This window comes from Hyperolius riggenbachi, chromosome 9, assembly GCF_040937935.1.
Source record: "Hyperolius riggenbachi isolate aHypRig1 chromosome 9, aHypRig1.pri, whole genome shotgun sequence".
NCBI lineage: Eukaryota > Metazoa > Chordata > Amphibia > Anura > Hyperoliidae > Hyperolius > Hyperolius riggenbachi.
In genome coordinates, this window is record NC_090654.1 from 89,939,194 (window position 1) to 90,072,728 (window position 133,535).

At 44.2% G+C, this 133,535-nt stretch overlaps 1 protein-coding gene across 1 annotated transcript; it reads right to left on the reverse strand.

Moving 5' to 3' along the window:
- Positions 1-3,439: 3,439 nt before the first annotated feature.
- On the reverse strand, positions 3,440-72,262 carry LOC137532552 (cytochrome P450 2D17-like). The gene is made up of 9 exons (XM_068253181.1): positions 71,913-72,262; positions 68,356-68,527; positions 64,715-64,867; positions 52,407-52,567; positions 39,705-39,878; positions 34,282-34,423; positions 21,407-21,594; positions 20,350-20,491; positions 3,440-4,456 (listed from the first exon to the last, which is right to left on the reverse strand). Exons 1-9 carry the CDS (start codon positions 72,111-72,113, stop codon positions 4,275-4,277), a joined length of 1,515 nt encoding a protein of 504 aa, XP_068109282.1. The 5' UTR covers positions 72,114-72,262; the 3' UTR covers positions 3,440-4,274.
- Between the last annotated feature and the right edge of the window lie 61,273 nt (positions 72,263-133,535).

Sequence of the window (133,535 nt, forward strand, 5' to 3'; positions counted from 1 at the left end):
GCTATTTGCCTTCAGGATTCCCTCAGGGTCTGAGGCTGAATGGTAAACTGCGGCAAAGGGAACAGGAATTGGAGGGTGACTGCGCATACGTCACATTGTCAGCAGCGGTGCGACCAATCTTTGGCGTCAGTCTGCTCACCAGAATTTTAAACTAAACTTTTAAACTATCGGATGCGACTATTCCCCGAATGGTAACGGTGCCAGATGAGACAGGATTGGCGCGTTGTTGCATTATTACCTGACGACCCAGCAACTGGTATTTTAACGTCAGCTTGCTCACAGTCATACAAGCCATCGGAGGCAATTATTCCCTGATGGTACTGGAGTAAGTTAGACAGGATCGCGGGGCTGGACATCACAGGGACCTTCTTTTGCATGTGCGTTATACATATCTATTGAGAACCAATTTGTGTACTTTTTTGTAAAACATGCATGTACGCATACACAAGGGCTGACAACAAAAAAGACTCGATATTTGTTAAACTAGAGATTGAACAGTGTTAGAGTGCATTTAGCAAGTTTTGTTAGAGTGCATCACCTTTTCTACATTTTATGTTACAGCCTTATTCCAAAATGGATTAAATTTATTTTTTCCTTAGAATCCTACACACAACATCCCATGATGATAATGTGAAAAAAAGTTTACTTGAGATTTTGGCAAAATTTAAAAAAATAAAAAAAATTAGAAAGCACATGTACAGTATTCACAACCATTGCCATGCAGCTCAAAATTGAGTCAGGAGAAAATGGATGTCCACCGAAGTGAGAGTGATATGGATGCTGCTATACTTATTTCCTTTTAAACAATACCGTTGCCTCACAACCTTGCTGATCTACTTGACTGCAGTAGTGTCTGAATTACACCAGAAACAAGCATGCAGCTAACTTTGCCAGATCAGACAATAATGTTAAAAAATACCTGATCTTCTGCTGTTTTGAGTCTATGGCTGAAAGTATTAGAGGCAGAGGATCAGCAGGACAGCCGGGCAACTGGTATTGTTTAAAAGGGAATAAATATGGCAGCCTCCATGTCACTCTCACCTCGGGTTCACTTTAAAGATAATTGTGAAGAGTTTTACATAGCAGCAACACTGCTCATCTGTTAGGTCTCTATGGGGCTAATTCGTGAGATTAACAGGTAAGTAGAGCTAATTCATGATGAGTTAATTCATAAGGTAGCACCCAACAATATTACGGTTGCTACCGGCAGCAGTGTAAAGCGTGTTATGTACATAGCGCAACCCGTGGTACATGGACAACATGAGTGTTGCTATGGTAGCATGCGTTACGCTACTTCACTGGCTACCTATAAAATGGAGGGTCCTATTCAAGATCGGCCTACTGACATTTAAATCACTAAATAATCTGGGCCCTGGATACATGAAAGAAATGTTACAGCTGCGTAGCAATCCCTGCAATCTCAAAACCACAGGTTCTAATAATTTTGTCATACCCAGAGTCCACTTGGAAACTAGTCCCACAGCCTTCTGTCATGCTGCTCCTACGTTTTGGAACTCCTTATCTTTATCCTACTACCAACTACTGAATCTGAGAGTGCCTAAGCGCTTTGAGTCCTATGGGAGAAAAGCGGTATAGAAATATTATTGTATTGTATTGTACTTATATATAGTATCTGGAATGAGCATTGTGCTGTGGCACACAAATATGACATCATTTTATTACATTTAAGACTGTGAATTGTCACTTCAATGTACTGTGTTTAAATATCTTTAGGTGTGCCTACATGTTAACCTGTCCTCAGCATGTGCACTCCTGTGTGTCTTTCCATTGTGATCCAGCTATGCTCATTTGGTGAGTGTTGCAGATTATCTCAGATGCTACAAGCTCTGTGACATAGCAGGTGTACATAATGTAATATGTAATTGTGCTAATAATAATAATCCTATTTTTTTTGTTTGTTTGTTAATTTCAAAAGACCCAGAGCCTGATTTAGTCCATTTTACCACTTTTTTTTTTTGCAGGAGAGGTTTTCACACTTCATCAACAAAATACCTTTCTTGTACACAGCTGGCGAACAAGATCTCAAAATGTGCTTTTCCAAATTTACTTAAAGGGTACCTGAAATGGGCAAAAAGTTTGTAAACCAAACATATCCCTTTGTACTGAGGCTTGTGTACTCACACTGCACACTATTTGTTTCTTCATATGCATGCGTATAGTGGTGTAACCATTACCAGTAAATTACGTGTAAAGTCGGCTGTCAGAGTAGTGAGAAAGCTTATTCTGGATGCATTGGCAGTCTCCGACCACAGTGTGATGTCTTTTTTCATTCCATCTTCTCTCGCCCTTACTTTCAAGGGAGAGGTGAGCAGGGTTTAAAGTCACATTGTGAGCAGAGAGCACTGCATCGGGGTCAAGCTCCATCCAGTTACTTTGACTGCTGACTTTGTATAGTGGAGTAAATCTTACCAGGTTATGAGCAAAGTAGGATGATGGAATGGATACTGCAGTGTAAGTACACAAGTTTGGCCAGCAAAGTTCATGCCTACTTCGGGTTTTCCTTGAAGCTCAGGAGTTTCCCTTGCCAGGGGTTTTCACACACAACTAGTTTCTGGTCTGTTTCCTGTTTATTTGTATTAGATTGTGCACATTTTTCTTTTGTTGGCGTGTAAACAGGAAGTTCATATGTAAACCATTATCAGCCTAGGGGGAAAAAATGTCATTCATAGTTTATAAAAGCAATTTACCTCTATTGATCCTCCCTTCTGTGGTCGGGTGCCATTGACACCCATTGATTGGAGACCAGCCAATCCCAAAGTGCCACAGTGGCTCCACCCCTTATTTTATTTATTTGGCTGCTCTACTACCTTCCACCCCGTCCCACCTGACACTGTTGCCAACCCTCCCATTGGTGAATAGGCTGTGGGTGTAAGTGCCCTCAGCCTATCAGACAGGGGCATGCCATGTGTGATGTCGTCATCATGCAAAGACTGTAGCGTGCCATGTGTGATGTCATTATCAAACACATGCAGGCATATTCACTGGACCTCACTGGGGATGCAGAGAGAGAGGAGGGGGCTGCAGAAGCTCCCTGAAGGCATGTGAATGGGAGAAAGCAGTTAGCAATTGTTCCTTGATTTATATGTGATTATAATGAGGACTTTCAAAATGGCTCTGAATTAGAGTTTATGCTATTGCATTTCTATACTCTAACCCACTGCAAGAACTCACCTATGATAACTCCAGAAAAGCCTTGATAAATTGGTTTTCACCATCGATGTGCACATGAGAGTAGTGAGACACTAACTCACTACCCTTTCAGCAAAGCTGTGAGAGTCTGTAGACAAATCAACAAACAATTCTTCACATCTCTTGTTTTCACTTTAATTATTGTATGTAGAAATTTTACACATCATTGATTTTAGTAATCTCACTTTCAACAAGTAATATAAAAAGATGGCAGAATGGCAACAGAAGACTTTTTCTAATGCAATGCTGTATTATTAAAATGACTGTAAGGCCTCTTCACCCTGAACGCTGAAAAACAGATGCGGTTTAACTGATCAGTTGTTCCATAACTGTGCGTTGTGAATTGTTGTCAGTTAAAATGCATATAATGTGAACTGACCCATAGGGAAACATGGACACTAGGCTGCATGTCCGTTATCCGTCCAACTGAGAGCAACTGTTTCCGTGTGAAAGGACTCTATAAAGGTCCTCACATATCCAGGTAATTTTCAATCCAATGGAACTGCCTTATTTTTTATGATAAAATTACTTAACAGTTTCAAATTGGAACCATTTGTGACTTTCTAGAACTCAAACCCCAAAATGTTCTTCCTCGCATCCATGGACACTGTATTCAGGTTGTAGAACTGGACACCTTGCCATGTGAACATTTAAACCACCTGTCTAATATTGTATTGGTCCCCCTTTTTGGTAGGTACTAACCACTGCATACATTGTAACCCACAAAACCTGCCTTTTTTGGAGATGCTCGGACCCAGTCATCTATCCATTATAATTTGGTTCTTGACAAAGTCACAGATCTTTATTCATGACCATTTTTCTCTGCTTCCAACACATTCAAGATTCCTTCAAGAGCAGGCTGTCCACTTGCTGCTTCATATATTCCTCCCCTCTACAGGTACCATAGTTACAAGATAATCAGTGTCAATCACATCACCTGTGGTTTATTGTTATGGCTGATCCGTGGATGAAGCTGGCATACTGGGGGATGTGTTGGATGGAGGGGAAGTGTTAGAGAAAATCCATAGTAAATAGGATGGAGACGTGTTCCTGGGTCCAGCCTATCATACTCTGGGTACAGCACACATTTGATAGGGATGTGGACTCAATGTAAATGCGTAGATTGGATCATCTCTTGGCCGAGGCTGTTTACTGGGAATCTCAAATGTAAACTGCTGCAACAGTATTGTGAAGAACAGAAACAGCTCCATCCTGGCCAGCTTCTCCCCTAAACACACCCGCCGGCCTGCAAGAGAAGACAGAAGAACATGGATACCTCATCATAACTTAAAGGAATGTGGGAGTAATAGAAATATGGAAACCACCTTATTAAAGGCTTTATTCCTTTTGAAAATGTACTAGTCTGCTAATTCTTTGTCTCTAATACCTTCTAAATTACTGACCCAGAACAAGTATATAGACCACTTAAAAAGTGGGGAGAGAAAACCGAGAGCCCAATATAATGTAGTTGTCGCAGGTATGTAATGAAATATGCAAAAATGTGGGATTCTCTGAGGAGTACAGAGCAATAGACTAAGGTGCTGTGCTACAGACATTCCTGTGAAATATGTTGCAGTTGGAATGTTTTGTCTAAATTAAAGGTGTTTTAAACATGGACTACCTGTGCCATATACCCAGAGTTACCGGTAAGTCCACCGCTACCTCCTTTTTAACCGGATTTTAGTGTATTTTATCTTGCTGTGGCCCCTGTTGACTTTCGTTTCTTTACAAGTATACAGACTAGTATTCAAATTACACTGCTGCACGCTTCTTCCAGGTGTGACTCAGATACTAAGGATTCTGAAATATCAGCATGATAGCCAAGTAACTAAAGTGAATAAAAATAGTGGCCTCCATATTTGTGTTGTGTTAGGTCAAATTAAGGGCCCTTAACACATCAAATGCATCAAGTAGTGTTAAAGTGGACCCAAACTAAAAATACAAGATTTCAGAAATAAAATCAATTTTCTAAATTATAATAATAAATAGCAGCCTTTTTTCAGCTGCATGATGGCAAATATAAAATATTTTACACTTATTGGAGAAACCCCTCCCTTCCTTTCATATTGCCGGCAAATAATCCGGCAAACTGGTGGAGTAGATGGTGTCCAGCAAAGGAGGAATTGCTAATGGCTGCCACCTGTATAACCCTAGTTATGGAAAGAGAAGGGTGAAAAGCATGCACTGAAATGCTCATAGGCTTGAAGGAGTGTTTATGTATATTTGTATGTGTCAGAGTGGTGCAACTAAATAATTTGAATTAAAAAAATGTTTGGTTTGAGTCCGCTTTAAATCACATTGAAACTGATGCACTAATGCAGTGCAACTTTTTTGCCATAGCCATGAAATATTTTTTTCTGCAGCCCACACTTACTGCATTGCATTGCGACAAAACAGTGCATTGCGACCCAATGCACAGTTGCCACGCGTTATGCGTCAAGGTGTGTCGTGACGCACTTCTGTTAAGAAATGGCAACTCAAGTTTGCTTGAAAATAATGTGACTTGTAATCTTGGGCCTTTTGTGAAGCTAGCGCCTTTTTAGGTGCATGTGGGCATATGTATAGGGTATGAAACAGGGATACAGAGGAGCCAGAAGAATAAAAAAAAGTCTAAAAAGTTTAAAATTTGTGGAGGCAGTGGTGGACTTACCTCCTCCAAACAGACACAAGATATGTGTTATGATCACGTCTGCAGCATGTACTGCTGGCTGCAGTTTTATTGAAGACAATCAGTTTTTGATGTCAGTACATGCATTTGCTTGCATAGTTTGGGTTGCACTCAAACTAGTTGCTGATTCCATCTGCAGTGGCTCTGCAGTTCTGGCCAGCTCAGGATTGAATGATTCACCTGTGTGGGAATCTGCATGTCTGCTCCCATTGGATGACCTCAGTATAAAGATCTGCTTCCTGCAGGGCTCCTCGGGCTATCATATCTTCAGCATAAGCCTGTCTTGCTGCTGCTGCTTTGGCCCCAGACCGTGTTCATAGTTCTAATGTTAATTCATGTGGACTGCACTGATCTCCTGCGTAGGAGTCAGTGAGTCCTAGTTCTGTTCTGTTTATCAGTAATTGTTACTTTGCTAGTCTTGCATCATATATTTGTTCATCGCCGATATATATGCATACTAGCGTGTTTGTTATTTTCCTTGTATTCGTGCTACGTTGATACATCAGTGTCGCTGATATATACCTACTCGAACTGTTTATATCCTGTGTTCAGTCAGTCAGTTTCCAGCACGTTTTGGTAGGTTGCGCGTATCGTGATCACCCGTGCTTAGCTAGTTCAGTCCTGTTCCTGTTACCTTGCGTGGATTGCGCTCACTTCTGCATAGAAGTAGCGAATCCTTCCTAGTCCTGCTCCAGTTCTTAGTTAGTGTTCCTTGCTTATCTCATATATTCGGTTTATCGCCGATATATACATATGTCAGTCAGTCGTTTGTAGTTTCATTGATAGCTGTAATCGTAATATGCTAGGAAATCATACCTGTTGTATATTTGTGTGTATTACGTCTGCCTTCTTTGACTCTATTTCCCGACTATTCTGTCCTGTCCTTGTGAGGCACCGCCACCGCTGCAATCGCATTGGCTGCCTCATTCCAGTCTGTCTTGTTATGGACGCTTGCTGTCACTTAAGCAGTGACTAGTTAAGCAAGCGTTCATTCTGTTACCTGTCCTGATCTTCTGAGTTCTGGTTTATGCAGTCAGCGCTACCTTGCACTGAGCCACTATAGTGGAAGGATTGTTTGTGGCTGTTTGAATCTACGCCTGCGCTGAGCGCCACATCTCCTGTTGGAGTCAGTCCTCTCGTCCACTAAACTGGGGATATCCTGGTTCCTTGTGCTAGCGTGTGTACCTCCTTCACGTCAGGATATACACCATGTGCTGACTGTGGAGAATATACCACCAAGTGTAACAATATGCCAACAAAGTTAAGCAGAACAAATTGATTTACAAACTCCAGGGGAAAATGCAACAGGTTTCACAGGTATGACCCCGCTTCATCAGGCAAAAGGTAGGAGTAGGTACAGTGCAGGTCTGTAGCTGAGCCAAGACCTGCACTGTACCTACTACTACCTATTGCCTGATGAAGCGGGGTCATACCTGCAAAACCTGTTGCATTTTCCACTGGAGTTTGTAAATAAATTTGTTTTGCTAAACTTTGTTGGCATGTCGGAGATAGAAAGAGGAGGGCGGAGAGGCCATTTGGTGGGGGGGGGGGGGAGAGAGCCACAGCGGGACACATGGGGGAGACAGAAGGAGACTGGTGGGCAAGACACATGGAGTAACAGGAGGACACATGGGAGTGACAGGAGGACACTTGGGGGTGACAGAAGGAGCCTTAGGGGAGACAGGAGGACACATGGGGGGTGACAGGAGGACACTTGGGGAGACAGGAGGACACTTGGGAGAAACAGGAGGACACATGGGTGTTATAATTTAAGTAGGCCTCAGTTACTTGGCCTGAGTTTTATGTAAAAGGCTTGTCCGCAGTGTATGCCTTTAAAATAAATAGAGGTTTTGTGATGCAGGCAGAGGCATCTCAGGGTCTGAGTGTAGCAGAGGATACACGCAGATACTGAGAACATGTTCCTAAAAGAAGGCCATCGGACTACTCTGACCTCAACCACAGGAACAGAAAACATTGGCCATATTTACTAAACATTCACGGTCCTGCATATAGGCCAAATGCCTCATTGATTATTAATCAAGTAGGTGTGTATGATGACACCACGAGTGGGTCCACCAATAATCTGGTCTAGGGGGTGGCAAAGATGATGTCATATTTAACTCTTTCCTAGTCCGTATTAAAGGCTGAGGGAGCTACGAGAGCTCACTTCTGCTTCTTCCTTCCGCACTAGCTAGCAAGGCTGACTGGGACGACTTCTAAGCATGTTCTTCCTTTCTGTAATCTGATATAATGTATGCTGTACATAGGTAGTTAGTGTAACGTAGTTAGGAAGAAGGTACCTGATAGACTTCAGCAGGGAGTCTCATCACGAGCTTGTAACGCAACATGAAGATTGGCATAGCTAGGATATGATGACTGTATCTATCTGTCTTTCTGTGACTTGAATAAATAACGTAAACATTGAAGAAGCCTGAGAAAGTCTATATCCTGTTTGCGGTGTGGAGAGTCAAGTGATCTCACAGTCTGTGAGACGATGGTGTCGAAGCAAGGTGATAAGAACAGTTTATAACAGTGGTGCTGAAATCCTTCCCTGCCTAGCAATACAGGCAGACGGGGCCGGGGCCGAAGAAAGTGGTTTCAAGATATTCCACAGCAAAACAAGCGGAATAGACGGACACGGACTGTAAAGCTTATCAAGCTGATACTGATAAGCTGGTGTGAGTGTGTGGGAGCCGAGCACACACGGGCTGCAATTCGAGGAAACCAGCGGCGACACTCGTGGATGTTAAACTTTGACTGAAAGTGCACATCAGTCATAGCCTAAACCGGATCGCAGGTGACTGGAACGCTCCGAGGCCGGCTGGCAGCTGCCGCTGGATATCGATCCGCTGAGGCAGTGTGGGTACACAGAGATGACGCTCAGGAGTTCCAGGGATCCACTCAGTGTCGTGAAAAAGTTGCCATAAGCTGGTCGAATTGGCAGGCATGCGAAGTCCTCCGCTTCTCAGGCACGTAAGATTTACGTTGTTATGTTGCATTATCTTTATTGTATGAAGAGGGGATAATGTGTTCTGTGTTTTGTGTTAATTGCAGCGTGGAGGCTGCGGGTTTCTCATTTTGTAAATGCATAGTGCTGTTTTCAGAGGTTATGTGTTTTGATTTTTTTCTTAGGATTCAAAGTTCCTGTGTTGCAGAGGTTTTTTTTTTTTTTCTTTCTCTTCTCTTCTCTTCTCCCCGTCTCTACAGAGGCTGGGAAAAATGTCCAGATAGAGCAGGGGGGGTCCCCCGCAGCAGGAGATAAGCCAGCGGTGCTTCAGTCTGTTGGGGCTGGATGGGGGAGAGAGAGGGGATAGAAGAGGAAAGCGAGTGTCTTTCTGTTTGTGAGATGTTCTGCAAGTTTCTCGCATTTCCAGTCAGAGCTGCTACCATGCTTGTAAATATCTGTATCTGTTATGTTGTTTAGCCAGTTTGTCTGTTGTGCGTTTCAGCAGTACTAGCTGTTAATATGGTTTAGAGTTACGCTGCGCGCTTGAGTAGGTTTGAGTTATGGCAGAGATAAACTGCAGATGATTTGTGAGGAGAGAGAGGTTTCTACGTTCCTGGGTGATGCTAAGAGGTAATATATTTAGCATTGCAGCTGTGACGCGGTTGGTCTCAAGTTTGGCAAGCATCCCAGAGAGTATAGGTAGCGGAAGGCTGACTCTCGGTAAAATGTATCGATGCTGTGTGTAACTATGCATAAAAATGTTTGTTCTGTGTGTATTTTGTTTTCTCTCCTAAGATATAGGAAACGAGAGGCTGCTATGGGAGCAGCCATCTTAGCTGGCAGTCCAGGACTCAAAATGGCGGCAGTGGAGAGAGCCCGCCCCCGAGAGTCATGGCCCCCACACGTCATGGCAGGGGGGAGGAGGGGCTGGGGGATCCACGTCACGTCAGGCTGTGCTCGCGGCTCCGGGCAGAGCAGCTGAAAGGGAGCGGGGTAGAAATACAGAGACATACTACTGTGTGTCTCGGTTCTCGAAGTATTTCCCCAGAGGTTTTCCCTGAGTCCATGGAAAGGAATGCCAGGATACGTGCACCAGGCTATTACGGTAGGATTAGCAGGAGCACGGATAGGAAGAGTGCACCAGCTAGGTGCAGGGACACACGTAGCAGTGCAGGTCAGGAAAGTGTCTGTACTGAGTTGCTTACGGGATTATTCCTGTAAGTGGGGCACCTTAATGGGTGGTGCAGCATGAGTTCCCAATAGAGTATAGGGGGGGACAGTGCATCAGGGGGGTGCCGGAGTTGGAAAAAAGGGAGTTGACCAATCCGGGTTTCCGTCGCCGCTGCTCCAGAGTGGTAGCGATTTTTTCCGGTTTTTGTCGTGGACAGGGCCAGAGCTTGACTGAGAGGTCTATGCTGGGCTGGGGCTGTTTTTTTGTGCGTTTTTTTTCGTCCACTGATTGGTCAAATATGTTTTTTCCAGCTCCTATCAATTGTAGCACAAAGAACAAAAACTGACCGCAGTTCATGGGGCAATTATACAGATGATAGAATTGCCATGTACAGAGTGACAGTGTATCAGTACGCTGTTTGCCATGTGACTACCTTCCATGTGGGAATTCAGGGATCTGCATACAGGCATGTGACGCTGGTATGCTTAGCCCTGCGCCCTGTGTAGTTTAAGTGCAAAGCGCTCCTTCCTACAGGGAGGCAGCCGTTTTTTTTGGTAGTCTAGGGAGTGGCACGGCAAACATTGATCAGAGGGTACAACACACAGAACTTCTAGCAGAGCTGGTATCGCGATGAAGTTCTAGATAAGTAAATGCGATAATGAGTAAGAGCATTGCAGGCTCACCTGCAAAGCAGCAACAGGTGTGGCATCTGGAATCTGTGCATGCGACGGCCGCGCATGGACAGATAGGGGGGGATGTGGAGTGAGCTGCAATGGGGTGAGAGCTTCCAAAGGTGAAGCGAGCTTCCAAAGGTGAAGTCCGCGGGAGCATATTTTAAACAGGTAAGTACTGAGGATAGTACTGAGGTAGGGGGGTGAAGTTTAACTCCAATCTACCAATAAGAGTAAACAGAGTTCATGAGAACCATAAAACAACAAGATCAATTACGGTATATATTGATCATTTTAAAGTGTACAGAGTACAAGCCGCAGGGCGAATCCCAAATCATTAATAAGAATTGATTTGTTTGTATTTCGATTTCAGGTGTTTGGCAATATGGAATTGAGACAGCTGCAGTGCTGGCAGCAAAGATGGAGATGTCAGTCGGATAAGCGAAAGGTTCCAGATGCCAATCTAAGCTTGGAGGAACACGAGATTCCTGAAATCGGAAAGAGACTAAAACACGAGATTCCTGAAATTGGAAAGAGACTAAAAGACGAGATTCCTGAAATTGGAAAGAGACTAAAAACCGAGGTTCCTGAGATCGGAAAACGTCTAAAAAAACTGACTGAGCAAAGCATAGTGCAAATTGCTAATGTTTTTCTTTCCCAAGGTGGTGCTTTTATAATGAAGAGTACCGTGCTGATGGTGATCCTAGGTTGCCATTCCGTCCTAGGAGAACGAAGAGTGGACATTCTCATGTATAATACGGGGGTTAATGAGAATGCAAGGCCCAAGCATGTTAATGTTGGGTGACAAAGGTACTAATCCTTTGACACCTCCCTCCGCTTGGCACAGATGGACCAAGCAGGGATGAAGGGAAAGAGCACTTGTGCCAGGAGAAGACAAATTTCATGGCACAATGTGGGTGAAAGGTCTGAAGGGTCAGGTGTGCGGGCAGTGGGGATTGAATGGCAGTGTAAATCTGCTATTTAATACCACACTCCCAGAATCGATGCACCGATCCAAAGGTTTGTTAAAAAGTACATTGCAGTACAAGGGGTACATGCAAAAGGTGGAGTGTGTGATTCAGGGGTACCTTGTCTTGGTTATGCAGAGTGAGATGGTTCCAGAGTGGAGAGGAACGAGCAGGAGGCGTCAATTCTCTTACCAGAGAGACGCAGGGGACAACATCACACTCTGGAGCTACCAACAGAGAGTGCCTCTGAAACAACTATACACACGTAAAGGCTGGAAAGCCGAGGGTGGGTGGTTCTCGAAACAAGAAGTAAAAATCGAGATCAAGCCACATTTCCAGGTGACAAAGAGGGTGGGGAGAGCGGTCCCGGGGGAGGGAAAACCCACACAGGGAACCCCATTCACACCACACGGGTCACAACAGGGGACGATATTACACAGTCCATATGCAACAGCTTATCCTCATGATAGTTGGGTAAGTGAAGAGGTACTCTTAATCGAACGATTGCAGAGAGTACAGTCTTCCCGACCTCAGGTACATAGTGTGCCTCAGGACATAAGGGGGGAAGAGGTCCAATCAGGACAGCTGGGGACATATTTTGTCAGCGAGAGATTGGACAAGGGGAGGTATATTAATTTTTCTGGAGAAGGATCTTTTGCATGGCAGCTTCGAGATGTTTGGGTGAACAAAGGGAAACGGTGCAAGATTCCTTTAGGCACCGCTACTTCCTTAGTTCCCACCTCAACCCGTGTCTTACACCAGGACCTGAGAGGTCAACCTTTTTTGGTGCTAGACGGGGAGGTGAAGCAAGTAGAGTTGTCCTCATGCGGGCAATTCTTGCAGAAGTACCTGCGTTGGCCGGGGCAAGTCAAATTTAGTGAAGAAGCCTGCAGGCTCAATAACGCAGAATGCGAGGCTACCATTCAAAAGATCCTCCCTGAAGCCCAACCGATAGTTCCGGTGGCGGAAGGAAAGGTTTGGTTTTTTAACATAAGTTCTAATGATACATTCAAGGTATATTCTCATAATTGTTCCGATAAGGGGGAGTTTCCAAGGGAAACATGTTGTGGGAGCGGAGATCCCATATGGATCCAGTCATCCAGGTTGGATGACGTTGTTTCTCAAATTGTTAAGAGAACTCTAAAGGTCAAAGTTTCACGGGTAGTTCCCGTCCTGAAAGAGAACACGACATGGGACAAAGGGGAACAGGTTTTGATCCAAGACGACCACATTTTGTTACAAAGGTTAAACAAACAGTACACTAAGTTAGAGGTAAGATTTCACCATGATACAGGTGATCTTCACGAGGTAGAACACAAAATTGAGCAGGTGAGTTCCAGTCTGACCTGGTGGACAAAGGTTCCGGTGATGTTCCAGGGACACTCGGACTGGGCCTCTGCAGTTCCAAAGTTCTTTCTACACCCACTGGTCATCTGGATGGGGATGACAACGTTAGGCATCATGATCCAGGTGAGGTTGCGTGTTAAAATTACGTAAAACAAATTAACCTGGTCCAGAGATTGGTGCCTCATAAACAATCTCCTGAACCAATAGTTTAAATTAAGGGATATACAGGGTTACGGGTATAGGTTTAGTAGTACCTGTGATGGAGCTGATTGTATAAAGGCGCTCTTTTAGAAGGCACCTGGCACTGCTCCGTTTTGTAACAACCAAACGAGTTTCACTTTTCTGTGGTCATGCAAGTTTGTGAGTGATACGTAAGTGACGCAAATGCTGAGCATGTGGTATAGAGGGACTTAGAAGTAGGGCCTCCCCAGAGAGCCTGGTTACAGGAAGACCAAGAGGTCTTGCTTTCTCTTTCTTCCAGGGGTAATCGCCTAGAGCAGAGAAGTTGTGTGAGCACGAACATCGAAAAGTGAAACATAAAAGAAAAGAAACCAGGTACTGGGAGGTTCAGACGCTGGGATCTGCGGGTCAAGCCGTTTTAGGGGGGATTGTTATAATTTAAGTAGGCCTCAGTTACTTGGCCTGAGTTTTATGTAAAAGGCTTGTCCGCAGTGTATGCCTTTAAAATAAATAGAGGTTTTGTGATGCAGGCAGAGGCATCTCAGGGTCTGCGTGTAGCAGAGGATACACGCAGATACTGAGAACATGTTCCTAAAAGAAGGCCATCGGACTACTCTGACCTCAACCACAGGAACAGAAAACATTGGCCATATTTACTAAACATTCACGGTCCTGCATATAGGCCAAATGCCTCATTGATTATTAATCAAGTAGGTGTGTATGATGACACCACGAGTGGGTCCACCAATAATCTGGTCTAGGGGGTGGCGAAGATGATGTCATATTTAACTCTTTCCTAGTCCGTATTAAAGGCTGAGGGAGCTACGAGAGCTCACTTCTGCTTCTTCCTTCCGCACTAGCTAGCAAGGCTGACTGGGACGACTTCTAAGCATGTTCTTCCTTTCTGTAATCTGATATAATGTATGCTGTACATAGGTAGTTAGTGTAACGTAGTTAGGAAGAAGGTACCTGATAGATTTCAGCAGGGAGTCTCATCACGAGCTTGTAACGCAACATGAAGATTGGCATAGCTAGGATATGATGACTGTATCTATCTGTCTTTCTGTGACTTGAATAAATAACGTAAACATTGAAGAAGCCTGAGAAAGTCTATATCCTGTTTGCGGTGTGGAGAGTCAAGTGATCTCACAGTCTGTGAGACGATGGTGTCGAAGCAAAGTGATAAGAACAGTTTATAACAATGGGGTGACAGGAGGACACTTGGGGGAGACAGGAGGACACTTGAGGGAGTCAGGAGGACACATGGGGGTGACAGGAGGACACATAGGGGTGACAGGAGGATACATGGGGGTGACAGGAGGACACTTGGGGGAGACAGGAGGACACATGGTGACAGGAGGACACATGGGGATGACAGGACACATAGGGGTGACAGGAGGATACATGGGGGTGACAGGAGGACACTTGGGGGAGACAGGAGGACACATGGGGTTGTCAGGAGGACACATGGGGGTGTCAGGAGGACACTTGGGGAGACATGGGGGATACAGAAGGAGACATGAGGACACAGAAGGACACCATTTGGGGGAGGTCATGTACAAGATGCTACTGAAATATGAACGCACCAGGTTTACTTTATACAGTTTTTCCCTGGTTTTTGCCCTCTAAATCTAGGTGCGTCTTATATTCCAGAGCGTCTTATACAGCGAAAAAAACGGTAAGTCCACCACTGCCGCCACAAATTTTAAACTTTTTAGACATTTTTATTCTTCTGGTGCCTCTGTATCCCTGTTACATGTTTCTAAGTTCACCCTTGGTGGAGGAGTGTCGTCCCCTTTTTTCCTGATCTACGTAGAGCGACTTCTTAATCCCAAGTGGGGTCAGGTCTAATCTCCACACCTGCTATTACAGTGGTTGGCTTTGAGGTAACCTTGCTTTGTGAGTATATTTGTATGTACTCTATCAACTTCATCCCATATAGCCAGGACATACTACACTATATTTGGCTCTTGGTGTCCCTAATATATATATATATATATATATATATATATATATATATATATATATATATATATATATATATATATATTATACATAGTAAATTGCCACCCAAAATTGATCAGCTGTGTGTAGTACCACATGCAACTTTTTGGGACTTTTATGTCTCTTGTATGCAATATTGGTCAATGCATGGGCGTCCGCACATATGGCAAAACCGGGCATCTGCCCGAGCCTGGCCGCCTGCTGCCCCCCCCTGGCCGCGTGCCCGCGCAGCCAGCAGGAGGGGACAGCGCAGAGAAGAGAGAGAGCTATGGGCACAGTGGGGAAGGGCGGACGTCTCCCCCCCCCTTCCCTCACCTTAGGGGGCTCTCTCTCCCTCGCTGTCCCCTCCGGAATGAAGTGTGCACTGTGCAGCGGCTGGCAGCGGGCGGAACGTACCTCCTCTCGCTCCTGCGCCGGAAGTTCTGGTGCCGCACTCTGGTCTGGATCAGGCCAGAGTAGCAGCTAATCCATCCGGCGCGTGCGACGAGAGGAGGTAAGTTCCGCCCGCTGCCAGCCGCTGCACACTTCATTCCGGACTCTCGAGGGGACAGCGAGAGAGGGAGGGAGAGCCCCCTAAGGTGAGTGCCCATAGCTCTCCCTCTTCTCTCCGCTGCTCCCCTCCTCCTGCACACAGACATGGCCACTTTTTCTGCGGACATATCCCCCTGGCTACATATACTGGGACATATACCCCTGCCTACATATACTGGGACATATACCCCTGCCTACATATACTGGGACATATACACCTGCCTACATATACTGGGACATATACACCTGCCTACATATACTGGGACATATACACCTGCCTACATATACTGGGACATATACCCCTGCCTACATATACTGGGACATATACCCCTGCCTACATATACTGGGACATATACACCTGCCTACATATACTGGGACATATACCCCTGCCTACATATACTGGGACATATACCCCTGCCTACATATACTGGGACATATACACCTGCCTACATATACTGGGACATATACCCCTGCCTACATATACTGGGACATATACCCCTGGCTACATATACTGGGACATATACCCCTGCCTACATATACTGGGACATATACCCCTACCTACATATACTGGGACATATACCCCTGGCTACATATACTGGGACATATACCCCCTGCCTACATATACTGGGACATATACACCTGCCTACATATCCCCCTGGCTACATATACTGGGACATATACACCTGCCTACATATACTGGGACATATACCCCTGCCTACATATACTGGGACATATACCCCTGCCTACATATACTGGGACATATACCCCTGCCTACATATACTGGGGACATATACCCCTGCCTACATATACTGGGCACATATACCCCTGCCTACATATACTGGGCACATATACCCCTGCCTACATATACTGGGCACATATACCCCTGGCTACCTGTTCTGGGGACATCTCTACCCCTGGCTACCAGTTCTGGGGACATCTATACCGCTGGCCACCTATTCTGGGGACACCTATAGACCTGGGGCTACCTATTTTTGGGGAACCACTGCTGTCAGATTGAGTGTATTTTGGGGAACTGCTGCCAGGTGAGAGGTGTCTACATATTAAGGGGGCATTCTGCCTATTTATGTGAAAAGCTGTCTATTTATGTGCCTCATGACTGCTGAATTTGTCTTGTTGCGGGCCTCATGGTTACTGACTTTGTCTTGTTGGGGGCCTCATGATTTGTTGGGGGCCTCAAGATTGCTGAATTTGTCTTGTTGGGGGCCTCATGATTGCTGAATTTGTCTTGTTGGGGGCCTCATGATTGCTGAATTTGTCTTGTTGGGGGCCTCATGATTGCTGAGTTGGTCATGTTGGGGGCCTCATGATTGCTGAATTTGTCTTGATGGGGGGGGGCCTCATGATTGCTGAATTTGTCTTGTTGGGGGTCACATGATTGCTAACTGCGAGACTATGGAAAAAGCTGAATCATCATCATATGAGACAATAGCATTAAACCTACTTTTTCCGCTTTTTAAAACAGAAAATGAAACTGGGAGGTTCTAAAAAAATGAATAATTTTTTTCAGGAGTACGATGGATGAAATTGTTTATCTTCACAGTTTATTTTCAACTTAATTTTCCATAATGTTCATGTATGAGTTAAAACGTTTGTATTTAGTTTAAATTGCTGTTGGCACTTTGTGATAGTAAAGTGACTTTGCAGTTTGGACACTCGACCTCCAAAAGGTTCGCCACCACAGTCCTAATCTAATGTCCCACCATTGCTTAGTTCATGTAAACTTGTCTCCACCCACGACCACACCCACATTCTGGTTCATGACCACACCCATTTTTCGGTGCGGCGCATGACGTAGCTCCATTTTTTGGCGCGCGACACCAGCCCGGATTTGCCACTTTTTGCTCCCCACTTTTTGCCCCCCCCCCCTGGAAAATTTTCTGCGGACGCCCATGGGTCAATGGATTTGCTTTGAGATCAGAATGCCTGACACTGCAGATTGACTAACGTTGGCAGATCTCTCCATCTTTCCTCCAGTACAGTGAGCCTGAAGTCCATGCATAACGGGCTGATCATTTTGGAACTAAAATCATTCTGATTACTGGATATAATGCAATGATAGTTTTTTCCTGACATGGTGAAAATTTTGTTTCAGTTCCTATCTTGACTGAATATGGACAGTTGCTACTATTTTTCATTGGCTCAGTTTCAACCTGTATGGAATTGTACAATATGCTGAAAAAGTGCAGTTCCTTGATTATCTCTAGTGATAACCAGTAATATGAAGTTATTCATTTTTGTAATTTTATTATACTATGTAAATGGTTTTAACCACTTGAGGACCCACCCTTTACCCCCCCTTAAGGACCAGCGCTGTTTGAAGGGATCTGTGCTGGGTGGGCTCTGCAGCCCCCAGCACAGATCAGAGGGCACGCAGAGCGATCAGATCGCCCCCCTTTTTTCCCCCCTATGGGGATGATGTGCAGGGGGGGTCTGATCGCTCCTGTGTGCAGGCTAGTTGCGGGGGGGGCACCTCAAAGCCCCCCTCCGCGGCGACATTCTCCCCCTCCCTCTCCTACCTCTCCCTCCCGGTGATCCGGGCTGCACAGGACGCTATCCGCAGGCTATTCACGGAGCCCCCCGCCGCGATTTGACAGGAAGCAGCCGCTCGCGCGAGCGGCTGCTTCCTAATTAATCAGCCTGCAGCTGGCGACGCAGTACTGCGTCGCTGGTCCTGCAGCTGCCACTTTGCCGACGCGCGGTATGAGTGCGCGGTCGGCAAGTGGTTAAACTTTGATTCAAGGATCTTCTACTATATATACTCTTTGTTAATTAAAATAAAGACTTAGGGAGCATGTCATTTGTTTTTCATTTGTTTTTTATTTTTTTAACCCTACAAATGATTAAGTACATAAAACATTAAATACCATAAATAAAAGCTGTCTTTGTCTCTCAGAATGTTATGACTGTCACTGGTAAAGGCCTATATACCTAGAGACAGGGTATTCTGGCTATGAAAAGCTGTCTTCCTGTGCCAATGTGAGATACTGCTTACTAGAGAAGACAGCAAGCTAAGTTGTCTAAACACCTCCTTCTATCAAATCATCACATACCTGAAAAAGTTGGATGAACTGGGAGGGAACACCAGCTGATTTTTCTTTCTGAGCACAAAGCTGTCCCTCCTGCCCACCACCTCCCTGTGCTCCATAGAAGTGAGGAGGTGGTCGCTGTTGCTGGGGAAACAACTCCCGTTCTGCTGGCCCAGATCTCCGAGTTGTGTGACTGACTACCTCACTACCTCATGTGGATGATTGTCCTGGGGGAGGAGTTTGGACTGCTATCAGGCTTGTGTTTTCTCAAGTATACAGTAAATGCAGTATATGACATTGGCAAACCAAGATCACTTTGGAAACACAGACAGGCAATTATAAATGAATAATATAAATATGGTTTATTTACACCCACCTCCTCCTCCTCCTTATTTGTTTACTTGACTCCGACTCTTCATCACCATATGAACAGTTGTGGAAAGCAAATTATGATATGTTCCACCCGTAGTGCATGAAAAAGCACCACAAGTCTGAACTAGGGAAGCGGGAAATCCGGATGCCTGGGTGTGCTGGAAGTTTGAGCATCGCACCCGCTATTTATAACCCTATTTTACATTATGGGTGTCTCCAACGCACGATATTTATCGGGCGCCCCAAATTTACCACCATAGCCGGTTATTTCTGTGGGCGCCTATGATGGCGCATGAAATGGGGGGGGGGGGGGGGGAGGTTGAGGTTAGTCATGGGTGGGGATTGTTAAGGTTCGGAATCGGTAGACGGAGGGTCCATTGTGAGAATAGGATTTGGTTTAGCTGTAGTAAAATATCATTAGCCATTACCAATATTTACTATTGTCATTTGCACTGTAAGTGTAGAATATTGGTAAATTTACCGACATTCTGCTATCAGCTTTTCTGGGCGCCCAAATTTCCGGCTGCCCTTTTTTCATGTACGTCTGAACTGGTCCTTAAAACACAGCTGAGAAATGATTTGAAAAATCATGTCCCTTTTTGTCTTATCAAGAAGTTTTAAATCAGGATGATACCATTTATTGGCTAACTACAAATGAATAAGAATAAACAAGCTTTCGGCCTTGCAGCCTTCGTCAGGTTTACATCCTGTTAGTTTGCAAGCTGGTGGTACAGACAGCTTTATACGTGCAACATCAAAAAGGGAAAACAGATATTTTTTTCAAGCATAAATACATCATTAAGATGCCTTAATACAAACAGACCATCTAAATGGGGTAAGATAAGGATCCTTGTTTACTTTATTGCTCACAGACCTGGTATTAGGATTGACCCAGAGGTATTGTAAATTCTTAGTTCACAAGTTCAGCTAGAGTGGCTGAGACAGTTCATATATCATCAATCTCATACCAATATAGAAAGTTGTTGTCCTTATTCAGACCCTTCTGCACAGCTTTGAAACAATTTATAAAATTTTGTTTCTGCTATTAATCGGTCATTTGACGTTTTGAAGCCGCCCTTCAGGGCAGTGACACGAAGATATAAAAGCAAACTAATGCATATGATTTTACTATGGATATACTGTACTATTTTTAATAGTGTGTTAGTGGTGGCAAAACTTTCTATGCCCACAGAAAATAGTTTTGTGGCATAAAGGAGAGTGGAGAGGATTTACCTGCTGAAAATGGGATGAACGCCTCTCTCTTTACAAACTTGCCGTTGTCATCCAGGAAATGTTTTGGGTAAAACTGATGCGGCTTCTCCCAGACCTGCTCATCCTTCAGCACAGAGGAGAGGTTGATGAAAATGGTGATGCCCTTTAAATACATAAACATAGTCATAAATATAGGTTAACCAGCATGGTGTATTCCTGTGCAATGTACTGTATATGTACTCTAAAATTATTTTAGTTTCCAAAATAAAGCTGACTTGTCCAAATGTGCTTTAGCGTACCTCAAGCGGCTCTGTTTGTGCTGTGCGTGGAGAAAATACTTCCTCTGCATCACTCTCGCATTCAGCATCTCCTTGTGTAAAGTTTGCTGAATGGTTGAACGATGCACAGTGACACCATCTGCAGCAAGATGATGTTGTAGGTCTTTGGTGCTGGTCTGTGGGTTGCCTTAACTTGAACTGAGCCTGTGGTCTTCCATTTCCTTAATATGTTCCTAACTCTGGAAACAGACAGCTGAAATCTCTGAGACAGCTTTCTGTACACTAAAACCATGACGCTGAACAATCTTTATCTTCAGGTCATTTGAGAGTGGTTTTGAGACCCCCGTGTTGCTACTCTTTAGAGAAAATTAAAAGATGAGGGAAACTTACAATTGACACCCTTACATACTCTTTCTCATAATTGGATTACCTGTGTATGTAGGTCAAGGGACACTGAGCTTACCAAGCCAATCTGAGTTCCAATAATTAGTTCTAAATGTTTTGGAATCAATAAAATGACAACAGTGCCCAAATTTATGCACCTGCCTAATTTTATTTAAACAATTATTGTGCACTTTCTGTAAATCCAATAAACTTAATTTCACTTCTCAAATATCACTGTGTGCGTCTCCTATATGATATATTTAACTGACATTTTTTATTGTAACAACCAACAATTTATACAGGAAAATTATGATGATTACCAAGGTTGCCCAAACTTTCGCACCCACTGTATTTTGGCAAGGAAAACATATGTATATATTTTTCTGTTGTGATGTTCCCAATACATGGATTATTACCTTTGGTATAAAGTATTCCTGTATTTCCATGTCTCGGTAAGTCATGTGTGGCAGAGTCATTGGACTGATATCCCCACACCTCTGGATTTCATGGATCACAGCATAAGTATATGGCATCTCCTGGATATCAGCCATGGTCGGACTTCTTCCTCTTCCTATCACTCTGTCAATCTCTTCATGGACCTTAGCTGGATCAAAACATACAGAAAGTCAGCCCAGGAGGAAGTGAGTGTAAATCCCCGCAGCATGGACTCAATAATGAAACCTGGCATAAAAGCAAACACACGCTCTTGAATCTTGATTTCAGGGACGTAACAATAGGGGAAGCGACTCCTGCCGCAGCTCAGGGTCTTTTTGGGGGGCAGGAGGGGTCGCAACATTCCCCGCTCCCTCACCTCGGGCTCTCCTCTCAGCGCTCCCCCTCCTGCAATCATTAGTGGCAGCGGCAGACTGAATACCTCCAGAAGTAGCATGAAACTCTTAAGAGCTTCATGACCCCCGACAATAAGGAGGTAAGTGTTCAGCCTGCTGCCACTAATGATTGCAGGAGGGGGAGTGCTGAGAGGAGAGCCCGAGGTGAGGGAGGGGGGGGGGAAATGTCCCCCTCCCTGCTTATCTGAGCCACGCTCTCCTCTTATGTTGCGACCCCTCCTGCCCCCCAAAAAGGCTTGGGGGGGGGTGATTTTAGTTGCTTGGTTTAGTTATTTATTTATTTTTCCTTTTTTGTGTCTTCCAAAACAGTGACAAAAGCAAAATAACTGAGTGTTTCAAGTCCTACCCCATAGAACCACATTAATCCATCCCATGCACTGATGAGGATCAGCCAATCCAAAAACAGTCTATATACATGTTGGATATACATGTTGGATTATTGTGGTTCTGTACAATTAACAAGTTGACACATCATTGTATTCCAGAAGATCTGGAGGTGTGGTTAGCTTACAGGAACGACAAAGGAATATTTGCATATTCAGCAGTGATGCATTGTGGGAGACATGCTCACTCCAACCTGAATATTCACAAATACCTTCTGTTTTAAGAAGGCAAATTTTTGTTTTGCTTAACATTTTAGTAAAAGGGCTTTTTGGCCCTTTGTAGCCCCTTACACACTTTTAGGCGTTTTGGTTCACCATGAGCTTGCTAGGAAGTCTGTACCTCTGGGTATTTCAAGCCCTACTCCATAGAGCCACATTAATCCGTGTCTTGCACTGATGAGGATCAACCAATCCGTAACGGGCTGTATGCATTTTGGATTAGTGTGGCTACAAGCTGACACATCATTGCATTCCAGCATGAAGCTCTTAGAGATCGGAGACCTCCAGCGAGAAGGAGGTATGTGTTCAGCCTGCCGCCGCTGCCCGCCCGCTGCCACTATTGATTGCAGGAGGGGAGCGCTGACAGGGGAGCCCGAGGTGAGGGAGGGGGGGGGGGAATGTCCCCCTCCCCACCGATGTGCGGCCACGCTCTCCTCCTATGTTGCGACCCCTCCTGTCCTCCAAAAAGGCCCTGAGCAGGCGGGGGGAGGGGGCCCGGGTTTTTTTTGCAGGGGGCCCGGGGATTTCTAGTTACGCCCCTGGACAGGCATACACAGAATACAGCCTTTGCTGCCTGAGGGGATAAGCTACAGCCCAGTTGCTTCCAGCTAGGTTAGGTGCATAGCTCCCAACTGTCCCTCTTTTGGAAGGACAGTCCCTCTTTGGGAGCCCTGTCCCTCTTTCCTCCTCATTTGTCCCTCTTTCAGGACTTTGTCCCTCTTTCTATGTAAATATATGTAATTTTCTACTAAAAATGTGTTTGATTGACTCTAAACTTTACTCCCATCCTTGAAATTGATATATTACTAATTGTAAAATGATAATATGAAGGAAAATGAACCAAGGCAGAAAGGACCAGTGTGGTTTGAATTATAAAATACATATTTTTCTTATGAAACCTTTATGGTATGCGTGACTAGGGGTGTGGTCAGGGGTGTGGCAGGGGCATGGCTTAAGTGTCCCTCTTTCTCATCTCCCGTATGTAGGTGAAGGGATCAACTTGTAGAAAAAGTGCAGCTACAAAGAGCATATTAAATAAAGTAAATTGGGCTGGCAAACTTTATCAGCCCCCCCTCCCCCCCAATTAGCTGTATCAGTTGCTGTCTGTATCCCCCAAACCAATTGAACAAGGAGCCACACACCTGCCTTCCATTCAAACTGCGCACAGTATAGCCTTCTCACCTGTCCAGAAGGCGTACTACCATTCTTTATGCTGCGTCCTCCTCTCTCTCTCTCTCTCTCTCTCTCTCTCTCTCTCTCTCTCTCTCTCTCTCTCTCTCTCTCTCTCTCTCTCTCTCTCTCTATATATATATATATATATATATATATATATATATATACAGTGGTGTGAAAAACTATTTGCCCCCTTCCTGATTTCTTATTCTTTTGCATGTTTGTCACACTTAAATGTTTCTGCTCATCAAAAACCGTTAACTATTAGTCAAAGATAACATAATTAAACACAAAATGCAGTTTTAAATGATGTTTTTTATTATTTAGTGAGAAAAAAAACTGAAAACCTACATGGCCCTGTGTGAAAAAGAAATTGCCCCCTGAACCTAATAACTGGTTGGGCCACCCTTAGCAGCAATAACTGCAATCAAGCATTTGCGATAACTTGCAACAAGTCTTTTACAGCGCTCTGGAGGAATTTTGGCCCACTCATCTTTGCAGAATTGTTGTAATTCAGCTTTATTTGAGGGTTTTCTAGCATGAACCGCCTTTTTAAGGTCATGCCACAACATCTCAATAGGATTCAGGTCAGGACTTTGACTAGGCCTCTCCAAAGTCTTTATTTTGTTTTTCTTCAGCCATTCAGAGGTGAATTTGCTGGTGTGTTTTGGGTCATTGTCCTGCTGCAGCACCCAAGATCGCTTCAGCTTGAGTTGACGAACAGATGGCCGGACATTCTCCTTCAGGATTTTTTGGCAAACAGTAGAATTCATGGTTCCATCTATCACAGCATGCCTTCCAGGTCCTGAAGCAGCAAGACAACCCCAAACCATCACACTACCACCACCATATTTTACTGTTGGTATGATGTTCTTCTGCTGAAATGCTGTGTTACTTCTACGCCAGATGTAACGGGACATGCACCTTCCAAAAAGTTCAACTTTTGTCTCGTCTGTCCACAAGGTATTTTCCCAAAAGTCTTGGCAATCATTGAGATTTTTTTTAGCAAAATTGAGACGAGCCTTAATGTTCTTTTTGCTTAAAAGTGGTTTGCGCCTTGGATATCTTCCATGCAGGCCGTTTTTGCCCAGTCTCTTTCTTATGGTGGAGTCGTGAACACTGACCTTAATTGAGGCAAGTGAGGCCTGCAGTTCTTTAGATGTTGTCCTGGGGTCTTTTCTGACCTCTCTGATGAGTTTTCTCTGCGCTCTTGGGGGGCAAACACTGTTCCATGTGTTTGCCATTTGTGGATAATGGCTCTCACTGTGGTTCGCTGGAGTCTCAAAGCTTTAGAAATGGCTTTATAACCTTTACCAGACTGATAGATTTCAATTACAGTACTTTTGTTCTCATTTGTTCCTGAATTTCTTTGGCTCTTGGCATGATGTCTAGCTTTTGAGGTGCTTTTGGTCTACTTCTCTGTGTCAGATAGCTCCTATTTAAGTGATTTCTTGATTGAAACAGGTGTGGCAGTAATCAGGCCTGGGGGTGACTACAGAAATTGAACTCAGGTGTAATAAACCACCTTTAGGTTATTTTTTAACAAGGGGGGCAATCACTTTTTCACACAGGGCCATGTAGATTTGGAGTTTTTTTTTCTCACTAAAGAATAAAAACCATCATTTAAAACTGCATTTTGTGTTCAATTAGGTTATCTTTGACTAATAGTTAACGGTTTTTGATGAGCAGAAACATTTAAGTGTGACAAACATGCAAAAGAATAAGAAATCAGGAAGGGGGCAAATAGTTTTTCACACCACTGTATATATCATTCAGATATTCGAGGGGGGCCCAAATCTGCTACTTTGCTTACGGCCCCATTCGGCCTTTTAGCCGCCTCTGACAGATCCATATATTACTTTGTACACTCTATAAATACAATACGCACATCCATACACAGCTGTCCTAACAAATGGTGTACACAAAACTCTTACGTGAGCTAAAAAAATGATACTAGATACCTCAAGAGAGTGAAGGCTCTTGATTGTCCAGAGACCAGTGGCGTACCTAGGGTATTTGGCACCCGGTGCTGGTTATCCACAGTCACCCCCCCCCCCCCCCCGGGCTGTGGAGTCGGTACAAAAATCTTCCGACTCCTCAGTTTATGAAACCACGACTCCAACTCCGACTCCGGGTACCCAAAATAGCTTCAACTCCGACTCCTTAGTCTTAATACTTAACAGGGCTGTGGATTTTGTACCAAAATCACCCGACTCCTCAGTTTATGAAATCAACGACTCCGACTCCAACTCCAACTCCAGGTGCCCAAAATTGCCCAGACTCCGACTCTTCGACTCAGACTCCACAGCCCTGCCCCCCCGTAATTGGGGCTACGTTGCGCAAAAAATGTGTGTGGTCATATACCAAAATGTGGGTGTGGTCACGGGTGGAGACTAGTTTACATGAACTTAGCAATGGTGGGACATTAGATTAGGACAGTGGTGGCGAAAAGTCACTTATCTATCGCAAAGTGCCAACAGCAATTTAAACTAAATACAAACATTTTAACTCATACATGAACATTATGGAAAATCCAAGTTGAAAATAAACTGTGAAGATAAACAATTTCATCCATCCTACTCCTGAAAAATGTATTTTTTTTTTTTTTAAAACCCCCCCAGTTTTATTTTCTGTTTTAAAAAGCTAAAAAAAAAAAAAAAAAAAAAAAAAAGTAGGTTTAAAGGAGTTATCCGGGCAGTTTTAATAAAATGAACGCCCCAAGCTCCCAGGACCTCCCTCGCCGCATCTCTGCTCTCAGCCGTTCGCCGGAGGCTAAGAACTACTACCACCTGCGCAGTCCGCTCCGGCCCACGTGGCGGTGATTGACAGCGCCGATCGCGCAGGCGCAGTACAGAGCAACCTCCAGGTCGCTCTGACATCATCGCCGGGGACCGGGTCGGAGCTCCGGCGAACGGCTGAGAGCAGAGATGCGGCGAGGGAGGTCCTGGGAGCTTGGGGCTGGAGGAAGCCCCCGGTTAATTTTATTAAAACTGCCCGGATAACTCCTTTAGGGCTGGAACCCACAGGAGCGCTTTTGGCAGCGTTTTGGCAGCACTGCGATACGCTAGCAGTTTGCCAAAACGCTGGGCTAATGTTAATGGATGGGGCAACTTCCACAGGAGCGTTTGCATTTCCCAGAAACGCAAACGCAGGACATGCAGCATTTTGGGAGCGTTAGCGCTTCAATGTAAAGTATTGAACCGCTAGCGGAAACGCTCAGCAAAACCTAAACTGAGCGGTTTTGCTAGCGTTTTGCGGTTCAGCACACTGTAACAAAATGAAAAATAATTCACAGGACCAATCAGGATAAAAACGCAAAACGCTAGGCACCCGCTGGGGAAAAAAATACAATGTTGCAAAACACGACCAAAAACGCGCATGAATCCGCTTGCAAACCGCTCAGACAAAACGCTAGCGGTTGCGTTTTGCGTTTGCGGTTTTCAGTGGGTTCCAGGCCTCAATGCTATTGTCTCATATGAGGTTGATTCCGCTTTTCCCATAGTCTCGCAGTTAGCAATCATGAGGCCCCCAACAAGACAAATTCAGCAATCTTGAGGCCCCCAACAAATCATGAGGCCCCCAACAAGACAAATTCAGCAATCTTGAGGCCCCCAACAAGTCAAATTCAGCAATCATGAGGCCCCCAATAAATTATGAGTCCCCCAACAAGACAAATTCAGCAATCATGAGGCCCCCAGCAAGACAAATTCAGCAATCTTGAGGCCCACAACAAATCATGAGGCCCCCAAAAAGACAAATCCAGTAACCATGAGGCCACCAACAAGACAAATTCAGCAGTCATGAGGCACATAAATAGACAGCATTTCAAATAAATAGGCAAAATGCCCCATTAATATGGTAGACACCTCTCACCTGGCTTCTGAATTCTCCTCTACTGGCTGCTGTGCCTGGCTGGCAATACTATTTTTGTCTGGATTGGCGATGATGTGTGAGCTGAAAGGCCTGGCAGTGATGCTGTGGCCTGACTGGCGGTGATGCTGTGGCTGGGCTGGCTGGTTGAAGTAAATGCTGGCCTGACTGGTGGTGATGCTGTCGCCTTTTTGCCAGTGATTCTGGGCTGGTTGGCTGGTGGTTATGTTGGGCTGGCTGGCCTAGATAGTTTAGGTAGTGAGAGGTGCCCCACAGTTTAGGTAGTGCCAGGAGCCCCCCAGTTTAAGTAGTTACAGGAGCCCCCCAGCTCAATTAGTGACTGGAGCCCCCCAGTTCAGTTAGTGACAGGTACCCCCCAGTTTAGGTAGTGACAGGTACCCCCCAGTTTAGGTAGTGACAGGTGCCCCCCAGTTCAGCTAGTGACAGGTGCCCCCCAGTTCAGCTAGTGACAGGTGCCCCCCAGTTCAGCTAGTGACAGGTGCCCCCCAGTTCAGCTAGTGACAGGTGCCCCCCAGTTTAGCTAGTGACTGGTGCCCCCCAGTTTAGCTAGTGACTGGTGCCCCCCAGTTTAGCTAGTGACTGGTGCCCCCCAGTTCAGCTAGTGACTGGTGCCCCCCAGTTCAGCTAGTGACTGGTGCCCCCCAGTTCAGCTAGTGACTGGTGCCCCCAGTTTAGATAGTGACAGGAACAGGAAAAGTTGTGACTGGGCACACCATCTTAGGTAGGGTGCTTGGTATTGTGGTATAGGCAAACCACCAAAGTATAAGTCCAGAATTCAAATATACCAGCACTCCAGCTTTCTCAAAGAATCACGCTCTTTTATTGAGCTAACATATCCACAGAAATGACCGACAATTGTTTCGGGGCCTCGCAGGGTCCCCCTTTCTCAAGGCGTGTGTGGTTACCAATATCAATAAAAGAGCGTGATTCTTTGAGAAAGCTGGAGTGCTGGTATATTTGAATTCTAGATAGTGACAGGGACCCCCAGTTTAGATAGCGACAGCGACCCCCCAGGTTAGACAGCGACCCCCCCCCAGGTTAGACAGCGACCCCCCCCCAGGTTAGACAGCGACCCCCCCCCAGGTTAGACAGCGACCCCCCCCCCCAGGTTAGACAGCGACCCCCCCCAGGTTAGATAGTGACAGGGACCCCCCAGGTTAGATAGTGACAGGGACCCCCCCAGGTTACATAGTGACCCCCAGGTTAGATAGTGACAGTGACCCCCAGGTTAGATAGTGACAGTGACCCCCAGGTTAGATAGTGACAGTGACCCCCAGGTTAGATAGTGACAGCGACCCCCAGGTTAGATAGTGACAGCGACCCCCAGGTTAGATAGTGACAGGAAACCCCAGGTTAGGTAGTGACAGCGACCCCCCAGGTTAGATAGTGACAGCGACCCCCAGGTTAGATAGTGACAGGGACCCCCCAGGTTAGATAGTGACAGCGACCCCCCAGGTTAGATAGTGACAGCGACCCCCCAGGTTAGATAGTGACAGGGACCCCCCCAGGTTAGATAGTGACAGGGACCCCCCAGGTTAGATAGTGACAGCGACCCCCGGTTAGATAGTGACAGGGACCCCCCAGGTTAGATAGTGACAGGGACCCCCAGGTTAGATAGTGACAGCGACCCTCGGTTAGATAGTGACAGGGACCCCCCAGGTTAGATAGTGACAGCGACCCCCCAGGTTAGATAGTGACAGGGACCCCCCAGGTTAGATAGTGACAGGGACCCCCCAGGTTAGTGACAGCGACCCCCAGGTTAGTGACAGCGACCCCCGGTTAGATAGTGACAGGGACCCCCCAGGTTAGATAGTGACAGGGACCCCCCAGGTTAGATAGTGACAGCAACCCCCAGTTAGATAGTGACAGGGACCCCCAGGTTAGTGACAGCGACCCCAGGTTAGATAGTGACAGGGACCCCCCAGGTTAGATAGTGACAGCGACCCCCGGTTAGATAGTGACAGGGACCCCCCAGGTTAGATAGTGACAGGGACCCCCAGGTTAGATAGTGACAGCGACCCCCGGTTAGATAGTGACAGGGACCCCCCAGGTGAGATAGTGACAGCGACCCCCCAGGTTAGATAGTGACAGGGACCCCCCAGGTTAGATAGTGACAGGGACCCCCCCAGGTTACATAGTGACCCCCAGGTTAGATAGTGACAGTGACCCCCAGGTTAGATAGTGACAGTGACCCCCAGGTTAGATAGTGACAGTGACCCCCAGGTTAGATAGTGACAGCGACCCCCAGGTTAGATAGTGACAGCGACCCCCAGGTTAGATAGTGACAGGAAACCCCAGGTTAGGTAGTGACAGCGACCCCCCAGGTTAGATAGTGACAGCGACCCCCAGGTTAGATAGTGACAGGGACCCCCCAGGTTAGATAGTGACAGCGACCCCCCAGGTTAGATAGTGACAGCGACCCCCCAGGTTAGATAGTGACAGGGACCCCCCCAGGTTAGATAGTGACAGGGACCCCCCAGGTTAGATAGTGACAGCGACCCCCGGTTAGATAGTGACAGGGACCCCCCAGGTTAGATAGTGACAGGGACCCCCAGGTTAGATAGTGACAGCGACCCTCGGTTAGATAGTGACAGGGACCCCCCAGGTTAGATAGTGACAGCGACCCCCCAGGTTAGATAGTGACAGGGACCCCCCAGGTTAGATAGTGACAGGGACCCCCCAGGTTAGTGACAGCGACCCCCAGGTTAGTGACAGCGACCCCCGGTTAGATAGTGACAGGGACCCCCCAGGTTAGATAGTGACAGGGACCCCCCAGGTTAGATAGTGACAGCAACCCCCAGTTAGATAGTGACAGGGACCCCCAGGTTAGTGACAGCGACCCCAGGTTAGATAGTGACAGGGACCCCCCAGGTTAGATAGTGACAGCGACCCCCGGTTAGATAGTGACAGGGACCCCCAGGTTAGATAGTGACAGCGACCCCCGGTTAGATAGTGACAGGGACCCCCCAGGTTAGATAGTGACAGCGACCCCCCAGGTTAGATAGTGACAGGGACCCCCCAGGTTAGATAGTGACAGGGACCCCCAGGTTAGTGACAGCGACCCCCGGTTAGATAGTGACAGGGACCCCCCAGGTTAGATAGTGACAGGGACCCCCCAGGTTAGATAGTGACAGCAACCCCCAGTTAGATAGTGACAGGGACCCCCAGGTTAGTGACAGCGACCCCAGGTTAGATAGTGACAGGGACCCCCCAGGTTAGATAGTGACAGCGACCCCCAGGTTAGTGACAGCAACCCCCGGTTAGGCAGTGACAGGGACCTCCCAGGTTAGGCAGTGACAGGGACCCCCCAGGTTAGGCAGTGACAGGGACCCCCCAGGTTAGGCAGTGACAGGGACCCCCCAGGTTAGGCAGTGACAGGGACCCCCAGGTTAGTGACAGCGACCCCCGTTTAGATAGTGACAGGGACCCCCCAGGTTAGATAGTGACAGCGACCCCCCAGGTTAGTGAAAGGGACCCCCCAGGTTAGATAGTGACAGGGACCCCCCAGGTTAGATAGTGACAGGGACCCCCCAGGTTAGATAGTGACAGCGACCCCCCAGGTTAGATAGTGACAGCGACGGCAACCCCCCAGGTTAGATAGTGACAGCGACCCCCAGGTTAGTTAGTGACAGCGACCCCCAGTTAGATAGTGACAGGGACCCCCCAGGTTAGATAGTGACAGCGACCCCCCAGGTTAGATAGTGACAGCGACCCCCAGGTTAGTTAGTGACTGCAACCCCCGGTTAGTGACAGGGACCCCCCCAGGTTAGATAGTGACAGCGACCCCCAGGTTAGATAGTGACAGCGACCCCCAGGTTAGATAGTGACAGTGACCCCCCAGGTTAGATAGTGACAGCGACCCCCAGGTTAGTTAGTGACTGGGACCCCCCCAGGTTAGATAGTGACAGGGACCCCCCCAGGTTAGAGAGTGACAGGGACCCCCCCAGGTTAGAGAGTGACAGCGACCCCCAGGTTAGTGACAGGGACCCCCCAGGTTAGATAGTGACAGGGACACCCCAGGTTAGATAGTGACAGGGACCCCCCACTGCCCCAGGTAAGATAGTGACAGCGACCCCCAGTTAGTGACAGGGACCCCCTAGGTTAGATAGTAATAGGGATCCCCCCCAGGTTAGATAGTGACAGGTGCCCTTCACTCGTTGTGCAAATTTGGGATTTTACACCCCCCGTGGCCGTCCCCGCTGACAACCTACCCCCCCCCCCCTCACCTCACAGGCCTTCCCCGGTGACAGGCAGGAGCAGCCCAGCTTCAGACCTCAGTATCAGCCGGCGACCAGTATGCGGGCGCACCGAACTCAGTGAACACCACGCAGTATATGCGGAAGTGATGTCACTTCCGCATATCAGTGCGGTGTCCGCTGGGTCCTAGCGCCCGCATACTGGTCGCCGGCTGGTCGGAGGTCTGAAGCTGGGCTGCTCCTGAGTCCTGCCTGTCACCGGGGAAGGCCCCGGGGGGGGGGGACGACACACATAGGTTGTCAGCGGGGACGGCCACGGGGGGGGGGTGTAAAATCCCAAATTTGCACAACATGTGCACGGGCGGCAACACAGGACTCCGGGTGTCACCCCCTAAGCATCAAGACACCCGGTGCGGGCCGCCCCTGCCGCTTGACGGTAGGAACGCCACTGCCAGAGACTTCCCTCATCTTCTTACGCCCCTGCTCTTTAAAGATATTTGACAATATTGTGGACTATGGTGCTCGTGGTTGTGCTCCCCTCAGTGTATGAGCACAGCCACACTGCGTAGGTGCAAAGTACAGCCTGTGCATTAGCACGAACCCGTTTGTGCTCAGCTTTTTCCTTTGTGCAGGAGCAGCTTCATGCTATTGTGTAGTGCAGGTGTGAACCCTGATTACGCTTGTGCAGTGAAGATGGTCCTGGCAGGCTCCTGGCATGTCAGGCTTTCCCAGATGTCAGCTTTATACCCTTAATCTGGTTATGTGCCCCAACTGTGGCTAGATTGGTCAATACCTTCCCTTCAAAAAACTGATGTATGAGCACAAATAAGCTGACTACATATAAAATTTGGGATTGGTGGTCTTATGAATAATGGGTGACTTCTTCTGCACTCTCCAAGCCAGGGCCCCTGGCATTCCGCACCAGTGGTTCCTATAATAATATACTGTGACTGCTGCATTATTCGTAAAAATTATACTAATCCTTCTGTGCTGATTACTATTCTGCCTTTATACTGTAGATGTAATGGTGGAAAATTGTTAACCAAAACTACTTCTGACTTATTGGATGTTAACTTATACACACTTGTAAGGGTTTTGCACTGCTTATATTAATAAACATTGGGTTAAAAAAAGTAGAAGTCAAAACACTACCAATCCATAACTTCATACATTTTCTACATTCCTCCCAAAGTACAATACAACGATGGGCCAAATTTATGAATGCATTATACATACTGTCCAGTACACATGCCAAAACATTCGGTAATGCATCACCCATAAACAGATATGAGCTACATGCCAGTCTCTGCAGATTCTGTTATTTGAACATCAGCATATAGAGAAGACTACGTACATGAACTACAAAGCAAGTCACATCATACAACCCTAGCTAAGAGCATTGTCCCTCTACTTAACCCCCCAACTGAGTGATGTCACTCCCGCGCTGCCCCCGACCAGAACAGAACATGTCTCTAGGCTAGGCTACAGGCTAGTGATGCACTGTACAGCCACGGCCCTGTAATGCCACCCTAAGGATGGTTGACATCCCAGCCAGTTGACATATGCCTCATAGGCTTAAAGCAATACTGAGGTGAAAATTAAATAAAAAAAACATAATTACCTATGCAGAGGGAAGGCTCTGGGTCCTATAGTCCACTTGTTCCGGAGCTTTAACTCCCATTAGAGGCAATTGACTAATGGGTCGAAAACTTCTCTGTAATGCTTCAGGGGCCTGAGTGCTCCCGAAGACGGGTGTCCCTGTATTGCACATGCGTGAGCTCCCAAAGCCTCCCACATGCGTGAGCTCCCAAAGCCTCCCGTGGGGGCAGATTCAAATGGGGGTGGCAGAGCTGGAACGTGGGGACTGTGAGAGGACCGGTAAGGCTCTATAGGACCCAGAGCCTTCCCTCTCCATAGGTAAGTATCGTTTTTTTTAATTTAATTTTAATTTCAGATTTGCTTTAAGGCTAGTATTATATGTACATTTACTTATCACTTTAGATGTGCATGAAATATTTTATGGAAAATAAATCATTAAAATGTGCTTTCAAATTAAAATTCTATCAACTTTACAACATGATTTCTGCAGAAATGTTGACCTTCAGTGGCGTAAATTTGATGCCCCCCCCCCATGTTCACACCCATTCTCTTGGTGCCCTCACGGCCTTGGGACCCATCTCACAAGGGTCATAAAACAAGTGTGTCCATCATGATCTTCATACCCATAACAAGTGTAGCCACAAAAACGCCTGATCTGAATTATCTTTCCTGTCTACAGAGACGACTTCTTACACCTGAGTGGGTTCCAATTCTCCCCACCTGCCTTTCCAGTGGTAGCCTTTGTGGCGACCTCTGTTTGTGAATATAAGCGTTGTTGTTTTATTGCAATCTACAATTGATCTAAATACTACACTATATTGGGTTCTCGGTTTTTTGTTCTTTATTTCAAGCTGATCTGAAGTATAGTCCCCTGTATCAGATGAATAGGAGGTTTGTATTTGGGGCACCCCACATCTCAGGGGGGCTGCTCTCCTATAGTTACGCCCCTGTTAATAAGCCAATAAGATCATATGTCTCTTACACTGGATGTCGGGGTAAAGGATCATGTATAGCAGTGCCCAGCGCAGGGTGGTGCTGGTAGTCTCTGTCCCGGCACCAAACAGATCAAAAACTATAGTGAAAAGATTGTTCTCTGTGAAAATGGTGTCTCCGGTGCCTTTTACCTAAGAGAAAGTAGAGAAGTAAGTAAAAAATTATATTGTCTTATTAACATTTTCCCAAATAATATACTGGTTTATTTTTTGTACTAGCTGTCGCCCGGCGTTGCCCGGGTATGTAATTGGCTAGTGTTAGCTCTGTCCACTTTTTCTAATCCTAACACACAATTACTCAATGAGGACCTAGTTTGTGAGCTTTGCGGTCTTTGGCATCAATAATTGGCATTGAAATGATATAAATATAATTGGCTGTGGCTCCACTCCTTTGAAAATCAATAGGTGAATTTTGATTTAGCTTTTGTAGGCTCCAGCCACTTTTCTGAATATTAATCCCAGTCACCCAGTGACCAACTGTGCAAAGTTTAAGAACCCTGCCATTGACAGACAGTGTAAGAATGGCTGCAGTTTACATTCTGGCAGTAAAATTTGTATTTTTTTCCACCCACTGATGTCCTAATGTTTCCCGGGTATGTATTTGGCTGCTGTTGGCTGTGGCCACTTGTTCTAACCCTAACACACAATTGTCAATAGTCAATGACCAAGTTTGTGAGATTTGTGGTCTTTGGCATGCATAATTTTCATTGAAATGAAACACATCTGATTCGCTGTTTGTGGCCCCACCCCTTTTCTAAATATTTAACCCCAGTCACCCAATGATCAACTGTACCAGGTTTGAGGCTTATGCCATTAACAGTGAAAAAATGGCAGCAATTAAATATTTGCCTTGAAAATCAATAGGTGAATTGTGATTGTTTTTTGTAGGCTCCACCCACTTTTCTGAATATTAATCCCAGCCACCCAGTGACCAACTGTGCAAAGTTTTAGAACCCTACAATTAATAGTGTAAGAATGGCTGCAGTTTAAATTTTCCCAGTAAAATGCGTGTTTGTCTCCGCCCACTGAAGACTCGGCATTGCCCAGGTATGTATTTGGCTGGTGCTGGCTCCGCCCCCTTTTTCTAACCCTAACACAAAATTACTTAATGACCAAGTTTGTGAGCTTTGCGGTCTTTGGCATCAATAATTTGAAATAAAATAAGTCTGATTGGCTCTGGCTCCACCCCTTTTCTGAATTTGAACCCCAATCACCCAATGGCCAACTGTACCAGGTACAGGTGATTAACAGTGCAAGAATGGCATCAATTAAATATTCCCCTTAAAGATTAATAGGTGGATTTTGATTGGCTTTTGTAGGCTCCACCCACTTTTCTGAATATATTAATCTCAGTCACCCAGTGACCAACTGTGCAAAGTTTGAGAACCCTACCATTAATAGTGTAAGAATTGCTGCAGTTTACATTTTCTCAGTGAAATTTGTATTTGTCTCCGCCTACTGATGACCCAGCATTGCCCGAATATGTATTTGGCTGGTGTTGGCTGCACCCACTTTTCCTAACCCTAACACACAATTACTCAATTACTCAATGACCAAGTTTGTGAGCTTTGCGGTATTTGGCATCAATAACCTGCATTAAAATGAAACAAATCAGATTGGTTGTTTGGGGCTCCACCCCCTTATATAAATTTAAACCGCAGTCACGCAATGATCAACTGTATGTACCAGGTTTGAGGCTTGTGCCATTAACAGTGCAAGAATGGCAGCAATGAAATATTTCCCTGAAAAATCAATAGGTAATTTTTAATTGTTTTTTGTAGGCTCCACCCACTTTTCTGAATATTAACCCCAGTCACCCAGTAATCAACTGTGCAAAGTTTGAGAACCCTACCATTAACAGTGTAAGAATGGCTGCTGTTTACATTTTCCCAGTAACATTTGTATTTGTCTCCGCCCACTTATGACCCTGCGTTGCCGGCTTATGTATTTGGCTAGTGTTGGCTGTGCCCATTTTTCTAAACCTAACACACAATTAATCAATTACTCGATTACCAAGTTTGTGAGCTTTGCGGTGTTTGGCAACAATAATTTGCATTGGAATGAAACAAATCTGATTGGCTATTTGTGGCTCCACCCCCTTTCTGAAATTGAACCCCAGTCACCCAATGATCAACTATACCAGGTTTGAGGCTTGTGCCATTAACAGTGCAAGAAAGGCAGAAATGTAAATATTCCCCTTGAAAATCAATAGGTGAATTTTTATTGGCTTTTATAGGCTCCAACCACTTTTCTGAATAATAATCCTAGTCACCCAACGACCAACTGTGCAAAGTTTGAGAACCCTACCATTAACAGTGTAAGAAAAACAAAAGTTTGCTTTCTTAAAACAGAAAGAATTTGCGATAATTCAGGTTGGAGTGAGCTTGAAATGTCTCCCAGGGCATCACTGCTGAATATATGCAAATTAACCATTATTACCCTTAGAAGCTAAAAACACCTCCAGAACCACTGGAATGCAATGATGTGTCAGCTTGTTAATTTGTACAGAGCCATAATAATCCAACATACGTACAGACTGTTTTGGATTGTTTGATCCTCATCAGTGCATGGCATGGATTAATTTGGCTCTATGCAGTAGGGCTTGTAACACCGAGAGGTACAGACTAACCAGCAAGCTCATGGTGACCCAGAACTCATTGGAGTGTGTAAGGGACTACAATGGTCCTAAAAGCCCTCTTACTAAGATGTTAAGAAAAACAAAAGTTTGCTTTCTTAAAACAGAAAGAATTTGCGATAATTCAGGTTGGAGTGAGCTTGAGATGTCTCCCAGTGCATCACTGCTGAATATATGCAAATTAGCCATTCTACCCTTAGAAGCTAAACACACCTCCAGTGTAACAGTGTAAGAATGGGTGCAGTTTACATTTTCCAGTGAAATTTGTATTTGTCTCTTTTATGGGAATAAAAAGTATCCTATACTTTATTCCAGGTAATGTACTATGTGTGTGCCAAATTTCATTCAAATCCGTTCAGCCGTTTTTGCGTGATCGAGTAACAAACATCCAAACAAACATCCAAACATCCGAACGTTCCCATTTATTATATTAGTAGGATTAATAGAGAAAATGTGACAAAAATATAGTGTATTAAGTGATAAAGATGCTAATCCTGCATTCAAAACTTGCAAAACTTTTTCTGCTGTTATGATTTGGAGTTATCACATACTTTAGGAGCACTGGCTCTTTAGTAGTCAGTGCCAAAGAATTGCATGCTGGGGGTTCTTTTTATCTATAATATTCCTCCTCTTCCCTTTATTTCCCTGCCTAGCTGCTTATCTGAAGCTGCTTATCAGCTCACTTATGTTTACAAACAAGGCTGAGGTGACTCAGCGATTGGAGGAGAAAAGAGCAGAAATGACATCAGGATTTAGCCTAAACTGTGGGCAAAAGACATGGGGCTTGATTCACAAAGCCGTGCTAACTGTTTAGCACGAGTGTGCTAAATAGTTAGCACGTGAAGTGCAGTTTGCGGCAATTTGCAAAAGTCGATCGCGCGAATTGTGGCACTTTGTGCGTGCAAAAGTCTGCGAGCGGCACTTCACGTGCTAACTGTTTAGCACACCCGTGCTAAACAGTTAGTATGGCTTTGTGAATCAAGCCCATGGTTCCCACCAGGAACAGAATTCTCTTCATTTACTATGTAACATTCACTGAAATCAAAACATGGACAGTACAATACATGTGTTATTGTAATGTAGATCAAGTATTTATCCACTATATATATATATGTGTTTTTTTCCCTGGCATAGTATGGCTAATCCTACTGCTTTAAAGGAATGTGAATGTGGACGATAAGAGGTTCTACAGAAAAAAGCCCAGCATTTCTCTGTAAAGACCAATTTCAACCTGTTTTGAATGCATATAAGAGTTTATCTGTGTTATATAGCAATACACAGGAAGAGGACAGGTGGGTTCAGGTGATGTGATTTGTGCTGTGGAAGCAACTCCCATTCTGCTGGCAGCCAGGATCTACAGAAGCAAGGCAGGAGCCGTCTGACCAGGTATTTTAACTGTACAGTATTACATATAGACGTGCCGTGCACAAAATGTATATTATTTATTCATGCAAATTTGCTAGCATATTAATTAAAAAAAAATTGGGCTTTAATTTATTAGTTACATTTAAAGTGAACCTAAGATGGCATGTAAGGCTGTATTTATACTTAATAGTATACTGTATGTGTCCCAACCAACATCTAGGTGCTTGGAAAATTAAATATTATTAAACATATTTAACCACTTCAGCCCTCAGTCGTTTTCACTTTATGCATCTGAGAAATGTTCACCTCCCATTCATTAGCCTATAACTTTATCACTACTTATCACAATGAACTGATCTATATCTAATTTTTCCGCCACCAATTAGGCTTTCTTTGGGGGGTACATTTTGCTAAGAGCCACTTTACTTTAAATGCATTTTAACAGGAATAAGAAAAAAATCATTATTTCTCAGTTTTCGGCCATTATAGTTTTAAAATAATACATGCGTCTATAATTAAAACCCACGTATTGTATTTGCCCATTTGTCCCGGTTATTACACCATTTAAATTATGTCCCTATCACAATGTATGGCGACAATATTTTATTTGGAAATAAAAGTGCATTTTTTCCATTTTGCATCCATCACTATTTACAAGCTTATAATAATAATAATAATAATAAAAAAAAAAAAGAAATATTTCATCTTCACATAGATATTTAAAAAGTTTAGACCCTTAGGTAAATATTTATGTGTTTTTTTATTGTAACTTTTTTTTTTTTATTAAACATTTTATGTGGGTATTTTTGGGAGGGTGGGATGGAAATAATATTTTTTTTTGTAAATATATGTGCATTTTTTTTTTTTTACATTTAGATGTAGTTTTGCTTTTTGGCCACAAGATGGCAGCCATGAGTTTGTTTACAATGCCGTCACTCTAAGTGTAACATGTACGCTTAGAGGGACGTAGGAATCAGAAAAAGCAAAGCTTCCGAGAGAAGCTGTCGCTTTTTCTGCGGGGGAGAGGAATCAGTGATCGGGCACCATGGCCCGATTCACAGATTCCCTGGCTAACGAACCGCGGGCTGGGAGCACGCGTGTACACGCATGTGCGGTCGGCCGCGGGAGCGCACATGGCCTCCTGGACTTAGAAGCTACGAAAGTAGTTAACATGACCCAGAGTGGTTTGGTTTTCAAAAAGTAGCTCAAAAGCAGAACAGATCTGCATACCATAAACACTCAATGAGCCATGTAATTGTAAAAATAGAAAACATTTATTTAGAGAAAGTCCCAAGTAAGTATAAATACATCCTTGCACACAATCTCAGATACCCATTAAATTCTGTGTTTTTGGAGAAGTGAATTCACTTCAGAAGACACCGATTCACTGCAAGGATGCCATGTCTGCCTTACCTTCTCCATCTCTAGCAGATAGGCATCGATGAAATCACGAATATCACCACTATTAAAACTTTTCTGATGTTCGATAAGGATTTCCTTCAGGAAAGCGGTGAGCTGATATTGTGGCTTGAGAACGTGGTCTGCCAGCCCAGGAACTTTCAGCAGCCACGGCATTTCATTTAGAAGCTAAGATAATAACAGGAAATCATTACCAGGTTATTAATATAAGTAATGGCATATATGGAGATTGCCATTGCATCTTTACAGTTAATTCCAATTGATAGAATGATATACAGCGTACACCTGTGTATGGTATCGACCAAAAGAGCTTTAAATGAACACCCCCACTGTTGTAATCTGCCCACCCTTGCTCTGCTGTTTGCCCATTTAGGGTCGATAACTTATCAGAAACTGCCATGTAGGAAACTCTGTGCCAGTGCCAGATTTGCTGTCTGATTTTTTATGCTACTTTCTTGTGCCATTGCCCAACCCTGACCTAGCCTGTAAGCCTACACCACACCTACACCCAGCGTTCGTTCTCCTTTCTCTTCCTCCTCTGTCCCCTGACTAGGCACTCTCTCTGCAAGCCAGGGTTCAGCTTTTGAAGGAGTGTGCTCTAACTGTATGCTGACATGCAGAAAAATATGTATATACCATACGTATACCATTATATACTTGACCATATGTCTAGAAATATACGTCTGACTTGTTAAAGAGGAACTCCAGTAAAAATAATTTAATAAAAAAGTGCTTCATTTTTACAATAATTATGTATAAATGATTTAGTCAGTGTTTGCCCATTGTAAAATCTTACCTCTCCCTGATTTACATTCTGACATTTATCACATGGTGACATTTTTACTGCTGGCAGGTGCTGTCAATGGAAGGAGATGCTGCTTGCTTTTTTGGCAGTAGGAAACAGCTGTAAACAGGTGTTATTTCCCACAATGCAACAAGGCTCCCACAGTGTTATGTCAGAACAATGGTCCTGACATCACACTGTGGTAGGGGTTTCACCACAATATCAGCCATAAGAAGCCCCCTGATGATCCATTTGTGAAAAGGAATAGATTTCTCATTGGAAAGGGGGTATCAGCTACTGATAGGGATGAAGTTCAATTCTTGTTTACAATTTCTCTTTAAAGGGAACTTTAACTGAGAAGGATATAGATTTTTCCTTTTAAAATAATAACAGTTGTCTGACTCTCCTGTTGACCCTGTGTCTTTAACCTCTTCCTGACCTCGTCACGCCGATGGGCGTGGCCGCGGCGGCAGCCCCAGGACCGCCTAACGCCGATTGGCGTAAAGTCCTGGGGCCAGCTAATGCAGGAGATTGCGCGCATCTCCTGCTTGGGGGGCGGAGCTCCCCCCTGCCTTCAGTCTCCGCCCTGCCTTCAGGGAGACTGTTAGACGTCGTGATCATCGTTTATTTGCATGTACAGCGCTGCGAGCGGCAGCAGCGCTGTACTGGGGACAGCCGTGTGACACGGCTGTCCCCCTGGGACACTGGAGAGCGATCGGCTCTCATAGGCAGAAGCCTATGACAGCCGACCGCCATAATTGGCTGGCTGTGGGGAGGGAGGGAGGGAACAGATTTAAAGAAACATACTGTTTTTAATAAAAACCAGTAACAAAAAATTAACAATCTGGGGGCAATCAGACCCCACCAACAGAGAGCTCTGTTGGTGGGGAAAAAAGGGGGGGGGGATCACTTGTGTGCTGTGTTGTGCGGCCCTGCAGCTTAGCCTTAAAGCTGCAGTGGCCTATTTTAATAAAAAAAAGGCCTGGTCACTAGGGGGGTTTAGCACTGCAGTCCTCAAGAGGTTAATACTACAGCCCCTCAACAAGCATGCAGGTCAGGTGCTCTGACTGAAGTCCGACTGGATTAAAGGAACCAGAGAGGAATGGAGGGTGAAAAAAGGAAAAGCTTTTATACATACCTGGGGCTTCTTCCAGCCCCATAAGCCTGGATCGCTCCCACGCCGCCATCCTCCGCTTCCTGGATCCGCCGGTACTGGGCCTGTCACTTCCGGCGGACGCGGCCAATTCTCTGCATCACAGGGGCTCCCTCCATACCCTTACCCATGCGGCTGCGCAGTAGGCAGCCGCAAGCGTACGTGTATGGAGGGAGCCCCTGTGATGCGGAGAATTGGCCGCGTCCACCGGCCGACTGGCGGTAATGACGGGACCCGGTACCGGCGGATCCAGGCAGCGGAGGACGGCGGCGTGGGAGCGATCCGTGCGTATGGGGCTGGAGGAAGCCCCAGGTATGTATAAAAGCTTTACTTTTCTCCTCTCTGGTTCTCTTTAACTGCATGCTTGTTTTAGGTCTTTGATCCAGCCACTACTGCAGCCAAAGAGATCAGCAGAACTGTCAGGTAACTGGTATTGTTTAAAAGGAAACATCCATATCCCTCTCAGTTTAGGCTCCCTTTAAAGCAGGGGTCTCAAATAGTGTTGGGCGAACACCTTGATGTTCGGGTTCGCGAACGTTCGCCGAACATCGCCGCGATGTTCGGGTGTTCGACCCGAACTCCGAACATAATGGAAGTCAATGGGGACCCGAACTTTCGTGCTTTGTAAAGCTTCCTTACATGCTACATACCCCAAATTTGCAGGGTATGTGCACCTGGGAGTGGGTACAAGAGGAAAACAAAATTTAGCAAAAAGAGCTTATAGTTTTTGAGAAAATCGATTTTAAAGTTTCAAAGGGAAAACTGTCTTTTAAATGCGGGAAATGTCTGTTTTCTTTGCACATGTAACATGCTTTTTGTCGGCATGCAGTCATAAATGTAATACATATAAGAGGTTCCAGGAAAAGGGACCGGTAACGCTAACCCAGCAGCAGCACACGTGATGGAACAGGAGGAGGGTGGCGCAGGAGGAGAAGGCCACGCTTTGAGACACAACAACCCAGGCCTTGCATGAGGACAAGAAGCGTGCGGATAGCAATTTGCATTTTGTCGCCATGCAGTCATAAATGTAATACAGATGAGAGGTTCAATAAACAGGGACCGGAAACGCTAACCCATCACAGATGTTCATTGTTCATGTTACTTGGTTGGGGTCCGGAAGTGTTGCGTAGTCGTTTCCAATCCAGGATTGATTCATTTTAATTTGAGTCAGACGGTCTGCATTTTCTGTGGAGAGGCGGATACGCCGATCTGTGACGATGCCTCCGGCAGCACTGAAACAGCGTTCCGACATAACGCTGGCTGCCGGGCAAGCCAGCACCTCTACTGCGTACATTGCCAGTTTGTGCCAGGTGTCTAGCTTCGATAGCCAATAGTTGAAGGGTGCAGATGGATTGTTCAACACAGCTATGCCATCTGACATGTAGTCCTTGACCATCTTCTCCAGGCGATCGGTGTTGGAGGTGGATCTGCACGCTTGCTGTTCTGTGTGCTGCTGCATGGGTGTCAGAAAATGTTCCCACTCCAAGGACACTGCCGATACCATTCCCTTTTGGGCACTAGCTGCGGCTTGTGTTGTTTGCTGCCCTCCTGGTCGTCCTGGGTTTGCGGAAGTCAGTCTGTCGGCGTACAACTGGCTAGAGGAGGGGGAGGATGTCAATCTCCTCTCTAAAGTCTCCACAAGGGCCTGCTGGTATTCTTCCATTTTGACCTGTCTGACTCTTTCTTCAAGCAGTTTTGGAACATTGTGTTTGTACCGTGGATCCAGAAGGGTATAAACCCAGTAATTGGTGTTGTCCAGAATGCGCACAATGCGTGGGTCGCGTTCAATGCAGTCCTAGGCCGAAGAGGTCATAGCCTAGGGTCACAAAAATCTGTTTATTTGGGCAATTTCAATGGTAGTGATGCTGACGTACATAAATCTCAGCCATGGCCGTTAGCAACGTCTGAATTTCACGAAATGTCTCATGCAGGTAGAAGACATATTGTTAGACTTGGATTCCAAAGATGGGGTCCCTACATCTCTGCAAACCAGAGTTACAGGGGTCCAAAATTGGTAAAATCCCCCATAGGCTTTCATTGCCTCCCTATTTCACTTTCCAAAATCTCACATCATTTCAAAGGGCAATTGCTCAGCAGTGGCAAATTTTCTAGCATTGTAGGGACCCTTAGGGGGAACATGACTGGTGAGTTTCGGGCCCCTAGGCCGAAGAGGTCATAGCCTAGGATCACAAAAACCTGTTTATTTGGGCAATTTCATTGGTGGCGAGTCTGAAGTACATAAATCGCAGCAATGGCCGTTAGCAACGTCTGAATCTCACGAAATGTCTCATGCAGGTAGAAGACATATTGTTAGACTTGGATTCCAAAGATGGGGTCCCTACATCTCTGCAAACCAGAGTTACAGGGGTCCAAAATTGGTAAAATCCCCCATAGGCTTTTATTGCCTCCCTATTTCACTTTCCAAAATCTCACATCTTTTCAAAGGGCAATTGCTCAGCAGTGGCAAATTTTCTAGCATTGTAGGGACCCTTAGGGGGAACATGACTGGTGAGTTTCGGGCCCCTAGGCCGAAGAGGTCAAAGCCTAGGGTCACAAAAACCTGTTTATTTGGGCTATTTCAATGGTAGTGATGCTGACGTACATAAATCTCAGCCATGGCCGTTAGCAATGTCTGAATTTCATGAAATGTCTCATGCAGGTAGAAGACATATTGTTAGACTTGGATTCCAAAGATGGGGTCCCTACATCTCTGCAAACCAGAGTTACAGGGGTCCAAAATTGGTAAAATCCCCCAGAGGCTTTCATTGCCTCCCTATTTCACTTTCCAAAATCTCACATCTTTTCAAAGGGCAATTGCTCAGCAGTGGCAAATTTTCTAGCATTGTAGGGACCCTTAGGGGGAACATGACTGGTGAGTTTCGGGCCCCTAGGCCGAAGAGGTCATAGCCTAGGGTCACAAAAACCTGTTTATTTGGGCTATTTCAATGGTAGTGATGCTGACGTACATAAATCTCAGCCATGGCCGTTAGCAACGTCTGAATTTCACGAAATGTCTCATGCAGGTAGAAGACATATTGTTAGACTTGGATTCCAAAGATGGGGTCCCTACATCTCTGCAAACCAGAGTTACAGGGGTCCAAAATTGGTAAAATCCCCCATAGGCTTTCATTGCCTCCCTATTTCACTTTCCAAAATCTCACATCTTTTCAAAGGGCAATTGCTCAGCAGTGGCAAATTTTCTAGCATTGTAGGGACCCTTAGGGGGAACATGACTGGTGAGTTTCGGGCCCCTAGGCCGAAGAGGTCATAGCCTAGGGTCACAAAAACCTGTTTATTTGGGCTATTTCAATGGTAGTGATGGTGACGTACATAAATCTCAGCCATGGCCGTTAGCAACGTCTGAACTTCACGAAATGTCTCATGCAGGTAGAAGACATATTGTTAGACTTGGATTCCAAAGATGGGGTCCCTACATCTCTGCAAACCAGAGTTACAGGGGTCCAAAATTGGTAAAATCCCCCATAGGCTTTCATTGCCTCCCTATTTCACTTTCCAAAATCTCACATCTTTTCAAAGGGCAATTGCTCAGCAGTGGCAAATTTCCTAGCATTGTAGGGACCCTTAGGGGGAACATGACTGGTGAGTTTCGGGCCCCTAGGCCGAAGAGGTCATAGCCTAGGGTCACAAAAACCTGTTGATTTGGGCTATTTTAATGGTAGTGATGCTGACGTACATAAATCTCAGCCATGGCCGTTAGCAACGTCTGAATCTCACGAAATGTCTCATGCAGGTAGAAGACATATTGTTAGACTTGGATTCCAAAGATGGGGTCTCTACATCTCTGCAAACCAGAGTTACAGGGCTCCAAAATTGGTAAAATCCCCCATAGGCTTTCATTGGGCCTACTATTTACCGTTCCAAAATCTCACACCATTTCAAAGGGCAATGGCTCAGCAGTGGCAAAACTCACCAGTCATGATCCCCCTAAGAGTCCCTACAATGCTAGAAAATTTGGTACTGCTGAGCCATTGCCCTTTGAAAAGATGTGAGATTTTGGAAAGTGAAATAGGGAGGCAATGAAAGCCTATGGGGGATTTTACCAATTTTGCACCCCTGTAACTCTGGTTTGCAGAGATGTAGGGACCCCATCTTTGGAATCCAAGTCTAACAATATGTCTTCTACCTGCATGAGACATTTCGTGAAATTCAGACGTTGCTAACGGCCATGGCTGAGATTTATGTACGTCAGCATCACTACCATTGAAATTGCCCAAATAAACAGGTTTTTGTGACCCTAGGCTATGACCTCTTTGGCCTAGGGGCCCGAAACTCACCAGTCATGTTCCCCCTAAGGGTCCCAACAATGCTAGAAAATTTGCCACTGCTGAGCAATTGCCCTTTGAAAAGATGTGAGATTTTGGAAAGTGAAATAGGGAGGCAATGAAAGCCTATGGGGGATTTTACCAATTTTGCACCCCTGTAACTCTGGTTTGCAGAGATGTAGGGACCCCATCTTTGGAATCCAAGTCTAACAATATGTCTTCTACCTGCATGAGACATTTCGTGAAATTCAGACGTTGCTAACGGCCATGGCTGAGATTTATGTACGTCACCATCACTACCATTGAAATAGCTCAAATAAACAGGTTTTTGTGACCCTAGGCTATGACCTTTTCGGCCTAGGGGCCCGAAACTCACCAGTCATGTTCCCCCTAAGGGTCCCTACAATGCTAGAAAATTTGCCACTGCTGAGCAATTGCCCTTTGAAAAGATGTGAGATTTTGGAAAGTGAAATAGGGAGGCAATGAAAGCCTATAGGGGATTTTACCAATTTTGCACCCCTGTAACTCTAGTTTGCAGAGATGTAGGGACCCCATCTTTGGAATCCAAGTCTAACAATATGTCTTCTACCTGCATGAGACATTTCGTGAAATTCAGACGTTGCTAACGGCCATGGCTGAGATTTATGTACGTCACCATCACTACCATTGAAATTGCCCAAATAAACAGATTTTTGTGACCCTAGGCTATGACCTCTTCGGCCTAGGGGCCCGAAACTCACCAGTCATGTTCCCCCTAAGGGTCCCTACAATGCTAGAAAATTTGCCACTGCTGAGCAATTGCCCTTTGAAAAGATGTGAGATTTTGGAAAGTGAAATAGGGAGGCAATGAAAGCCTATGGGGGATTTTACCAATTTTGGATTTTGGACCCCTGTAACTCTGGTTTGCAGAGATGTAGGGACCCCATCTTTGGAATCCAAGTCTAACAATATGTCTTCTACCTGCATGAGACATTTCGTGAAATTCAGACGTTGCTAACGGCCATGGCTGAGATTTATGTACGTCAGCATCACTACCATTGAAATTGCCCAAATAAACAGGTTTTTGTGACCCTAGGCTATGACCTCTTCGGCCTAGGACTGCATTGAACGCGACCCACGCATTGTGCGCATTCTGGACAACACCAATTACTGGGTTTATACCCTTCTGGATCCACGGTACAAACACAATGTTCCAAAACTGCTTGAAGAAAGAGTCAGACAGGTCAAAATGGAAGAATACCAGCAGGCCCTTGTGGAGACTTTAGAGAGGAGATTGACATCCTCCCCCTCCTCTAGCCAGTTGTACGCCGACAGACTGACTTCCGCAAACCCAGGACGACCAGGAGGGCAGCAAACAACACAAGCCGCAGCTAGTGCCCAAAAGGGAATGGTATCGGCAGTGTCCTTGGAGTGGGAACATTTTCTGACACCCATGCAGCAGCACACAGAACAGCAAGCGTGCAGATCCACCTCCAACACCGATCGCCTGGAGAAGATGGTCAAGGACTACATGTCAGATGGCATAGCTGTGTTGAACAATCCATCTGCACCCTTTAACTATTGGCTATCGAAGCTAGACACCTGGCACAAACTGGCAATGTATGCAATAGAGGTGCTGGCTTGCCCGGCAGCCAGCGTTATGTCGGAACGCTGTTTCAGTGCTGCCGGAGGCATCGTTACAGATCGGCGTATCCGCCTCTCCACAGAAAATGCAGACCGTCTGACTCAAATTAAAATGAATCAATCCTGGATTGGAAACGACTACGCAACACTCCCGGACCCCAACCAAGTAACATGAACAATGAACATCTGTGATGGGTTAGCGTTTCCGGTCCCTGTTTATTGAACCTCTCATCTGTATTACATTTATGACTGCATGGCGACAAAATGCAAATTGCTATCCGCACGCTTCTTGTCCTCATGCAAGGCCTGGGTTGTTGTGTCTCAAAGCGTGGCCTTCTCCTCCTGCGCCACCCTCCTCCTGTTCCATCACGTGTGCTGCTGCTGGGTTAGCGTTACCGGTCCCTTTTCCTGGAACCTCTTATATGTATTACATTTATGACTGCATGCCGACAAAAAGCATGTTACCTGTGCAAAGAAAACAGACATTTCCCGCATTTAAAAGACAGTTTTCCCTTTGAAACTTTAAAATCGATTTTCTCAAAAACTATAGGCTCTTTTTGCTAAATGTTTTTTTCCTATTGTACCCACTCCCAATGTGCACATACCCTGTAAAATTGGGGTATGTAGCATGTAAGGAGGCTTTACAAAGCACGAAAGTTCGGGTCCCCATTGACTTCTATTATGTTCGGAGTTCGGCTCGAACACCCGAACATCGCGGCCATGTTCGACCCGAACCCGAACATCTAGATGTTCGCCCAACACTACACGTGACCCGTTCGGCCAATCACAGCGCTAGCCGAACGTTCGGGTAACGTTCAGCCATGCACTCTTAGTTCGGCCATATGGCCGAACAGTTTGGCCGAACACCATCAGGTGTTCGGCCGAACTCGAACATCACCCGAACAGGGTGATGTTCTGCAGAACCCGAACAGTGGCGAACACTGTTCGCCCAACACTAGTCTCAAACTCAATTTACCTGGGGGCCGCAGGAGGCAAAGTCAGGATGAGGCTGGGCCGCATAAGGGATTTCACAAAAAAAGTCCTCAAATGTCATTATTAACAGTCTTAATTATTTCTTCTGAACATGAAGTGCTCCCATTACAAGTAATCCGCCGTGTCCCCGCCGCAAAACAAGGCCTGCAGAGCCCCCAAATCGCCCGGGGGGCAATCTGCCGGCATTTCCTGGAAGGGGCAGAGCTTTCAGCTTCAGCTCTGCCCCTCCTGACGTCAATCGCGGCGGATCGCCACCTCTTCCCGCCCCTCTCACTCTTCCTTCACAGAGAGGGGCGGGGAGATGCAGCGATCTGTGCGGCAATTGACGTCAGTAGGGGCAGAGCTACAGCTGGATGCTCTGCCCCTCAGCGCAGTCGTGGATGTTTGCCCGGGGGATTTGGGGGCTCTGCAGCCCTCGTTTAGAGTCGGGAATGCGGCGGATTACTTTGAAGCACTGAAGCGAACTATAAGGTAAAATAGTTCGCTTTCGTGTCTCTTTTGCTTTTGCCAGAGCTGGCCACAAAATATTGTACCGAGGGCCGCAAATAGCCCGCGGGCCGCAAGTTTTAGACCCCTGCTTTAAGGATACCTGAGGTGGCATGTGACATGATGAGATAGACATGGGTATGTACAATGCCTAGCATACAAATAACTGTGCTGTGTTCTTTTTTTTTTTCTTTATCTGCCTGAAAGAGTTAAATATCAGGTATGTAAGTGGCTGACTCAGTCCTGACTCAGACAAGAAGTGACTACTGTGTGACCCTCACTGATAAGAAATTCCAACTATAATACACTTTCCTAGCAGAAAATGGCTTCTGAGAGCAGGAAAGAGATAAAAGGGGTCAATAGTTCACAGATTTTAGCTGTGGCATACTTCAATGAATGTGTTATTGAGCAAAAACAAAAAAAAATATTAAAAACTTAAAAAGTAGATTTACCGTAAACATAAAATAAAACTGTGGAATATCTTAAAAAGCCATTTTTAGGAGAAGGAAGACAGATACAATTGTTTATTTCATTAGTTTATTTTCACCTCAGGTGTCCTTTAAAGTAAATCATAGGGGGCGACTTATATATGAGTCAGACCTACACTTTTTTTTAGACCTGTAAAATGCAGGGTCTTCTATGACAATTTGCACTTCTAAACCCTGTCCTTTCCCTAAGTACTATCTCCTATTAGTGTGTCTACCTGTCACCACTGCTGGTGGCCAAAGCGTCTGACAGCGTCAGCGCAGACAGAGCAGCCTAGGAGGAACCTCCATGTGCTGCTGTATAGAGGTCTGCTCAAACAGTGTTAAAAAGTACAGCTTCAGTTCTCGTAAAGCTATATTACATATACAAAGTGCCACTATTAAAAGTGCAGGGTAAATGCAGGGGATGCTTTAGTCTACAGGTGTAGCTCTATATGTCAGAGCTGTGTTCAGGGTTTTACACACCTTGTAATTGATTGTGTGTCTCTGCATTTAACCTGCATGCACTTTTCATTGCTATTTTGTTCCTCTTTAAAGGGACTCCGAGCTCTAAATAAAAACAAAATTGGTACTCACCTGGGGCTTTTTGCAGCCCACCGTAGGTCGGGAGGTCCCTCGGCATCCATCAGGCTCTTCTCCCAGGGCCTGGTCAGAAATGGCTCCCCGGCGGCTCCCGTCGACACTGGGCCCGAGTGGCGGGCTCCTTCTTCCTGAAACGTCACGACGCCGGCCACCTCGCGTCATCACGGCGGCCGGCATGACAGTACTGCGCATGCACGGTTAAACCGCGCATGCACAGTACTGTCACGCCGGCCGCCGTGAAGACATGAGGCGGCCGGCGTGGTGACGACAGATGTGACGTTTCAGGAAGAAGGAGCCCGACACTTGGCCCAGTGTCGCCGGGAGCCGCCGGGGAGCCATTTCTGACCAGGCCCTAGGAGAAGAGCCAGATGGACACCGAGGGACCTCCCGACCTACACTAGGCTGCAGAAAGCCCCAGGTGAGTACTAATTTTGTTTTTATTTAGAGCTCGGAGTCCCTTTAAGCCATTAATGACACACTTTCCTGAGTCGACTTATAATTGAATCAACAAAAAATTTCAGCTTAAGAGGGACAAATATTTGGGTCGACATATACATGACAACCTAATATCCAAAAATATACAGGATGATATTTAACACTATATTTTAATAGGCAATAAAGCAAAATAAGTTAAAATGAAATAAAAATAATAACAATGTAAAATGGTACATAGGTTATATATGAAAAACTTACCGGTAAGTAATTTAAAAAAAAAAAAGGCACGTTGGCATATCTACCTTTGGGAAACGCTCTTTACGAAAGACTTTTGAGGAATCGCTATTGAGCTTAATTGAAAGTTAAACATAGTAATTTATTTAGGATCATGATTTTCCCTTGTGAGTCCATAGAAGTAAAGCTGGAACATTCCAACAGCTTCCACGGGGGAATAGGGAGATGTGACAGTTTTTATAATACGCTACCCCTACAGCAATGTAATGCCCTAATAGTCTGTCGGTAAGAGTATTTCCTGATGGCTAAAATGCTAACACTATAAGTGGCTGTTTTTTACTTTCATAAGGTGGCCACACAGCATACAATGTTTGAAATATCTGTTCAATTCAAGAATTGCAATCAATTTTTCTGACCGATTGTAACATTTCAAAAATATGACCAATGTGCCACACACATTCCCCAATTATGATAAAAATGATTGGAAACTCCGTGAAAAGTGCTAGGGTGTGTATATTAATAAATTGACAATCTAACACACGCCATACAATCTTTAGAAAAGTTGAAGAAAAATTTCCAGCATTCCTGATCGATAAAAATCGAAAAAACTGGAAATCCTATCATATTTATCGAATTTCTGTAAAATTGGATCATTTTATTGTATTGTGTGTGGCCACCTTTACTGTGATGATTTTTTTATAAACTACCCGAATGTACCATTTTACATTGTTATTTTTAAATTTTTAACACATTTTGCTATTTCATCCTTTAAACAGCTGTAAGGCCAGAAACCCACTAGGAGCTATTTTCTGAGCACTTTGCTATTTGCAAACTCTTGCTAATGTAATGCTATGGTTGTGATCAGTGGCGTAGCTATGGAGCTAGGGGCCCCGGTGCGAGTTTTACATTGGATCCCCCCAAGCACTCTATACGTAACACTTGATACGGCGCAACAAAACCTGCCAAGGTCATCTACAGTATTAGAGGTGCAAGAAGGGGATGGGGAACAGTGTGTTAATGATTACCACCATTCAAAGCATCTATAGAAGTGATTATTACCACCACAGGACCAATAAACAGCTAACACTTTGGTTTAGGAAGGGCCCCTTGGGGCCCCTCTGGCCCAAGGGCCCCGATGCGGTTGCTACCTCTGCAACCCCTATTGCTACGCCCCTGGTTGTGATCCCCCTTGAGCGATGTGATTTTATAAAAATCCCCCATAGCATTGCATTAGCAAGACCTTTTCCAAATCACTAGTGATTAAAAATTATTAAAATATTAAGTTTCTGGCCTAAGATTGGCCATATTGATTTTCCTGGCGGATTTGATCATTTTGATATCTGACAGTGATGTATTACCCCCAATCAGCCTAAACGAAATATTTTTTTAATTGATGGAAATGTTGATTGGATACAGTGGGATACAGCAGGACAATCTTCATCCAGCAGATGGGGAGGAGAGCAGCAGGCTATTGACATTTGTTCTCAACCAGATTGCAGCTAAAATGTACCGGAAATCAAAATGTATTGGACAAGCGGTACAGCAATCATTATTACCGACTGAATTACGATTACAAAGTGACAGATCGCTAGTCTGATCAGGTCATTATCAGCTCGTGTATAAATAAATGGAAAGCACCTGGCCCAAGAATCCTGATGCGGCTCTCAAGGAATCATCAAAAAGATGTAGAAGACGTTGAAACCTTTTATCCTCATAGTCAAACCGGTCACCAAAGGCAAGGGCACAAATCACATTGCTAACAGCATTGTTGATAAGATACCACGCATCAAATGGAAGGCCTGTGAGATTAAAAAAAATGTTTTTCATTTTAGATGCAGCAAAATATATATTCAAAGGAAAGCTCTGAAGTGAACCTTGAAATGACGCCCCTAATGTTTAACTCCACCCACTGGTTCTTTAAAGTGAACCAGAGACGAAACACCCTCATGTATTTTACCATAAATATCAGTCGGAACATTAGAGAAAACACCTATCCTGCTCTCTGCTTCATCCTTCACTGCTCAGCCTGCTTGTTATCAGCCCTGATAAAATCCCCGACTGGGCATTCAGTCTGGCTTTGCTCAGGAATCATTATAGCTGAGTCTGTCTTCTCTGATGTCTTTTCAACCCCAAGCCTGCCCCTTCTGGCTCTGCTATAATGACTCAGCTATAATGATTCCTGAGCAAAGCCAGACTGAATGCTCAGTCAGGGATTTTATCAGGGCTGATAACAGGCAGGCTGAGCAGTGAAGAATAAAACAGAGAGCAGGGTAGGTGTTTTCTCTAATGCTCCCACTGATATAAATTATAAAATACATGAGGGTGCTTCGTCTCTGGTTCACTTTAAGCTGAATACTGACGTAACGATGCAGGTGGATGGATCACAGGGACGTTCCCCGGCGACCAGCGTTCCCCAATCCATCTTTCTACCAGTGAGTATACGCGACAGCACACAAATTAGAGTTCAAGCGATCGCGGTACTTTGTGCAGGAGTTATCGGGGGATCTTAAAGATTCGATCTGCCACGATGGTCGTTGTCGCCGCGCATTGCCAAACGTTGCTTGTGTAATTGCGCGCCTGTACCCACATCAAGAGATCGCGGAAACGATCGATTGTCTCTCAAAAAATCGCCAGTCATCGGAAAAATTGACAGAAAAATCACGTATTTGGTATGAGCCTTTAGCCTGACACCCTAGAAGCAATAGATAGATGTAGAGTAACTATTTGTCAGCCAACAAATGTCTGAAAATGTTTACAGATTAGGAAGTGTACCTACAAACTAGATTTCACTGGTTATCCTTGTCACAGACCGCTAGGCCGGTCTGCGGATGGGGTAAATCGATCAGCGTAAGAAATCCTCTCACACGGTCATTTGTTCATCACGAAGGGTAACCCGCGTTCGCAATTTGATGAACTGACTCGCGAAGGGAGCGTTCTGATACCAACCGATTCACCACACACATACAATTCAAAGATCTGCCACCAAGCGAGTTACACAGCCCGCTACTGTAATTTTACTAGGACTTCGAGAACGCTCTATTAACCATTAGCAGTATGCAAGAATCTGGGTCAGATCGTTATATCTGGGCCGTGTTCTCGCATACGGATTATAAGTGTATACTTCTATTAAACACAGGGTAGCAATTTCAGGAGAATAGGTACGATTGTGTATGTTCAGCAACAGGTCATAACCGCTAAACGATTTTTAAAACGATTAATAACAAAAATGCATTACATACAGTTATATACACCTATTAACATATAAACACAGAGCTTAAAAATAAAAAGGAATAAAATCAGAAAATTCTTACTTAGCTAGCTGAGCAGTCCATTTGAAGAATGAAGAAAAATAGTCCAGTTTAAAGGTAGGCATTCAGGTTAAAAGTCCTTTGTACACAACATGCGCCCGGTTCTCCTTGAGCACATGTCTGGACTTCCCTGGTCGATGGAAATTGAAGAACTGGGGAGGAGTTCCTCACAAACACTTTTTACTGACCTGAGTTTTGGGGCAGTCACTACCTGGAAAGTAGGTGTGTTTAAGGCAGGGTTACCTCCTGGCAGTCAGGTTGCCACCCACAGACTCAGAGCAAGGAATGTACCAATTATTAATAATTTGTGTGACTCGGCCCAAGATTGGTGCATCGCAAATCCGAGACCATATTCATAAGCAGCTTGCGACTTTGTATTAAACGAGGCTATACATGCCTAGTTTAACGAATTCGCTCTATGCATGCCGGATAAAGTGGTTTCTCTATGGATTCCTGATAGCTAGAAAATTATACTTCAGGTGAACGATAGAACTGTTTCCTAGGTATCAGAAAATGTAATTTTTGTCTTGCTGTGCCAAACCTATTTTGAATTATTAATAAAGTAAATGTTCCCTTTGTTTGAAGCTATGAGCTTGGAGGGAAATTTGAATCTCAACCAGTTTGAGCTGGTTTGGTGGAGATGAGCTGAGTAACCAAATGGCTTGTGCCCAGGGAAGCGAGCCACTTGTGAAATTCTTTCCTGACACAGGATGTGGGGGAGGGCTGCTGCTCTCAGTAAGAGAGAGGGAAATTGACATCTATTGTGCATTTACCCAGGACTGACAGGAACTGTGCACGACCATGCGAAAATCGATGGCGATTTTGCGCACAACTTTCCGTAATATTCGTCACAACCCTCCCCTCTAAAAATATGGAAAAAAATTCTCAAGTTCAGCTCTAGATTTGAAATTGTGAGTCCCAGGCGGGGCAATGGCTTCTCCCAAAAATCAACCCCTAGACTGTAATAGGTACATTCGATTTTGAGCCCCTCTGAGCGACATACTATATATAAATGCATCAAATGATAATAACAGGGATTTACCCAAATACAAAAAAAGTATGGAGTATCAGCAAAGCTTCTCACAGACACCACAAAATTCTACAGGGCCATTGAGGGGCTCCAACCGCTTCCACAATATTCTACAGGGCCAATGTGTGGCTCCGCTTCTACAATGTTCTACAGGGCCAATTTGGGACTCTACTTCCACAATGTTCTACCCTCATGGCCCTCATTAGCAACACAGTGACTGTCAGCTTGATGGAAAAGCACCAATAGTTTAGACTTCTAGTTGTTTTGGCACTGCAGTGTTTAGTGATTTGTTGGCCAAAGCTAATAATTCATTTAGCCTTTCTGCCTCCATTTCAGCCATAATACCTTCAAATATAAAAATACTATTCCCCATCCGTGTTGTAGCAACGCAACCTTCTCCGGTGTAAAACATTTTTTCTCTCCATGTCATAGCAAATCCTCAAGTAATGTAAAGGTATGCCGCCACCCCAACACACACAATGCAACCTACATATCCTACACTCCGCTCCATCTCTTACCAACCTTTAACATAAACACCCACCACCACCACCATCATTACCCTGACAAATAAACACATATATACAGTATATAGTATATAAACCCCTTCATAAGTTAAACACTATTCACCCTTCATGTTCTACATCCCTCTAACAAAAATTCCCAACTGACAACCCCTCTCCAATGTCCAAAGCTATTTGGGCTCCTTGTTGTCGTATTCCCCAGCTACCCTAACTGGGGATTACACCACAGTTAAAAAACGTCAACATCACAAGTTAAAAAAAGAACCAGTCCAGCACCAGAATTGCTTGAACCCTGAGCTGAATTCTTCCTGTGCTGAAATTATCCGTGGCAAGATTACTTGCGCTCGTCAGCTTGCTCCCACCCTCTCTTCCATCCTCACGAGGTCCCTCCAGGGAGGCAAAGTACCCGCGTGCTTCAAGAGGTCCACCATTATCCCTGTCCCCAAAAATGAGGAAACCCTTGACCTCAACAACTTCAGGCCCGTGCCACTTACATCCGTGATCATGAAAGCTTTTGAAAGCATGGTGCTTCCCCTCCTTAAGCACTCCACAGAGGGACTGCTAGATCCACACCAGTTCGCGTACAGAGCAAACAGGTCCACTGATGATGCCATTAACATCTGCTTGGAGCTCGTCTATGAACACCTGGATAGACCAGACTCCTACGCCAGGATCCTCCTACTGGACTTCAGCTCTGCATTCAATACCATCAGCCCCAAAATACTGCAAGACAATCTTGCCGCAATAGGAGTCCACCCAACCCTACGCCTGTGGATCACGGACTTCCTCACCAACAGGTCCCAGGTTGTTAGGCTGGGCACCATCTCCTCACAACCTAGGACCACCAACACAGGAGCCCCACAAGGCTGCGCCCTGTCGCCGTTTCTGTTCTCTCTGTATACAAATAACTGCAAATCCACGTCAGACTCGGTAAAAGTAATCAAATTCGCTGACGACACGACCATTGTCGGTCTCATCACCAATAATGATGAGGAAGAGTTCCGCCACCAGGTTGAAGGTGTCTGTCACTGGTGCAGAGAGAACGGATTGGTCCTAAACACAGCGAAAACTGTGGAGATGATTGTTGATTTCAGGAGATGCGCCTCAACCCCGCCCCCAATCTGCATCGATGGCAAGGAGGTGGAAAGAGTCCCCAGCGTCCACCTTCTGGGCACAACCATCTCAAATGACCTGAAGTGGAAGGCCAACACTGCCTCCACACAGAGGAAAGCCCAACAGAGACTTTTCTTTCTCCTCCAACTAAAAAAGTTTGGTATGGCCCAAAAACTTCTGACAAACTTCTACTCCGCTACAATCAAATCTGTTCTATGCTCTTCCATCCTGGTTTGGTATGCCAGCTCCTCTGCCAGCGACAGACTCAAACTGCAGAGGGTCATCAGATCAGCGGAGAGGATCATCGGGAGACCCCTCCCCTCTCTGGACCTCCTTTACCATTCCAGGCTGTTCTCCAGAGCATTAAAGATCACCAACGACCCCTCACACGCCCAGGCCATCGCTTCTTTAGTCAGCTCCCTTCGAGCCGGAGACTCCGGTTCCGGTCCATATTCACCAAAACCTCAAGGCATAAAAACAGCTTCTTTCCCTCGGCTGTCAACCTTCTGAACTGCCCAGCCCCACACCACAACACCATGCCGGCACTTAGGCACTCTACACACAGATAGACGGCGCTCTAGCTCAAGCTGACTTTTTTCTGGCTGTTCTTTTTTGGATGTTTTTTTGTGTTGTAACTTATGCTACATTGTCTCTCTGCAAATGTTGTGTTCCTTTCTAACTGCTTGATTTGTCCTGTATCTGTATCTATATCCTGTATCAGTACCCTGTACGTGCCAAGCCCAATTCCGGGCACGACCCAGTCGTGCTTGGCGATAATAAAGATTCTGATTCTGACATAAATGCTGTCTCGGCACCTGCATGGTTTTGCTAGGAGCTAGATCTTGTGCCAGTGCAATACAGCCCCAGATCAATCTTCCTTTTTAGAGGCCTAGTGCACACCAGAGCGGTTCGGCTGCGGTTTGCGATCCGCTTGTGGCTGCGGATCCGCTTGGGTAATGTATTTCAATGGGGTGGTGCACACCAGAGTGGGAGGTGTTTTGCAGAAACGCATACTCCCGGGTTGCTGCAGATTTTGGATTGCGGCTGCGTTTCTGCCTCAATGTTAAAGAGACTCTGTAACAAATTTTTCAGCCTTAGTTCTTCTATCCTATAAGTTCCTATGCCTGTTCTAATCTGCTCTGGCTTACTGCAGTCTTTCCTAACTGCACTGTCTCTGTAATAAATCAATGTATCTTTCCTCTGTCCTGTTTGTCGGGCTAAAGCTTGATTGTGTGGAATGTGCAGGGCTGCTTGTGATTGGTAGAAGCGATACACACCCTCTGCAGGCCCCCTGCATACTCTCAATGACTCACACACTATGCTTAGCTGAGCCTATTAGAAGCTGGTTAGTTTGTTTGTAAACACTGCCTAAAACTGTTAATTACAAGCCAGGATTGCAGCAGAGAGTGGCAGAAACAGCACAGAGGGGCACAGGAGAAAATAATGAATAGAATGGTATGCTTTTTATTGTAAGAATATTAGAGTACAGATTCTCTTTAAGTATAGGAAAAACGCAAACTGCTCTGAAAAACGGCAGTTCAGAGCGGTTTTGCAGGCATTTTTGTTACAGAAGCTATTCAGTAACAGCTTTACTGTAACAATATATGAAATCTACTACACCAAAAGCGCTTCACAAAACCGCAAAATGCTAGCTGAACCGCTACAGAAAAATAAGAAAAAGCGTTGCTAGCTTGCTGAACTGCTAGCGGTTTTTGGTGTGCACCAGGCCTAAGAGAGGATTTCACCGCCAAACTAGCCTGCCTGGGCCCAACCTAAGCAGATGTCTAATGTGTCACAGTAAAGATTCATCTAGGTATATTTTGACTAGGGATGACTGGAATATCCTGCTAACACACAAATCTCCACTCTACTAGCAAGTGAATGCGATTCTAGTAATTGAAAGCCATTAGTTGGCAATCAATTAGTTGGAAGTAGTGATGGTCGTAATGTGCTAATTGCGATTCAGCCAAATTTCGTATAATTTTCGTAATTACAATTACGATCGTAATGGAAAAATCATAATCATAAAAAATGATGTGACATTTTGCATAATTATTACCATACATAAATTTTTCTTAATTACAATTGTCTTCATAATTACGATCATTTTCGTGATTACATTTTCATACGGTAATTACTAAAATGTTTGTAATTTTGTGTTTTCTTGTTTTACAAGAAATTACAAAATGAGTAACACGAAATTAAACACAAGATTATGATTTTCACAAAATTATGACATGAAATTACAAAATTATGCATTTTCTTATCATAATTACGGAAAAAATGCAAAATTTCAGCTCATCACTAGCTGGAAGCTGTGCTAATGAATCCCTAGTGTTGACCTACCAAGAGATATGGCAGACATGGCAAGTGCCCCAGGCACTATTCATGCCATACTACAAGGGTTAACAGTTGAAAGGATCCGCACCGTCTAAAACGTAGGTATTTTATTAAAGCTCTTTAAAACATCATAGGCAAGATCTGAATGTGTCCCGGATCACCATTGACGCACAGCGTTTCGGATATAATCCTTCCTCAGAATGGTTCCAGTACACACTAACATATTCACACATGCTATGCCCATTAAATACACACGTAGAGGACCTGATAGAAGACTACAACATGTCTTAACAATTTGCATACATGCATATTCATATCAGCACGAGCCAATGGAAAGCAAATCTAATGTTTACAAACATTGCAAAAATCGTTATGCAGGAAGCAACTGAGCAAAAAACTTACATCAGGCTGATCAGACCCCAGAGGGTTCCCCCAAAAGGTTGCCTGCACCAAAGGCACTTCCTCATTTGTCCTAAGACATGTAAAACACATCCAAAGAACTACTTGAGTCATCATGCTATAGATGCCAGACAGTGGTGCCGGCTAATCCCAAGCTCTGCCGGCTAACTACCGCATTACCTTTAGATTGGGACACTCCCCTTCGCCTCTCAGCCTATCAGTAAGTCCCCTATATGTTTTAAAGAGCTTTAATAAAATACCTACGTTTTAGACGGTGCGGATCCTTTCAACTGATATGTATGGTTCCTGTGACTCCAGGGGTGATCACAGCACGTCATATATTCCACCGGTGCAGATGTAATTATACTACTTGATACTACAAGTGGTAAGACATGCAGTACATACCAAGAAGGAGGGGCTATGGTCGTCCTGCTTAGGAACCATGATTTTAAATGGAAAAGCAGGTGCTGAGAAGAGTGGTCAATTTACATACAACATTACATACAATCATTAACTCTTAATGGTTTAGTGCAGAAGGCTTTTTGCATGCAAACTATTCTGGAAGCTAATGTTCCCTTCCTTCAACCGCATAATCTTGCAACCTAGTTGTTTTAATGCGCGTGTATCAAAAAAGGGCGCCTGGAAAAAAGGGCGCTGGGTATAGCTGAAATTGTAAGTTTGAATGCAAAACCATATTTTTCGTTTAAGAGGTTATAAACGATAATTTAGTGCTAAATAGGTTAAATAAACGGGAATGAAATGGCAAAATACCGTCTATAGCAGTAAACGAATTCTGAAAAGAAACGTCAAATAGCGTCTATAGCAAAAACGATATTTACACTTGTATTAAGCATAGTACTAGAATGGTAGGTTTTACAGGTATTTTACTACAATTATACCTAACTTTAGGGTCACAGATATCTCTCCTTATCCATATCACTCACACCTAGACCCCCCCTTTGTGTAAATACACATAATGTAATAAATTGTATATATTACATATATTATACTATAACTATACCTAACCTTACTCTCATACAGAGCCCTCCCTGTACCTATTCCTAACCCCTAGACCCCCCTGGTGGTGTCTAAACCTAAGACTCCCCTGGTGGTGCCTAAACCTAACCACCCCTGGTGGTGTATATTGCACTGTAACTATACCTAACCCTCCCTGTACCTATCCCTAACCCCTAGACCCCCCTGGTGGTGTCTAAACCTAAGACTCCCCTGGTGGTGCCTAAACCTAACCACCCCTGGTGGTGTATATTGCACTGTAACTATACCTAACCCTCCCTGTACCTATCCCTAACCCCTAGACCCCCCTGGTGGTGCCTAAACCTAAGACCCCCCTGTTGGTGCCTAAAACTAACCACCCCACTGTTGGTGCCTAAACCTAAGACCCCCCTGTTGGTGCCTAAACCTAAGACCCCCCTGGTGGTGCCTAAACCTAAGACCCCCCTGGTGGTGCCTAAACCTAAGACCCCCCTGTTGGTGCCTAAACCTAAGACCCCCCTGTTGGTGCCTAAACCTAAGACCCCCCTGTTGGTGCCTAAACCTAAGACCCCCCTGGTGGTGCCTAAACCTAAGACCCCCCTGGTGGTGCCTAAAACTAACCACCCCCCTGGTGGTGCCTAAAACTAACCACCCCCCTGGTGGTGTATATCGCACTGTAACTATACCTAACCCTCCCTATACCTATCCCTAACCCCTAGACCCCCTAGTAATGCCTAAACCTAACCATCCCCACTGCACAAACACGCTAAACACATATAAACAATAATATATTTAATCCTTAAAATACTTCACTCCAAATAACATGAATAAAATAATTTATATATTTGTAATATAATAACTAGCCTTAAAATCACGTATACATTAACCTCCCCGGCGTTCTATTGAGATCGCCAGGGAGGCTGCGGGAGGGTTTTTTTTTAATTAAAAAAAAACTATTTCATGCAGCCAACTGAAAGTTGGCTGCATGAAAGCCCACTAGAGGGCGCTCCGGAGGCGTTCTTCCGATCGCCTCCGGCGCCCAGAATAAACAAGGAAGGCCGCAATGAGCGGCCTTCCTTGTTTTGCTTAGATCGTCGCCATAGCGACGAGCGGAGTGACGTCATGGACGTCAGCCGACGTCCTGACGTCAGCCGCCTCCGATCCAGCCCTTAGCGCTGGCCGGAACTTTTTGTTCCGGCTACGCTGGGCTCAGGCGGCTGGGGGGACCCTCTTTCGCCGCTGCTCGCGGCGGATCGCCGCAGAGCGGCGGCGATCAGGCAGCACACGCGGCTGACAAAGTGCCGGCTGCGTGTGCTGCTTTTTATTTGAAGAAAATCGGCCCAGCAGGGCCTGAGCGGCAGCCTCCGGCGGTGATGGACGAGCTGAGCTCGTCCATACCGCTCAGGAGGTTAATAATATTAGAAGTAGAAAAAGGTATATATATATATACACATACAATACAATAGATAGCCTTACAATCACGTATGCATTAGAAATCTTAAAATAACAGTAATATTTAAAGCGATATTTTAGTAACTATAATCAACGCATTATAAGTGTAAAAACAAAGTTAATACCAAGAGCGATGTATTTCTAATACAATCAGGTTGAGAAACGTTATTTAAGCATTATACATATGAAAACGAATTTAAAATGATAAAAGAAGTGTAAACGAAATTTTAGTTGTTATAGTTTTGTAAGCGCAATTTTAATACGAAAAAACTAGTTAAAACTGATATAAGCGAAATTTACAAACGAAAAAATAAGTATAATACAAAGTCAAAACGAACTTGTAAACGATATTTGTTATAAACTTTACCCTGTAAACGAAAACATTTGTTAACACGATCCCTGTAACCGCTATTTCTCGTGCGCCCTTTTTTCCTGTCGGGCGCCGAATAGCCGATATTTTGCATTGCAGTCTATGGCGGCGCCCTTTTTGTCCACTATGCCTGTGCGCCCTTTTTTACTAGTTACGTTTTAATGCTTCTAGTGTTCCAGCTTGATGCCACGAGTGCAAAGGGTTAATTATTGTTCTAATACTCAAGGGGCGCCGCCGCAGCTGTGACTTATGTTACCAAATGTGATGGGACCTGAGGAGAGGTAGGAGACCACTGTTTGTCATGGGGGTCTAACTGTTATTAGGGTTCAATTTCTTTTATTAGTGGCATTCTGCCATATTGTAATTTTGGGGTACATGCCACCAAATTTTATTTTGGGGACATTCTGCATTGTAGTTATTTGGGGGATCATGTACCTGCTGACCTGATTATGTGTCGCTATATATCCAGGGCCGGTCTGCCCATGATGCCAAGTAAGGCGACTTTCTCAGGCGATAGAAGTCTGGGCACAGCACCAGGCAGAAACAGGAAGTGAACCAACCTGGCCAACCTATACTGGGGGCAACTGTACCTAGCTACCAATACTGGGGGCACCTATACCTGCCAACCTACCTATACTGAGGGTGTTTTTTGGGGGGGTTCACTGCAGCTATAATGTGTCGTGTGCTGTACGATCATTTCAATTGGGGGGGGGGGTCGCATCCTCACAAGTTTGCCTCAGACAGCAAAAAGTCTAGAACCGGTCCTGTATATATCTGAACTATTGCCTACTTTACACCTTCCCGGGATGGTAGTCTCAATGCTTACCACAAGTTCTATTTTTTCTTATAAAAATGCAATATATTTTGACCAGGAATGAGTGGAATATTGCCCTGACATTCAAATATGTCTTATTAAGTATAGTCATTAGCTGCCAATCCATCAGCTGGTGTAACACACTTACCTTCCAGCGGCAGGTCCCGCGACGGCTCTGGCGTAGTCATCCTCCTGCAGCATCCCCAGCTCCCCTTCGGCGTTGTTTTCTGGGTCGCATGCGACCCAAAGGTCGCATCGCACACGCGCGAGCTCCGCCGAGCCTTATAGGCTCAGGAGGAGGATTCAGTAGATGAGGTCATGAGTGACCTCACCAGATAGGAGTGGCTACTGATCAGGGAATCTGGATTTAAAGAGACTCCGTAACAAAAATTGCATTTTGTTTTTTATCATCCTACAAGTTCAAAAAGCTATTCTAATGTGTTCTGGCTAACTGCAGCACTTTCTGCTATCACTGTCTCTGTAATAAATCAACTTATCTCTCTCTTGTCAGACTTGTCGGCCTGTGTCTGGAAGGCTGCCAAGTTCTTCAGTGTTGTGGTTCTGTGATGCATCTCCCCCCTCAAGGCCCCTCTCTGCACACTGCCTGTGTGTTATTTAGGATTAGAGCAGCTTCTCTCTTCTCTCTTATCTTTTACAAGCTGGATAAATCGTCCTCTGAGCTGGCTGGGCTTTCACATACTGAAGAATTATAAACAAGGGCAAAGCTGTTTGCAGGAAGAAACGAGCAGCCTGAAACTTCAGTGCATGAGAACAGAGTGAAAGAAACACACAAATGATCTCTTGAGATTCAAAAGGAAGGCTGTATACAGCCTGCTTGTGTTTGGATGTATTTTCTATGTGTGGACATACTGTACATCAACCTACATCCTGTTTTGGTGGCCATTTTGTTTGTTTATAAACAAACTTTTTAAAACTGTTTTTAACCACTTTTAATGCGGCGAGGAGCGGCGAAATTGTGTCATAGGGTAATAGGAGATGTCCCCTAACGCACTGGTATGTTTACTTTTGTGCGATTTTAACAATACAGATTCTCTTTAAGGTCGGAAGCAGTCAGAGCTCGTCGACCCTGATACTAATCAGTTCGCTGGTTTCTGGTCTAGCTAGCTAGCTTATTGAGTTACATTCATATATTGTGTAGACGCACAATATATATGTACTCTAGTTAGTCAGTCGTTTGATCTGTGATAGCTGTTATTGTAATTGTTCATAATATCCTCCTAATATTATTGATATAACATCTACTGTTGTTTTACCTGTGTACCAACCTTTGCTTGTTTCCTGACCTCGATTTTGCCTAGCTGTTTTGTATCACTGCCATCTGATTTACGTTAACAACTCGGCCTGGTTTCTGACTCTGTTCCTGCCTGATCCTTGCAATACGACTGACATCTGATATACGTGTATGACCCTGCTCGAAATTGACTACGATATAGCTTTACGACTTTGTACCTCGATATCGATACTTGTGCACAGGTTCAGACAGATCTGTGACTATATTGTACTGTATATTTGTCTGTGTATTATGTCGTCACGCACCAGCGTGATAGCTGGAAGCTGCGTTCAGTAATCCCTGATATTGACCAACCTGCATGAGATTTGAACACAGCACATAGACAGTGCGCCTCCTCTGTCACTCTCTCCTCCAGCGACTTCTTCCCCATTCCAAAATTCCTCATTGTAGATAGGGCAAACCTCCTCTGCTCCTTCCAAGCATCGCCATATCTGATCAGCAGCAGCCCTGCATATGATACAAGTTGTCATCATGCCTACTTAAAGTGACACTGGATGAAAAAAACAACAACTTATGAATTGTATGTGTAGTATGGATGAGTAATAGAACATTAGTAGCAAAGAAAAGTCTCATGTTTTTATTTTCAGGTACATTTCTGTGGGGGAAGATTGAAGAAGCGGTTTCAAACGTCTCGACTTAAGAACGGATTCAAGTTTAGAACAAATCTACAGTCCCTATCTGGTTCTTTAACCGGGGACTGCCTGTATAAAGTTGTTTTTTTCATAGCATTGCATCATTCTATCATATTTGCAATTTACAAACCATGCTGTATTTTAAACTATGAAACAGAGCAGAGCTAATATGACCCTCTAAACTTCTCAGCAGTAAAAATGTTATCTGAAGCTGCCTGTCATTGTTTCTTTGAAGCATAATTGCCTCAGAAAACAGCACTGTAGCCGACTAATCTGGTCAGAGAGCTCACAGAAGCTCTTCTGCATAGATAACAAGTGAAGTTTCTTCATTCTTCCTGTACTGGAAACAATATGAGACTGGTTTATGTTCTCATAATGTTCTATTTCTTGGCTGTACTACACATACAATTCCTTATCTCATAAGTTTATTTTCACTTTGATTCCTTTAAAGGACACCCGAGGTGGAAATAAACTAATGAAATAAACAATTGTATCTATCCTCCGTCTCCTAAAAATGACTTTTTAAGATATTCCACAGTTTTATTTTATATTTAAATGTACATTTTAAGTTTTTACTGTTATTGTTTTTACTCAATGACACATTCATTGAAGTATGCCAGAGTTAAAATTGACCCTTTTTATCTTTCTCAGAAGCCATTTTCTGCTAGCAAAGTGTTTTATAGTTGTAATTTCTTATCAGTGAGGGTCACACTGTAGTCTGACTCAGTCCTGACCCAGACAGGAACTGCCACTTATATACCTGATGTTTAACTCTTTCAGGCAGAGAAAGAAAAAAAGGAACACCACATAGTTATTAGTGTACTTGGCACTGTACAGGTCCTTCTCAAAAAATTTGCATATTGTGATAAAGTTCATTATTTTCTGTAATGTGCTGATAAACATTAGACTTTTATATAATTTAGATTCATTACACTACAACTGAAGTAGTTCAAGCCTTTTATTGTTTTAATATTGATGATTTTGGCATACAGCTCATGAAAACCCAAATTTCCTATCTCAAAAAATTAGCATATTTCATCCGACCAATAAAAGAAAAGTGTTTTTAAAACAAAAAAGTCAACCTTCAAATAATTATGTTCAGTTACAGTATGCACTCAATACTTGGTCGGGAATCCTTTTGCAGAAATGACTGCTTCAATGCGGCGTGGCATGGAGGCAATCAGCCTGTGGCATTGCTCAGGTGTTATGGAGGCCCAGGATGCTTCGGTAGCGGCCTTAAGCTCATCCAGAGTGTTGGGTCTTGCGTCTCTCAACTTTCTCTTCACAATATCCCACAGATTCTCTATGGGGTTCAGGTCAGGAGAGTTGGCAGGCCAATTGAGCATAGTAATACCATGGTCAGTAAACCATTTACCAGTGGTTTTGGCACTGTGAGCAGGTGCCAGGTCATGCTTTTCAGCAGATGGAAGCATGAAGTGCTCCAAAATCTCCTGATAGCTAGCTGCATTGACCCTGCCCTTGATAAAACACAGTGGACCAACACCAGCAGCTGACATAGCACCCCAGACCATCACTGACTGTGGGTACTTGACACTGGACTTCAGGCATTTTGGCATTTCCCTCTCCCCAGTCTTCCTGCAGACTCTGGCACCTTGATTTCCGAATGACATGCAAAAGTTGCTTTCATCCGAAAAAAGTACTTTGGACCACTGAGCAACAGTCCAGTGCTGCTTCTCTGTAGCCCAGGTCAGGCGCCCAGGTCAGGCGCTTCTCCCGCTGTGTCTGGTTCAAAAGTGGCTTGACCTGGGGAATGCGGCACCTGTAGCCCATTTCCTGCACACGCCTGTACACAGTGGCTCTGGATGTTTCTACTCCAGACTCAGTCCACTGCTTCCGCAGGTCCCCCAAGGTCTGGAATCGGTCCTTCTCCACAATCTTCCTCAGGGTCCGGTCACCTCTTCTTGTTGTGCAGCGTTTTCTGCCACACTTTTTCCTTCCCACAGACTTCCCACCGAGGTGCCTTGATACAGCACTCTGGGAACAGCCTATTCGTTCAGAAATTTCTTTCTGTGTCTTACCCTCTTGCTTGAGGGTGTCAATGATGGCCTTCTGGACAGCAGTCAGGTCGGCAATCTTACCCATGATTGCGTTTTTGAGTAATGAACCAGGCTGGGAGCTTTTAAAAGCCTCAGGAATCTTTTGCAGGTGTTTAGAGTTAATTAGTTGATTCAGATTATAAGGTTAATAGCTCGTTTAGAGAACCTTTTCATGATATGCTAATTTTTTGAGATAGGAACTTTGGGTTTTCATGAGCTGTATGCCAAAATCATCAATATTAAAACAATAAAAGGCTTGAACTACTTCAGTTTGTGTGTAATGAATCTAATGCTGGGAATACACGTTTCGTTTTTGCCTTCGTTTTAGCCTCCGTTTCGATTGTGCCTTTTGTCCTTTTCGTTCCCGAAATAATCGAACGTACGGTTAATATCACCACCCACGGTTTCGTTTTTTTTTTCGATTCTGATGGTTTCGTTTTTCCAATAATCGAAGGCTGCAAAGAAACGAAACGAAAATCCCTTTTTACAGGGACGGACTAACATAAACGAACATATAATCGATCTGAACAGCCATCAAGCCTACCAATGGCTCGATTAGATGGATAAAGAGAGATAATATCAAACATGTTCGATCACTAGTCGTTCGTTTTTGGGGTCTATTAATCGAAACTATAATGAGATTATGACTATTTTCACATACGTTTTCAACACTCGATTCGTTTACTGAACGAATCGAAGGCTAAAACGAAGGCAAAAACAAAACGTGTATTTCCAGCATAAAATATGTGAAAGTCTAATGTTTATCAGTACATTACAGAAAATAATGAACTTTATCACAATATGCTAATTTTTGGAGAAGGACCTGTACATACATGTCTATCTCATCAAGTCACATGTCACCTCGAGGATCCTTTAAAGAGGAACTTTAACCAAGGATTGAACGTCATCCCAATCAGTAGCTGATACCCCTTTCCCACAAGAAATCTTTAACTATTCTCGAACAGATCATTAGGCGGATCTGTATAGCTGATATTGTGGTGAAACCCCTTCCACAGTGTGATGTCATGGCCATGGTCCAGACAGTTTGCTGTCTGTGAACCTCATTGTATTGTGGGAAATAACAGTACTAATCTACAATGCTCATCGTTATTTATGGAAAGGTTGAAGCATTATTCACATTAAAGATCTTGTGTTCAAATTGCAATGTGTTCAAGCCCTGACAAGTGCTGAAGACCAGCAGCTAATTGTACTGCTTTGACTTCTCAGTAGTCATTGGATAAATTACCTTTAGATTCCCCTTCATACCCTAATTTCTCGCTGAGGGGAAATCGTGGTCGATCAGCAATATCCTCAGATCGGTTGATCAGGGCATCCTTCAACACTTCAAAGCTGTTCAGCACCACAATCTTCTTCCTGAAGAAGTGCAAGCTGTAGACACCTCCAAATTTCTTACTCAGCTGTTGTAAAATACAAAGTGTAAAAAATACTTTCAGGTGAGCCAGGCCAAGCCTGCAGCCGCTTAGGGTAGGACAATGTTGTACCTCAACACAAACCCACTTGTTGCGGCAACAAACTCACACCACCTTTACACTGATACTTTTCACCTATGTGTTCTGCTTAGACTGAGCCATTTTATCTCTTAACCACAACCACTTATAGTTGCAAACACACAAGTTTTTTCTTTTAGCACATTGTGCCCCCCTTATGTTAGGAGTTCACAATTCCTTTATCTACATCCTCTTTTCACTTCACACACCCCATATCTAAATATTATCACTTACTGTGAAGCAGGGCTGTTTTTAGGCATAGGAAACGCAGGCAAATGCCCAGGGTGACACCTGCTGGAGAGGGAGGAGGACCCCACAGAAATATTACTAGCGCACTGTGTTTTATGGAATTCTTATACACAACTTCTAGTGGTGTATATTGAAATTAATAGGCTGCCATCCATTGTATAATTAAAACACTTAAAACGGAACTGTAAATTGCTTAAAAAATAGTTTCACTTACCTGGGGCTTCTGTCAGCCTCCTGCAGCCGACCTGTGCCCTTGCAGTCCTGGACCGATCCTCAGAGCTCGTTTCCACTGTTGCGGTGCGGAATCGCCTGCATTCCACCGCGGACAAAATCGCATGCGGGTGCGATTCCGCATGCGTTTTTTGCCGCGATTTCACATGCGATTCCGCATAGGTAAGGGTATGTGCGAATTTAACCATGTCCCTGCCTGTGTAAATTAACATTATACCGAATTCGCGGCAAAAACCGCATGCTCAACCCGCATGCGGTTTCCCTATTTAAAAGCATTAGCGGCGATTCGCGTGCATTCCTCTCGCACGCAAAATCTGACGGCTTTGCCATGCAGATTTCTGCCGCACAAAAAAACGCTCCCGCAACCGCACAAGTGGAAACAGCCCCATCCACTTGCATTGCCTATGCGAATCCGCATGCGGACACCGCATGCAGATTCGCTATAGTGGAAACGAGCCCTCAGTTCTCCCGCCGAGGCTCACTTTTTTTCCCGTAATGGAGGTCGGCTTGTAATTCGACCTCCATTGGGCCCTGGCCATGTGTATCCTAGTATGCGTTCCTGTAGCCAGGAGCGCTCTGCGCAGACGCAGTATGAGAAAATCTCTACTGCGCACAGCCAGGGCCACGCAGGCGCAGGTCCCCCAAACTGCGCAAAGTGAAAGTGAGCATGGGACCAGAGCATCGGTGAGTGTCTGCGTGGGAACAGATTGGCTGCAGGAGGCTGTCAGAAGCCCTAGGTAAGAGAAAGCTCTCAGCATTCTGTAGTGGGAACAAGGCCTTAAGCCGAGTACACACATATGATGAATGTTGCCTGTCAGGGGTGGCGACAGTTCGGGCCGAGTTGTGTTTCTGTGGAGGGGAGAGCCGATGGAGGAGAGCCGACAGAGCGGGAAAGAACAATACCCTCAGCCAAGTTTATCTGACATGGCGGATCTACCACTGGCGCATTCAGGGTTGTTGTGGGTCGCTGTATACACGCTAGATTATTGTACATACGTGTGTATGCAGCTTTACTCCAGCAGGAATGTGTAATGATGTGAAATTTGCATGTTGTTAGAATATAACCCCACCCTAAACGAAGAACTCTCTTTATTGATAGCTATGGACAGAGGTTCATTCTTTCCCAGTATCCAAACTTGTAATAACATTTGTGTAAAACTTTCCAAATTGCAAAATGCGTGTTTGTCGCAAATGTCATGTATCTCAATGGCCTCGCTGTGTATTTCCGATTTTGTGCGAAAATCCATCTTCAAATTTTCTGCCTATACTATTCGGGTGGCAGGTCTCTTTCTCTCATGTGCAATTTGTGTTTCAAATTATGCAATGAGAACCCAGAGCGTTTACTGTACATAAAAATCCATGCTTTGCATGAAAATTCGAATGCAATTTTGAAGTTAGAAGAAGAATTTGTATGTAAATCAACTTCGTTGGTATTGACAGAAAAATCACAATGCAAAATTTCACATACATGCATAGAAAATCACACAAAATAAAGAAAAATGCAAGAATGTTTATGCAAAAACAACACAAAAATCTCTAAAACAAGTGTGAATAGCACCTTACCAGGGTGTTAAAAATCAATGTAACTTACCTGGTGCTTCTTTCAGCAACCTGGAGTCATCCTGTGCCCGCAGTAACCTTGCGATGTCGGCAGCTACTGTGCATGCACCCTGTTTGCGCTCCCACTGCCAGGAGTGCTCTGCACATGCACAGTAGTGGTTTTCTCGTACTGCGCATGCTCAGAACGCTCCTGGCCGTGGGAGCACTGTGACTAAGCGCGTGACCAGCCAGCTTTGTGGGGGTCACCGCTGCTTGCCAGAGGGATTCGAACAGATGGCATGGGCACAAGATGACTCCTGGGGGCTGCAAGAAGCCCAATGTAAGTTTAACTGATTTTTTTTTTACTTTAGATTTCCTTTAAGGAGTCAACATATTTTTGTACAACAACTATACCAATTATATTCACTTAAAGGCCTGTACACACTTATGACTGATGTCGCCCCGCAGAGACTGGGACCCGATTCCTAGGGCTACATCACTGGGGCGATGATGTACAGACACATAGTCAGCTGCATTCTGTTGCTATGCAGGGAGGCAGAGGGCTGACATCTCATGATGGATGGGGCGAGCGGTGAGAAGAAAGGTATCGGCCATCGCATAAAGAGAACCCGAGGTGGGCAGATGGGACACAGAGGCATGTTCTCAGCCTCATGACATGCCTCTGTGCCCCCCCCCCCACCTCCGCGCTATAGCCCCCTGAGATTAGCAATAGCAACAATATTTGTCGCTATCTCTGAGGTAAACACAGGAAGAGGGATTCCCTGTTCAAAGCACCCAGCAGGGGCATTCCTACAGGGTTTCCAGAGCTGCTGTTGGGCAGCTCTCTCTCCCTGGCCGGCCCCCCTGTCGCTCCCCCGCCTCCTTGCACGCTGCGAGACACACAGTCTCTCCTTACAGTGTCATGACCTATAGGTCACTAAAATAAAAGTGGGCCAGTGCGGCCCACAGGACTGCGGGGAGCTGCGTTTTTTGCGGCTACCTGATCCGCTCTGCCCGCCGGATCAGATAGCCTACTTTTTTTTTGAGCCCACCTCTGGCTCTCTTTAAGCAAGTTGATCTGCCTGTCAGATGGCTTGCCGGGCTGTGGTCAGGGGCCACTGTACACACACCGAATTATTGGCGGGGGTGGTCATTATGGGCCACCTCAGCCGACTTTAATCTAAGTGTATACGGGGCTTTACCCTCTTGAAACACAACTATAGAATACATTGAGAGCTTCCTGTATTTTTACTGTCTGTTTAACCACACAACATACCTGGGTCAAAGCGATGTGCAGATTCCTAAAGTCTATCTGCAGGATATTGCCCAAGAATGGCAGACCTGCAGGTCCCGGAGGGAAACGGGGGTGCTTATTCCTGCTCTTCACAAAGTCCAGGATCAACAGACACAGAAGAAAGGAAATCACCAGTACAAACGCATTAGAGAACAGGCCCGAGAAGACCTCCAGCTTCCACATAATTATACAGCAATGGGAGATTAATCTTCTCTCCTAGAGCAGGTTCTGATGTAGACTGTGTATATCAGTGTTGTCATTTCTTGCTGTGACTCTGATAGTCAAAGCCACACTCAGTCAAAGTGCACATTAAGAGGAGTTCTATTGCAGCACAGCTCCAGGAAACACCTCCCCCAACCCTGCAGCACTGCATAAAGGTTATACAGTAACGCCCATAGAAATACTGTTCACATCTGCCTTTTTCTTATTTCAAGTTCTGCATTATTTTATTTCAGGCTGACTCCAGGGGCCTTGGGCCAGAGGGGCCCCGAAGGGCCCTCCCTCAACTACAGTTTTAGCTCTGTATTGGTCCTGTGCTCATAATAATCACTTCTATACTTTCAACAGTGGTAATCATTAACAAACTGTTCCCCATCCCCTTCTTGCACCTCTGACACTGTAGTTGCCATTGGCAGGATTTGGTGCGCCGTATAAATTATTATGTATAGAGTGCTTGTAAAACTTGCATTGGGGCCCACAGCTCCTTAGCTACGCCACTGGCTGACTCGTTTTGGTAAGGTTAGAGACAGTCAAAAATATTCCCTACATCCTGTGTCATACATGTGCTGAAAAATTATTTTATTGTTAAGATAACAAATCCATAAGGAAAGATAATTCATGAGATTTATTTTCAGCAGGGCCCCTTGATTCCATAGGTTCAAACTGGGCAATTGCCCAGGGCTCCAAGCTCATTAAAGGACAACGGAAGTGAGAGTTATGCTGGGAATACACCATACAATTTTCTGTTAGATTTTTCTGTTAGATTTTATGTTATGCTGGGCATACACGGGTCGATCCGGCGGCCGATTAGCTGCCGGATCAACCCCTGCCGCGTCCCCGCTCGTCCGCGCGTGCGTATCAATCCCCGATCGTCCCCCCGATATTATCAATCGAGCCATCGGGCTCGATTAATAAGGCTGCACAACTCCCGTGTATGCCCAGCATTAGAATGCATAATTAGATTATTTTCTGTAGAGACTGGTCATTATCTCTGGTGCATTGTCTTCTGATTATCTCCTGCTGAGTAGAACAATGCCTAATTGCTAGACAGATAGATGGTTAGATAGATCATTTCCAACATGTTGGAATGTATCTATCTGGCAGGTAAATCTTATGCTCGGTGCACACGTTGCGATTTCCCGCTCGATTTGCGGGATCGATTCGATGATTTCCAACATGTTCGATCGTGTTTCGATGGATACAGCCGTCGTTTTGGCATACTTAATATGCAAAATCGACAGCTGTATTGATTGAAACACGATCGAACATGTTGGAAATAATAGAATTGATCCGATCAATCCCGCAAATCGAGCGGGAAATCGCAACGTGTGTACCCAGCATTACAGAGAATCTTATGGTGAAAATTGTATGGTGTATTCCCAGCATTATATGGAGGCTGCCATATTTATTTCCTTTAATGCTGGGATTACACGATCCGTTTTTTGCGTTCGATTCGGCGCTCGATCTATTAACCATTCGATTTTTTGCTTGATTCTCTTATCTTCCACTCATTTTTCTTATCTTTTTTCCATTGACTTCTATAAGAAATCGAGCGGAAACGAATCGAGCGGAACATCGGACATGTCGGAATTTTATCATTGAAGGCATCTATCGGAACGATTCTTACAAAAAACGTATCGTGTAATCCCAACATTAAACAATACCAGTTGCCTGGCTAGCTTGCTGATCCTCTGCCCCCTCCAATACTTTTAGCCATAGCCCCTGAACAAGCATGCAACAGATCAGGTGTTTCTGACATCATTGCAAGATCTGGCAAGATTAGCTGCATGCTTATTTCTGGTGTTATTCAGGCACTATTTCAGCCAAATAGATCAGCAGGACTGCCAGGCAACTGGTATTGTTTAGAAATAAATAAATATGGCAGCCTCAATATTCTTCTCACTTCAGTTGTCCTTTAGGGACTTCCAAGTCAAGGGACTGTAGAAGTTTACTGTTGAGTGCCTATTTTGCCTCTGAATGCTTCTCTGCCGATATCCAGAGTTTGCCTTGATGAAGCAGAGTGGTCTGTACACGCAGATAGACACCCAGTATAACAGGAAAAACATGCAGAGATAAATCATACACCACCATCAGACCTACCTAAGTACACTTGATTAGTGACATCTTCCCTTTCTCCATAGATATAAGTGGAGATGGCAACATACAGTTACATTCAAAGTACAATGCAGTCGGCATATGCGTACGGGTCAAAGTTATTGGTGGGGAACACATTAAAGCCCCCTGCAAACATCAGATGGAAGTTGTTCAAAACCAACGACTGATCGATTGATTACCGCTAAAGAAAATAGAAGCAAACGACCGGGAAAGACAACGATAAGCGACGGTTCTTGGTCAATTTGGCCGATCCAGGGTGCATAATCAACAGTGTGCACAGGAATCAGTAGATCATAAACCATACATCTGAGAAGTGTAGCTGCATGAAAAGAAGCAGACGTGTGATCCTGTTATTTAAAAGTTAGTAGTACCTAAACTTAGCAGGGATTATTTGTGCACCATTTGTGCATATTTGTTCATTTGTGCATCATTGTGAAGATGCACAAACTTCACAAGAAGTTCACAAGTTGGTAGCTAATGTCTGTAAGTACACGCTTACGGCTGTTTATCAATGCATTTGTATCTTCCTGGATGTTTGACTCTTAAAGTGGAACTTCAGCCTACACAAACATACTGTCATTAAGTTACATTAGTTATGTTAATTAAAATAGATAGGTAATATAATCTCTTACCTACCCTGTTTTAAAAGAACAGGAAAAACAAAAGTTTGCTTTCTTAAAACAGAAAGAATTTGCGATAATTCAGGTTGGAGTGAGCTTTAAGCAGCCCATACACTCAGCCGATTTTCTGGCCGACCGATCGATCCCGATCGATCGATCGATCAATCGATTGCAAATCGGTTGGCCAATCGACCGATCGACGGCCGATTTCGATCGATTTCGATGGATTTCCATCGAACTTGCAGGGTGGTAAATTTAGGTCGATCTGATGAGATTGCTTATCAGTTTGCATTGGCCTTAATGGAAATCTGATGGCAAAAAAATGCCATCAGATCGAATTTCAATAGATTTCAAACTGAAATCTATTGGAATTCTATCCTGGTAAAAAATGTTCTAAAAACGCATCAGATAGATCATCAGATGCATTTCTTATCTATCTGCTGCCAATCTGACGAGTGTATGGGCACCTGTCTCCCAGGGCATCACTGCTGAATATATGCAAAATAACCATTGTACCCTTAGACGCTAAACACACCTCCAGAACCGCTGGAATGCAATGATGTGTCAGCTTGTTAATTTGCCATAATAATCCAACATGCATACAGGCTGTTTCGGATTGTTTGATCCTCATCAGTGCTTGGCATGGATTAATTTGGCTCTATGCAGTAGGGCTTGTAACACCGAGAGATACAGACTAACCAGCAAGCTCATGGTGACCCAGAACTCATTGGAGTGTGTAAGGGACTACAATGGTCCTAAAAGCCCCCTTGCTAAGATGTTAAGAAAAAAAAAGTTTGCTTTCTTAAAACAGAAAGAATTTGCGATAATTCAGGTTGGAGTGAGCTTGAGATGTCTCGCAGGGCATCACTGCTGAATATATGCAAATTAACCATTGTACCCTTAGACGCTAAAATGAGACTTCTATAAGAAAAACAAAAGAACAGGCTTAAAAGAACAGGCAAAGGTTTGTGATTTCATAAGGGCAGACATCTTTTTGGTTAAAAGGAGCTGACAGGGAGCATGAGACACAGTTCCAACTGTCCTGTGTCCTGATCACCCCTCCCAGTTGCTAGGCAACGTGAATAACAACATAGGAAATCCCATCATGCTTTGCACAGCATCAGGGGAAAAAAGCCCGGGCAGTTTTCTTTGATGGGGTGGAGCTTAGCTAAAAATGCAGCTAAAATGAGACTTCTATAAGAAAAACAAAGTTCTAATGCTGTGAAACTGTTAAAGAGAACCCGAGGTGGGTTTGAAGAATATTATCTGCATACAGAGGCTGGATCTGCCTATACAGCCCAGCCTCTGTTGCTATCCCAAACCCCCCTAAGGTCCCCCTGCACTCTGCAATCCCTCATAAATCACAGCCACGCTGCTGACAAACAGCTTGTCAGAGCTGGCTGTGTTTATCTCTCTAGTGTCAGTCTGCTGCTCTCCCCGCCTCCTGCAGAACTCCAGTCCCCGCCTGCATCCCTTCCCTCCCTGCTGATTGGAGGGAAGGGACGGGGGCAGGGACCGGAGCTCTGCAGGAGGCGGGGGAGCAGCTGAGACTGACACTACAGATGTAAACACAGCCTCACAGCATGGCTGTGATTTATGAGGGATTGCAGAGTGCAGGGGGACCTTAGTGGGGTTTGGGATAGCAACAGAGGCTGGGCTGTATAGGCAGATCCAGCCTCTGTATGCAGATAACATTCTTTAAACACACCTCGGGTTCTCTTTAAAGACACACCAAGCCTTTTCAGTGCTGCTGAGTAGATTTTTAGTCTGGAGGTTCACTTTAACTACCGGATGTTTCTTTAACGTCTCTTCTGCCACATTGCATTGCTGGCTGCATACACAAATTATTTGACTCACGCCATCGCTAATAACATGTTGCTCCCGACTTGGTCTTCCATCACTGATTGTTTTTGTCAAACAACTTCCATCTTATGTGTGTACAGAGCTTTAGGACAAGCTGGTCCCCCCAGCTCCATGGCCCCATAGAAGCCACCCTGGCTGCTATCCGTATTGCTACCCCTGCATCCATAGATGATAGCTGTGCAGCAAATAGTAGGATCCTCCTGCTATTTGCTTTAAGAACCCCCCCCCCCCCCCCCCCAGATTCTTCTATGAGTATGTTTCTCTATCTCTTTGTGGTACTTCCCAGCAGTCTTGGACATTAGACTCGATTCACACTTGCGTTGGAGTGGCAAACGGATCTGTGAAAACGGATCTGATCACCGGTCGATCGGATCCGTTTTCTGTTCTGCTGCTTCTGTTCCATTTCCCCACATCCCCCGACCCCCACTCCCAAAGTGTATTTTTCTATGAAGAACGGTCCGTTTCTTCACTAGTGTGAAGAAATGCTCTGTTTTCTCATTGCTCCCACTGCAGTGCTTCAGCTTCCGTTTCCGTTCCACTGGGCTCAGCGGTCCGGAAAACATAGTGCAGCAGGAAACTTGCAATCCGTTCAGCGGATCGTGCGGAATAGATCCATTTGAATGGACGGATGTGAACGATTCCATAGGTTAACATTGGATCCATTCGCGTCTGTTAGGATCTGTTCCCTTCCAATCTGCGAAAGGAACGTTTTTTAATGCCAGTGTGAACCAGGCCTTACTCATACTTCAGGGAGCAAAGCAGAAGACTTGCCGCCTGTTTGCAGGGGTCATTATTAGCGGGCAGTATCGGCGAAGCAGGTGGGTTCGGCGCCGAGCGCCAGCCACGTAGCAGCTGAGTTGAGTGCTGCTAAAGCAGCAATGCTATAGCCCGCTGCCTGCGTTAGGGTAATTCGTGGTTCCGGCCGGACCCTCAAAGTACATCTCCCTCTAAGTTGCTACAATTCGAAGGGGTAATAGTATTTAACGCTGTTTGAACGTCTGTTTTGGGGTAAATCAGCAAATGTGTACCAATAAACATATCAAGCATTAACCCTTCCATCATGCCAAATAACACTATATAAAATAATAACAGAATCCAGTACTGGAGATGGGGCCCCAGGCAAGATAGCAGTTTTTGCCCACTGCTGATAATCACATGGCTTTTTTTTTTTTTGTAAGATTTGGTGGGGGCTATTGTCCATCAGGCCCCTAGACTGTCTTCATGCCCTAGGCAACTGCCTAGATTTGCCTTGTGGATGATCCAGCTCTGGTGTAGAGGCTGATCAAGTTTCAGGAAGGTGACGTTACTCTTTTATTCCCAGTGTTTTGTGCCCACCGGGTGCCTGATGATGGCACAAGATTCAAGAACACTACCTGAATGGCATTTGTGCACACTAATATTATATAACATTGTATCAGGGCAGCAGCCACAGACACATCCGTGCTTGTCTCGTATGACAGAAATCTGCACAGTTCATCTACAGTAAGTTTATTCAGCATTAGTAGAGTTCAGCACAGTGACTGTACACAAGAGGCTATATCAACAAGAGGAACAGAGTTTTCCTGTATTACCTGTGACTCATAAAAATGCTCTAATCTTCATGAATTAACATTTACCGACATGTGTTGAGAAATTTACTGCACAAGTCAAACAAAAGAAAAAACAGGGCACCGAGAGCCCAATAGTGCAATATAGTTTTAACAGAGAAAATCTGTCTAGATAGTTCGTGCAGAATTATACTCACAAAAAAGGGTCACCAGCAGGCAACCACTTGAAAGGCAGGTGGGGAGAATTGGTACCCGACCCCACTCGGGTATAAAAGTCGCTCTCTGTAGATAGGAAAAAAAAGGGGGCGTACCCCTCCACCAAGGGTGGATAAGTAATATGTATCAAACGCAGATAGAACAGAGGCGCCAAAAAGAGAAAAAACACTATTACTTAAAAACAGTAAAAAGAGGGAAGGTAAGGTGGACTTACCTCCCTCTAGCAGTGGACAACAAGACTCTGAGGTAGAGTAGAATGCATTTATTAAACAGTGTAACTCCTAAAGATGCAACACGTTTCGCGGGCCACAGCACCGCTTCCTCAGGCTATACAGGAGTTCAAAAAAGCTGTATCCAATCCAAGTATTGAATGAGCGCCTCTGTCTCATTCAATACTTGGATTGGATACAGCTTTTTTGAACTCCTGTATAGCCTGAGGAAGCGGTGCTGTGGCCCGCGAAACGCGTTGCATCTTTAGGAGTTACACTGTTTAATAAATGCATTCTACTCTACCTCAGAGTCTTGTTGTCCACTGCTAGAGGGAGGTAAGTCCACCTTACCTTCCCTCTTTTTACTGTTTTTAAGTAATAGTGTTTTTACTCTTTTTGGCGCCTCTGTTCTATCTGCGTTTGATACATATTACTGCACAAGTCGGTAATTTACCTCCCTGCTTGCTAATTTCAGCTTGTCATGCGGTAACAGCTTTTATGAATTGTTGTTGAAGAAATACAAGCGCTGATCCAACCAAATAAAGAGGATTTGCATACACCAGCTGCTCAGGTCACGACATCCACAATGTCATCAAAAGTATGTATAAGAATCCTCAGCACTGGATAACACGATGAGTATCTGTAGTATCACCACAGTGCTAAAAACAGCATAGCACAAGTCACCAGGACTAAATCAAGCAAAGGGGTCACTGCTAGCTTCAAGTATAAAAGTCACTTTATTCTGTTAAAAAACATGAGAACACATATACAATGACTTACTTTGAGGCTAGGTTCACAGTGGGACATTACAGGCGCACGTTAGTGCAGCCTGGAACGCAGCCCCACCGCACAGTAATGAAAAATCAATGGGCTGTTCACAGTGCCCACGTTGCGTTACATTGTAACGCTCCACGTCAACAGGAAGTACTGCATGCTGTGCGTTATAGGCGGCTAAGCCGCGTTAGACTGTTTGCACATGCTCAGTCATGTTGGGGAGGAGGGGAGAGCGGCCGGGCACATGGCTAATTAATATTCACTGCACGGTGTGACGTGCAGTGTTTACTTCCTGGAGCACCGCTCTGTGCGGCGATTGGCCGGGCGGGACCACATGATGCCGCATGCGTCCAAGAGTACGCATCACGGCATCACGGACGCCAGAGTGAGCTGCACAACGCGGCTCACTCTGACGTCTACATCAGAGAGCACCAGGCGTTGTGTTAGGGGCACGTTATGTGCCCTATAACGTCCCCTAAACGCAACGCCCCACTGTGAACCTAGCCTCAGGGTCTTTGCGTATTGTGTATTTAATACACAGTAGACACTTCAATATAGGTAAAATGACCAGTCTCCAGTCCCGACCGGTTTCAGCATTCCACCGACACCGGACTAGACTGGTACATTGTATATGTGCTCTTATGTTTTTTAACAGAATAAAGTGACTTTTATACTTGAAGCTAGCAGTAACCCCTTTGCTTGAATTTGTCCAGGTGAGGGTCACTTGTGCTATGGTGTTTTGAGCACTGTGGTGATACTACAGATACTCATCGAGCTTTTATGAATCAACATTTTACTAAATGCTTGGTAAACTCAGCTGTTTTCTGCATTACCGAGTGCAGTAATGCTTTATGAACTGGAGCCATAAAGTCCAGGACCCCATACAAGCCACTATTGTTACCCCTGTATCCATGGATGTTAGCTGTGCAGAAATAATAGGATTACCCTGCTTTAGGACCATGATGTTTTTATGTGTAGGTTTCTAACTTTTTGGCTGACTTCCCAGCAGTCTCTTGGGGAATGAAAGGACAGATGAGAGATGGTGACCCATTCAAAGGATCGCTATCAGAGTAGAGGACCACATTTCATGACACTACTAATAAAATATTCACACTTCAGGGAGCACAGTAGAAAGTTTGTGCCCTATTGGTATGGGGCATGAATAGCCGATAGTCCTGTACTGGGCAATGCAAGAATCAGGTGGTATTATTGGCTTCTTTTAATCCTCCTTTGTTTATAAACTAATTAAATATATTATATGTAAAGAAATGATTAGATTTTTTGTTTTACAAAATATGAAAGTGGGTAGTAGAATCTTCAATGGAGGGACAAGTGTCCCCGCAATTTTCAAGGGAGGTGTACGTGTCTTCCTCTTTCCCTCCCTCCTCTGTGGACATCTATGATTCTGGCTGCACTCTCTCTCTCGCTGGGCTGTTTGGGAAGTCTCTCCCTGTGCCTCACCAACTCAGCAGTCTGTTTTGGGGTAAATCAGTAAATGTGTATCAGTTCTTTAATTGATACCCAAGGCGATATGTGACATGATAAGACATGCTCTAGGTACCTTGTCAGGAACATAGTAAACATCACTGATAAGCGAATTACAGCCATAAAAGTTTTTTCAGGCAGAATACAACTTCTGAGGGCAGGGAGAGATAAAATACATGAACTATTGACTTTTTTTAAAACTCTGGGATTCTTAATAGGCTGCCACTGAATAGAGACTGGGATACTTAACCACTTACGACCAGCCGCCGCCTATCGGCGTTAGGCGGTCGTTAAGTGGTTAAAAAAGTAATTTTTAGGAGTAGGAGGATAAATATAATTGTTTATCTCATCAGTTGATTTTCACCATGGGTTCACTTTAAATAAACATATCAAGAATGAACGAATCCAACACCCCAGATAAAACCTTACAAAATAATACCAAAATCTAGTATTGGGGCGTGAGACCCACAAAACATATCTTCCCAGGCAGTAGGGGAACTGTATACCACCTTGGGTTGAAATTGAGTGATACACACACACACACACATACATACGTTGGATTTTATATATGTAGATTAGATCAGGGCAGAGGCCATAGACACATCCTTGTCTCATATATCTGCACAGTGCATCTGAGTTTCTTCAGCATTAATAGAGTTCAGCAGTAACTGTACACCAGAGGTTGCATCAGCAAGGTGAACTGAGTTTTTATTGTTGCACTTTTGACTCATAAAAATGAGTGGCTCATTTTCCCGTGCTGAAGATACACAGGGATCTCTAGGCTTTACAGTAAAAAAATTAGGCCCCCGGAACTACTGGAAGGCACACTTGAGCAACCATATCTTTCCCTTAAAGACTACTTAAAGAGAGCCAGAGGAGGGCTCAAAAAAATAAAAAAAAACAAGTAGGTTACCTGATCCGCAGGGCTGAGCTGATCAGGTAACCGCAAAAACCGCCACTCCCCACCGCTCCTGTGTGCCGCAATGGCCCACTTTCACTTGTGTGACCCTGTGTCACGACGCTGCACTGAGAGACTTTGTGTCTCTCATAGCATGCAGGGAGGCGGGGGAGCGACAGGAGGCGTGGCCGGGGAGAGAGTGCTGCCCAATGGCAGCTCAGGAAACCCTGTAGGAATGCCCCTGGTGGGCGTTTTAATCAGGGAATTCCCATCCCCTCTGTTTACCTCCTCCGAGTTAGCGACAAATCTTGTCACTAAACTCGGGGGGGGGGGGGGGGGTCTATAGCGCGGCAGTGGGGGGGGGCAGAGAGCGGCAGTTAGGGGACACAGAGCCATGTGATTAGGCAGAGAACATGGCTATGTGTCCCAGCTGCCCCCCGAAGATCCACCTCGGGTTCTCTTTAAAGTGTTGTAGACAGAGCCTGTAATGACAGGTTCTGTCTGCATGACTGAGGATGGGCGGGTTGCAGGGCAAAATACTTACCTGTCCTGACGTCATCCATCCAGGCAAGTGATCGCTCCCCCTCCCTCCCAGAATGGGCCCTGGAGATTAAAAAATAATTGCTGCTAGGGCTCTGTGCATACCCCCCTGCGTAGCAACTGCCTGCCCCCAGCTCGGTAGCCACCAATCAGGACGCGGCTGGCAAGATGGGGGCGGGCTGCGGTGGAGGTTTCCAAAGACCACCGTCAGTCTTCAGAAACATGTCCGCTGTCGCACTGCCAAGGAGGGGGACAGAGCAGCTCTCTCTGCCCGAAGACTTCAGGAGAGGTAATGTAGAGAATGAACAGTGGCGCCAGCAGAGTAAAAATGAATAAACGTTTTAAAAAATAGCTGGGAGGCAGTGGTGGACTTTGTCACAGGACCCCTCGTGGCCAGACCGCAAATTGCCTTCCAATCGGTTTCAGCACACAGACCATGCAAGCTGTGGTTGCATTCGATGCGCAGAAACCATCGGAATTTGGGCAGCAGCCCGACCAGAAGGGAGCCTGTGAGGTTACGGTACTTACAACTTACACCCTATTTCAGGGTATAACTGCCACCACTTCTGCTTTCCTGGGCCAGAAGCACCCACTGACTAGCTATTTCTCGACCTGCAAATAAAACGGTTAAACACACTCTATTCTGTCTAGCTAGCAACAACAGTAGCGTCTCCTCAGAAGTCTGGGTTCAGTTTCTATGTATAGCTGAATAATAGATCTAAGCAACAAAGATGAATCCTAGAAGGACTGCACCACACAAAAATTGTGTATCGTTAGTAAATGAGCTTTATTGTAATATATAGTTACACAAGAAAAATATAAAAACAATTAAAACCATGAAACCCAAGTTGACACATAATATTTCATTAAGCCAATGGCTAAAGTGTTGTATGATAGTCAATTTAAATAGATAAATAAATACAGCCCGACCCTTCACTCAAACCACAATAATCCCTCGGTAGAAAACAAGGATGAGAAAGTGACAAGTGCTAAAGTTCATGAAAAGCCACTCCTGAACATGAATGGACAGGAATGGTAACAAGGTGCTCACAGAGTGATGAAAAATAGCAGCGCTGAAAAAATTGTGCAATTCACCCAAGTAGTACAAGGAGTGAATAAGATAAGAATGAAAGAAAGTGTAAGTGGTCAATCGGACCAAACAGCAAAGTACACCAAAGGAGACTCACCAATGTTAAGGGACTGGAGGAGGAAGGGCTGTGTCAGCCAGGGATATCAGCCTTCGCGATTCGCCGCATTCAGCGGCCTCTACCGGGCATAATGAACGCCTAAGCGTCCCCCATATAAGTAGGAAGTAGGAAGTACGTCACCGGAAGGGGCGGGTCACATCGGTCAAAGCGTACGTGGCCACGTACACTGAGTCGCAAAGGTCGCGCTCACTTGGTGCGCACCTTCCGTCCCATAACAGTAGAGTCACGTCAGGAGGGGGAGGAAAGCGTAGTCCTGGCAACTATAAACAAAATGCTATTAGAAGGCGCTAGTGCGTAGAATACATAAGTGAAAGTGGGGAGACTGGAAAGATAGGAAAGAAATGACCAGCTGTGGCACACAGTAATAATGATCATAAAGAAAAAGTGTATAATATACACATATGATCACAGATATATAATATAATATACTCCAACAAGGTAATATCAAAATGAACAACTGAAAAACAGATATACAGGGATCCATGAATAGTACACTGAGGACATCTAGTGGTGCACTTATACAATAACACAATCAATGGGCAAAATGGTACTTTTTACACCTACAAAAATCCTCCAGGTATATAAATGATCCAAAATATGAACAAATTATTAACTAAATAAAATAGTCCGTCAAGTTCCATGGATTGAATCCAGATGGCTGTAGGGAGAATTCCAACGAACACGCTTCAACCCAGAAATCCAAGTATACTATTGCTTGAAACAAATAAAGAAAAAAAAATGTATTATAAAAAGAAAAAAAGAATTGTTTAAGCCATTAAATGAGTGCTAACAAATAGCACCCTAGACGTCATACAATAAATCTCAGCCTTTAGTATCATATAATGGATCACAACACATGGATCGAAAGTGCCCAATGGAAACACCACAACATAATGCATGCAGTGCACCTGGGGGTCCACTCACCAAGCCCCCAATACGGCACAAATAAATCACCACTACAGTGTCATGCCAAAGACATATGTACATGTAACCACATGGAGGTGTCAACTCACAAAACACATCCATGTGTAATCAGAGCATGCTCCAAAACACACTCAAATACAAAGGGTAAAGGCACAATGTGAAGGGAACTATGGAAGATAAGTACCATAACCCAGTATCAGATCAGAGAGGTCAGGAACAGAAATCACCACACACGCACCGCATATCAGTGAAGATATCCCAGAAATGTAAAATCATCATTTAAACCCACCGGAATTCTGGTGTTCAGTTCATAAATCCACTGGGTCTCCTGTCGAAGCAGTGCCTGGGTAATATCTAGCTTACAATAGAGCACTCAATTCAAACAGAGAAAGTTTATTATATGGCAAGAAGACTGGAGAGCAACAGTATGTGGTAAGATTTTGCTCTCCATACAATAACAGTTGGCAGGGACTACGTTCTATTTTATCCAAACATTGGGCGGTGTTAAAAACGGACCCAATTCTAACACAATAATTTGACTCCCAGGCCTTCGATTACCGCCAAACGGGCAACAAACCTCAAGGACCGTCTATGTAAAAGTCACTTTCAAAGGACTGGCTGGAAAGGACCTGTTGTCTGTGGGAGTTACCCGTGTGGACGTTGTAATATTTGCAGGATGATGCAACCAATGAAATACATTATTGGTCCCCGGAATGGATTCAAGCACCACATCAAGGATTACATCAATTGTCAAACTGCGGGTGTTGTATATTTGTTGAGATGTCCTTGTGAGAAATGGTATGTTGGACAGACCAGAAATGCTCTGAAAACTAGAATACAAAAACACATGTACACCATTCGTCTTGCCCAAAGAGATGCTGCTGATGGCAAGGTACTTACCACGGTGGCAGAGCATGCCCTTAGGGTACATGGGGGAACAACTGAAGGTTGGAGGGTCTGTGGATTAACCCATGTTACTTTATCTTCCAGGGGTAGAGATATTACCCAGGCATTGCTTCGACAGGAGACCCGGTGGATTTATGAACTGAACACCAGAATTCCGGTGGGTTTAAATGATGATTTTACATTTCTGGGATTTTTTCACTGATATGCGGTGCGTGTGTGGTGATTTCTGTTCCTGACCTCTCTGATCTGATACCAGTGCTGCTCGTAATGGAAAAATCTACGCTTACGGATCATTACGCGTAATTTTACGCTATTACGCATTACGCAATTACGGTTACAGCGTAGGAAATTATCTACGGTACATCACTGTAATTACACGTAAACTTACGCAATTACGCGTAAGGATACCGTAATGAAGGCGCTTACACTACGATGTTACGCGTAGTGCCGTAATACCCATTAATGCGTATTTTTTGACGCATGCGGACGATATGTACGCAATAGCCGTCAATGTGACAGTTATTGCGTACATATCATTCGTATGCGTCAAAACGTACGCTTATACTGAAGGGCGGGAAAAGATACTATTGGTTGCTTAGGATGTTGACTGATTGGCTACTCTTAGAAAATGGGAGATTTTACGTTAGTAATTACGCGTAAAATTACGCGTAAGTGTTCGTAAAATTACGCATGCCTAGCAATTACGGTAGACAGTGTAATTACAATACCACTTACGGTCTTACGCGTAAATAATTACGCGTAAGACCGTAAGTTACGCGTAACGCTTACGCGTAAATTTACATTGAATTACGATGCGTAATTACGCTCATGCGTAATTTCGGCCCAGCACTGTCTGATACTGGGTTATGGTACTTATCTTCCATAGTTCCCTTCACATTGTGCCTTTACCCTTTGTATTTGAGTGTGTTTTGGAGCATGCTCTGATTACACATGGATGTGTTTTGTGAGTTGACACCTCCATGTGGTTACATGTACATATGTCTTTGGCATGACACTGTAGTGGTGATTTATTTGTGCCGTATTGGGGGCTTGGTGAGTGGACTCCCAGGTGCACTGCATGCATTATGTTGTGGTGTTTCCATTGGGCACTTTCGATCCATGTGTTGTGATCCATTATATGATACTAAAGGTTGAGATTTATTGTATGACGTCTAGGGTGCTATTTGTTAGCACTCATTTAATGGCTTAAACAATTCTTTACTCCTTTTTATAATAATTTTTTTTTCTTTATTTGTTTCTAGCAATAGTATACTTGGATTTCTGGGTTGAAGAGTGTTCGTTGGAATTCTCTCTACAGCCATCTGGATTCAATCCATGGAACTTGACGGACTATTTTATTTAGTTAATAATTTGTTCATATTTTGGATCATTTATATACCTGGAGAATTTTTGTAGGTGTAAAAAGTACCATTTTGCCCATTGATTGTGTTATTGTATAAGTGAGCCACTAGATGTCCTCAGTGTACTATTCATGGATCCCTGTATATCTGTTTTTCAGTTGTTCATTTTGATATTACCTTGTTGGAGTATATTATATTATATATCTGTGATCATATGTGTATATTATACACTTTTTCTTTTTGATCATTATTACTGTGTGCCACAGTTGGTCATTTCTTTCCTATCTTTCCAGTCTCCCCACTTTCGCTTATGTATTCTACGCACTAGCGCCTTCTAATAGCATTTTGTTTATAGTTGCCATGACTACGCCTTCCTCCCCCTCCTGACGTGACTCTACTGTTATGGGACGGAAGGTGCGCACCAAGTGAGCGCGACCTTTGCGACTCAGTGTACGTGGCCACGTACGCTTTGACCGATGTGACCCGCCCCTTCCGGTGACGTACTTCCTACTTATACGGGGGACGCTTAGGCGTTCATTATGCCCGGTAGAAGCCGATGAATGCGGCGAATCGCGAAGGCTGATATCCCTGGCTGACACAGCCCTTCCTCCTCCAGTCCCTTAACATTGGTGAGTCTCCTTTGGTGTACTTTGCTGTTTGGTCCGATTGACCACTTACACTTTCTTTTATTCTTATCTTATTCACTCCTTGTACTACTTGGGTGATTGCACAATTTTTTCAGCGCTGCTATTTTTTCATCACTCTGTGAGCATCTTGTAACCATTCCTGTCCATTCATGTTCAGGAGTAGCTTTTCATGCACATTAGCACTTGTCACTTTCTCATCCCTGTTTTCTACCGAGGCATTATTGTGGTTTGAGTGAAGGGTTGGGCTGTATTTATTTATTTATTTAAATTGACTATCATACAACACTTTAGCCATTGGCTTAATTAATTATTATGTGTCAACTTGGGTTTCATGGTTTTAATTGTTTTTATATTTTTCTTGTGTAACTATATAGTACAATAAAGCTCATTTACTATTGATACACAATTTTTGTGTGGTGCGGTCCTTCTAGGATTCATCTTTGTTGCTTAGATTGATTTAATGCTTAGAATCCTTTTCTGCACACACAATAGTTGATTAAGTGATACTTTAATGAGCTAACTCATATGTACTGGTGCTGCCCACATGTTTGTGTTATGGAGTAGCTGAATAATAGGGTAGCTGAATAAACAAAGGACGTTTGAACGTTGTTTATTAAATATGCAATATGAATAATTAATATATACAGAAAATTATTAAAATCAACAATTATTGAGACATTAGTAGCGCAGTATGAAAAGAATAGGATAAAATACTTAGGTTCGTGGAAAGATGTCCTTTTGTGGGAAAATCATAAAGTTATTGGTTTCAATTTCAGCAAAGTTCTTTTGTTTCAGATCAGAGCAAAGTCCAAACCTGATGGCCGCTAACCACGTGTCCTCTGGCTAGCAGTAGACAGGCTCTCATACAGATGGAATTTGGAGGACTGAGGTCCGCCTGCTGGCCATGTGCTTTTGATGAAGCTGGTTTGCGGGTGTGGCAATGCCAGTCCTCTCTGCGTTACCAACCAACCATAGTTCACGTCCTTGGGGAGAGATTTAGGCTTAAACTTCTAAAATGCCGTAACTCATAAACGGTACATGTCATATTTAGGTGGATAGCAGATTCCTGATTGTCAGAAAATACCGATTAATATGACATCAGACATGGCTAGGGCATCGGATCCAGTTCTTGAGAAGTTTAATAACTTGGTTGTAGGGGCCCCTGGCTGCTCTCTTGGCTGGTATCAAAAGATGCAGCACGGTTCTGCCAATCCAATGATACCGTTCTCATAACTATCCTATTTAAGGTATTCCGTAAATATGCAAAAGATCAAAACTCTATGTTTTCCTAGGCTGGCTGGATGGCTCCGGCCAGTCTGGCCCCCAACTGTGAGGGCAGCCGTTTTCTGAATAGAGTCACCATTTGCTGACTTGGGACATCTAGCTGAGGTAATTAAAAGTAAACATTCTTCCTGGACACAAGCATTGTCCAAGCTAATTAGCAAATCAAAAGACATCCAGCACCTAAGTTAAGGCCAGTCCTCTGGAAGAGGAGAAAACTTGTATTTAAAAAAAACAGGAATGTCAGTTCTAATCGTTGCAATGACTGGCAAATCTGACCAAGAAATCAGAAAAATCGATTACGTTCCTTCCGGCTGTTCCGTGACAGCTAGGAGAAAGAGAAACTCCAGGTTGCTACAGGTAGCCTCTACACAACCAACCCAGATTCTATTGATCTGAATCGCAATCGATGCAGAGAATCGATTGCAATCGCATGTTCTTCACGGGGGCGGTTCAAGGACGCGGCTGCGGCCCCACAACCGTCCGACACAGACTTACCTCCAGAAAGCAGACATGAAAGACTGTCTGAATTTATACAAACACATTTAATAAAGGTACCCCAAGGGATCAACGCGTTTTGTAGGCACAGCCCGCTTCATCAGGCAAGTAAGTGGGGACAAAACTGTGGACAAGAGACAACAAATATTGCTATAGCGAATTCTGAACAAAACATTTTTTTACACAGAGTGCATGTATGATATGATATGCATCATATGATTGATTTATATTGAAATTTATTTTCAATAAAAACAATGCGTATAGTAAACGTGATGTGTGGCAGAGTCAAAATATTGTAAAAAGGATAATAGCGAGGTATATACAGGGATATTGATATTAGCAGTAATCTTCGTGTTAATGGCCATGCTAGACAGCAAAGTGCAGTGTGCTTGTTCATAATAAGATGAGCAGTGTGACGGTTGGGTTTATAAGCAGAACCACACAATCAGTGCAATCATACAAAAATGCGCACAAAATATGACCTGGAGTACCCCTTTACATTCATTAGCCTGCTTTTAGAAAATGAGTGTTCTTCCATCTCACAACCCCTGCACTGGGGGATGTGAGTGTTTGTTTGTACTTACGGAGAGAAGCCATTTACCCTAAAACCAGATCATCCACACAGAAAAAAAAGTTATCTATCAGGGGGGCAATAAAGCTCTCCAGGAAGTTTCCCCATCCCAGTTTTAAAGATAAGGAGAAGCATGGAGGAGAACAGACCCCCTCATAAACTCATTAGGACCCATACACATTCCTGCATGTAGCCTGAACCAGAGTAGAGAAATGACTTTTGATTCACCTTGATATGAAAGAATAAGTCATTCAGAGATTTTACTAAATGAATCAGTTTTCCATCGATGTTAGCCATTTCAAAATTAGCAGACAATTATTAGAAATGATTTGTGTGTGGTGGAACCACTCAGCATGTTCCTACCACCATCCGAAAGCAAGCAACAGTGTAAAACAACACTGATGGACACAGAGAGGAAGTCTTTTGTCCAACCGTCCGTACCATAAAAGATTGACATTACATTCTATTAACCTCCTGAGCGGTCTGGACGAGCTGAGCTCGTCCAACACCGCCGGAGGTCGCCGCTCAGGCCCTGCTGGGCCGATTTTAATCAAATAAAAAGCAGCACACGCAGCCGGCACTTTGCCAGCCGCGTGTGCTGCCTGATCGCCGCCGCTCTGCGGCGATTCGCCGCGAGCAGCGGCGAAAGAGGGCCCCCCTAGCCGCCTGAGCCCTGCGCAGCCGGAACAAAAAGTTCCGGCCAGCGCTAAGGGCTGGATCGGAGGCGGCTGACGTCAGGACGTCGGCTGACGTCGATGACGTCACTCCGCTCGTCGCTATGGCGACGATATAAGCAAAACAAGGAAGGCCGCTCATTGCGGCCTTCCTTGTTTATTCTGGGCGCCGGAGGCGATCGGAAGATCGCCTCCGGAGCGCCCTCTAGTGGGCTTTCATGCAGCCAACTTTCAGTTGGCTGCATGAAATAGTTTTTTTTTTATTTGAAAAAAACCCTCCCGCAGCCACCCTGGCGATTTAATCAGAACGCCAGGGTGGTTAAAGGACTTATATCCATTCCACAGAACTTTCCAGAATTAGACTTCATATCTTCTGTTGGACTTATTATCGCAAAGGACATAGTAACTTGACAAACTGCTCAGACTGTAATCAGCTATTATTTTCATATGGAACCCTTATTATTTCTGTATCGATTTGTTTCTATTGCTATATTTAGTTCTGCATTATTTAAATAAATGATTAAAAATCGTTTGTCTAAGTGCTGTTCTGAAAAATCACTGCAAAAAGAATTCACATCTTCAAAGAGAGACACGTTACCATAACAGTGTTAATACCATATTAATATTGTATTGTAAACTGAACAGAGGCGCCAAAAGGATAAAAACAATATTTAAAATGTTTAAAAATTGCTTAGGAGGCAGTGGTGGACTTACCTCCCTTAAGCAGACACAAGAAAGCTGTGTAATTCAACATAGGAAAATTTAATGGTACACTCCAAGGGTTTAGTACAACGCGTTTCGCAGGTCTACACCCGCTTCATCAGGCAGTAAAAAGTAGGAGCACACAGCAGCGTAATGTCAGAGTCACACCTGGCGCCTTTCTGACTCTGACATTACGCTGCTGTGTGCTCCTACTTTATACTGAGCCGCCAGGTGTAGGATAGTGGGTGGTGCATCTAAAAGTGCGCACTGCGGGGAATATAATGTATTCATGCGTGCGCCGATAACTGTGCCCCACGTGTGTGGAAGTAGGCGGTGTGCCGAAAAAGGTGCACTAAGGGTGAGGCCGGGTACTGCGCATGCGTCCATACAGACGCATAACGTACAGGGAAGGGGTGGAGGCTACGCAGGCCCCGTGGGAGTAGGAAGTAGCATGAGGGGAGGATAAGGTATGCGCATGTGTGGATGGTAATGTCCGCATTACGGTAGCCATGTTTGTAGTGGGCATGGTAGCCCGATCGAGATGGGTGCATTGAGTGTTGCTGCGCTGTTCTGCACAAGAAAAGGAAAAGATAAACAACATGTATGAACATAAGAAAAACAACATGTAACAGTCATAAAACAAAGCAACCATATAGACACAATAGTTCAGCAAGCATTTAACTATAAAACGTATGTACAGGCAGTTATTAGTAGTCTACTGCCCTCATGTGGTGTATTTAATTATGACAACAGTCCTGTGTTACAGACATATAGTAAGCAGACATAAAAGGCAGTAGAAATTCAAACACATCTGCTGCAATGCCATTAATATTATGTTTATAGCTTGATAATTGTATGGTATATTACAGTCTGTAATGGTAATATAAATGGTATATAAACAGTCTGGTATATATTATCAACATCTGCTGTAATAACAATTGACACTAATAAATCTAATGGATAAAGTGCATAGTTGCTAAAAAGAGTATGATAGAATCACTATAGGACAAAATGAAATCTAATAAAAACTGATTGAAAATAGATAAAAACTGTAATAGGACAGTAAATGTAAAAGATACATTTAAAAATAGGTGAAAATGATAAAAAAAAGATAAAAAAGATCGAGAATGGTAAAAAAAACAGTAAGAGTTGGTTCAATGGATTTTTTCAAGTACTTTCGTTCAATCCCTCTGGAATGAGAGTCTTTAAAATTTGAATCCAGTACATTTGATTCTTTTTAAAGCGATCAAAGGCATCCGGTAATTGTGCATCTACTGAGTAAATCAGTGTAATGTGGAATAGAAAACACACACACAATTCCACTGCGCTCCGACGAGTGTAGAATCCACGGAACAAACAAGTTTTCCACCAGGTGCTGCTCCAAAATACCCTGGGACCAAGGTATGGACACTGGTAGAAATACAGAAATACAAAAAGAGAGAGGAGGAGCGCTCCCTGGTGTATTAACTTTTTTAATGTAGCTTCAATCGCAAGGTAAAGAATAAAACTTACAAAGTGTAAAAGATGGAAAAGCTTATCACACTTATAGTGTATATCACCGTGCCCCAGGAGATGGATGACACCTGCTCGAACAGATCTGACGAAGGCGTGGAACGCCGAAACGCGTAATGACGCACTAAGGCGCAGGACTACTGCAAGCTTGCTTCCGTGTTCCGGGTCCCGCTGGCGCTATCGGATCTCCGAATCCCGCTACTACTGGCCATAGAGCGGAGGCGTTCGAGCAGGTGTCATCTATCTCCTGGGGCACGGTGATATACACTATAAGTGTGATAAGCTTTTCCATCTTTTACACTTTGTAAGTTTTATTCTTTACCTTGCGATTGAAGCTACATTAAAAAAGTTAATACACCAGGGAGCGCTCCTCCTCTCTCTTAATGTGGAATAGATCCGGATTATTGTCGTGATGGGTGCAAAAGTGACGTGATATGCTGTGAAGGGGAAATTTGTTGACAATATTCCTTTTATGTTGGCCAATTCTGCTGCGGGCCGATTGGGTGGTTCGTCCCACGTACTTGAGCTGGCAGGGACATTAGATCAGATAAATGATGTATTTAGATGATATTTTCACATTTGAGGCGTCTTTTTATGGAATACTGTATGTGCATGCTGAAGGAAGTGAAGGTGGAACCAGGCAATATGTATTAACAAGCTGTGCAACGTGGCTTATTACAAAGGAAATAGCAAGGATCATATGGTAGTTCGGTGGTGTGTTGAACACTGGATGGTTTAGAAAGTTTACTAGGTGCTAGGATGGTGCGGAGATTCGGAGGCCAACAATGTGAGCTGTAAAACATAGTTGGTTGGCATCTGCGAATAGAGAGTACTGATCCTTATGGAAACACACACTGAAATTAAACCATCAGCCTGTCGCTCTCCTAAACAGGAGCACCGGACCACAAGGCAGTGAGTATAACAAACATAAAACAAAAAAAGACATCTTCCTCTTCCACAACCTATGGCAGTGATGGATAACCTTGGCACTCCAACTGTCAGAAAACTACAAATCCCATCATGCCTCTGTCACCCCGAGTTTAGAGCTGTCAGAGCATTGCAATGCCTGATAGAACTTGTAATACCACCACAGCTGGAGTACCAAGGTTAGCCATCGTTGACCTACGGCCTCCTCCTCCCCAATAGCCATAGCCATTCCTCTCCTAACTCCATGGTTCTTGCGCACTGTATATAACGCCTTATGGCATCACACGCTAAACGCTAAAAAAAATAAGTAAAATTACACTATCAGCCCGTCGCGCTCCTAGAAAAGGAGCGCCGGACCACAAGATGGTGAGAATGACAAACATATAAAAAAAAGACAAGTCATATAACATGCATAAGACAAACAATCATAGACATACAAATACTTTACACATAAAAAGGCCCACAAAGTGAGCTGTAAAAAATAGTTGGGTGGCGTCTGCAAGTAGAGAGTACCGATCTGTATGGCATCACACACTGAAATTCACTCAGCCCATCAGCCCGTTGCGCTCCTAACCAAAGGGCGCCGGACCACAAGGTGTTGAATATGACAAACATGAAAAAAAAAAGACAAACCATTAACATGCATAAAGACAAACAATGAGAACATACAAATATTTTACATATAACAGGCCAACAATGTGAGCTGTAAAACATACTTAGCAGGCATCTGCGAATAGAGAGTACTGATCCTTATGGAAACACACACTGAAATTAAACCATCAGCCTGTTGCGGCGGTGAATATGACAAACATGAAACACCCCCAAAAAATGTAAACCATTTAACTTGCATAAAGACAAACAATGACAGACATACAAATACTTTACATATCACAGGCCAACAATGTGAGCTGTAAAATATAGTTGGAATCAGAGAATAGAGATTACTGATCTTTATGGAAACACACACTGCAATTAAAATACCAGCCTGTTGCACTCCTAAATAGGAGCACCGGACCACAAGGCAGTGAGTATGAGCAACAGAAAAAAAATACATCTTTTAACGTTTTAAACTTCCTCTTGCGCAACCTATGGCAGTGATGGCTAACCTTGGCACTCCAACTGTCAGAAAACTACAAATCCCATCATACCTCTGCCTCCCCGAGTTATGCTTAGAGCTGTCAGAGCATTGCAATGCCTGATAGGACTTTTAGTTCCACCACAACTGGAATGCCAAGGTTAGCCATCACTGACCTATGGCCTCCTCCTCCCCAATAGCCATAGCCATGCCTCTCCTAAATCCATGGTTCTTGCGCACTGTATGTAACGCCTTATGGCATCACACACTAAAAAAAAACAAGTAAGATTACATTATCAGCCCGTCGAGCTCGTAAAAAAGGAGCACCGGACCACAAGATGGTGAGAATGACAAACCTATAACAAAAAGAAAAACCATATAACATGCATAAGACAAACAATCACAGACATACAAATACTTTACACATAAAAAGGCCCACAAAGTGACCTGTAAAAAGTAGTTGAGTGGCATCTGCGAATAGAGCGTTCCAATCCTTATGGCATCACACACTGAAATTAAATCAGCCCGTTGCGTCCTAATCAAAGGGCGCTGGACCACACGGCGGTGAATATGACAAACATGAAACACCCCAAAAAAATGTTAACCATTTAACTTGCATCAAGACAAACAATGAGAGACATACAAATACTTTACATATCACAGGCCAACAATGTGAGCTGTAAAATATGGTTGGAATCAGCGAATAGAGATTACTGATCCTTATGGAAACACACACTGATATTAAACCATCAGCCCGTCACTCTCCTAAATAAGAGGGCCTGACCACAAAGCACTGAGTATGACCAACATAAAACAAAAAAAGACATCTTTGTGATGAAACGCGGAAAAGCGGCTGCCTCTCAAGGTGAGGCGGCTGTTTCCGCGTCCAGCAGGACGTCACAACGCGGAAAAAACGCCGCATGGGCAGAGCGGCGGAATCCGCATTGGGAACGGCGGAATCCGCATTGGTAACGGCGGAATCCGCATTAGAGGCGGCTCCCGCACTCAGTTCACTGGATACATTGCAAAACAGTACTGGTGTGGCTGGGACTGATAGTCCACCTAGATTCAGAGTGACACGCGCGCGCGCACAGAGGCAGAGCTTAAATAACAGCCAGAAGGGAGTCAGTTGACCAGGCGGGTCAGCTGACATTTTCCACTACTCTCATTGGTCCAGCAATTAGGGAGGTCCTGGAGAGGTCCTTGTGTATATATACTGCTGGCTGTTCACTTGCTCTTTGTCTGGCGTTGCAAACACATACGTGGGAGCACTCAGACCTGTAGTCAGATCCTTAAGTGTGCCGGGACCAGCTGGAGCTGTAATCCTACACTTAGCTAGATTCTGTTGATAGCTTAAAGTACTAGTTTGATTGTGATTATCTGTTATGACTCTTTTCCTGCCTGACTATCCTCCTGAACTCTGATCTTGTACCTTGCCATTCTGATACTCTGTTGCCGAACCCCGGCTCGTCCTTAGACTCTGCTTCTGCCTCCTGATCTTGTACCTCGATATTTCTGATACCCTGTTGCCGAACCCTGCCTGTACCTAGACTCCGCCTCTGCCTTCTGATTCTGTACTTTATCTGTCCGTATGTTACAACCTGGCTTGTCTGACCTCGAGAACCGACCTTACTATTGGAGGCGGTTCCCCGTCCTGTTAGTGACACTACCTCCTGAGTGTTACTTTCAGACTAAACTTCCTACTGTCAGCCTGACTCCTCCTGCCTTGGAGAGTTCAGGCCTTCGGAAGGAAGCCGTGCAGTACTTCTCACTGCACTGAGGCCAGTCCTCTAAGTGTTACTGTTACACCAAACACTACACGCTACTCAGGTGAACAGAGGTTAGCTGGTAATATCGAATTATCGGTGATACTGCAGATCACTTATAATCTGGTATACATCTGTATTCCCAGTGATACTGCAGATCACCGGTAATCAGATCCTCTCTGTGCTTCACCGTTCGTTACAGAACGCCAGACCAAAAGACAGATGGACGCACGCGCTGACCTCCTGAATGTGCTTGCCACTTCGGTGGATAACATCCATCAAGCACTAGGCCAGCACAAAGCCTTAATTGATGCTCTAACAGGCTCTGTGCAAACCCTCCAGACGTCAGTTGATTCGGTGCGATCCCCTCCTAGTGATGACATACGTATGTCCGTACCTGATAAATTTTTATAGAGTTTAGTCATATATATATAGAGTTTTGTCATATTTCGAGTTGAGACCCCGATCCTCGGGAACTGAGACCCTACGGGTCATTTTTATTAAGAATTTGTTGACTGGCGACTCCCAGTCCTGGGCATACAACCTGCCCCCCACAGATACAGCTCTGACCTCAGTAGAGGAATTCTTTAAAGCCATGGCAGTAATATACGACGATCCAGACTTCGCTGCGACCTCTGAGCGGAAGCTCAAGCTTTTGCGGCAAGGCAAGGGATCGGTCGAAGATTACGCGGCAGAATTTCGTAGGTGGTCAGTTACATCCAGGTTTGATACCTATGCTTTGTTAGATTATTTCCTGTCTGGGCTGTCGGATGAGGTCTCCGACCTAATGTTAAGCCAACCCGAGCCCAAAACAGTCGATGAGGCCATCTCATTGGCCATTCGAATCGACCGTAGGCTACGTTATCAAAGACAGACTAGGGGCAGTCATCGTGTCAGGGCAACATCTTATGCAGCTCCTCCCGTAGCACCCCTGGTAACTCCATCTCCAGTCGTGCCTCCACCTGAGCCGATGCAGAGCGGTCGGTCTAAGCTGACCCAAGTGGAGAGAAGACGGAGAATGATTGAACAGTTATGTTTATACTGTGGTGAAGGGGGATATAGGGTACGAAACTGTCCCATTAAGCCGGATAAGAATAAGCCGGGAAACGCTATCGCCTAGGAGTTGTAAGGGGTGACACCCTAGGCGCCCAACTCACGCCCCTAAAAGAAAGACGGTTACTTCTTCCCTGTACAATTTCCTGGGAAGATAAAACCGAGGTCACGGAAGCCTTTATTGATTCAGGCTCCGCGGCAAATTTCATGGATTTCGAGTTCGCTAAGAAATTGGGGGTTCCGCTCACTCCGGTGGATCCACCCGTGCAGGTTACGGCAGTGGATGATTCTCCTCTGCAGAGGAATCATTCCCTGACTCTAACACCAGAGGTCGGAGTTACCATAGGGGTATTACATTGGGAGACGTTACAGTTTTTTGTGTTACATATGACCACCTCCACAATTATACTCGGCATGCCATGGCTACACCTACAATCCCCACACATTGATTGGGCCTCTGGTCAATTAATTTCCTGGTCAGATCGTTGTTTTCAGCACTGTTTAGGGAGGGTGACTTTGGGCCAAACCAGGGTTCAGGTGGAGGGGGTTCCTGAACAGTATATGGAATATGCTGATGTATTGTGCCCCCCCGGGGCCATTTGTACAATTTGTCGGGGCCCGAAAAATTGGCCATGTAAGATTACATTCGTGAGAATTTGGCCAAGGGTTTCATTCGCCCGTCCCGGTCGCCTGCTGGGGCAGGTTTCTTTTTCGTTAATAAAAAGGACGGAGGCCTGCGGCCCTGCATTGATTACCGGGGACTTAATAAGATTACGGTGAAGAATCGCTATCCGCTGCCTCTGATAGACGATTTATTCACACAGATCACTGACGCTAAGATCTTTTCTAAGTTGGATTTGCGGGGCGCGTATAACCTGATACGCATAAGAAAGGGCGATGAGTGGAAAAGAAAACGGCCTTTAATACTCCGGACGGGCATTACGAGTACTTGGTAATGCCCTTCGGGCTGTGTAATACCCCGGCCGTTTTCCAGGAACTCATCAACGAGGTCTTCAGGGAGGTGTTGGGGAGATTTGTTCTAGTCTACTTAGATGATATACTTATTTTCTCCAACAACCTCTCTGAGCATAGGACCCATGTAAAATTTGTTTTGAATAAACTGAGGCAAAACTCGTTGTACGCTAAACTTGAAAAATGTATTTTTGAAGTAACGTCTGTCGCCTTCCTGGGGTACATAATTTCCACCACAGGCCTGTCTATGGACCCTGCCAAGGTCTCCGCTGTTCTGGAATGGCCTCAGCCAGTTGGGCTAAAGTCTCTTCAGCGGTTTCTCGGCTTTGCTAACTATTACAGGCGGTTCATAAAGGGGTACTCCACGGTCATTTCTCCACTAACCAGTCTCACTAAGAAAGGGGCAGATACTACTCACTGGTCTCCTGAGGCTCTACATGCTTTTTCCACCCTGAAGGATCTATTCTGTTCGGCACCCATCCTCAGACATGTGGATACTTCTTTCCCATTTATTGTTGAGGTAGATGCTTCAGAGGTCGGAGTGGGGGCTGTGCTGTCTCAGCGATCAGGCTTGCAGGGTAGAATGCACCCGTGTGCTTACTTCTCTCGTAGATTCTCCCCGGCAGAGAGGAACTACGATATAGGCAACAGGGAGCTCTTGGCCATTAAGTTGGCTTTCGAGGAATGGCGACATTGGTTAGAGGGAGCAGAGCATACGATCACGGTTTACACTGATCACAAGAACTTGGAATACATCGAGGGGGCTAAGAGGTTGAGCCCCCGTCAGGCTCGATGGTCATTATTTTTCTCTAGGTTCAGCTTCATTATTACATACACTCCGGGTAGCAAAAATGGTAAAGCAGATGCTTTATCCAGGTACTTCGAGCCAGAGACAGCACAGCCCTCCATTCCAGAGACCATTGTTCCCCAGAGGTTGGTACTAGCAGCAACTGGAACTTGGGAAGATTTGAAGGAGACTTTGGTTCCCTTCCAACAAGACATCCCGGAAGGGAAGCCTGCAGGGGTTATGTTCATTCCCCTACCTTTTTGTCTCCGGGTTTTAGAGATGTTCCATGCGCACAAGAATGCTGGGCATCCTGGGGCATCTAGAACACAAGATCTGGTAGCCAGATGTGCCTGGTGGCCTTCCTTGGCAGCGGATTGCAAGGAATATGTTAGGGAGTGTGCGATATGTGCGAAAAGCAAACCCTCCCGGCTGGCACCTGTCGGTACCTTGCAGCCTTTGCCCACCCCGAGTGAGCCGTGGACCCACCTGTCCATGGATTTTGTGGGTGAGCTACCCGGATCTGAAGGCATGTCAGTCATTTGGGTGGTGGTCGACCGCTTTAGCAAAATGGCCCACTTTGTGCCCTTAAAAGGACTCCACTCGGCTCAGGAATTGGCCGAATTATTCATTGTTCACGTTTTCCGTTTACACGGCATTCCAGAAAACATAGTTTCAGACAGGGGAGTCCAATTTGTTTCCAGATTTTGGAAGGCTTTTTGCCATCTAATGGGCATGAAGCTGTCATTCTCGTCGGGCTACCACCCACAGACAAATGGCCAGACTGAGAGGATAAATCAGTCCTTAGAACAATTTTTGAGATGTTATGTTGCGGAGGCGCAAGACGACTGGGTCAGATTCTTGCCCTTCGCAGAATTTGCTCAAAATAATTTGAGAAATTCCTCCTCCGGATTTTCTCCTTTTCAGGTGGTGACGGGGAGATCGCCCAAATTCTCTCCCTTGCCAGTTGCCTCTTCTCCGTTTCCAACCCTGGAAGCCTGGCACAGGGCATTTAAAGATATCTGGGGGACGGTGAAGAGTAATCTGGAAAGGGCATTCCAGAGTCAAAAGGGTCAGGCTGACAAAAGATGCTCATTGGAGTGGAAGTTCCAGCCAGGAGACTTGGTCTGGGTGTCCACTCGTCACTTGACCCTGAGACAGCCCTCGGATAAACTGGGCCCCAGGTTTGTGGGTCCATTTTCAGTAGCCAAGAAGATAAACAACGTTACTTACCCTCTTGATCTTCCCGCCAGCATGTGTGGGGTAAGGTCCTTCCACGTATCCCTGCTTAAGCCAGCAGTCCATGTGGGTCCCACTCCTCCTCCTCCCGTGGTGGTAGATGACCAACCTGAGTACGAGGTTGAAAAGATTTTAGATTCACGCTTTGTACAAAACTCGGTACAATATCTCGTACATTGGAAGGGGTACGGCATTGAGGAGAGACAATGGGTACCGGGGAGTCGCATGCATGCGGACGAATTAAGAAAGGAGTTTCATGCCTTACACCCCGAGAAACCCGGTAGGAGTTGTCCGGAGTCCACTCTTCTTTGGGGGGGGGTACTGTGATGAAACGCGGAAAAGCGCTGCCTCTCAAGCAGGGCGTCACAACGCGGAGAAAACGCCGCATGCCGCGTAGGCACAGCGGCGGAATCCGCATTGGGAACGGCAGAATCCGCATTGGTAACGGCGGAATCCGCATTAGAGGCGGCTCCCGCACTCAGTTCACTGGATACATTGCAAAACAGTACTGGTGTGGCTGGGACTGATAGTCCACCTAGATTCAGAGTGACACGCGCGCGCGCACAGAGGCAGAGCTTAAATAACAGCCAGAAGGGAGTCAGCTGACATTTTCCACTACTCTCATTGGTCCAGTAATTAGAGAGGTCCTGGAGAGGTCCTTGTGTATATATACTGCTGGCTGTTCATTTGCTCTTTGTCTGGCGTTGCAAACACATATGTGGGAGCACTCAGACCTGTAGTCAGATCCTTAAGTGTGCCGGGACCAGCTGGAGCTGTAATCCTACACTTAGCTAGATTCTGTTGATAGCTTAAAGTACTAGTTTGATTGTGATTATCTGTTATGACTCTTTTCCTGCCTGACTATCCTCCTGAACTCTGATCTTGTACCTTGCCATTCTGATACTCTGTTGCCGAACCCCGGCTCGTCCTTAGACTCTGCTTCTGCCTCCTGATCTTGTACCTCGATATTTCTGATACCCTGTTGCCGAACCCTGTCTGTACCTAGACTCCGCCTCTGCCTTCTGATTCTGTACTTTATCTGTCCGTGTGTTACAACCTGGCTTGTCCGACCTCGAGAACCGACCCTACAATTGGAGGCGGTTCCCCGTCCTGTTAGTGACACTACCTCCTGAGTGTTACTTTCAGACTAACCTTCCTACTGTCAGCCTGACTCCTCCCGCCTTGGAGAGTTCAGGCCTTCGGAAGGAAGCCGTGCAGTACTCCTCACTGCACTGAGGCCAGTCCTCTAAGTGTTACTGTTACACCAAACACTACACTCTACTCAGGTGAACAGAGGTTAGCTGGTATATCGGATTATCGGTGATACTGCAGATCACTTATAATCTGGTATACATCTGTATTCCCAGTGATACTGCAGATCACCGGTAATCAGATCCCCTCTGTGCTTCACCGTTCGTTACAATCTTCTAAAGTTTTAAACTTTCTCTTCCACAACCTATGGCAGTGATGGCTAACCTTGGCACTCCAACTGTCCAAAAACTACAAATCCCATCATGCCTCTGCCTCCCTGAGTTATGTTTAGAGCTGTAAGAGCATTGCAATGCCTGATGGGACTTGTAGTTCCACCAGAACTTGAATGCCAAGGTTAACCATCACTGACCTATGGCCTCCTCCTCCTCCCCAATAGCCATAGCCATGCCTCTCCTAAATCCATGGTTCTTGCGCACTCTTTGTAACGCCTTATGGCATCACACACTAAACAAAACAAGTAAGATTACATTATCAGCCGTGTCGGGCTCCTAAAAAAAGAGCACTGGACCACAAGATGGTGAGAATGACAAACCTATAACATTCATAAGACAAACAGATGTACAAATACTTTACACATAAAAAGGCCCACAAAGTGAACAGTAAAAAATAGTTGTGTGGCATCTGCGAATAGAGAGTACCAATCCTTATGACATCACACACTGAAATTAAATCAGCACGTTGCGTCCTAATCAAAGGGCGCCGGACTACACGGCGGTGAATATGACAAACATGAAACACCCCCAAAACATGTAAACCATTTAACTTGCATAAAGACAAACAATGAAAGACATACAAATACTTTACATATCACAGGCCAACAATGTGAGCTGTAAAATATAGTTGGAATCAGGGAATAGAGATTACTGATCCTTATGGAAACACACACTGAAATTAAACCATCAGCCCGTTGCTCTTCTACATAGGAGCGCCGGACCACAAGGCAGTGAGTATGAGCAACAGAAAAAAAAGAAAATATCTTTTAAAGTTTTAAACTTCCTCTTCCACAACCTATGGCAGTGATGGATAACCTTGGCACTCCAACTGTCAGAAAACGAAAAATCCCATCATACCTCTACCTCCCCGAGTTATGCTTAGAGCTGTCAGACTCAGAGCATTGCAATGCCTGATGGGACATGTAGTTCCACCACAACTGGAATGCCAAGGTTAGCCATCACTGACCTATGGCCTCCTCCTCCCCAATAGCCATAGCCATGCCTCTCCTAAATCCATGGTTCTTGCGCACTGTATGTAACGCCTTATGGCATCACACACTAAAAAAAACATGTAAGATTACATTATCAGCCCGTCGGGCCCCTAAAAAAGTAGCGCCGGACCACAAGATGGTGAGAATGACAAACCTATAACAGAAAGACAAACCATATAACATGCATAAGACAAACAATCACAGACATACAAATACTTTACATATTACAGGCCAACAATGTGAGCTGTAAAATATAGTTGGAATCATCGAATAAAGATTACTGATCCTCATGGAAACACACACTGAAATTAAACCATCAGCCCGTTGCACTCCTAAATAGGAGCACCGGACCACAAGGCAGTGAATATGAGCAACATAAAACAAAAAAAGACATCTTTTAAAGTTTTAAACTTCCTCTACCACAACCAATGGCAGTGATGGCTAACCTTGGCACTCCAAATGTCAAAAAACTACAAATCCCATCACGCCTCTGCCTCCCCGAGTCATGCTTAGAGCTGTCAGAGCATTGCAATGCCTGATGGGACTTGTAGTTCCACCACAACTGGAATGCCAGGATTAGCCATCACTGACCTATGGCCTCCTCCTCCCCAATAGCCATAGCCATGCCTCTCCTAAATCCATGGTTCTTGTTCACTGTATGTAACGCCTTATGGCATCACACACTAAAAAAAAAAACAAGAAAGATTACATTATCAGCCCGACGGGCTCCGCAAAAAGGAGCGCCGGACCACAAAATGGTGAGAATGACAAACCTATAACATGCATAAGACAAACAATCACAGACGTAGAAATACTTTACACATAAAAAGGCCCACAAAGTGAGCTGTAAAAAATAGTTGGGTGGCATCTGCGAATAGAGAGTACCAATCCTTATGGCATCACACACTGAAATTAAATCAGCCCGTTGCGTCCTACTCAAAGGGCGCCGGACCACACGGCGGTGAATATGACAAACATGAAACACCCCAAAAAAATATAAACCATTTAACTTGCGAAAAGACAAACAATGATAGACATACAAATACTTTACATATCACAGGCCAACAATGTGAGCTGTAAAATATAGTTGGAATCAGCGAATAGAGATTACTGATCCTTGTGGAAACACACACTGATATTAAAGCATTAGCCTGTTGCTCTCCTAAATAGGAGCGCCGGACCACAAGGCAGTGAATATGACCAACATAAAACAAAAAAAGACATCTTTTAACGTTTTAAACTTCCTCTTGCGCAACCTATGGCAGTGATGGCTAACCTTGGCACTCCAACTGTCTGAAAACTACAAATCCCATCATACCTCTGCCTCCCCGAGTTATGCTTAGAGCTGTCAGAGCATTACAATGCCTGATGGGACTTGTAGTTCCACCACAACTGGAATGCCAAGGTTAGCCATCACTGACCTATGGCCTCCTCCTCCCCAATAGCCACAGCCATGCCTCTCCTAAATCCATGGGTCTTGCGCACTTAATGTAAAGCTTTATGGCATCACACACTAAAAAAAACAAGTAAGATTACATTATCAGCCCATTGGGCTCCTAAAAAAGGAGCTCCGGACCACAAGATGGTGAGAATGACAAACCTATAACAAAAAGACAAACCATATAACATGCATAAGACAAACAATCACAGACATACAAATACTTTAAACATAAAAAGGCCCACAAAGTGAGCTGTAAAAAGTAGTTGAGTGGCATCTGCGAATAGAGAGTACCAATCCTTATGGCATCACACACTGAAATTAAATCAGCCCGTTGCGTCCTAATCAGAGGGCGCCGGACCACACGGCGGTGAATATAACAAACATGAAACACCCCAAGAAAATGTAAACTATTTAACATGCATAAAGACAAACAATGACAGACATACAAATACTTTACATATCACAGGCCAACAATGTGAGCTGTAAAATATAGTTGGAATCAGAGAATAGAGATTACTGATCTTTATGGAAACACACACTGCAATTAAAATACCAGCCTGATGCACTCCTAAATAGGAGCACCGGATCACAAGGCAGTGAGTATGAGCAACAGAAAAAAAATACATCTTTTAACGTTTTAAACTTCCTCTTGCGCAACCTATGGCAGTGACGGCTAACCTTGGCACTCCAACTGTCAGAAAACTACAAATCCCATAATACCTCTGCCTCCCCGAGTTATGCTTAGAGCTGTCAGAGCATTGCAATGCCTGATAGGACTTTTAGTTCCACCACAACTGGAATGCCAAGGTTAGCCATCACTGACCTATGGCCTCCTCCTCCCCAATAGCCATAGCCATGCCTCTCCTAAATCCATGGGTCTTGCGCACTGAAGAAAACGCTTTATGGCATCACACACTAAAAAAAAACAAGTAAGATTACATTATCAGCCCGTCGAGCTCGTAAAAAAGGAGCACCGGACCACAAGATGGTGAGAATGACAAACCTATAACAAAAAGAAAAACCATATAACATGCATAAGACAAACAATCACAGACATACAAATACTTTACACATAAAAAGGCCCACAAAGTGACCTGTAAAAAGTAGTTGAGTGGCATCTGCGAATAGAGCGTTCCAATCCTTATGGCATCACACACTGAAATTAAATCAGCCCGTTGCGTCCTAATCAAAGGGCGCCGGACCACACGGCGGTGAATATGACAAACATGAAACACCCCCAAAAAATGTTAACCATTTAACTTGCATAAAGACAAACAATGAGAGACATACAAATACTTTACATATCACAGGCCAACAATGTGAGCTTTAAAATATAGTTGGAATCAGCGAATACAGATTACTGATCCTTATGTAAACACACACTGAAATTAAACCATCAGCCCGTTGCACTCCTAAATAGGAGCGATGGACCACAAGGCAGTGAGTATGGCCAACATAAAACAAAAAAAAGACATCTTTTAAAGTTTGAAACTTCCTCTTGTGCAACCTATGGCAGTGATGGCTAACCTTGGCACTCCAACTGTCAGAAAACTACAAATCCCATCATACCTCTGCCTCCCCGAGTAATGCTTAGAGCTGTCAGAGAATTGCAATGCCTGATGGGACTTGTAGTTCCACCACAACTGGAATGCCAAGTTTAGCCATCACTGACCTATGGCCTCCTCCTCCCCAATAGCCATAGCCATGCCTCTCCTAAATCCATGGGTCTTGCGCACTGAATGTAATGCCTTATAGCATCACACATTAAAAAAAACAAGTAAGATTACATTATCAGCCCGTCGGGCTCCTAAAAAAGGAGCTCCGTATCACAAGATGGTGAGAATGACAACCTATACCAAAAAGAAAAACCATATAACATGCATAAGACAAACAATCATAGACATACAAATACTTTACACATAAAAAGGCCCACAAAGTGACCTGTAAAAAGTAGTTGAGTGGCATCTGCGAATAGAGAGTACCAATCCTTATGGCATCACACACTGAAATTAAATCAGCCCGTTGCGTCCTAATCAAAGGGCGCCGGACCACACGACGGTGAATATGACAAACATGAAACACCCCAAAAAATGTAAACCATTTCACTTACATAAAGACAAACAATGATAGACATACAAATACTTTACATATCACAGGCCAACAATGTGAGCTGTAAAAATATAGTTGGAATCAGCGAATAGAGATTACTGATCCTTATGGAAACACACACTGATATTAAAGCATTAGCCTGTTGCTCTCCTAAATAGGAGCACCGGACCACAAGGCAGTGAGTATGAGCAACAGAAAAAAAAATAGATATTTTAAAGTTTTAAACTTCCTCTTGCGCAACCTATGGCAGTGATGGCTAACCTTGGCACTCCAACTGTCAGAAAACTACAAATCCCATGATACCCCTGCCTCCCCGAGTTATGCTTAGAGCTGTCAGAGCATTGCAATGCCTGATAGGACTTGTAGTTCCACCACAACTGGAATGCCAAGGTTAGCCATCACTGACCTATGGCCTCCTCCTCCCCAATAGCCATAGCCATGCCTCTCCTAAATCCATGGTTCTTGAGCACTGTATGTAACGCCTTATGGCATCACACACTAAAAAAAAATAATTCAGATTACATTATCAGCCGTCGGGCTCCTAAAAAAGAAGCGCCGGACCACAAGATGGTAAGAATGAAAAACCATATAACATGCATAAGACAAACAATCATAGACATACAAATACTTTACACATAAAAAGGCCCACAAAGTGAGCTGTAAAAAGTAGTTGGGTGGCATCTGCGAATAGAGAGTACCAATCCTTATGGCATCACACACTGAAATTAAATCAGCCCGTTGCGTCCTAATTAAAGGGTGCCGGACCACACGGCGATAAATATGACAAACATGAAACACCCCAAAGAAATGTAAACCATTTAACTTGCATAAAGACAAACAATTATAGACATACTAATACTTTACATATCACAGGCCAATAATGTGAGCTGTAAAATATAGTTGGAATCAGCGAATAGAGATTACTGATCCTTATGGAAACACACACTGAAATTAAACCATCAGCCCGTTGCACTCCTAAATAGGAGCGCCGGACCACAAGGCAGTGAATATGACCAACATAAAACAAAAAAGACATCTTTTAAAGTTTTAAACTTCCTCTTGCGCAACCTATGGCAGTGATGGCTAACCTTGGCACTCCAACTGTCAGAAAACTACAAATCCCATCATACCTCTGCCTCCCCGAGTTATGCTTAGAGCTGTCAGAGCATTGCAATGCCTGATGGGACTTGTAGTTCCACCACAACTGGAATGCCAAGGTTAGCCATCACTGACCTATGGCCTCCTCCTCCCCAATAGCCATAGGCATGCCTCTCCTAAATCCATGGGTCTTGCGCACTGAATGTAAAGCTTTATGGCATCACACACTAAAAAAAACAAGTAAGATTACATTATCAGCCCGTTGGGCTCCTAAAAAAGGAGCTCCGGACCACAAGATGGTGAGAATGACAAACCTATAACAAAAAGACAAACCATATAACATGCATAAGACAAACAATCACAGACATACAAATACTTTACACATAAAAAGGCCCACAAAGTGAGCTGTAAAAAGTAGTTGAGTGGCATCTGCAAATAGAGAGTACCAATCCTTATGGCATCACACACTGAAATTAAATCAGCCCGTTGCGTCCTAATCAAAGGGCGCCGGACCACACGGCGGTGAATATGACAAACATGAAACACCTCAAGAAAATGTAAACCATTTAACGTGCATAAAGACAAAAAATGACAGACATACAAATACTTTACATATCACAGGCCAACAATGGGAGCTGTAAAATATAGTTGGAATCAGCGAATAGAGATTACTGACCTTTATGGAAACACACACTGCAATTAAAATACCAGCCTGTTGCGCTCCTAAATAGGAGCACCAGACCACAAGGCAGTGAGTATGAGCAACAGAAAAAAAAGACATCTTTTAAAGTTTTAAACTTCCTCTTGCGCAACCTATGGCAGTGATGGCTAACCTTGGCACTCCAACTGTCAGAAAACTACAAATCCCATGATACCTCTGCCTCCCCGAGTTATGCTTAGAGCTGTCAGAGCATTGCAATGCCTGATGGGACTTGTGGTTCCACCACAACTGGAATGCCAAGGTTAGCCATCACTGACCTATGGCCTCCTCCTCCCCAATAGCCATAGCCATGCCTCTCCTTAATCCATGGTTCTTGCGCACTGTAAGTAATACCTTATGGCATCACACACTAAAAAAAAACAAGTAAGATTACATTATCAGCCCGTCGGGCTCCTAAAAAAGGAGCGCCGGACCACAAGATGGTGAGAATGACAAACTATAACAAAAAGTCAAACCATATAACATGCATAAGACAAATAATCACAGACATACAAATACTTTACACATAAAAAGACCCACAAAGTGAGCTGTAAAAAGTAGTTGGGTGGCATCTGCGAATAGAGAGTACCAAACCTTATGGCATCACACACTGAAATTAAATCAGCCCGTTGCGTCCTAATCAAAGGGCGCCTGACCACACGGCGATGAATATGACAAACATGAAAGACCCTAAAAAAATTCAAACCATTTAACTTGCATAAAGACTAACAATGACAGACATACAAATACTTTACATATTACAGGCCAACAATGTGAGCTGTAAAATATAGTTGGAATCAGCGAATAAAGATTACTGATCCTTATGGAAACACACACTGAAATTAAACCATCAGCCCGTTGCACTCCTAAATAGGAGCGTCGGACCACAAGGCAGTGAGTATGACCAACATAAAACAAAAAAAGACATCTTTTAAAGTTTTAAACTTGCTCTTCCACAACCTATCGCAGTGATGGATAACCTTGGCACTCCAACTGTCAGAAAACTACAAATCCCATCATACCTCTGCCTCCCCGAGTTATGCTTAGAGCTGTCAGAGCATTGCAATGCCTGATGGGACTTGTAGTTCCACCACAACTGGAATGCCAAGGTTAGCCATCACTGACCTATGGCCTCCTCCTCCCCAATAGCCATAGCCATGCCTCTCCTAAATCCATGGTACTTGCGCACTGTATGTAACGCCTTATGGCATCACACACTAAAAAAAAAACAAGTAAGATTACATTATCAGCCCGTCAGGCTCTTAAAAAAGGAGCGCCGGACCACAAGATGGTGAGAATGACAAACCTATAACAAAAAGACAAACCATATAACATGCATAAGACAAACAATCATAGACATACAAATACTTTACACAAAAAAAGGCCCACAAAGTGAGCTGTAAAAAGTAGTTGAGTGGCATCTGCGAATAGAGAGTACCAATCCTTATGGCATCACACACTGAAATTAAATCAGCCCGTTGCGTCCTAATCGAAGGGCGCCGGACCACACGGCGGTGAATATTACAAACATGAAACACCCCAAAAAATGTAAACCATTTCACTTACATAAAGACAAACAATAATAGACATACAAATACTTTACATTTCACAGGCCAACAATGTGAGCTGTAAAATATAGTTGGAATCAGCGAATAGAGATTACTGATCCTTATGGAAACACACACTGAAATTAAACCACCAGCCTGTTGCGCTCCTAAATAGGAGCACCGGACCACAAGGCAGTGAGGTTGAGCAACAGAAAAAAATAAGACATCTTTAAAAGTTTTAAACTTCCTCTTGCGCAACCTATGGCAGTGATGGCTAACCTTGGCAATCCAACTGTCAGAAAACTACAAATCCCATCATACCTCTGCCTCCCCGAGTTTTGCTTAGAGCTGTCAGAGAATTGCAATGCCTGATGGGACTTGTAGTTCCACCACAACTGGAATGCCAAGGTTAGCCATCACTGACCTATGGCCTCCTCCTCCCCAATAGCCATAGCCATGCCTCTCCTAAATCCATGGGTCTTGCGCACTGAATGTAATGCCTTATGGCATCACACACTAAAAAAAAACAAGTAAGATTACATTATCAGCCCGTCGGGCTCCTAAAAAAGGAGCTCCGGACCACAAGATGGTGAGAATGACAAACCTATAACAAAAAGAAAAACCATATAACATGCATAAGACAAACAATCACAGACATACAAATACTTTACACATAAAAAGGCCCACAAAGTGAGCTGTAAAAAGTAGTTGAGTGGCATCTGCGAATACAGCGTTCTAATCCATATGGCATTACACACTGAAATTAAATCAGCCTGTTGCGTCCTAATCAAAGGGCGCCGGACCACACGGCGGTGAATATGACAAACATGAAACACCCCAAAAAAATGTTAACCATTTAACTTGCATAAAGACAAACAATCACAGACATACAAATACTTTACACATAAAAAGGCCCACAAAGTGAGCTGTAAAAAGTAGTTGACTGGCATCTGCGAATAGAGAGTACCAATCCTTATGGCATTACACACTGAAATTAAATCAGCCCGTTGCGTCCTAATCAAAGGGCGCCGGACTACACGGTGGTGAATATGACAAACATGAAACACCCCAAAAAAATGTTAACCATTTAACTTGCATAAAGACAAACAATGAGAGACATACAAATGCTTTACATATCACAGGCCAACAATGTGAGCTGTAAAATATAGTTGGAATCAGCGAATACAGATTACTGATCCTTATGTAAACACACACTGAAATTAAACCATCAGCCCGTTGCACTCCTAAATAGGAGCGATGGACCACAAGGCAGTGAGTATGACCAACATAAAACAAAAAAAAGACATCTTTTAAAGCTTTAAACTTCCTCTTCCACAACCTATGGCAGCGATGGCTAACCTTGGCACTCCAACTGTCAGAAAACTACAAATCCAAACACACCTCTGCCTCCCCGAGTTATGCTTAGAGCTGTCAGAGCATTGCAATGCCTGATGGGACTTGTAGTTCCACCACAAGTGGAATGCCAAGGTTAGCCATCACTGACCTATGGCCTCCTCCTCCCCAATAGCCATAGCCATGCCTCTCCTAAATCCATGGTTCTTGCGCACTGTATGTAACGCCTTATGGCATCACACACTAAAAATAATAAGAATTCAGATTACATTATCAGCCCGTCGGGCTCCTAAAAAAGGAGCGCCGGACCACAAGATGGTGAGAATGACAAACCATATAACATGCATCAGACAAACAATCACAGACATACAAATACTTTACACATAAAAAGGCCCACAAAGTGAGCTGTAAAAAGTAGTTGAGTGGCATCTGCGAATAGAGAGTACCAATCCTTATGGCATCACACACTGAAATTAAATCAGCCCGTTGCGTCCTAATTAAAGGGCGCCGGACCACACGGCGATAAATATGACAAACATGAAACACCCCAAAGAAATGTAAACCATTTAACTTGCATAAAGACAAACAATTATAGACATACTAATACTTTACATATCACAGGCCAACAATGTGAGCTGTAAAATATAGTTGGAATCAGCGAATAGAGATTACTGATCCTTATGGAAACACACACTGAAATTAAACCATCGGCCCGTTGCACTCCTAAATAGGAGCGATGGACCACAAGGCAGTGAGTATGACCAACATAAAACAAAAAAAAGACATCTTTTAAAGCTTTAAACTTCCTCTTCCACAGCCTATGGCAGCGATGGCTAACCTTGGCACTCCAACTGTCAGAAAACTACAAATCCCAACACACCTCTGCCTCCCCGAGTTATGCTTAGAGCTGTCAGAGCATTGCAATGCCTGATGGGACTTGTAGTTCCACCACAAGTGGAATGCCAAGGTTAGCCATCACTGACCTACGGCCTCCTCCTCCCCAATAGCCATAGCCATGCCTCTCCTAAATCCATGGTTCTTGCGCACTGTAAGTAATGCCTTATGGCATCACACACTAAAAAAAACAAGTAAGATTACATTATCAGCCCGTCGGGCTCCTAAAAAAGGAGCTCCGGACCACAAGATGGTGAGAATGACAAACCTATAACAAAAAGTCAAACCATATAACATGCATAAGACAAACAATCACAGACATACAAATACTTTACACATAAAAAGGCCCACAAAGTGAGCTGTAAAAAGTAGATGGGTGGCATCTGCGAATAGAGAGTACCAATCCTTATGGTATCACACACTGAAATTAAATCAGCCCGTAGCGTCCTAATCAGAGGGCGCCGGACCACACGGCGGTGAATATTACAAACATGAAACACCCCAAAAAATGTAAACCATTTCACTTACATAAAGACAAACAATAATAGACATACAAATACTTTACATTTCACAGGCCAACAATGTGAGCTGTAAAAATATAGTTGGAATCAGCGAATAGAGATTACTGATCCTTATGGAAACACACACTGATATTAAAGCATTAGCCTGTTGCTCTCCTAAATAGGAGCACCGGACCACAAGGCAGTGAGTATGAGCAACAGAAAAAAATAGATCTTTTAAAGTTTTAAACTTCCTCTTGCGCAACCTATGGCAGTGATGGCTAACCTTGGCACTCCAACTGTCAGAAAACTACAAATCCCATGATACCCCTGCCTCCCCGAGTTATGCTCAGAGCTGTCAGAGCATTGCAATGCCTGATAGGACTTGTAGTTCCACCACAACTGGAATGCCAAGGTTAGCCATCACTGACCTATGGCCTCCTCCTCCCCAATAGCCATAGCCATGCCTCTCCTAAATCCATGGGTCTTGCGCACTGAATGTAATGCCTTATGGCATCACACACTAAAAAAAAACAAGTAAGATTACATTATCAGCCCGTCGGGCTCCTAAAAAAGGAGCGCCGGACCACAAGATGGTGAGAATGACAAACTATAACAAAAAGTCAAACCATATAACATGCATAAGACAAACAATCACAGACATACAAATACTTTACACATAAAAAGACCCACAAAGTGAGCTGTAAAAAGTAGTTGGGTGGCATCTGCGAATAGAGAGTACCAAACCTTATGGCATCACACACTGAAATTAAATCAGCCCGTTGCATCCTAATCAAAGGGCGCCGGACCACACGGCGGTAAATATGACAAACATGAAAGACCCTAAAAAAATTCAAACCATTTAACTTGCATAAAGACTAACAATGACAGACATACAAATACTTTACATATCACAGGCCAACAATGTGAGCTCAGCTGTAAAATATAGTTGGAATCAGCGAATAGAGATTACTGATCCTTATGGAAACACACACTGAAATTAAACCATCAGCCCGTTGCACTCCTAAATAGGAGCGTCGGACCACAAGGCAGTGAGTATGACCAACATAAAACAAAAAAAGACATCTTTTAAAGTTTTAAACTTGCTCTTCCACAACCTATCGCAGTGATGGATAACCTTGGCACTCCAACTGTCAGAAAACTACAAATCCCATCATACCTCTGCCTCCCCGAGTTATGCTTAGAGCTGTCAGAGCATTGCAATGCCTGATGGGACTTGTAGTTCCACCACAACTGGAATGCCAAGGTTAGCCATCACTGACCTATGGCCTCCTCCTCCCCAATAGCCATAGCCATGCCTCTCCTAAATCCATGGTACTTGCGCACTGTATGTAACGCCTTATGGCATCACACACTAAAAAAAAAACAAGTAAGATTACATTATCAGCCCGTCAGGCTCCTAAAAAAGGAGCGCCGGACCACAAGATGGTGAGAATGACAAACCTATAACAAAAAGACAAACCATATAACATGCATAAGACAAACAATCATAGACATACAAATACTTTACACAAAAAAAGGCCCACAAAGTGAGCTGTAAAAAGTAGTTGAGTGGCATCTGCGAATAGAGAGTACCAATCCTTATGGCATCACACACTGAAATTAAATCAGACAAACAATGAGAGACATACAAATGCTTTACATATCACAGGCCATCACACACTAAAAATAATAATAATTCAGATTACATTATCAGCCCGTCGGGCTCCTAAAAAAGGAGCGCCGGACCACAAGATGGTGAGAATGACAAACCATATAACATGCATCAGACAAACAATCACAGACATACAAATACTTTACACATAAAAAGGCCCACAAAGTGAGCTGTAAAAAGTAGTTGAGTGGCATCTGCGAATAGAGAGTACCAATCCTTATGGCATCACACACTGAAATTAAATCAGCCCGTTGCGTCCTAATTAAAGGGCGCCGGACCACACGGCGATAAATATGACAAACATGAAACACCCCAAAGAAATGTAAACCATTTAACTTGCATAAAGACAAACAATTATAGACATACTAATACTTTACATTTCACAGGCCAACAATGTGAGCTGTAAAATATAGTTGGAATCAGCGAATAGAGATTACTGATCCTTATGGAAACACACACTGAAATTAAACCACCAGCCTGTTGCGCTCCTAAATAGGAGCACCGGACCACAAGGCAGTGAGGTTGAGCAACAGAAAAAAATAAGACATCTTTAAAAGTTTTAAACTTCCTCTTGCGCAACCTATGGCAGTGATGGCTAACCTTGGCAATCCAACTGTCAGAAAACTACAAATCCCATCATACCTCTGCCTCCCCGAGTTTTGCTTAGAGCTGTCAGAGAATTGCAATGCCTGATGGGACTTGTAGTTCCACCACAACTGGAATGCCAAGGTTAGCCATCACTGACCTATGGCCTCCTCCTCCCCAATAGCCATAGCCATGCCTCTCCTAAATCCATGGGTCTTGCGCACTGAATGTAATGCCTTATGGCATCACACACTAAAAAAAAACAAGTAAGATTACATTATCAGCCCGTCGGGCTCCTAAAAAAGGAGCTCCGGACCACAAGATGGTGAGAATGACAAACCTATAACAAAAAGAAAAACCATATAACATGCATAAGACAAACAATCACAGACATACAAATACTTTACACATAAAAAGGCCCACAAAGTGAGCTGTAAAAAGTAGTTGAGTGGCATCTGCGAATAGAGCGTTCTAATCCATATGGCATTACACACTGAAATTAAATCAGCCTGTTGCGTCCTAATCAAAGGGCGCCGGACCACACGGCGGTGAATATGACAAACATGAAACACCCCAAAAAAATGTTAACCATTTAACTTGCATAAAGACAAACAATCACAGACATACAAATACTTTACACATAAAAAGGCCCACAAAGTGAGCTGTAAAAAGTAGTTGACTGGCATCTGCGAATAGAGAGTACCAATCCTTATGGCATTACACACTGAAATTAAATCAGCCCGTTGCGTCCTAATCAAAGGGCGCCGGACTACACGGTGGTGAATATGACAAACATGAAACACCCCAAAAAAATGTTAACCATTTAACTTGCATAAAGACAAACAATGAGAGACATACAAATGCTTTACATATCACAGGCCAACAATGTGAGCTGTAAAATATAGTTGGAATCAGCGAATACAGATTACTGATCCTTATGTAAACACACACTGAAATTAAACCATCAGCCCGTTGCACTCCTAAATAGGAGCGATGGACCACAAGGCAGTGAGTATGACCAACATAAAACAAAAAAAAGACATCTTTTAAAGCTTTAAACTTCCTCTTCCACAACCTATGGCAGCGATGGCTAACCTTGGCACTCCAACTGTCAGAAAACTACAAATCCCAACACACCTCTGCCTCCCCGAGTTATGCTTAGAGCTGTCAGAGCATTGCAATGCCTGATGGGACTTGTAGTTCCACCACAAGTGGAATGCCAAGGTTAGCCATCACTGACCTATGGCCTCCTCCTCCCCAATAGCCATAGCCATGCCTCTCCTAAATCCATGGTTCTTGCGCACTGTATGTAACGCCTTATGGCATCACACACTAAAAATAATAAGAATTCAGATTACATTATCAGCCCGTCGGGCTCCTAAAAAAGGAGCGCCGGACCACAAGATGGTGAGAATGACAAACCATATAACATGCATCAGACAAACAATCACAGACATACAAATACTTTACACATAAAAAGGCCCACAAAGTGAGCTGTAAAAAGTAGTTGAGTGGCATCTGCGAATAGAGAGTACCAATCCTTATGGCATCACACACTGAAATTAAATCAGCCCGTTGCGTCCTAATTAAAGGGCGCCGGACCACACGGCGATAAATATGACAAACATGAAACACCCCAAAGAAATGTAAACCATTTAACTTGCATAAAGACAAACAATTATAGACATACTAATACTTTACATATCACAGGCCAACAATGTGAGCTGTAAAATATAGTTGGAATCAGCGAATAGAGATTACTGATCCTTATGGAAACACACACTGAAATTAAACCATCGGCCCGTTGCACTCCTAAATAGGAGCGATGGACCACAAGGCAGTGAGTATGACCAACATAAAACAAAAAAAAGACATCTTTTAAAGCTTTAAACTTCCTCTTCCACAGCCTATGGCAGCGATGGCTAACCTTGGCACTCCAACTGTCAGAAAACTACAAATCCCAACACACCTCTGCCTCCCCGAGTTATGCTTAGAGCTGTCAGAGCATTGCAATGCCTGATGGGACTTGTAGTTCCACCACAAGTGGAATGCCAAGGTTAGCCATCACTGACCTACGGCCTCCTCCTCCCCAATAGCCATAGCCATGCCTCTCCTAAATCCATGGTTCTTGCGCACTGTAAGTAATGCCTTATGGCATCACACACTAAAAAAAACAAGTAAGATTACATTATCAGCCCGTCGGGCTCCTAAAAAAGGAGCTCCGGACCACAAGATGGTGAGAATGACAAACCTATAACAAAAAGTCAAACCATATAACATGCATAAGACAAACAATCACAGACATACAAATACTTTACACATAAAAAGGCCCACAAAGTGAGCTGTAAAAAGTAGATGGGTGGCATCTGCGAATAGAGAGTACCAATCCTTATGGTATCACACACTGAAATTAAATCAGCCCGTAGCGTCCTAATCAGAGGGCGCCGGACCACACGGCGGTGAATATTACAAACATGAAACACCCCAAAAAATGTAAACCATTTCACTTACATAAAGACAAACAATAATAGACATACAAATACTTTACATTTCACAGGCCAACAATGTGAGCTGTAAAAATATAGTTGGAATCAGCGAATAGAGATTACTGATCCTTATGGAAACACACACTGATATTAAAGCATTAGCCTGTTGCTCTCCTAAATAGGAGCACCGGACCACAAGGCAGTGAGTATGAGCAACAGAAAAAAATAGATCTTTTAAAGTTTTAAACTTCCTCTTGCGCAACCTATGGCAGTGATGGCTAACCTTGGCACTCCAACTGTCAGAAAACTACAAATCCCATGATACCCCTGCCTCCCCGAGTTATGCTCAGAGCTGTCAGAGCATTGCAATGCCTGATAGGACTTGTAGTTCCACCACAACTGGAATGCCAAGGTTAGCCATCACTGACCTATGGCCTCCTCCTCCCCAATAGCCATAGCCATGCCTCTCCTAAATCCATGGGTCTTGCGCACTGAATGTAATGCCTTATGGCATCACACACTAAAAAAAAACAAGTAAGATTACATTATCAGCCCGTCGGGCTCCTAAAAAAGGAGCGGCGGACCACAAGATGGTGAGAATGACAAACTATAACAAAAAGTCAAACCATATAACATGCATAAGACAAACAATCACAGACATACAAATACTTTACACATAAAAAGACCCACAAAGTGAGCTGTAAAAAGTAGTTGGGTGGCATCTGCGAATAGAGAGTACCAAACCTTATGGCATCACACACTGAAATTAAATCAGCCCGTTGCGTCCTAATCAAAGGGCGCCGGACCACACGGCGGTAAATATGACAAACATGAAAGACCCTAAAAAAATTCAAACCATTTAACTTGCATAAAGACTAACAATGACAGACATACAAATACTTTACATATCACAGGCCAACAATGTGAGCTCAGCTGTAAAATATAGTTGGAATCAGCGAATAGAGATTACTGATCCTTATGGAAACACACACTGAAATTAAACCATCAGCCCGTTGCACTCCTAAATAGGAGCGTCGGACCACAAGGCAGTGAGTATGACCAACATAAAACAAAAAAAGACATCTTTTAAAGTTTTAAACTTGCTCTTCCACAACCTATCGCAGTGATGGATAACCTTGGCACTCCAACTGTCAGAAAACTACAAATCCCATCATACCTCTGCCTCCCCGAGTTATGCTTAGAGCTGTCAGAGCATTGCAATGCCTGATGGGACTTGTAGTTCCACCACAACTGGAATGCCAAGGTTAGCCATCACTGACCTATGGCCTCCTCCTCCCCAATAGCCATAGCCATGCCTCTCCTAAATCCATGGTACTTGCGCACTGTATGTAACGCCTTATGGCATCACACACTAAAAAAAAAACAAGTAAGATTACATTATCAGCCCGTCAGGCTCCTAAAAAAGGAGCGCCGGACCACAAGATGGTGAGAATGACAAACCTATAACAAAAAGACAAACCATATAACATGCATAAGACAAACAATCATAGACATACAAATACTTTACACAAAAAAAGGCCCACAAAGTGAGCTGTAAAAAGTAGTTGAGTGGCATCTGCGAATAGAGAGTACCAATCCTTATGGCATCACACACTGAAATTAAATCAGACAAACAATGAGAGACATACAAATGCTTTACATATCACAGGCCATCACACACTAAAAATAATAATAATTCAGATTACATTATCAGCCCGTCGGGCTCCTAAAAAAGGAGCGCCGGACCACAAGATGGTGAGAATGACAAACCATATAACATGCATCAGACAAACAATCACAGACATACAAATACTTTACACATAAAAAGGCCCACAAAGTGAGCTGTAAAAAGTAGTTGAGTGGCATCTGCGAATAGAGAGTACCAATCCTTATGGCATCACACACTGAAATTAAATCAGCCCGTTGCGTCCTAATTAAAGGGCGCCGGACCACACGGCGATAAATATGACAAACATGAAACACCCCAAAGAAATGTAAACCATTTAACTTGCATAAAGACAAACAATTATAGACATACTAATACTTTACATATCACAGGCCAACAATGTGAGCTGTAAAATATAGTTGGAATCAGCGAATAGAGATTACTGATCCTTATGGAAACACACACTGAAATTAAACCATCGGCCCGTTGCACTCCTAAATAGGAGCGCGGGACCACAAGGCAGTGAGGTTGAGCAACAGAAAAAAATAAGACATCTTTAAAAGTTTTAAACTTCCTCTTGCGCAACCTATGGCAGTGATGGCTAACCTTGGCAATCCAACTGTCAGAAAACTACAAATCCCATCATACCTCTGCCTCCCTGAGTTGTGCTTAGAGCTGTCAGAGAATTGCAATGCCTGATGGGACTTGTAGTTCCACCACAACTGGAATGCCAAGGTTAGCCATCACTGACCTATGGCCTCCTCCTCCCCAATAGCCATAGCCATGCCTCTCCTAAATCCATGGGTCTTGCGCACTGAATGTAATGCCTTATGGCATCACACACTAAAAAAAAACAAGTAAGATTACATTATCAGCCCGTCGGGCTCCTAAAAAAGGAGCTCCGGACCACAAGATGGTGAGAATGACAAACCTATAACAAAAAGAAAAACCATATAACATGCATAAGACAAACAATCACAGACATACAAATACTTTACACATAAAAAGGCCCACAAAGTGAGCTGTAAAAAGTAGTTGAGTGGCATCTGCGAATAGAGCGTTCCAATCCATATGGCATTACACACTGAAATTAAATCAGCCTGTTGCGTCCTAATCAAAAGGCGCCGGACCACACGGCGGTGAATATGACAAACATGAAACACCCAAAAAAAATGTTAACCATTTAACTTGCATAAAGACAAACAATCACAGACATACAAATACTTTACACATAAAAAGGCCCACAAAGTGAGCTGTAAAAAGTAGTTGAGTGGCATCTGTGAATAGAGAGTACCAATCCTTATGGCGTTACACACTGAAATTAAATCAGCCCGTTGCGTCCTAACCAAAGGGCGCCGGACTACACGGCGGTGAATATGACAAACATGAAACACCCCAAAAAAATGTTAACCATTTAACTTGCATAAAAACGAACAATGAGAGACATACAAATACTTTACATATCACAGGCCAACAATGTGAGCTGTAAAATATAGTTGGAATCAGCGAATACAGATTACTGATCCTTAGGTAAACACACACTGAAATTAAACCATCAGCCCGTTGCACTCCTAAATAGGAGCGATGGACCACAAGGCAGTGAGTATGACCAACATAAAACAAAAAAAAGACATCTTTTAAAGCTTTAAACTTCCTCTTCCACAACCTATGGCAGCGATGGCTAACCTTGGCACTCCAACTGTCAGAAAACTACAAATCCCAACACACCTCTGCCTCCCCGAGTTATGCTTAGAGCTGTCAGAGCATTGCAATGCCTGATGGGACTTGTAGTTCACCACAAGTGGAATGCCAAGGTTAGCCATCACTGACCTATGGCCTCCTCCTCCCCAATAGCCATAGCCATGCCTCTCCTAAATCCATGGTTCTTGCGCACTGTAAGTAATACCTTATGGCATCACACACTAAAAAAAAACAAGTAAGATTACATTATCAGCCCGTCGGGCTCCTAAAAAAGGAGCGCCGGACCACAAGATGGTGAGAATGACAAACTATAACAAAAAGTCAAACCATATAACATGCATAAGACAAACAATCACAGACATACAAATACTTTACACATAAAAAGACCCACAAAGTGAGCTGTAAAAAGTAGTTGGGTGGCATCTGCGAATAGAGAGTACCAAACCTTATGGCATCACACACTGAAATTAAGTTGCGTCCTAATCAAAGGGCGCCGGACCACACGGCGGTGAATATGACAAACATGAAAGACCCTAAAAAAATTCAAACCATTTAACTTGCATAAAGACTAACAATGACAGACATACAAATACTTTACATATCACAGGCCAACAATGTGAGCTGTAAAATATAGTTGGAATCAGCGAATAGAGATTACTGATCCTTATGGAAACTCACACTGAAATTAAACCATCAGCCCGTTGCACTCCTAAATAGGAGCGTCGGACCACAAGGCAGTGAGTATGACCAACATAAAACAAAAAAAGACATCTTTTAAAGTTTTAAACTTGCTCTTCCACAACCTATCGCAGTGATGGATAACCTTGGCACTCCAACTGTCAGAAAACTACAAATCCCATCATACCTCTGCCTCCCCGAGTTATGCTTAGAGCTGTCAGAGCATTGCAATGCCTGATGGGACTTGTAGTTCCACCACAACTGGAATGCCAAGGTTAGCCATCACTGACCTATGGCCTCCTCCTCCCCAATAGCCATAGCCATGCCTCTCCTAAATCCATGGTACTTGCGCACTGTATGTAACGCCTTATGGCATCACACACTAAAAAAAAAACAAGTAAGATTACATTATCAGCCCGTCAGGCTCCTAAAAAATGAGCTCCGGACCACAAGATGGTGAGAATGACAAACCTATAACAAAAAGACAAACCATATAACATGCATAAGACAAACAATCATAGACATACAAATACTTTACACAAAAAAAGGCCCACAAAGTGAGCTGTAAAAAGTAGTTGAGTGGCATCTGCGAATAGAGAGTACCAATCCTTATGGCATCACACACTGAAATTAAATCAGCCCGTTGCGTCCTAATCGAAGGGCGCCGGACCACACGGCGGTGAATATTACAAACATGAAACACCCCAAAAAATGTAAACCATTTCACTTACATAAAGACAAACAATAATAGACATACAAATACTTTACATTTCACAGGCCAACAATGTGAGCTGTAAAAATATAGTTGGAATCAGCGAATAGAGATTACTGATCCTTATGGAAACACACACTGATATTAAAGCATTAGCCTGTTGCTCTCCTAAATAGGAGCACCGGACCACAAGGCAGTGAGTATGAGCAACAGAAAAAAAATAGATCTTTTAAAGTTTTAAACTTCCTCTTGCGCAACCTATGGCAGTGATGGCTAACCTTGGCACTCCAACTGTCAGAAAACTACAAATCCCATGATACCCCTGCCTCCCCGAGTTATGCTCAGAGCTGTCAGAGCATTGCAATGCCTGATAGGACTTGTAGTTCCACCACAACTGGAATGCCAAGGTTAGCCATCACTGACCTATGGCCTCCTCCTCCCCAATAGCCATAGCCATGCCTCTCCTAAATCCATGGTTCTTGCGCACTGTATGTAACGCCTTATGGCATCACACACTAAAAAAAATAATAATTAAGATTACATTATCAGCCCGTCGGGCTCCTAAAAAAGGAGCGCCGGACCACAAGATGGTGAGAATGACAAACCTATAACAAAAAGACAAACCATATAACATGCATTAGACAAACAGTCATAGACATACAAATACTTTACACATAAAAAGGCCCACAAAGTGAGCTGTAAAAAGTAGTTGAGTGGCATCTGCGAATAGAGAGTACCAATCCTTATGGCATCACACACTGAAATTAAATCAGCCCATTGTGTCCTAATTAAAGGGCGCCGGACCACACGGCGGTGAATATGACAAACATGAAACACCCCAAAAAAATGTTAACCATTTAACTTGCATAAAGACAAACAATCACAGACATACAAATACTTTACACATAAAAAGGCCCACAAAGTGAGCTGTAAAAAGTAGTTGAGTGGCATCTGCGAATAGAGAGTACCAATCCTTATGGCATTACACACTGAAATTAAATCAGCCCGTTGCGTCCTAATCAAAGGGCGCCGGACTACACGATGGTGAATATGACAAACATGAAACACCCCAAAAAAATGTTAACCATTTAACTTGCATAAAGACAAACAATGAGAGACATACAAATGCTTTACATATCACAGGCCAACAATGTGAGCTGTAATATATAGTTGGAATCAGCGAATACAGATTACTGATACTTATGTAAACACCCACTGAAATTAAACCATCAGCCCGTTGCACTCCTAAATAGGAGCGATGGACCACAAGGCAGTGAGTATGACCAACATAAAACAAAAAAAAGACATCTTTTAAAGCTTTAAACTTCCTCTTCCACAACCTATGGCAGCGATGGCTAACCTTGGCACTCCAACTGTCAGAAAACTACAAATCCCAACACACCTCTGCCTCCCCGAGTTATGCTTAGAGCTGTCAGAGCATTGCAATGCCTGATGGGACTTGTAGTTCCACCACAAGTGGAATGCCAAGGTTAGCCATCACTGACCTATGGCCTCCTCCTCCCCAATAGCCATAGCCATGCCTCTCCTAAATCCATGGTTCTTGCGCACTGTATGTAACACCTTATGGCATCACACACTAAAAATAATAATAATTCAGATTACATTATCAGCCCTTCGGGCTCCTAAAAAAGGAGCGCCGGACCACAAGATGGTGAGAATGACAAACCATATAACATGCATCAGACAAACAATCACAGACATACAAATACTTTACACATAAAAAGGCCCACAAAGTGAGCTGTAAAAAGTAGTTGAGTGGCATCTGCGAATAGAGAGTACCAATCCTTATGGCATCACACACTGAAATTAAATCAGCCCGTTGCGTCCTAATTAAAGGGCGCCGGACCACACGGCGATAAATATGACAAACATGAAACACCCCAAAGAAATGTAAACCATTTAACTTGCATAAAGACAAACAATTATAGACATACTAATACTTTACATATCACAGGCCAACAATGTGAGCTGTAAAATATAGTTGGAATCAGCGAATAGAGATTACTGATCCTTATGGAAACACACACTGAAATTAAACCATCGGCCCGTTGCACTCCTAAATAGGAGCGATGGACCACAAGGCAGTGAGTATGACCAACATAAAACAAAAAAAAGACATCTTTTAAAGCTTTAAACTTCCTCTTCCACAACCTATGGCAGCGATAGCTAACCTTGGCACTCCAACTGTCAGAAAACTACAAATCCCAACACACCTCTGCCTCCCCCAGTTATGCTTAGAGCTGTCAGAGCATTGCAATGCCTGATGGGACTTGTAGTTCCACCACAAGTGGAATGCCAAGGTTAGCCATCACTGACCTACGGCCTCCTCCTCCCCAATAGCCATAGCCATGCCTCTCCTAAATCCATGGTTTTTGCGCACTGTAAGTAATGCCTTATGGCATCACACACTAAAAAAAACAAGTAAGATTACATTATCAGCCCGTCGGGCTCCTAAAAAAGGAGCGTGGGACCACAAGATGGTGAGAGTGACAAACTATAACAAAAAGTCAAACCATATAACATGCATAAGACAAACAATCACAGACATACAAATACTTTACACATAAAAAGGCCCACAAAGTGAGCTGTAAAAAGTAGATGGGTGGCATCTGCGAATAGAGAGTACCAATCCTTATGGTATCACACACAGAAATTAAATCAGCCCGTAGTGTCCTAATCAGAGGGCGCCGGACCACACGACGGTGAATATGGCAAACATGAAACACCCCCCAAAAATGTAAACCATTTAACTTGCATAAAGACAAACAATAATAGACATACAAATACTTTACATATCACAGGCCAACAATGTGAGCTGTAAAAATATAGTTGGAATCAGCGAATAGAGATTACTGATCCTTATGGAAACACACACTGAAATTAAACCACCAGCCTGTTGCGCTCCTAAATAGGAGCACCGGACAACAAGGCAGTGAGGTTGAGCAACAGAAAAAAACAAGACATCTTTAAAAGTTTTAAACTTCCTCTTGCGCAACCTATGGCAGTGATGGCTAACCTTGGCAATCCAACTGTCAGAAAACTACAAATCCCATCATACCTCTGCCTCCCCGAGTTTTGCTTAGAGCTGTCAGAGAATTGCAATGCCTGATGGGACTTGTAGTTCCACCACAACTGGAATGCCAAGGTTAGCCATCACTGACCTATGGCCTCCTCCTCCCCAATAGCCATAGCCATGCCTCTCCTAAATCCATGGGTCTTGCGCACTGAATGTAATGCCTTATGGCATCACACACTAAAAAAAAACAAGTAAGATTACATTATCAGCCCGTCGGGCTCCTAAAAAAGGAGCTCCGGACCACAAGATGGTGAGAATGACAAACCTATAACAAAAAGAAAAACCATATAACATGCATAAGACAAACAATCACAGACATACAAATACTTTACACATAAAAAGGCCCACAAAGTGAGCTGTAAAAAGTAGTTGAGTGGCATCTGCGAATAGAGCGTTCCAATCCATATGGCATTACACACTGAAATTAAATCAGCCTGTTGCATCCTAATCAAAGGGCGCTGGACCACACGGCGGTGAATATGACAAACATGAAACACCCCAAAAAAATGTTAACCATTTAACTTGCATAAAGACAAACAATCACAGACATACAAATACTTTACACATAAAAAGGCCCACAAAGTGAGCTGTAAAAAGTAGTTGAGTGGCATCTGCGAATAGAGAGTACCAATCCTTATGGCATTACACACTGAAATTAAATCAGCCCGTTGCGTCCTAATCAAAGGGCGCCGGACTACACGGCGGTGAATATGACAAACATGAAACACCCCAAAAAAATGTTAACCATTTAACTTGCATAAAGACAAACAATGAGAGACATACAAATACTTTACATATCACAGGCCAACAATGTGAGCTGTAAAATATAGTTGGAATCAGCGAATACAGATTACTGATCCTTATGTAAACACACACTGAAATTAAACCATCAGCCCGTTGCACTCCTAAATAGGAGCGATGGACCACAAGGCACTGAGTATGACCAACATAAAACAAAAAAAGACATCTTTTAAAGCTTTAAACTTCCTCTTCCACAACCTATGGCAGCGATGGCTAACCTTGGCACTCCAACTGTCAGAAAACTACAAATCCCAACACACCTCTGCCTCCCCGAGTTATGCTTAGAGCTGTCAGAGCATTGCAATGCCTGATGGGACTTGTAGTTCCACCACAAGTGGAATGCCAAGGTTAGCCATCACTGACCTATGGCCTCCTCCTCCCCAATAGCCATAGCCATGCCTCTCCTAAATCCATGGTTCTTGCGCACTGTAAGTAATACCTTATGGCATCACACACTAAAAAAAAACAACTAAGATTACATTATCAGCCCGTCGGGCTCCTAAAAAAGGAGCGCCGGACCACAAGATGGTGAGAATGACAAACTATAACAAAAAGTCAAACCATATAACATGCATAAGACAAACAATCACAGACATACAAATACTTTACACATAAAAAGACCCACAAAGTGAGCTGTAAAAAGTAGTTGGGTGGCATCTGCGAATAGAGAGTACCAAACCTTATGGCATCACACACTGAAATTAAATCAGCCCGTTGCGTCCTAATCAAAGGGCGCCGGACCACACGGCGGTGAATATGACAAACTTGAAAGACCCTAAAAAAATTCAAACCATTTAACTTGCATAAAGACTAACAATGACAGACATACAAATACTTTACATATCACAGGCCAACAATGTGAGCTGTAAAATATAGTTGGAATCAGCGAATAGAGATTACTGATCCTTATGGAAACACACACTGAAATTAAACCATCAGCCCGTTGCACTCCTAAATAGGAGCGTCGGACCACAAGGCAGTGAGTATGACCAACATAAAACAAAAAAAGACATCTTTTAAAGTTTTAAACTTGCTCTTCCACAACCTATCGCAGTGATGGATAACCTTGGCACTCCAACTGTCAGAAAACTACAAATCCCATCATACCTCTGCCTCCCCGAGTTATGCTTAGAGCTGTCAGAGCATTGCAATGCCTGATGGGACTTGTAGTTCCGCCACAACTGGAATGCCAAGGTTAGCCATCACTGACCTATGGCCTCCTCCTCCCCAATAGCCATAGCCATGCCTCTCCTAAATCCATGGTACTTGCGCACTGTATGTAACGCCTTATGGCATCACACACTAAAAAAAAAACAAGTAAGATTACATTATCAGCCCGTCAGGCTCCTAAAAAAGGAGCGCCGGACCACAAGATGGTGAGAATGACAAACCTATAACAAAAAGACAAACCATATAACATGCATAAGACAAACAATCATAGACATACAAATACTTTACACAAAAAAAGGCCCACAAAGTGAGCTGTAAAATGTAGTTGAGTGGCATCTGCGAATAGAGAGTACCAATCCTTATGGCATCACACACTGAAATTAAATCAGCCCGTTGCGTCCTAATCGAAGGGCGCCGGACCACACGGCGGTGAATATGACAAACATGAAACACCCCAAAAAATGTAAACCATTTCACTTACATAAAGACAAACAATAATAGACATACAAATACTTTACATTTCACAGGCCAACAATGTGAGCTGTAAAAATATAGTTGGAATCAGCGAATAGAGATTACTGATCCTTATGGAAACACACACTGATATTAAAGCATTAGCCTGTTGCTCTCCTAAATAGGAGCACCGGACCACAAGGCAGTGAGTATGAGCAACAGAAAAAAATTAGATCTTTTAAAGTTTTAAACTTCCTCTTGCGCAACCTATGGCAGTGATGGCTAACCCCGGCACTCCAACTGTCAGAAAACTACAAATCCCATGATACCCCTGCCTCCCCGAGTTATGCTTAAAGCTGTTAGAGCATTGCAATGCCTGATAGGACTTGTAGTTCCACCACAACTGGAATGCCAAGGTTAGCCATCACTGACCTATGGCCTCCTCCTCCCCAATAGCCATAGCCATGCCTCTCCTAAATCCATGGTTCTTGCTAGTGTTGGGCGAACAGTGTTCGCCACTGTTCGGGTTCTGCAGAACATCACCCTGTTCGGGTGATGTTCGCGTTCGGCCGAACACCTGGTGGTGTTCGGCCAAACTGTTCGGGTTCGCCCGAACGGCTCATTGCCTGGCCGAACAGGGCCCCTGTTCGGCACGAACAGGGCCCTGTTCGCCCGAATACTGGCCCCCTATGGGGTCGCAGGCATAAGGGGGGAGCATGCCCCGATCGCGGGGGGGGTCGGAAATTCCCCCCACCCCCTCCGCTAGCGCTCCCCCCTCTGCCCGCTTCCCCATTCAAAAGTTAGGAAGTGAAACTGTACCTGTGCGGCCGGTAGTGGGTGACTGGCAGTGGGCGGCACTATGGAGAGACTGAGGAGGAGGAGGAGTCCGGAGAGTGACGCGTTGAGGGAGGCCGGGCAGTGGGCGGATCAGCAGTAGTACGGTACTACTGCTGATCCGCCCACTGCCCGGCCTCCCTCAACGCGTCACTCTCCGGATAGGGCCCCCAAAAGCGGGATGTTCGGGGAGTTCGGGGTTCGGCCCGAACATGCCGAACATTGCGGCCATGTTCGGCGAACTTTCCCGAACCCGAACATCCAGGTGTTCGCCCAACACTAGTTCTTGCGCACTGTATGTAACGCCTTATGGCATCACACACTAAAAAAAATAATAATTCAGATTACATTATCAGCCCGTCGGGCTCCTAAAAAAGGAGCGCCGGACCACATAACCACATAACATGCATCAGACAAACAATCACAGACATACAAATACTTTACACATAAAAAGGCCCACAAAGTGAGCTGTAAAAAGTAGTTGAGTGGCATCTGCGAATAGAGAGTACCAATCCTTATGGCATCACACACTGAAATTAAATCAGCCCGTTGCGTCCTAATTAAAGGGCGCCGGACCACACGGTGATAAATATAAAAAAACATAAAATACCCCAAAGAAATGTAAACCATTTAACTTGCATAAAGACAAACAATTATAGACATACTAATACTTTACATATCACAGGCCAACAATGTGAGCTGTAAAAATATAGTTGGAATCAGCGAATAGAGATTACTGATCCTAATGGAAACACACACTGAAATTAAACCATCGGCCCGTTGCACTCCTAAATAGGAGCGATGGACCACAAGGCAGTGAGTATGACCAACATAAAACAAAAAAAAGACATCTTTTAAAGCTTTAAACTTCCTCTTCCACAACCTATGGCAGCGATGGCTAACCTTGGCACTCCAACTGTCAGAAAACTACAAATCCCAACACACCTCTGCCTCCCCGAGTTATGCTTAGAGCTGTCAGAGCATTGCAATGCCTGATGGGACTTGTAGTTCCACCACAAGTGGAATGCCAAGGTTAGCCATCACTGACCTACGGCCTCCTCCTCCCCAATAGCCATAGCCATGCCTCTCCTAAATCCATGGTTCTTGCGCACTGTAAGTAATGCCTTATGGCATCACACACTAAAAAAAACAAGTAAGATTACATTATCAGCCCGTCGGGCTCCTAAAAAAGGAGCGTGGGACCACAAGATGGTGAGAGTGACAAACTATAACAAAAAGTCAAACCATATAACCTGCATAAGACAAACAATCACAGACATACAAATACTTTACACATAAAAAGGCCCACAAAGTGAGCTGTAAAAAGTAGATGGGTGGCATCTGCGAATAGAGAGTACCAATCCTTATGGTATCACACACTGAAATTAAATCAGCCCGTAGCGTCCTAATCAGAGGGCGCCGGACCACACGACGGTGAATATGGCAAACATGAAACACCCCCAAAAAATGTAAACCATTTAACTTGCATAAAGACAAACAATAATAGACATACAAATACTTTACATATCACAGGCCAACAATGTGAGCTGTAAAAATATAGTTGGAATCAGCAAATAGAGATTACTGATCCTTATGGAAACACACACTGAAATTAAACCACCAGCCTGTTGCGCTCCTAAATAGGAGCACCGGACCACAAGGCAGTGAGGTTGAGCAACAGAAAAAAATAAGACATCTTTAAAAGTTTTAAACTTCCTCTTGCGCAACCTATGGCAGTGATGGCTAACCTTGGCAATCCAACTGTCAGAAAACTACAAATCCCATCATACCTCTGCCTCCCCGAGTTTTGCTTAGAGCTGTCAGAGAATTGCAATGCCTGATGGGACTTGTAGTTCCACCACAACTGGAATGCCAAGGTTAGCCATCACTGACCTATGGCCTTCTCCTCCCCAATAGCCATAGCCATGCCTCTCCTAAATCCATGGGTCTTGCGCACTGAATGTAATGCCTTATGGCATCACACACTAAAAAAAAACAAGTAAGATTACATTATCAGCCCGTCGGGCTCCTAAAAAAGGAGCGCCGGACCACAAGATGGTGAGAATGACAAACCTATAACAAAAAGACAAACCATATAACATGCATAAGACAAACAATCATAGACATACAAATACTTTACACAAAAAAAGGCCCACAAAGTGAGCTGTAAAAAGTAGTTGAGTGGCATCTGCGAATAGAGAGTACCAATCCTTATGGCATCACACACTGAAATTAAATCAGCCCGTTGGGTCCTAATCGAAGGGCGCCGGACCACACAGCGGTGAATATGACAAACATGAAACACCCCAAAAAATGTAAACCATTTCACTTACATAAAGACAAACAATAATAGACATACAAATACTTTACATTTCACAGGCCAACAATGTGAGCTGTAAAAATATAGTTGGAATCAGCGAATAGAGATTACTGATCCTTATGGAAACACACACTGATATTAAAGCATTAGCCTGTTGCTCTCCTAAATAGGAGCACCGGACCACAAGGCAGTGAGTATGAGCAACAGAAAAAAAATTGATCTTTTAAAGTTTTAAACTTCCTCTTGCGCAACCTATGGCAGTGATGGCTAACCCCGGCACTCCAACTGTCAGAAAACTACAAATCCCATGATACCCCTGCCTCCCCGAGTTATGCTTAAAGCTGTTAGAGCATTGCAATGCCTGATAGGACTTGTAGTTCCACCACAACTGGAATGCCAAGGTTAGCCATCACTGACCTATGGCCTCCTCCTCCCCAATAGCCATAGCCATGCCTCTCCTAAATCCATGGTTCTTGCGCACTGTATGTAACGCCTTATGGCATCACACACTAAAAAAAATAATAATTCAGATTACATTATCAGCCCGTCGGGCTCCTAAAAAAGGAGCGCCGGACCACAAGATGGTGAGAATGACAAACCATATAACATGCATCAGACAAACAATCACAGACATACAAATACTTTACACATAAAAAGGCCCACAAAGTGAGCTGTAAAAAGTAGTTGAGTGGCATCTGCGAATAGAGAGTACCAATCCTTATGGCATCACACACTGAAATTAAATCAGCCCGTTGCGTCCTAATTAAAGGGCGCCGGACCACACGGCGATAAATATAAAAAAACATAAAACACCCCAAAGAAATGTAAACCATTTAACTTGCATAAAGACAAACAATTATAGACATACTAATACTTTACATATCACAGGCCAACAATGTGAGCTGTAAAAATATAGTTGGAATCAGCGAATAGAGATTACTGATCCTTATGGAAACACACACTGAAATTAAACCATCGGCCCGTTGCACTCCTAAATAGGAGCGATGGACCACAAGGCAGTGAGTATGACCAACATAAAACAAAAAAAAGACATCTTTTAAAGCTTTAAACTTCCTCTTCCACAACCTATGGCAGCGATGGCTAACCTTGGCACTCCAACTGTCAGAAAACTACAAATCCCAACACACCTCTGCCTCCCCGAGTTATGCTTAGAGCTGTCAGAGCATTGCAATGCCTGATGGGACTTGTAGTTCCACCACAAGTGGAATGCCAAGGTTAGCCATCACTGACCTACGGCCTCCTCCTCCCCAATAGCCATAGCCATGCCTCTCCTAAATCCATGGTTCTTGCGCACTGTAAGTAATGCCTTATGGCATCACACACTAAAAAAAACAAGTAAGATTACATTATCAGCCCGTCGGGCTCCTAAAAAAGGAGCGTGGGACCACAAGATGGTGAGAGTGACAAACTATAACAAAAAGTCAAACCATATAACCTGCATAAGACAAACAATCACAGACATACAAATACTTTACACATAAAAAGGCCCACAAAGTGAGCTGTAAAAAGTAGATGGGTGGCATCTGCGAATAGAGAGTACCAATCCTTATGGTATCACACACTGAAATTAAATCAGCCCGTAGCGTCCTAATCAGAGGGCGCCGGACCACACGACGGTGAATATGGCAAACATGAAACATCCCCAAAAAATGTAAACCATTTAACTTGCATAAAGACAAACAATAATAGACATACAAATACTTTACATATCACAGGCCAACAATGTGAGCTGTAAAAATATAGTTGGAATCAGCAAATAGAGATTACTGATCCTTATGGAAACACACACTGAAATTAAACCACCAGCCTGTTGCGCTCCTAAATAGGAGCACCGGACCACAAGGCAGTGAGGTTGAGCAACAGAAAAAAATAAGACATCTTTAAAAGTTTTAAACTTCCTCTTGCGCAACCTATGGCAGTGATGGCTAACCTTGGCAATCCAACTGTCAGAAAACTACAAATCCCATCATACCTCTGCCTCCCCGAGTTTTGCTTAGAGCTGTCAGAGAATTGCATTGCCTGATGGGACTTGTAGTTCCACCACAACTGGAATGCCAAGGTTAGCCATCACTGACCTATGGCCTCCTCCTCCCCAATAGCCATAGCCATGCCTCTCCTAAATCCATGGGTCTTGCGCACTGAATGTAATGCCTTATGGCATCACACACTAAAAAAAAACAAGTAAGATTACATTATCAGCCCGTTGGGCTCCTAAAAAAGGAGCGCCGGACCACAAGATGGTGAGAATGACAAACCTATAACAAAAAGACAAACCATATAACATGCATAAGACAAACAATCATAGACATACAAATACTTTACACAAAAAAAGGCCCACAAAGTGAGCTCTAAAAAGTAGTTGAGTGGCATCTGCGAATAGAGAGTACCAATCCTTATGGCATCACACACTGAAATTAAATCAGCCCGTTGGGTCCTAATCAAAGGGCGCCGGACCACACGGCGGTGAATATGACAAACATGAAACACCCCAAAAAATGTAAACCATTTCACTTACATAAAGACAAACAATAATAGACATACAAATACTTTACATTTCACAGGCCAACAATGTGAGCTGTAAAAATATAGTTGGAATCAGCGAATAGAGATTACTGATCCTTATGGAAACACACACTGATATTAAAGCATTAGCCTGTTGCTCTCCTAAATAGGAGCACCGGACCACAAGGCAGTGAGTATGA

Bases quoted from the DNA above. Each gene is read 5' to 3' on its own strand.
- LOC137532552 (XM_068253181.1), bottom strand. From the start codon at position 72,113: ATGTGGAAGCTGGAGGTCTTCTCGGGCCTGTTCTCTAATGCGTTTGTA. The intron at 68,528-71,912 runs GTATGTTGTGTG...ATTTTACAACAG, and splicing joins TGCACATCGCTTTGACCCAG to CTGAGTAAGAAATTTGGAGG. The intron at 39,879-52,406 runs GTGCTTTCCATT...TTATTATCTTAG, and splicing joins CATCAGGATTCTTGGGCCAG to CTTCTAAATGAAATGCCGTG.